We start from the raw sequence: 144,179 nt of genomic DNA on the forward strand, positions 1-144,179 counted from the left end.
AGGTCGCCTTAGGCTTCGTGGCCGAAGCTACGAAATAACCGCGTCGGCAGGCGGATGTAGGCGATGGACGGAAAAGACAGACCACATGTCCTTTTGCTTCTGTGCTGTCTCACCAACTGTCTTTCCCTTCCATCTCTGCTAAGCTACAGAGGTGGCAGCCCACGCTCTCACTTTAACGACGCTGACAGATTAATATTCATACTTTAGGTCATGATCTCAGTGTTTCCCAGTATTACTTCTGGTGTGGGTGGTTTACGACTTTTTTACATGAGAAACCTGTAGCCAGAATATTCCTATAACTGCATGAGTAATCTGAAGAGAACTTGTACCCGAGGGGCCGTAGTGAATGCAATGGAGAACACGGAGAGAGAGATGGATTGAGGGCGATAAATTCGAGTGCAGCGACTGGGCTTGCAAAGAAACTGCTTCTCTACTTCTAAAAGAAACAACCCTTTTAAATATTAAAACATGACCTATACAAGCAATCTGATTACCTCTGTTAGCCATGAACGAAAAAAAAAATTGGCATAATCTTTGTCAGAACGTGCAGAATCTTATGTGAGGCCAATAAGGCGTCAATTTTAATCTAAGTATGGTATGCCAGTGTTTACGCAATAAAAAAATAAATTAGGCAATTCAGTACAATTATTATATAGATGTGATAAATCACTTTAACGGGGGCCAAATGAACAATTAAAGTCAATATAATTCCAGTAAACCTGCAAAAGTAAAAACAAATTATTGTAGGGGCCTATATAGACATAGCGCATGTGCTAGATGCCCACGAAATACGTAATTTTGTTTTGAATCTGACAGCCAATGAGAAAATAGGTGCAGTTTTCAAGCTGTAATGGCGGACAGCATCAGCTGGTAATATACGTAATTTTATGGTAGCTAATTTTACTACACAAAAAATAAAATATATACTCCCTCCAAAAGAAGTTACAAACAGACATTAAAATGAAATTATAATGAGCAGCAAAATGTCTGAGAAGAATTTGGAAAGAAAATTATTAATTGAACTTTAATCTGGCGGTTTTTCAACACTGTCAACAAGACGAAATAATGGAAAGAATATTTATTGGAATTAAACAAAATTGAGATAGCGTGACAGTATTTTGAAAATAGTTAATTTAACTGTAATTGTCTTTAATTTTGAAATGAGAGAGAGTGTAACAATTTTCTTTTAATGTCTTAAATGTTGCTGCAGGCACTGCGATGACGTCAGCGGTGGTCCGCGCAGACGATGTGTGAAGTGAATCCTGGTTCGTGGCGTGAAGATAATGATGGATCCTCCTGTTTCATTAATATTCCAGTTACGGCGGTGGTCCACGTCTCCGTTGTAGTCGAATCAGCTGGCAGCACTGGCGCGATAATAACAGTTCCAGTGTGTGCGTTGTCGTTACGCGCGCGACGTTTTATTATTAAAAGTTTATTAATCACGCGGTGCGTATAGGTCGGAATTATGCAATGTCTTTAGCATTTAAGATCTATATCCGGTTAATGCCAATACTTCGCACAGTTCTTTCATCGTGTTGCCACAGTAACAGTCACATGTGTTTATCACTATAATAGTCCGTTAAACATCAGTTCAATTTACGTCATCTTTAAGACAGTTTTGACGATATAATAAATGTTTCTTGATCAAATCATAGCACTGTTCTTTTACTTAACATATTGGTTTGTTCCACTTTCACAGATAGTGTCTCCACGCGACAATGGTGCCTGATTCATGGCTAATTGTCACAAGTTCACACAGTTTGTAAAATCGTCACCGCAAACACTCGTTATACTTTTCAGGTTTTTCTGTTCACTTAATAATGCACGATCTCCTATTAACACAGCGGATGCACTGTAATTAATTGTTCCTTCGCATATCACTGTCTTTCACGCCGAACTTTTCAACGTTTTTCACCCGCGAACCGACCACGTACCACAACAACCAGCACGCTCTCTATCGATAGTCGTTCGCTCTCTCTCTGACACAGTACTTCTCCTAGCCTAACCAAAGTTTTACAAAGCATATAAAACCAGAACATTCATATTCGTAGAATATAAAATACAAAACAGTAGCAAAATGAATGAAGAAACAATGTGACGTATTAACAAATAAAGAATTGTTGAAATAAATGATACATACGTGCTATGACAAGGTAATGCACAAAAGAAAAAAAATATATTATCGACTTTCGGAGAAAGCAATGTCTTTACAGGCTATGTGAGTGGTTTTTGGAAAGCAGCACTCAGTGGATCGTACCTGCAGAGAGAGTGCTGGCCATAGCACACTCCTCCGTCCGCTTAGGGTCGGATAGGAGGGCGCCGGTTGGCAAAACATTTTACCTTATCCAGCTAGCAGTCCGTTGCGGTCAGTTGCCGAAAAGTGAGTGGAAGAAGCCATTTAAGAGAGACTGCTGTGAAGTGAGCATTTGTGCAATGTGCGGGTGGTTCCATTTTTGCTAATTCGGCTCTCGTACCGAGGCTTGGTGCAAAGTGATTGTGATTTTTTGCCTCCTTCGTCTTCTGGTTCTCCCCTGCTGGAGAACTTCAGATCTTTCCCTAGTGGGTGAGACCTGTGGTCCGTAGCCTGTGGTGGATTAAGAGCCCCTGGCAGTTTACAACAGCACCGACAGTGGAACTGCATATCATCTCAGACATACCGTGTGTGACGAGGGTGGGTAAACTTATTCGTCCTGAGTCGGCCGTCTGACGTTTGACATTTCCAGAATGCACCATCGTGCCTGCGAGTCAAATTGGTTTGGCCAGACCAGTGGACGGTTGCACCTCACACTGAAATCTGCAGTGATTCCACGGCTCTAATAGGGAAGTTTTCCGCTTTCTGATAATCGGAACGCCAGACCGCGCAGTTCGCACATTTTCGCGGACGTGTCAGAACATTAAAGCTGCCGCAACACGCCGCTCCTCGCCCACAGCGCGGCGTTTTCTGCTGTCGCCTCAATCATGAAGAAAAGGTAAAGTACAGCTGCACCGGCATAGGGTTGTTAAATTATATTCCCAGCTCCCTGTTCTCAGGTGAACCGTAGCTTGCGTTACACTTGCTCGTAGTTGATTCCATTTGAATAGAGTTGAGCTTCACAGAGGATTCATATTAATCGTCAGATTGCTTTGTAAAAGGGGTTAACTCAGGGATAATTTGTATAGCTTCCACCCAAACGTATGCTTTGCCAATAAAACAGCATCCCTTTTTTGGTTTGTGTTTGTCATTTTTGGTAATATACACCAGCCAGTTGCAGTTACAAAAGGATTAATAAAACTTGTCATTATTTTGTAAACTTAAATACGTCTGTTCTCATTCATACTACCACAACAATTCACTGTTTTTATTGTGGTGGTACGTGAGTACATCAGCAATTTAAAGTTAATTCTTAATAAATTAAATATTTTGAATATTACATTGAGTTCTGAGACTGATCATAGGCATAACCAACAAAAGGGCAAATACACATACACACACACACACACACACACACATATATATATATATATATATATATATATATATATACAATTTAAAGACAATACGTAAAAATAATATTTACCGTCACGCAGGCATATTGAAACGTCCCCTTAGAACAATTCTACAGGACTGTGCTTAACCTGACACACAATATTTTTAGCGCAACGCAATCTGACTTTCAAAATTCCCTACTAAAGAATGGCCCTGACAAACATTAAACTATACCTTTCACAAATCACTTACCTCACAAAAATCTTCGCTGCTCAAGCTACTGCAATACAGCGAGCGCCACTACTGCCAGCTAAATAAAGATTCAAACTACTGAAGGCACTAACTACTGATAGGGGTAGTTAGCAAATGAAAGATATTAATAGAGAGCAAACAATGTATTTACCTTAATATCATCACAAGTCATAATATATATATCAGTTCATGACAAATTACAAAACTCCGCCATCTCTCTCCCCACATCCACCACTGCTGGCGGCTCACCTCCAACTGCGCAACGCTACGCGCTGTTCACAGCCAGCTGCCGCTGCCCAACACTACAATGGCAGACAACAATGCAAACTAGCCACAGACTGCACACAGCACAGCCAGTGATTTTCATATTGAGCGCTACGTAACGTTGCCAATAAGAAAACATAAACAGCCTACTTACATAGCCCCCATGCTCCTCACAAAAAATTTTACAAAATTTTTTTTGGGCAGTGGCCAATAATGATTTGATAAAATTTTTCATAATTACAATAACAAAGAAATCAAATGCACACACTTATTGATACAATGTTGGTCAAAAGCTAAAATTTTCTCACAGTTTATAAAGACAGTCCTGATCATTCATTACGGTAATCACAGGTTTTTTTTTTCACAAAGTCTCATTAGTAAAAGAAATTGCACACAGAAGTAGTGGATTTCCATGCAGTCTTGAAGAAGTAGTGTTGTCCTTCCAACGGAAAGACAGTGCTGGCTCTTGACATGCTGACAGGTAATGGGCCACAATGGAGCAAACCCACAGCAGAGTCATTCGAAGTTTTGAAGAGTATTGGTAGGTAAGTCATCACAGAGCGGACCCACTGTAGTCCTGGTAGAGAGTATGGTATTGGTGGGCCACCAGAGGTGCAGACCCACTGCAGTCCTTGTAGAAATAATGGTATTGATGGATCATCAAAGATGTAGACCCACTGTAGTCCTTGAAGAGATGGCCAGCAGCCATCTGTTGTGACTGTGCAGGTGCACAATCACCATTGAAGAGTCTTGCGGATAATATAGCAAGTCCATAAACCACCACTTGTGCACTCACAAAGTTTTTGAAATTGTCCTTAGAACCAGCAATGCTGTTATCCAGTCCCTTGCTGAGTTATTAACACACGTGCAAACACTAACAGTCCCTACTTCTCACATATTGTCCACATACTATGACCAACAGAAACGTGTGCAGTGAAATGTAACTAACAAGTTAATAATGTCATGAACTGGTGACAATTACAATTTTATAACATAAGAATACAATTACAAAGGTACAAAATACATCATTAAAAACATAACAATACAGATAACATTTGTAGTAAAACAGGCGTTACAAAAGAATAGAAATAAACATATACATCAGTGTTACAAAAATAGTGACATAAGTACATACATAAAATAATGAGAATAGTTTTCGAAACATTAATTTCACACATGAACATTGAAACAGAACAGAATTGTAAACAACTTTACAAAGAAAATAACATATTATTAATGCAACTTATATTTGAGGATAACAGTATTCCTCCTCATAGTGAATATAGCTTAGTATTAGAAGAGAAAAAAAATTCTATGAAACAGTACACAGAGACAGGAAGAAAACAAATACTCAAGGGTACACAAACACATAGTGGGATAACACCAATAGGAAAGGACAGGGTTCGTTTTCAGTGTAACATTTGGTACTGCAGTCCAACCCAAAACTTCATATATCTTTCCTCTTATTTCATCCTCTGTTTCCACCAAAAAAAATTCTATCTAAGCATGCTTTCTGTATTTATATGTTCACACATTTCTTACCTCAACATTTATTTCCAAGAAAATCCTACCTAAACCTGTTTTATGTACTTTTTTCGTATTAATTCTCAATGCATTTCTTCCAATTCATCGCAACTCATTCTCTTATATAGTCTACCCCCTCTTAAGCTAACTTAAATCTACTGAGCTCAGATGCTAAACTAAGGGACGAGGCAATGCAGCATCACATAACAAATCAACACAAACAGCAATGCAAAAAAATGCAAATTGGCAAAGCTAGCAGCATAAATGAGCAAAAGTCAAATTCAATAACACTATGCCTGGCAAACAGCAGCAACTTATACCTAAACATGACATAGCGCAAGCAGAAAAAATATTACACTAAACAACAATGCAGATAAGGGAAATGTATATTCACATCTTAATGTCTATGTAATTAAAGTGGTGCACCACAAGAAGTTATTCTACCAAAAAGTTACCAATTACTTGAAAAGAAAATTATGAATGCAGTTACTAGTTCCTTCTTATTGTTCTTTCCTGTCCAAGTGCTCCTTTTTTAAAGAATGTGGATCATAAAATAATTATTTAATAGATCTGTTGACAGAAAGTGTTCACATTAGCAAATGCATTTCATTTTATAAAAGCAATGCTGCAACACAGCTGGAAACCAGATATCAAATGAAATAAGCAATTACGCAAACCAAAGCATAAAAACATCATTCAATAGCTATGTGGCATTTCGTAAGTCAGTAGCTCTCAATTCTCGTAGAAAGACACTTGTCATTATCAGGTTTGCAGATGTAAGAATATTTCCAAGGATAATGGCCTCCCCTTTTTTTTTGTGCTACCGGTGCCGCTGAAAAGGGCTCGCAATAATGGCTTTTTCTCCAGGCGTCTGACACAGCTGGGTGCCCGCGACGCATTACGTGCAGGTGGTCACTTAACTTTCGTACGGAAATATTTACGACAGGAGATTCTGCTACCGTGGTAGTCTCATATAAAAATATTTCACAGGTCAAGAATTAGCGTTGCAAATCTGTAGAAACAAAACCCTATAAATATAACAGTGTCCAAAAAAATTTTCAGTGGCATTGTGATACATTCATGCATATACACACACATTTCATAACTCTTAAAGTACGATTCTTGGTTTCCAACAACCTTTTCATAAATCAGAGTCCCTAACCCCTACTCCTTATTCCTTACCTTATTACACATATACATATTCATATTCATCAACACGTCTTCAATATTTCATCATAATAGCTACATAGCATAATCAGATTCCTCATATAGCATCAGCTTATTTATCATAAACATACCTCAACAGCATAGTACACATCGTCGTCGTAATAATAACATCATAACACTTCAGTCAAATCTTAAAATCGTCGTAACTTCCTCCAATAATTTCAAAACGTAAAAAAAATTCTCTGCTCATTTCAATAGTGTCATCTACCTCAAACGTACTTTAAAATCATGATCCCATACCAAATATCTCAAAGCTCTCATAGTATCACAATGAATCCGAGAAAATATGAACATTTCACAAAGTACAGACAAAATACAGTTTCATAAGTGTGAAGTTATCCAACTGTAATTGCGTGAACATCTGTCACTGACGTAGTAAAAAGAATGTTTGTTTCTCTGTCAAATAATCAGATAGCTGTGTAATTCTGTGTTAGAGAAATATGGTACCGACGTGTAAAGTTGTATAAGCAAATACCATATTAGCTAGGGTTCCTTGTGGTTGCCACACACATGGTACACAAAGTAAGCGTGTACCCCCCTGAGGATTAATGTAATTATACCCTCAGGTGTTACAGATTACACCAATGGAATGAAATATATCACGGAAAACTTTCTTTGTAATTCAAAAATCTTTAAAAATAAATGTTTTAAGTACAAAATTAATCACTGAAATGCGTGTCCTGTAGCGCTAAATGTGCGTCTTGTTGCAACATAATCTGTGTGGAAGTGTCGTAGTTATCGTCCTCCGAAAGCTAAGTTCTGCAGAAGCCAATGTACTTACCTCATGATAAACAAAAGTGAAATGCTTTGCGTATAGATATCGTAGTTATAATGCTTATTGGCGTGATGAAGAAAGTACTGTACAGTAACGTAATGTTGTGCCACGAAAAAGGCTGTCTCATTGTTGCTATACCACAAAAGTTACTACTAAAACATGTTTTTCTTTCCAGAAGAATTTAGAAAACTGTGCAGATATAAAACAAATACACCGCAAAAGCAACATTGTACATTGTCACTCATTAGTAGCGTCGTGATAAAAATCGTGTAGCTATCACATAAACTAACCACTGTGTCGTCTGGTATCTCACAGATAGTACTTTAAATCCGGAATGTATTTTCAAGTAAACCAAAATGTTGCATTAAAATCTCATTAGCAGTACTGGTAAATGTTCTAATCGTGCAACTAACAAGCAAGAATGTACACACACAATTACACTGTGTCGTCTATTCGCAATAACAATGCATTCGTAATTTCTGTTTAAATAATTTCTCTTGGTTCTTGGCTGGATATTTAACTTCAAACATTGTTGCATGGTAACAGTTTCTAAAGCATACTAGTAACGTGAAGTGAAACGTTTTATGGCAAAGACAAAGTTAAAAGGCAGATTATCTGTCAATAAATGGTTTTACATGTGAAATGTGGTGTAAACCTTTACTCTTCATAGTACTCAGAGTTTGAACCTGAATGCAATTGTCAGGCGGTATACGTCGGTAAAGAATACTGGAATGTTTCTCAAGGTTAGCGTCTATGTTATTTTTCTCTGAGCCACCAGGCGCACGCGGCTGCCTGCTGTGAGAGTCATTGTCTGTCTCTTTGTTGGCGCGCGTCGTTATTGGGATTAGGAGACCTAACTTCTACAAATTCACCTCCTCGAGAGGGCCCTGCTCTGTTTGAATCCCGCCAGTTCTGATGCAATTGACGTCTGTCGTTATGATCATATCGTCTGTCGTCATTTCGGTAGAATCCGTAGTTTCTTCCTTGTCGGTCACGTGGTGGAGAATTTCTCCCTGAATCGTAACTCCGCGCTGAACTGTTGCGTCTGAAGTTATTCTGTCTCCCCTGGTAATAATTGTTTTGGTTCCCATATTGTCTGTTTCTGTGGTTATCTCTGTGATAGTCATTACTACGGAAATGCGATCTTTCTCTGTAACTATTACTACTCTGCCAACGGTTGTCATACGGGTGGTGTCTGTTTTGGTCACGATTTACGTTATAAGAATAGCCTTGTCGTGTATTATTTCTGTCATCGCGGAATTGTGACAAATGTGACCGGTAATTGTTGTGCTCCTGTTCCCGCGTCCCCCGATTGTCAGTGTCAATTTCCAGTTCTTGTAACAGTCCCTGAAATGCTTCAATGTCATCTTTGCAACGTCCTGCTAAAATAATATGTCGTAAATGTTCAGGCAATTTGAGTAAGCAAATGCGGATGAGTTCTGAGGGGCTGTATGGGTTTGAAAGATATTGATTCTTATGCAACATGTCTTCAAAATATTTGACAAGACTGGAAAATTCAGATTGTTCAAAGTGTTTCATCATCATGATGCTATGTTTTACACGGTCTTGTGTAGCTTGAGACCAATATGCTGAGAGGAAGGCATGGTAAAACTCTCCTTCACTGTGGCAATCGTGAATTACCGATCGCATTCTTACAGCTGGTTCATTCTCTAAGTAGCCACACATAAATTCTAATCTGTGTTCCAACGACCAGTTGGGAGGAAAACAATAAGAGAATTGATGGAGCCATGCTTGTGGATGAATGTCGTTGCCAGAATTCTTAAATGTTTTGAATTTACGTGTAGTAATGAACAGCTTATAGTCAAAATCATCATGTCGGCGAGTCGCATATCGGTCATTGTTAGGTCGTGTCGGCCGTTCCATCTCAAAATTCGGTGCACATTCCCAATTTCTTTCATTACTTCCGAAATGCCCTGTGTTATTATTTTGCAGCTTTTCCGTGTTTCTAAGTCCCTCTTCCCGTGTTGGAGCGCGAGTGTTCTCTGAAATACGTAATTCTTGTATTACCTGTGTCAGCTGATCTTGTACTTCCCGGATTTCTCTTTGGTGTTGTGTATTAATTCGATTCTGATTTTGTTTGAATTTCCTAATTTGTTCATACTCTTCTGTGTCAGTGAAGGCTACAGGTGTTGTGTCATTCAGATCATCATCTACCTTTGTAGATAAGTTAGTGAACTGATCTGAAAGTTCGGCTACTTTATCTGATAGTGTACTTATTTCCTCAGTGTGTTTTTCTGAACCAAGTTTCAGAGTGTCCATTTGTGTTGAAATCGTATCTACTGTGTCTTTTAAGTTTTCTTGACTTTTTGCAAGTTGCGTAACCGAATCGGTAGATGCAACTGCGTCAATTTTAGCTTGCAAGGTGTTGTGATTTTCATGAACAATAGTTTGCAGTTCTTTTATGGCTGCTTCGTGATTCTGTAATGCATTTTCATGACGCGAAAAAATAGGTTGAAAATGCTCACAAATTTGAGTTTTTACATCATTACAGACTTTTTGACATTTCGATTCAATGTTATGTAACTCAGCAGTTAAATCCTCACGTGTTTGTTCGAGAGTTTGTTCCAATGAGTCTAACTTTTTGAGATTTTGTTCCACTGTGTCTAACTGTTGCTGTGTTTGTCTCTGGTGTTGTTCCATTGTGTCTAACTTTTTAAGATTTTGTTCCACTGTGTCTAACTTTTGAAGCTTTTGCTGTGTCTGTCCCATTTGTTGTATTAATTGTAATAACAATGCATTAGTGTCTGGAATCTGTTCCTCTACTCTTTTCGGCAGTGCATTTGCACCGGCAACATTCACATTTTGACAAGCTGAAAATGTGTCTTGACTTATTTGAGAAAACGGTGAGGATCCAAAACCTGAATCTACAGTATTTGCGAGATCGTGTCGTGTCATTTCGGCTTCCTGAGGCGAGCTATTGCCGACCGGTCGATCGATAATGCTTCCCTCTTCACTAATTGTTTCACTGTCCACGCCATTGTTTGACGCCCGCTCCATTTCCCTGTGCACAGTTACCAAATTACTACTTTGAACATTAGTAAATTCATTACTCGGCGGCGCTGATAAGCTACGCTCGTCATCACTATTATTTCTCAGTTTAGTTTGGAGCCTAGTGTTACGTTTTTCACACGCCATTATTGTCACAGTATTTCACACGACAACACAGAAAAACACAATTTGAAGATCAAAAATAAGAGAACACATTAACATAGCACTAAAATAATATCTAGTTAATTGCAAGCGCAGCTGCGAAATACTTGGTGCAAATCTACATGCATGCCACAACTGTTTTACTATACAACAATGAAAGACTGCAACTACAAAGGAAATTCTCTCTACAATTACGCGCTAGCAATAAACAAAAGCTACACTAAATACACAAACTACAAGAAAAAATCAGAAGATTCCAGTGAGGTATCCTAGGCTAAGGGTCGACATATGAAACGTCCCCTTAGTACGATTATACAGGACTGTCCTTAAACTGACACACAATATTTTTAGCGCAACGCAATCTGACTTTCAAAATTCCCTACTAAAGAATGGCCCTGACAAACATTAAACTATACCTTTCACAAATCACTTACCTCACAAAAATCTTCGCTGCTCAAGCTACTGCAATACAGCGAGCGCCACTACTGCCAGCTAAATAAAGATTCAAACTACTGAAGGCACTAACTACTGATAGGGGTAGTTAGCAAATGAAAGATATTAATAGAGAGCAAACAATGTATTTACCTTAATATCATCACAAGTCATAATATATATATCAGTTCATGACAAATTACAAAACTCCGCCATCTCTCTCCCCACATCCACCACTGCTGGCGGCTCACCTCCAACTGCGCAACGCTACGCGCTGTTCACAGCCAGCTGCCGCTGCCCAACACTACAATGGCAGACAACAATGCAAACTAGCCACAGACTGCACACAGCACAGTCAGTGATTTTCATATTGAGCGCTACGTAACGTTGCCAATAAGAAAACATAAACAGCCTACTTACAATATATTTATGATTAAAGCAAGCGGCGGCTTGCAAGCTCAACGACTCCTCGAAATTTTTCTCGACGTTCTCTCACTTTCATCTGTTACGTTCCCCTCTTTGGGGAAGTGTGTTGATGAGTTTGTAGTATTCTGCTTTTACTCCAAGTGTTTGCTTATGTGTGATTATTTTCTATGATTTTCGGATGTCTGCGTAATGTGATGAAAGTTCTATGTGTGTCTGGTACTTGCCTGAGGTTGTGGAGAGGATTAGGAATTGGAGATAGGGATATTCTCTTCGACTTAGTCGTCGAAGATCGTCATTGGGCGTTTGTGCTTGTCGCAGGACGTGTCATACCGACCTAGGGAGCGGATGAGGTCTTTTTCAGAACTGGCAGAGTTCTGGTAGAAAGCCCTTACCAGTTCTTGGAAACGCTCTTTCAGGAAAAGCGTTTCAGCTGCGGCGTGCAGATCGTCAGTGGGGAATCCCAGAGGTAGATGCAGTACCCTCCTGAGGGCGCTGTTCTGCATCCTCTGAAGTTTGTCCATATGCTGCTTTGACGCGTATCGCCAGAAAGGGCATGCACACTCCATTACCGGCCTTATAAGTGCCTGGTACACATTTACTCCTACAGAGCAGGGAAGGGAGCTGATAGCGTTGAGGATAGGGTGTGGGATGGTCAATCTGGCACAGACCTTCCTGTAGACCTCGTCTATGTGTGGCTTCCACGTAAGACGAGAGTCCAACGTTGCGACAAGATACTTGGTGGTTCTGCATCAGGGGAGCTGGGTTCCGTTTAGGTGAAGGTGGAGGGGGATGCATTGAGTACGTCCGCGCCTTCCGAAACTCCGGGTGATCAGCATAGCCTGCGTCCTCTCAGAGTTGATGGTGATGCGCCAGCGACGGGCCCAAGTTTCTGTGTCGTCTAAAACCCTTTTTAGCGTACGGTTGACCAGGTCCTTGTTCGCATTTCGTGTGTAGAATGGTGTGTCATCTGCATATTGTGCGGTGTGCCGTTGGTATGTCCGCAGAGTACAAACTGAACAATATGAGCCCCAGAACCGATCCCTGTGACACCCCAGCACAGATACTCTTTTGGCGGAAGTGGCTGTTTCTACTTTAACAGAGAAACATGAGATAGCCTTTAATTTCCTTAACTATGCTCCCGGGGAACCATTGTGTGTATAACTTGTCGAGTAGCCCTGTGTCTCATAGTGAGTCGAAGGCTTTGGCTTTGGCAGTTCAATAAGTAATGCAACATATTTTTTTTCTCGGCCAATTCTGGTTGAAAAAACCGGAAATTTCTTGTGGAATATTTTCAAACATTATTGCTTCGTCTTGTATAGTTTCATTGACTTCCGACAGGTGGCAGCGCTGTACGGAGCTGTTAAAATGGCGTCTGTAACGGATGTGCGTTGCAAACAACGGGCAGTGATCGAGTTTCTTTTGGCGGAAAACCAGGGCATCTCAGATATTCATAGGCGCTTGCAGAATGTCTACGGTGATCTGGCAGTGGACAAAAGCACCGTGAGTCGTTGGGCAAAGCGTGTGTCATCATCGCCGCAAGGTCAAGCAAGACTGTCTGATCTCCCGCGTGCGGGCCGGCCGTGCACAGCTGTGACTCCTGCAATGGCGGAGCGTGCGAACACACTCGTTCGAGATGATCGACGGATCACCATCAAACAACTCAGTGCTCAACTTGACATCTCTGTTGGTAGTGCTGTCACAATTGTTCACCAGTTGGGAATTCAAAGGTTGAACAAACCTGGGTCCCTCGTTGTCTAACCGAACACCATAAAGAGCAAAGGAGAACCATCTGTGCGGAATTGCTTGCTCGTCATGTGGCTGAGGGTGACAATTTCTTGTCAAAGATTGTTACAGGCGATGAAACATGGGTTCATCACTTCGAACCTGAAACAAAACTGCAATCAATGGAGTGGCGCCACACCCACTCCCCTACCAAGAAAAAGTTTAAAGCCATACCCTCAGCCGGTAACGTCATGGTTACAGTCTTCTGGGACGCTAAAGGGGTTATTCTGTTCGATGTCCTTCCCCATGGTCAAACGATCAACTCTGAAGTGTATTGTGCTACTCTTCAGAAATTGAAGAAACGACTTCAGCGTGTTCGTAGGCACAAAAATCACAGCCCCGATCTCGCACCGTCGGATTTCCATATGTTTGGCCCAATGAAGGACACAATCCGTGGGAGGCACTACGCGGATGATGAAGAAGTTATTGATGCAGTACGACGTTAGCTCCGACATCGACCAGTGGAATGGTACCGTGCAGGCATACAGGCCCTCATTTCAAGGTGGCGTAAGGCCGTAGCATTGAATGGAGATTACGTTGAAAAATAGTGTTGTGTAGCTAAACGATTGGGGAATAACCTGATGGATTTCAATGCTGAATAAAACAACCCCTGTTTCAGAAAAAAAAATGTGTTGCATTACTTATTGAACTGCCCTCGTAGCACTATCCCGCAGTAGCCCCACTCTCATGATCTTTTGTGCGGCAGAGTGGTTCTGCCGGAATTCGAGTTGGAAGTCTGGCAGAAGTTGCTCTCTGGTAATATGTTCCTGTTTGGGTATTAGCAGGACGTGCTCATAGATCTTACTGAGAGTTGGCAAGAGGCTAATGGGCTTGAAATGTTGCGGGAGTAGAGGGTCTTTCCCTGGTTTGTCTATCGCGACCACTTCCGCGTGTTTCCAGCAAGCATTTTTGTTGAAGACGTTGGTGAGATGTGTGATTGCCGAGTGCGGGAAGTTTTCAAGTAACTGATTGGTGACACTGTCGTGTCCTGGCGCCTTTTTTGTTCGAAGGGGCCTAATTACTTCTGTCACGTCTTCGGGGGCGAAAAGTGGAAGTAAGTCTTCTGGGTCTTCCTCAGCATTAAGGAAGACATTCAGTTGACAATGAACTACATCTTCATGCTCATCATCTTGGTGTTCTGCCTCCTACAGTAGCTTCTCGAAAATATCAGCAAGGGAGTTGACCTTTTCAGCATGGCTGTAGACCATCCACCGCTTGCCATGCAGGGGCGGCATCCTAGCTTGTTTTTGGTGAATTTTTTGGTAGCTTACTGGAGTGTGTGATCGTCTATTTTGGAGGCTGAGGGTCGGTTTCGCCATTGCTGGTTTCTGTGTTCATTGAGCACAGCCTTTAGTTCTCTCTGTAGACGATTGAGCAGCCTCCTGGTGGCCTGATCTCAGGTGACCTTCCACTGCTTTGCTGCTCTATTTTTGTGTCTAATTTGAGCTAGGAAATGTTCCGGGAGTTGTATTTGCGGGGGCGTCCAGTCTCTTTGTGGGAGGTGGGGATGGCCTCTTCCGCTGCCTTCAGTATGGTGCCTATTAGGTTTTGTAAAGTTTGTTCTACTGTTTCGACAGTAGGTGGCGGAGCGCAAGCGATGCCCGAGGTGACAGTTTCTCGGAATCGCTCCCAGTCTGTGCGTTTGTAGGATGACTGGTACCGCAGGAGTGCTACCCACTCTCCCACATCGACATCGAAGATGACAGGATTGTGGCTGGGGACATTCAGTTGTCTGTATTCGCAGCCGAAAACCCAGTGATCCTCCTGGTGGGAGCTATTTCTATTACGTCGGGCCTACCTCCATTTTTAGGAATGTGAGTAGGCTCAACTGGACCCCATGTTTCAAAGCTGCAGTTGCAGTTTGGCGCCTGCTCTGGAGGTTATTCTAGAGTTCCAGTCTGGGTGATTCTCACCGAATTCGCCTCCGATTAGGAGTTTGGCCTTAATTTGGCCTAAAGCTATATCTACCTCATTGATCTCGTCATTTGGGGGTCGGTAGATTGCAACTACTATTAGGGGTCCAGTGGCAGTGGTTACTTCTTTTGCCACTGCTTCGATAGTATTGTTAGCAGGTATGTACACCTGGTGGTAGGAGATCCCTCTTTTTATGTATACGGCTACCCCTCCGTCTTGGGTTGACCTATCTACACGGTAACGATTGTAATTGGGAACTCTCACTTTGCTTCCTGGCTTGAGGTGGGTTTCCGTCATCATACATATGTGGATTGAGATCTCCTTCATGAATTCCTTGAATTTGACCACTTGATTAACAATGCCATCTGCGTTAAAGGCGCACATTTTCAGGCCTTGTATGTTTGGTCATCTATCCATGATGGAGTTTTGCTGCTAATAATGACGTCACAGAGGGAAGAGACTGATGGACTGCTGCCTGAAAGGCAACTAGGATCTGCATATTCTGCTTCTGGGAGTCCCTGAATTCCTTCATCTCCATGAAGAGATTCATGGTCTGCACCATAATGCCCAATAGCTGATCTGAGGGGAGGTAATTGGGGGCTGCTGTTGCAGCTTGTGTTTGGGATTCCCTAGAGCTTTCTCTGTTCTGAGGGACCTTACCGTTGTTCTTGTGTCTTCCCTGGTGTTGTTCTTGCGTCTGTGTCTGCTGTTGTGGTGATAGGACAATGTGTCCATGGGTTATCGAGGGAGAAACCTCTTCTGCGTATGTTGCCCTTGATGTGTCAGGTCTTGGTTTTACCCAAGTTTTGTCCATGTGTGTTGATGTGTTTTGTTTCTTTATGTGTCTGGATGTGGTGGTTATGTCTTGTTTGTGTGGGGGGGGGGGGAGGCCTTTGCGCCCTTTGACTGCTGTTTGTGTCTTTAGTGGACGTCGCAACCTCGCGCGCACCTTATTTGCGTGTATGTGAGTTTGAGTGTATATTCTCTGGTGTCATGGGACTCGGCGCACTTTCTACAGCGCACCGCCATGCTGCAGTATGCGGCTATGCGGTTCAAGCCGTGACACCTGAAGCACTGCACAGTCTAGTTTTTGCGGCGCAGGGGCCCTTTGATGACAGGGATGGCCACAACCACCTTGATCTCCGTTTTGTTTTGGGGGATATCAGGAGAGTGACCTAATGCAATGTCCACTTGCTTTCTGCCCCATGTTTTCCCATCTGCTGGATGGCTTTGACTATGTACTCCTAGGCACTCAAGTCTGTTTTGATTGCCTGGTGTACATCCGTCTCGAAAGGACCCTAGTGACTAAGTTCTTGTTTATAGTTTTAGTTGTGTGGAACGTTTAGTGTCGTATATTATTGTCTGTGAGTGGGTTCCTGCTCGTGTTGGTGTGCTCAATAGTGTTTAGTGTTATTTTAATCTTGTCTCCTGCAGCTGGTTTAGCTTTAAGTTTGTTGCATTTAATAGCTGTTTTTATTATGTCGTAGAGTTTCTCATAGTTGTGGGGAAACTGGGCGACGATCGGGGGCAGGTGGGTGTGTCATGCTTTTGTGTCGTTGGTTCATGTAGTGTCTCTGGCTCATCAGCCACCACCTGAAACTTGTTCGGGGTGGGCTCTACTCCCTGGGCCGGCGGAAGCTTCGGCTGGCGGAAAGTTTTCCTCACCAACACGAATCCATACGAATCCTGCACGGTTATGCAGTTCCCATCCAGGGCGATAGTTTCCTGGTTCCCTCCGAGGGCGACAACAGGTGTTGTCGGGGGTGCAGGCTCCCCAGAGGGTGTGGGACTGATTGAGGTAGGGGTTTCGAGCGTGTGGGCTTGAGAGGGGGGGGGGGGGGATTTTAGGTATTTGGGTCGGTTGGAGGGTTCGGTCGCGGCGGTGGGTTTGGGGAGGATTTCAGACAGCTGACGGGACGTCTGCTTACCTTTATTCAGGGATTTGATGTAATTTGGGAGTTAGTTTAGGGTGTTGGCAAGCAGGAGCGGACTTAAGGTGAAGGGGAGAAGGGGTGGGATCGCAAGTATAATGATGTTTGTGTTTTCTGGATCACAGCATTTAGTGTATTTGCAGAAATTTCCGGAGCGGAAATGGGGGCTGCTGCCAGGGGAGTTGGCACAATTAGATTTCCCGGTTGCATTGTTGGCTCTAACACGCTAGTGGACGCGGAGGTCTGGACGGCGGTGGGAACTTTCACGTTGGTTCCGCGGCCGGCTTCCAGCTTCTGGTCCACTCTTTCCCTACCCTAACCTTGTGGTGAGGGGGGGGGGGGGCGGCAGGAGAGCCGGGATCTGCGGCAACTGGGATGCTCGAAGCGGCCGGCGGCGCTGCCCGCGGCAAGAAAAGAAGGGCCTTTTGTCGAGCGCCGCCTTTGTAGACCGCCGCGACCCCAAGGCACAACTAGTACTCGACATTCCTGAACGGCGACATAGCACGATAATTCTGCTTTCCGGCGTCTCCTAAGCTTCTTCGCCCACAGATAGTCCTCCTGTGCGCTGAACTGTTTTTTAACAAAAACACAGTCGGTCGCTCCTGCGTCCTCCGTATGCCAAAGTTTGAAAGCTTTGCGCACCCTCGAGACGTAATCCGCAAGCAGGTCCCTACGGCTCGATGTACTCCCGCAGCTCCGCACACGATCCGCACATTATGGCGGAATATTTTGAATATTAAATTGAGTTCCGAAACTGGTTATAGGCATGGCCAACAAAAGAGCCATGAGTAAACTCACTAAAACACACAAACACACGCGTATACAGGGTGGTCCATCTGAAGTTTCGGATGAAATTATCTCGAAAACTATACATCGGGTAAAAATAGTGGGTAAGACAAGTTCTAAAGCTCAAAGGGGGACATTAAATGACACTACACGTGACCCCCAGCCCCGCCCCTTTCGGTGGGGCGAGGGTCAACTTTTAAATCTTAAATGGAAACACCCATTTTTATTGCAGTTTCGGATTCTCCATAAAAAAGTAATCAAGTTTTGTCTGAAACATTTTCTTAAACCATTGACAGATGGCGCTGAATTCGAGAAAAAGTAAAATTGGGGAAGAACTCTAGTTTATTTAGAATTATCTGAGAAGGACGCAGCAAATCGATTCAAAATGTGCACCAATTCTTCCATTACACTAAAGTAAGCTATTTTTTTCTAAAAAATGTATCCTACTCGCCACAGTTTTTGATGGAGGGAGGCGAAATGGTATTAAAATCTCGTTAGAGTAAATTCAAGAACATCATGTCGAAACCTGTTCAAAGAATTTGGCATATTAACCACAATTTCTCAGTATATTTATTCGATAATGAAGTATACTGTAAATAATACATCTCTTTTTCCAACTAACTGCTCAGTACACAGTATCAAATGGTTCAAATGGCTTTGAGCACTATGGGACTTAACAGCTGTGGTCATCAGTCCCCTGGAACTTAGAACTACTTAAACCTAACTAACCTAAGGACATCACACACATCCATGCCCGAGGCAGGATTCGAACCTGCGACCGTAGCAGTCGCGCGGTTCCGGACTGCGCGCCTAGAACCGCGAGACCACCGCGGCCGGCTACACAGTATGAGTACTAGGAATAAGAACAATATACACAAACATTTAAAATCACTTTCTCTTGCCCAGAATGGAATCCAGTATTCAGCAACGCATATTTTCAATAAGGCACCAGAAACCATTAAGAGTTTAGTTTCAGACAAGGCACAATTTAAACATAATTTAAAAGAATTGTTTGTGGTCAACTCCTTCTATTCCATCCATGAGTTTCTCAACAAGTGCAGTAGACCCATTTTAAAGAAAATTTATTATACTTTAATTTTTGACACTACTTGGTTGTAACAGCCAAGTAACTACCTACTGTGTGAATGATGGATGTATGGAAAGCAGATGTAAGTCTTAAGTCTGTAAATAGTGGAACTTTAATTTGAATTCTTGTACATAATCTGACTGTTCTTAACTTAGGATAACTGAAATGAATAATTTACTTTAATTTTTGACAATACTTGGTTCTAATAGCCAATAAACTAGCAAATGTCTAAATGATGGATTTAATGAAAGTATATGTAAGTCTTAAACCTCTAAATATTAGAAGTTTAAATTTAATTCATATACATAATTTTGCTATTTATTGACTGAGGATCATTAAAATTAATAAAACTCAAGTTTTTCTAATTACATTTTTGTAATGTGTTTATCTGACATGTTCCACACACCGGAGGATTCCCTCTTTTATGGGTCTATGGAATGAATAATTAATCTAATCTAATCTAATCTGATCTTCACAATTGCATTACTCGCCCGACTGGGCCGCTACCGTGGCCAAACTGCGAACTATGGCTCATTATAAAGATCGGTGCAATACGATCAGACGTCACTTCACTTTCAGATTGTGAATCATAAGCATCAACTGACGAAAGTAAATTATTCTTTAGCGAACCATGACTCACTATCCTCCTACAGAGATTGTTGATATGATGTTAATTTTAGGCGAATGCCATAAGAATTACGCCGTAGGTGCGCAATTGTATGCGAATCGTTTCTCAAACTGACGACATCCCAAGTGAAAACATTATTCGAAATTGCACTCAACGAGCTCGAAATAGATACATGCACTGTCCACCTCGTCATCGCGAATACAATCAAAATGACGCTTGTATCCTTACCGTTCTCGTCTGTGTTCAACTGGATCCCGAAATGAGTAGCCGTGCGATCCATAGACAAACTGGAATACCTAAATCAACTGTTTTGAGGATTTTGAAGGCACATAAGTATCGTTCGTATCATACCACACTGACACAGGCATTAACGCCGAAAGATATGCAAATACGCGTGCATTTCTGCCAATGGGCCTTGGAAATGATAAGATGTGACAATGATTTTTTTTAGATAGGTTATGTTCACCGATGAAGCCACATTTAAAAACAATGGCGAATTAAATCGTCATGGTTGTCATTATTGGTCCCCTGTCAATCCAACCTGGCACAGACCTATTGACAATCAACACTTGATAGGACCGTATTTTTTTGACCAAAATGTTACTGGGGAATCTTATTTACAACTTCCCCGCGATGATTTGTTGGAGCTAATGGAAGATTTTGATTTAGAAACTAAGCAACAAATGTGGTTCCAACAGGACGGAGCAGCTCCCCATGATGCTAAAAATGTGCGGAACGTTTTAAATTTACGGTACCCTGGTCAGTGGATAGGACGTGGCGGACCAATTCAGTGGCCTCCCCGTTCACCGAACCTAACATCTCCTGATTTTTTCTTGCGGGGTTATTTAAAAAAATATTGTTTATGAAAGACAGCCCACAACTAGAAACGATATGGAGCAATGCGTTCGAAGAGCGAGTGCAGCCATACCACGGAATATGCTGCTCAAAACTGTGGACAACTTTCGCAGACGATTGACTTTATGGATTGAAGCAAATGGGGATAGTTTTGAACAATTTCTTCGTGGATAATTTCATTAATTAACTACCCCAAATTGTGCGAGACAAGGGGACTCACACTAATGAAGCACCCCAACATGTTAGAGGCAAGGGGACTCACACTAATGAGGCACTCCATGGGAACATCATTCTATCACGTCAATGTCTCTGTTCCTGGATAACGCTAAAAGTAGGATACAGTACATTTTGTACAAAAATAGCTTAATTTGGCGTAACGAAAGGATTGGTGCACATTTTTGATCGATTTCAGCGTCCTTCTCAGATGATTCTAAATAAATCAGAGTTCTTCCCCAATTTTAATTTTTTCACGATTTCAGAGCCATCTGTCAATGATTTAAAAATGTTTCAGACAAAACTTGATTAATTTTTTATGGAGAATCTGAATCTGCAAAAAATGGGTGTTTCCATTTAAGATTTAAAAGTTGCCCCCCGCCCCACCCAAGGGGGCGGGGGCTGGAGTTCACGTGTAGTATCATTTGATGTCCCCCTCTGAGCTTACGACGTTGTCTTACCCACCATTTTTACCTGATGAATAGTTTTCGAGATAATCTCATCAGTAACTTCAGATGGATGTGTGTGTGTGTGTGTGTGTTTTCTGGATTACGGCATTTCGGGTATTTGCAGAAATTTCCGGAGCGGAAACAGGGGCCGCTGCCAGGGGCGGTGCCAGTTACAACATTCGTTCGGACCGTTATATAGTTAAGGATGTAGCTCACAATTTAAAGGTTATTGAGAGGAAGGCAGGCCGGTGTGGCCGTGCGGTTGTATGCGCTTCAGTCTGGAACCGCGCGACCGCTACGGTGGCAGGTTCGAATCCTGCCTCGGGCATGGATATGTGTGATGTCCTTAGGTTAGTTAGGTTTAAGTAGTTCTAAGTTCTAGGGGACTGATGGCCTCAGATGTTGAGTCCCATAGTGCTCAGAGCCATTTGAACCATATTGAGAAGACAGTACTTAATATTTATCATCACGCAGACATATATTTATGATTAAAGCAAGCGATGGCCTGCAAGCTCAACGACTCCTCGATATTTTCCTCTTCTAGTCGTTGTCATTAGCGGAATAAGTTTGCAGTGCCACCCAATGACTGATCGGTGTTTCATGACTACACCTCTCAGTGCAGTGTAGAAATTCTGTGTCTAGTGTGAGCTGATGTGTGACTCGAGAACTGGCGTCTTTCTCAAGTTTTCGCTGTCAAGGCTATTCTCACCCAGCATTGGCGACATATTTTTCCGATTTGTTTCTGCATTCCTAAGTTACTGTGAAAGCAGCCACACGACACTTCTTTTTAACAGCTCTATTTGCCTAAAGGCTGGATAGTCTCATGTCTGTGCATCGTTAAGAATCTTCTACAGTTATTGATTTGTAAGCAACGTCCTTAGTGGCCAGTAAACATTTTTTTAAGTAGGCGTGTTGCTACATTGGATGATCCAGTGTGTGAACTCATCAGACGCTCTGTTTGATGTTAGTGCATACGCGCATAAGCACCGACGATGTCAAATCGGCTGCTTCAATTGCATAGCCGGCCGGAGTGGCCGAGCGGTTCTAGGCGCTACAGTCTGGAACCGCGCGACCGCTACGGTCGCAGGTTCGAATCCTGCCTCGGGCATGGATGTGTGTGATGTTCTTAGGTTAGTTAGGTTTAAGTAGTTCTAAGTTCTAGGAGACTGATGACCTCGGAAGTTAAGTCCCGTAGTGCTCAGAGCCATTTTTTTTCAATTGCGTCTGCGTCATGTGATAGCTTGAGAACTTCTTTAAAAATTGCTGCAGACCAAAATCGATAGTAGAATAATCTGACTACCATTCGCCTGACAAATACGTTATTGTTTCAGAAATACAATGCGACTGTGGCGCAAACCAAAGTGAAAAAGAAAAAGTTGGTCAAAACCCGTGAACCACAGGCAGTCTGATCCATAATTTCGTTTACCGCTTTACTCGATAAAATGCTGTCGGCAATGGTTTTGATGAATGTCTTGCACATTAAGCAAAGGAAGCAGACGATGCTCTAAATTGTATACGCCTTCCCTCTCGCCTTTCTTGTGGATTAGAACAATTACAAAATTGTCCTACTGTTGATGAATTTCCTTCATTGGCATACACTCTGTTAAAAATTGAGTAAAATGCATTTGGTGTTAGACACTGCATGGGGGCTTAATTAAATATGATTGAAAATATTTTTTTTGTTTTTTAGTAGCTGTAAGTCCGATTACGCAAGTCTCGTAAACGTTGGCCCTGACTAGTATTTGTACGCAATCTGACTGCAACAAACAATGAAAGAAAATTTTCGTAAACACAGTTAATTAATTAAGTCCCCAGCAACTATAAAATCTACGAAACCAATAAGCACAAGAGTAACTGTTCTGTGTGTGGGAGTGTGACTCAACGTACACATCTGGCACGGTTCTTCTTCAACAAGACAAGAAATTTTAAATACCATTTATACTGAAGTAACTAAAGGAAATAAAAATACCATAATTACTCAAGAAAACCAGAATTACACTCTAATACAAGAACACAAGCCAGATGCTTTGTTGACTGAACCTGTAATGACGCATTATTTAAAACATGGAAATAATGAAAAAACACGCAATATTTTACCTTCATATATATTGACGAAAAGCACTCTGATCGTTACAGTATTTCCATTCGAACCATCTGCTGTCTATCCCATCAAACAACTGCATAAAACATGGAACAAGCACTCCTTACTACAACATCTCGACAAGCCTTGCCCACTAGCACATCTCAACACGAACTCTCTGCTACAACATCTCAGCACAGACTACCACGAGACCTCGACAGGCACTGACTACTACGAGCTCTCAACAAGCACTGACTTCTACGAGTTCTTAACAGGCACTGACTACTACGAGCTCTTAACAGGCACTGACCTCTACGAGTTCTCTCCAAGCACTGACTACTACGAGCTCTCAACAAGCACTGTGGAGGCGGCTTAATAATACTCTTTGGCGCAATCTCTGGCGCAGTGGCTCAGTGTAGCCACCTTTCATATGCCCCTCCTCCACAGGCCAGAATTTGATGGTATTTTTGCCAGCATTGGTGGTGAAAATACCACCAAATTCGTCCAGAAAAATATAGACAAAAGTAAAAGATAATATTAATACCTAAATATCACATAATTAGTTAAAATTTTGGCTTTGCACTGACCTTTCAATAACCTAATATATGAAATACAGTAGGCAATACAAATTCTTTTCATACATGTGGCTTTACATAATAGTTCACACAATACACAAAAAATCAGTTTATACAAATGTTCACATAAAATGCTTTCAATGATTAGTTTATACAAAAAAAAGACACCAACATGTGACATCTTTTCAGTAGAAGCAGTCCATCAGTGGTACCCAGTAAAGTTTAGCAGGTACACCCAGCAACAAATCACATTAGTTCAGTAGAAGCAATCCATCAGAGGCACCCAGCAATGTTGAGTAGGTGCAGACAGCAACAAGTGACCTTATTTCAGTAGAAGCAGTCCATCAGTTGCACCCAGCAATGTTGAGCAGGTGCAGACACCAACAAATGACATCATTTCAGCAGAAACAGTCCATCAGTTGCCCCCAGCAATGTTGAGAGCAGTTGCAGACACCGACAAATGACATCATTTTAGTAGAAGCAGTCCATCAGTTGCACCCAGCAATGTTGAGTAGGTGCAGACAGCAACAAGTGACTTCATTTCAGTAGAAGCAGTCCCATTAGTTGCACCCTGCAATGTTGAGCAGGTGCAGACACCAACAAGTGACATCATTTCAGTAGAAGCAGTCCATCAGTGGCACCCAGCAATGTTGAGTAGGTGCAAACACCGGCAAGTGACATCATTTCAGTAGAAACAGTTCTAACAGTGGCACCCAGCAATGTTGAGTAGGTGCAGACACCAACAAGTGACATCATTTCAGTAGAAGCAGTCCATCAGTTGCACCCTGCAATGTTGAGCAGGTGCAGACACCACCAAGTGACATCATTTCAGTAGAAGCAGTTCCATCTGTGGCACCCAGTAAAGTTGAGCAGGTGCACACAGCAACAAGTCACATTAGTTCAGTAGACGCAGTCCATCAGTGGTACCCAGCAATGTTGAGTAGGTGCAGACAGCAACAAGTGACTTCATTTCCATACAAGTAGTCCATCAGTTGCACCTAGCAATGATGAGCAGGTCCAGAGAGCAGTCCATGATATTCACTATCACTGATCACGCAGTTCATCAGCAGAAATTAATCATTCCTAAGTGTCACACATTATGTTGAAAAAGTGCAGGTAACAGTTCATAATATTTACCATCACTAATCAGACAGTTCAGGCATGAACAATAGTTTGAATGCACATACAAATGCTTTTACACACTAGACATATAAATTCTAATAAACACACAAATGATATCAGATAATTGTCATATTAACTATTACAAATACTCAAATATCAGTAAACCTATAATATTTGTGGGTGTCAGTGCAAGCCACAACAAACAAATAAAATAATATTTAGGAGATGGTGGGTAGTATTAGGAAAGGAAAACACACAGAACACACTCATTCATCTTTCATCCACATTAAGTACTACTGTGTAATTGAATGGTGTTAACTGTGTAAATGTAATTCTGTCAAAATCTGATGTTCATCATGTGTATCAAGTAGTAGTGGCAGCAATGTATAACAATCAATAATAGTTAGGTCAACGTTATAGTCATCATGTCAAGACCAATGTTTGCCAAGCCAGATCAAATGTACTGTTGTTGAACAACTGTCAATGAGCCAAGATATGCAAATACTTCCTCTCTTTAAAAAAAATATGTACTGCTTATTGATTTAACAAAGTGTGTGTATAGACTATCTTCCTTCTACTTTAGTGTTCTAGTCTGCTATCTTCATCCTCCTTGTTCCATAAGACCAAAAAAAGAGATATGCATCTCACTTACTTTACCTCTTATCCACCAAAACTCCAAAATCATCAGCTTCACACAATCTCAATAATACCTCAATAATACCTCTTCAATACGTCGATACATATAAACCTTATTGCCAATATATGCTCCTCACTTACTTTACCTCTTATCCACCAAAACTCCAATAATCATCAACTTCACACAATCTCAATAATACCTCAATAATACCTCTTCAATGCGTCGATACATATAAACCTTATTGCCAATATATGCTCCTCACTTACTTTACCTCTTATCCACCAAAACTCCAATAATCATCAACTTCACACAATCTCAATAATACCTCAATAATACCTCTTAAATGCGTCGATACATATAAACCTTATTATCAATATCATCTCACTTCCAACACAACTCTTTCCTCTAGTCAGTCTCCTCGAACAAGTACAGATAAAATCCTAGTGCAAACCTCATCATCCCATACAATCCGAAGACACATTGTCAACACACAACCTCTGTGTAATCCATCTGACCCAAATCTTCTACTCATTATGAATTATAAACAAAGAAATGCATACATGACCTCTAACAGACTTAGTTCGAATAATTCTCAGTAATTAAGTACGATTACGGAGTGTGAATGATCATAATATTTCACAGTGTGTACACCACTTCAAGAATTATGGCAGAAGCAAACATGTGGAGTATTTCTTGTGTCAAGTGTCACTTCTTATTTCAATTGCTCGCGAAAAATGCAGTGTAATAATTGTTAATGGTCTAAACCTAGTTTTGGTATGTCATGTCGTTAGCTTCCTTCCTATTAGCATACATTTATACAGCTTCCATAAAACCTCCAGCTCATGTGACTTCAACGAAGTTCTTTGTACCAATGTCGTTCGTCGAATTATAGCAGTTCATTTTCTTATCTTAAAAATATAAGGCACTTAGCGTAAGCAAAACAAGCAATAGCGAGTAAATATACCAGTAGAGAACAGAATGTCAACAAGTGGATGCAGCACAATTCCTACAACGAGGCTCTGCCAAGCGAACAATCTATAATTAATCCAATAGTGTGACCTAAACTCTCTGTTTGTACACTGTACATCAGCATTGCTATATACCAAATTAAAGAGTAGTTATGACAACAAAACAGAAATGTATAAATATGCAATCCATACGCAAAGCAGTAAACATGTCATTAGCATCATATCAGCATAAGCAAATAAATGTTCATATGTCATCTTAATAAGTAAACATGAAGGCGCAAGCAGATAAATCACAAAGTATAACTTACATACCTAAACACATCAGCACAATAAATCAGGTTACAATTATAATTTAAATAAATAAGCACAGCAGACACATAATAAAAAAAAATATGACATCAGTGAAAAAGCATAGCAGCCAAGCGATGCATAATATATACAAATAACAATCCTGTTCATTAATAAAACATTGACAAAAATCAGAAAATGTACGCAAGCACGTCGCTTCACACGTAAATTCATAGAACATGAAATTAGCACAAAGTATGAATCACGTAATCGCGAGCAGCAAATTACGTCTAAAGTACGTACCAGTGGAAATATGTTACCTGAAAAATAAACTCAATTAATAGTTACCTTTTTAGTTTATTAGTTTCTTCTTCGAAATTACATTCTTCCTGAAAATTTCTCGATAGCAAGTCCTCTTAACGTCGGAGACACACAGAATTTACCTGAAGTTCTTAAATATTTTATAGAACCGTATCCTGAAAAATACTGAATGTTAATAACATAATTCATCAAGTCACTATAGCTTTATACTGAATTTAATCGGAGAAATTAAACTGTGTATTTGTTTACGGCTGTCAGTGCATTCGCACTGAGCGCTCGATCAGCTGTAGGCACGTGACGTAGGAAGCAATTGTTTTCGGTCAACGACTGCCTTGTGCGGCGCGCAGACTTGACTGTTGCTTTGAGTATGTGCCGCCGCCAAAACACAGCGCGGTATCCTTGTATTCTCTGCGTGTTTACATGTAGCTGTTAGTTTCTCACAAGTATGTCATTCCACAAAAATTTTGACGTTTGATATATGATGTATTCCCTTAGAGCGTCGAGATTTAAGAGTTTCTACTTCGACAGTGTTATCATGAATAATTCTACGAATTCTATATGGACCGTTATAAAGCAGAAAAAATTTGCGGCACAAGCCTTTTCCTTTGTGTGACAAACGATGAGACTTAATTAACACTTTTTGACCAACTGACAAGATTTTTGAACGACCAGGACGCTTAGCTGATCTCTCTCTTCTAGCAGCCGCAGATGCAATATTTCGTAGAGCCAGGTTGACAACTTCAGAATGCCGCAGTTTCCGTGAAGGCGGAAAAGGAACGATTTCAGAAATGCGATTTGTCGGTGCTTTATTTTTTAATGTCAATAAAGGCGGTAAAGAAGTTGAATCATTAGGAAGTTCATTCAGAATGTTTTGAAAAATATGAAGATACTGATCCCAAGTTCTGTGATTCTGATGAGAATGAAATCGACACAATTTATTGATTTCCTTCATCCATCTCTCTGAAGCGTTAGATTGAGGGTGAAAAAGTGAAATGAAAATGGGTTTAATTTTACGACGCTGTAGAGTACGAAGCCAAATTTTAGAACGAAACTGTGATCCATTATCTGATATAACCTTATCAACATGCCCAACTTCATTAAGAAAATGTTTGATGAAAGCGTTAGATACTGAACGAGCTGTTGCTTTGCGTAAAGGTGTAAAACACACATATTTTGACGTCAACTCCACTGCTACGAAAATGTACGCAAAACCATTAGTAGAACGAACCACTGGACCGAACAAATCGACTGCAGCCATCTCCTTTAATTTCGCTGGAATGATAGGAAACAACGGTGCTCTGTGAGAAACTGTTGGCGGTTTAGCCTTATGACATAATTTGCATTTGGCAAGAACAGATCGAATACGTTTTTCCATATTACTGAAGAAGCAATTTTCTCGTAATTTATGAAAACATTTTCTGGGACCAAAGTGTGCATAACTGAAATGCATATACCAAATCAGCTTATTAACCCACTCATCAGGAATACAAACTAACCGAACAGAGTTGTCGACCGATTTTCGTTTAAAAAGAATGTCATTGCGGACTAAATAATGCTATCTAATCGCCACGCTGTCCTTTCTCCTCCACTTCTCCTTAATGTCCTTCCAGATTGGATCCTTATTTTGCTCCTTAGCGATGTCCTGGAGCGAAGACGAAATAAAGTTCTCAAACGCAACACCTTGAATATACATCAAACAATAATTGTTTTCTATGCAGTCCTGTTCAGCACTTTGTTTCAAACCCATAGGTGCACGTGATAAAGCATCGGCAACAATATTTGAAGAACCCTGTATGTAAACAATACTAAAATCAAATTCCTGTAGGTACAACGCCCATCGTGACAATCTGCCGTGAGTTAATTTTGTTGACATAAGAAATTCCAGAGCTCGATGATCGGTGTAAACCTTAGTACGCCTGCCAAACAAAAATGTGCGAAATTTTGTGAAAGCCCAAACAACAGCCAAAGCTTCAAGTTCTGCAATCGAATAATTCTTTTCTGATTTAGAGAGAACGCGACTTCGAAATGCAATAGTCTTCCGTACTACAACGCCGTTTTCTTCTATCTCTTGAAATAAATGTGCACATAGGCCCTTGTATGATGAGTCCGTCGCCAAACAAAAATCTTTAGATAGATCCGGATGTGAAAGAAGTGGAGCAGCAACTAAAGCATCACGAAGCTGTTCAAATTCTGACTGAGCTTCCTCATCCCAACACCAATTAGATTTCTTTCCGGATAGTTCACATAAACGAGGTGTGGCCAAATCGTCCAATCTAACAAAGCGTCTAAGAAAATTACAGACACCAAGGAAGCTACGAACATCACGTTTCGTGGTAGGAACAGCATAGTTACGAATAGCGTCGAATTTCTCTGGATCAGGAAGAATACCTTCTATAGAAATAATGTGACCGAGAAATTTCACCTGAGAACGACCAAATTCAGATTTTTCTAAGTTCACTGTAATGCCAACTCTCACAAAGATACGTAATAATGAATCCAAAATTTTGTTGTACTCACTCCAAGAACGTTTAGCAATAAGAATGTCGTCAACATACGAAGTAATATTGTCACGAAGATAAACAGGTAACATTTCGTTTAAACTACGAATGAATGCTGCTGAAGGTACAGTAACTCCACATGGTAATTTCCGAAATCACTTTTGGGTAAATTAGTCAAATCCGGTTATTGTTTACTTACTCACTAGATAGATTGATAGTCGAAGAGTTGGTCTGACAGATGCAAAGAATAGTAAAAGAGTAGGCAGCGGTACAGAAAACTAAAAGAGAAATAGCACCACTACAGCTCGGGGCCCTATGCTCGCTACGGCACATATTCACTTAGAGTAGTGAATCCCCTGAGGACTTTAATAGCCGCACATAATTTCCAGTTTGTGACTTTGTGGCACATCTGGCGGAAGTGCGTACGTAAATTGATCTAACCATGAACATGGATGTATGTCATTCTTAGAATTGCGGAAGATCTTAAATTTCCGAACAGTCAAAAAGTGTTTATAGTCAATGTTTTCGCCTCGTGGCGACAAAGACCTACCGCGTCTGTCCCAGTCACAATGACGATTATTGTTAAATTCACGCGCCTGGCGCTCTCTTGTTGCATCCCGTAAATGAAATAAATTACTTTCTTCAAACCTCTCTGCTAAACTAAGACTTGTCAATTTATCTGAGATCTCCTCAACTCTTTCCGATGAGTCACTTAATTGTTCTTTCTGCTTATGTACGACTTCCGTAAGTGTCGCGACTCGGGTTTCAGTATTAACACATTTAGTAGTTAACTGTTCATACTGTTATGTTAGGTTATTTAATCTGTCATTTGGCACGGATTCCTCGATTCTCTCAAATATTTCTTTCTTATCGTGTGCACGTTGTAAATTTAACTCTGAAAATTTCTGTACTATCACGTGATCTCTTTCTTCCTGTTCTCTATCCTGTTCCCTTTGTCTGATTTCTACTGCAATTAATCTATTATTGTGAGAATTCAGAATCGGTTGTACTTCTTCTCTGATTTCTTTCTTTAATTCATCTTTCATATTTTTGAAACATGTACTTATTCGTGAATCTAACCGTGTTTCCAAAGTTCCCATCTCAGTTTTAATTGTTCCTATTTGTGATTCCACTGAGTCTAACCCTGTTTTTAATTCAGATCGTAACTGTGATCCAAGTGAGTCTAACCGTGTTTCCATTGTTCCCTTTTGTGAGTCTAACCGTGTTTTTAATTCTGACCCCAAATTTAATATTACACCCATCAACTGCTCCATATCAGCCGGTTCGAAATTCTTTTCGCCCCTAACATTTCCCGCAAAACTAACTTCCTTCGTCATAGCTGTAAAGCTATCTATGTTCGATACTATTCCAGAATCTTCTATCGTTAATCTCGTATTCTGTGAATTTTCTGATTGAGAAAAATTTTGAAATGGTTCCGGACTATTTTCCCGACTTATTACATTGTTTTCCCCTTCATTATCCATCATACTGTTTTCCTCTGTCGGCGAGTTCGCCATGATAACAATTTCGTCATTCTCACTATTCATCATTTTTGCCTTTTTCATCGATCGCGTAATCATTTACAAAGCATACAAAACTCGTCACTGTACGGAAATTACACACAATGACTCTTTATCTCCAACAATACCATTCACTCGAAATGTTTCCCTCAAACATGATTAACGAACAATTGAAATAATTGCACTAAATCGTCAAACCCGTAGACAAGACAACAAAAAAAAAATTTTGAAAAATACCATTAGAAGAATGCCAATTACCAAATCTACACACTCAATACAGACTACAATCACTAAACTCAAATTACTACAACAATACTACAATCTACTATTTTCACAATCAGAAGATTCCAGGTTCGGATCCTGGCAGGGTCGCCACGTGCATGGGGGCTTAATTAAATATGATTGAAAAGATTTTTTTTGTTTTTTAGTAGCTTTAAGTCCGATTACGCAAGTCTCGTAAACGGTTGGCCCTGACTAGTATTTGTACGCAATCTGACTGCAACAAACAATGAAAGAAAATTTTCGTAAACACAGTTAATTAATTAAGTCCCCAGCAACTATAAAATCTAAGAAACCAATAAGCACAAGTGTAACTGTTCTGTGTGTGGGAGTGTGACTCAATGTACACATCTGGCACGGTTCTTCTTCAACAAGACAAGAAATTTTAAATACCATTTATACTGAAGTAACTAAAGGAAATAAAAATACCATAATTACTCAAGAAAACCAGAATTACACTCTAATACAAGAACACAAGCCAGATGCTTTGTTGACTGAACCTGTAATGACGCATTATTTAAAACATGGAAATAATGAAAAAACACGCAATATTTTACCTTCATATATATTGACGAAAAGCACTCTGATCGTTACAGTATTTCCATTCGAACCATCTGCTGTCTATCCCATCAAACAACTGCATAAAACATGGAACAAGCACTCCTTACTACAACATCTCGACAAGCCTTGCCCACTAGCACATCTCAACACGAACTCTCTGCTACAACATCTCAGCACAGACTACCACGAGACCTCGACAGGCACTGACTACTACGAGCTCTCAACAAGCACTGACTTCTACGAGTTCTTAACAGGCACTGACTACTACGAGCTCTTAACAGGCACTGACCTCTACGAGTTCTCTCCAAGCACTGACTACTACGAGCTCTCAACAAGCACTGTGGAGGCGGCTTAATAATACTCTTTGGCGCAATCTCTGGCGCAGTGGCTCAGTGTAGCCACCTTTCAACACCGTCATTATGAAACGTAAGTATACAATTGTTTCGAATGTCTTTGCAGCGGCTGTCTTCTGGGAGATTAAACAGTGGGAGGTCACGACGTTGAGACCGTAAAGTTGCTTCAAACTTTGTACGCCTTTAGTAGGCCATTAAAATGACTTAACGTGCACTACTCTGGCAATTCCGAGAAGGTTTCACGTGTCTATTGCGTGGCTCATGCATCTGTCTGAAGGGGCCAGTCGTTAGAGTTCATGGTGCTCACGTAGTTAGCATTCGACCCTCGTCAAACGAACTGGTAAGAGACCACGGTTCGACTCACACTCAGACTTACTTGTTTACCTATTTTTTCATCATTGGTTATATTATTTAATTTGTGTGACATTTGAGTAGTAATACAATGGAAAAAATACGCTTGTATTTGAATGAGGTTTCAATTTCTATTCCATGTCTGTATGACAAGCACCATCCTGCAACGTGTGATGTCGAGAGCACATCCGACGAATAATTGTACATTACTTTTGTGGTCTGGAATATGGTAACTTACTATATTACTGCTTGTGAATAACGTCATACGCATCATTATTTATCCATGTTTGACTTGGGCTTTCCAAGCCTGTCCCTCGTCCTTGAAAATTTAATTAAAATGGTGAAGAGTCAAATAACATATTATATTCACAACTTTATGAAAATGCAAGTGTTTTTTAATTATATTATCTCTCAAATGTCATAAATAAATAACGGGACTACTGATGATAAAAATATAGATTAGAAAGCAAGTCGATTTTATCCACCACCTTCTCCACAACCAGCTTGCTACTGCTTGTTCACAATGACTTCTTACAACCCGCAGCTTCGCAAAGATACATCAGTTACATAATAGACGCGTAAAATATTGCTGGCGATTTTCTCTGAATTGCCAGAGTAGTGCAGCTTAGTGCTTACGCACTACGTTCTTTTATTGGCCCGCTAAAAGTGAACAAAGTTTCTAATAAATCCGTGATTCCAACGTCGTGGCCACCCTTGTAAGTAGTAAGTGGGTAGGATTGAGGTAGGACATAGAAGCAATTCAGAGACGGGCTGCTAGATTTGTTACTGGTAGGTTTGATCATCACGCGAGTGTTACGGAAATGCTTCAGGAACTCGGGTGGGAGTCTCTAGAGGAAAGGAGGAGTTCTTTTCGTGAATCGCTACTAAGGAAATTTAGAGAAACAGCATTTGAGATTGACTGCAGTACAATTTTACTGCCGCTAACTTTCATTTCGCGGAAAGACCACGAAGATAAGATAAGAGAGATTAGGGCTCGTACAGAGGCATATAGGCAGTCATTTTTCCCTCGTTCTGTTTGGGAGTGGAACAGGGAGAGAAGATGCTAGTTGTGGTACGAGGTACCCTCCACCACGCACCGTATGGTGGATTGCGGAGTCTGTATGTAGATGTAGATGTAGGATTCTGCTTCCTTATGTACACCTTCATCTGACGATTACCGATGTTCGTTTCTTTATTCACTGGACATTTCGAAGTTAGGATACCGCTGAAGGGATGGCTTCACGATTCCATGAGATTCGACAATTTGATGTCGATTGCCACCTGACGGCCGGAATAAAACGATATATACACAAAAATAAGAACTCGGATTAGAAAGGGTGGAAGTCACGTATGTAGTTTTTCGGAACCTCTCTTCAGTCCAGTCGTAGAAGAAGCGAAGAGAGAAATAAAAGATATGTTCGGGGGTAGAATTAAAATTCGGATAAAGGATTCGCTGATGACATTGTTATCCTCAGTCAGGAAAATTTGCAGGACTTGCTAATTGTAATGAACAATTCGACGAGCACACGCTATAGATTAAGAGTAAACCGAAGAAAGACGAAAAGTGTGAGGAATAGCTCTAATGAGATTAGCGATAAGCTCAACATAAAAAATGGGGACCACGAAGTGAAGAATTTGTGCTGGTACCTCGTAAGCAAAATAACGCATGACGGACGAAGTAGACTAGCACAGGCATATAAGGTAATCTCCTTTTCAAAAGTAATCTACTAGTATAAAACATCGGCTTTTATTTGAGGAAGAAATTTCTGCAGATATATGTCTGGAGCAGAATATTGTATTGAGGTGAAATATAGATTTAGGGAAAACCAGTGAAGATGTTAAGAAGTGATACAGTGGAAGGGTCTTGAACATTAGGTGGGCAAAAGAGGTAAGAAATGAGGAGCTTTCCCGCATAGTCGAGGAGAAGAGGAGTATGTGGTAAACACTGTCACGAAAAGGTAGGATCAGAGAAAATGTATTAAGAAATGAAAGAATGAGTAAAATGCTACTTGATCGACCTATTAAGGGTAGAAACATCAATGAAAATAGAGATAAAAATACAAGAAGTCTAACCAGTAATTGAGGACTATAAGTGTGCAACAACACGGAAGGCCATAGTTGTCTAATATTTCGTAGCGACGTGGACTAACACGCAAAAAGATTTTATTCAAATTGTCACTGGATGTCGTTGCATACGAACTTCTTTGATGTTTTTGTGAGTGCATTTCTGTTACACTGCCTGGCAAAAAAGATGAAGTGCTCAGAAGAGAAAGAGGGAATGAAATGAAACTTCACTGTTTCAGAGGATATGTGATTTTTCAGTGATTGCAAAATCGAGTCATAATTACAAAGAACTTAGCAGTACGAGCCCACTTATCAATATGACTTTTCTCCTCTCTCTCCTGGTTACGTGCACTGATTCTATTCGTAAGAGCGTCATATCCTCCTGGCTATATGCACTGATTCAATTCGTAAGAGTGTCATATATCCCTGTATCCTCTTTTCAGGCAAGAAGGCCTACAACTGTTGTAACTGGCCCTGGTCATTCTGGGTAATTGCAGTCGGACAAGACTGACGTCTGAGTTGGTCCCACACCTGTTCCATTGGGAAAAGATATGGGGATCTTGCTGGTCCCAGCACGCAAACAGTTTATGCAGACAAGTGCCATGTGAGCGAACGTAGCCCTGTGGGCTAAAAACTGGCTCTGAGGACTATGGGACTTAACATCGGAGGTCATCAGTCCCCTAGAACGTAGAACTATATAAATCTAACTAACCTAAGGACATCACACACATCCATTCCCTAGGCAGGATTCGAAACTGCGACCGTAGCAGGCGCGCGGTTCCGAACTGAAGCGCCTAGAACCGCTCGGTCGTAGCAACCGGCCTAGCCCTGTTGAAAATTTCTAACTGTGTGGTGTCTGTTTGTTCTATATCGTGTCTCCCTACCACTTTCGCGCAACGATGCTCTGAGCGTGTTTTTTAGGGAATTGACTAGTTTGAACCTGGGACTTGTTGCTGGTAAGGAGACACCAGACCACACATGACATGTAGAATTCAGAAGAGTTCAGTGAGACTAGCGATGATATAATCAAATACTAAATGATTTCAGTGTCAGCTCCACTGCACTCCCTGTAAAAGAATCTTAATAGTAACTAAATTTAGTGGAACGGGTTCAAGGCTTTCCTATTTTTAGTTAGCTGGCAAAATAACATCGAAAAAGCAGTTAAGTTTACCATTGGAAATTTTATTCTACTCACAAAACATTGTTTATAAATTGCACTATTGATAAAAGGAAATGTTTTGATACAGGATGATAAAAACCAACTGCGTTCAACAAAAATGTGAACGAATATTCCCTGAGTGGGTTTCCAAGTTCTACAATGGATCGAAGGATGACCTATGCCATATCACATCTATAATCTAGGTTTAAATTAAGTTTCACAAAAGAGAAAACTATCAAAATGGTCTACAGTGGCCCTCAATTATCTTTAATTACTTATCTAACTTGTCGTAAATTACGGTGGCTGATGTGGCTTCTCAATAACTATATAACAGAAAAATCATCGCGTTTCAGATTTTTACTTCAAGTGGCAAATGTGAACACCATGAGCTTTAATTGACGATCGACGCTAGTATTACGCAAAAAGGGGGTGTAACGGATGAGACTTCTACAGTTCTGAGTGAAGCTTTATGCGCTGTTATGCAGCATCGCGTGCGTTCATTACCTTGTCGGTGTTCGTCAGGGGGCGGCGGACAGCACAGCTCCGCTCACCTCGCCGTCTCGGAAGCAACTCTCTCCTAACTTCTCCTTACTACAATTTACCGAAGTTGGTTTAAAAGAACTATCTGGCTGTGTTTTCATCTGGCCAATCAGGGTCTCAATGTTAACCTTAAGCTCTGCCTACAAAAATTCTGTCTATCCAATGAGAAACGTTATACTTTTCGTGGTGGGGCAATGTTTTTAAAGTTTGCAACGTACCTGAGACGCGAAAAAGTCTCACGCTAAAACTTGCGAGTGGTGTAGCCCTTTTTGTGTTATCGTAAGATCTATGCTGTTCTTCTGGAGGGCTCTGTCTTTGAACATGGGCTGGGGGGTGGTCCTGACGTAACACAGGCGCGAAAAGTCTCACGCTAAAACTTTCAGCTGGGGGGTGGCCCTTTTTGTGTTATCGTAAGATCTATGCTGTTCTTCTGGAGGGCTCTGTCTTTGAACATGGGCTGGGGGGTGGTCCTGACGCAACAGAGACGCGAAAAGTCTCACGCTAAAACTTGCAGCTGGGGGGTGGCCCTTTTTGTGTTATCGTAAGGTCTATACTGTTCTTCTGGAGAGTTCTACCTATTGACATAGGCTGGGGGGTGGTCCTGACGTAACAGAAACGCGAAAAATTCTCACGCTAAAACTTGCAGCTGCGGTGATCCTAGTGGTTAGCTGCCGACGTGGGTGTCCAGTCCGTCCCTTATCGTAGGGCCTTCTAGCTTAACACGGTTCTGCTCTCGGCATCTGTTCTCGTTTCTCCCCTCGGAACTGCGTCTGTCTCACGGTGGGTAGGTATGACATGCATTTAGGCATTCTTGTGTTAGTCTGTGGTATTCCATTTGCTCACAGGTTACTCGTATTACTTTGGTTAATTTAATGTCACGATTTATTCGGAGCTATGTGACATACTACTGGATTTGCTTATCATGTCAGGGTTTTCATGGAAGGTGTTGGATTTGCCTGACACCTTACAAATTGGCACCACTATACTGTCGCGTGAGAGGTAACTCATACACGCGAGTCGTCGGAGACCAATGCACCCGTCCGGGCGAGAAACAATGATGACGCAAGGCGGAAAGACCTCCTGCAGTTGAGACTCTAACTCACTCCGGAGTCCAGCAACAGGCAGACCAACGGCGGACCAACAAGAGCAAGGCAATAGCGCTCTTGGCTACAACGAAGAGCAACGCACTTTCGGCACAGTGCCGTCAACAGATCAAATATGAGCCGCAATCCCAACAGAGACCAAAATGGAAAACCAATATCAAAGCGAAGTCGTTGGGCCGGCCGAGGTGGCCGAGCGGTTCTAGGCACTACAGTCTGTAACCGCGCTACCTCGGGAATTGATGTGTGTGATGTCCTTAGGTTACTTAGATTTATATAGTTCTAAGTTCTAGGGGACTGATGACCTCCGATGTTAAGTCCCATAGTCCTCAGAGCCATTTGAACCATTTTTTTGGAGTCGTTGGCGGGTCGCGGTGCGGCGGTATTTGTGCCTTCTGCGTACTGTTTACCAGTGTACTCACGTGGCGAGATGGTGACGCCCTCACTGGGCGAGTGCAGCGCTGTGGCGACACTGCCCTCTATCGTCCATCAAGGTCCACTTGTTCCGCACAGCCCGATACCAGGCAGAATGCTCGTGACGACCGTCGTGTTGTCACAGTTACCTCAGCCACTACCAGCAGCTAAACATGAATTCAGGAGTAGCATGGCTGTGCTTCTCCAGAACACTGGAAGAGTGAGACGTCTTCTCAGTTCGCCGCCATACAGGCCCACGATGGTCATCCGAGGTGGTGCAGAAATGTGATTCATAGCTCAACACGCTGCGACGTCATTCTGCGGTAGTCCATGCTTCCCAGTCAAGATACCACTCTAAAGCAGCCGTTTGTGTTTTGGCGTTAACGAGATGAAAGAGGAAGCCGCCTGGTAGAATTTTGCACAGAGCACAACATAATCATAACTAACACTTGGTTTAAGAATCATGAAAGAAGGTTGTATACATGGAAGAACCCTGGAGATACTAAAACGTATCAGATAGATTATATAATGGTAAGACAGAGATTTAGGAACCAGGTTTTAAATTGTAAGACATTTCCAGGGGCAGATGTGGACTCTGACCACAATCTATTGGTTATGACCTGTAGATTAAAACTGAAGAAACTGCAAAAAGGTGGGAATTTAAGGAGATGGGACCTGGATAAACTAAAAGAACCAGAGGTTGTACAGAGTTTCAGGGTGAGCATAAGGGAACAATTGACAGGAATGGGGGAAAGAAATGCAGTAGAAGCAGAATGGGTAGCTTTGAGGGATGAAGTAGGGAAGGCAGCAGAGGATCAAGTAGGTAAAAAGACGAGGGCTAGTAGAAATCCTTGGGTAACAGAAGAAATATTGAATTTAATTGATGAAAGGAGAAAATATAAAAATGCAGTAAGTGAAACAGGCAAAAAGGAATACAAACGTCTCAAAAATGAGATCGACAGGAAGTGCAAAATGGCTAAGCAGGGATGGCTAGACGACAAACGTAAGGATGTAGAGGCTTATCTCACTAGGGGTAAGATAGATACTGCCTACAGGAAAATTAAAGAGACGTTTGGAGAAAAGAGAACTACTTGTATGAATATCAAGAGCTCAGATGGAAACCCAGTTCTAAGCAAAGAAGGGAAAGCAGAAAGGTGGAAGGAGTATATAGAGGGTCTATACAAGGGCGATGTACTTGAGGACAATATTATGGAAATGGAAGAGGATGTAGATGAAGATGAAATGGGAGATACGATACTGCGTGAAGAGTTTGACAGAGCACTGAAAGACCTGAGTCGAAACAAGGGCCCCGGAGTAGACAATATTCCATTGGAACTACTGACGGCCGTGGGAGAGCCAGTCCTGACAAAACTCAACCATCTGGTGAGCAAGATGTAGGAAACAGGCGAAATACCCTCAGACTTCAAGAAGAATATAATAACTCCAATCCCAAAGAAAGCAGGTGTTGACAGATGTGAAAATTACTGAACTATCAGCTTAATAAGTCACAGCTGCAAAATACTAACACGAATTCTTTACAGACGAATGGAAAAACTAGTAGAAGCCAACCTCGGGGAAGATCAGTTTGGATTCCGTAGAAATACTGGAACACGTGAGGCAATACTGACCTTACGACTTATCTTAGAAGATTAAGGAAAGGCAAACCTACGTTTCTAGCATTTGTAGACTTAGAGAAAGCGTTTGACAATGTTGACTGGAATACTCTCTTTCAAATTCTAAAAGTGGCAGGGGTAAAATACAGGGAGCGAAAGGCTATTTACAATTTGTACAGAAACCAGATGACAGTTATAAGAGTCGAGGGACACGAAAGGGAAGCAGTGGTTGGGAAGGGAGTAAGACAGGGTTGTAGGTTTGCCGATGACATTGTAATTCTGTCAGAGACAGCAAAGGACTTGGAAGAGCAGTTGAATGGAATGGACAGTGTCTTGAAAGGAGGATATAAGATGAACATCAACAAAAGCAAAACAAGGATAATGGAATGTAGTCTAATGAAGTCGGGTGATGCTGAGGGAATTAGATTAGGAAATGAGGCACTTAAAGTAGTAAAGGAGTTTTGCTATTTGGGGAGCAAAATAACTGATGATGGTCGAAGTAGAGAGGATATAAAATGTAGGCTGGCAATGGCAAGGAAAGCGTTTCTGAAGAAGAGAAATTTGTTAACATCCAGTATTGATTTAAGTGTCAGGAAGTCATTTCTGAAAGTATTCGTATGGAGTGTAGCCATGTATGGAAGTGAAACATGGACGATAAATAGTTTGGGCAAGAAGAGAATAGAAGCTTTCGAAATGTGGTGCTACAGAAGAATGCTGAAGATTAGATGGGTAGATCACATAACTAATGAGGAAGTATTGAATAGGATTGGGGAGAAGAGAAGTTTGTGGCACAACTCGACCAGAAGAAGGGATCGGTTGGTAGGACATGTTCTGAGGCATCAAGGGATCACCAATTTAGTATTGGAGGGCAGCGTGGAGGGTAAAAATCGTAGAGGGAGACCAAGAGATGAATACACTAAGCAGATTCAGAAGGTTGTAGGTTGCAGTAGGTACTGGGAGATGAAAAAGCTTGCACAGGATAGAGTAGCATGGAGAGCTGCATCAAACCAGTCTCAGGACTGAAGACCACAACAACAAACAACACGGGAATTCCCTAGTCCGGCTGTTCAGCTGCTGCCAGTGTCCGACCAATGGAGCGGGACGACACAGAATGGTAACCTAAGAGAACTGCAAAAGCCGAGATCGCTAGAAAAGCATTTTACTGAATGACTGGTTTTGACAGAGCTAGGTTGACATCATAGGATATTTTGCTTTAAAATATTACAACACATTGTCCGTCAGTGTTTCAAGTCTTTTGACATTGTCCCCTATACAGGGTGATTTTTTCACCGTGTACAGACTCTAGGGAGTGATCTTACGTAAGGGAATGCCTGGTTTCCATGCTAGAGACCATTTATTCAATCATACATTCTTACAGAGGCTGCGATCTAATACCTGCTGTATCGTACAGTCACAGCTACAGTATGTGTTGAAAATGGTTTCCATGTGCCTCAATGCAAAGGCAGTTATCTCTCAATTTAGTAAGTGCAACCTACTGCGTATAACAAGGCGAAAATCCCCATTAATATATGAGTACAAAATAAATGATCAGTCTTTGGAAGCGGTAGCATCAGTCAAGTATCTGCGTGTGACTATTCGATGATCTCAAATGAAATAATCAGATTACACAAGTAACGGGTAAGGCTAACTCTAATCTGCGGTTTATTGGTAGAATCCTGAAGCGATGCAGTCCTTCAACAAAGGAAATAGCTTACAATACGTTAGTTCGTCCAGTCTTGGAGTATTGTTCGTCTGTGTGGGACACTTACCAGTTGGGTCTGATTCAAGAGATTGAGAAGGTCCAAAGAAGAGCGGAAAGATTCGTGATTGGTACATTTAGCAATCGCGAGAGCGTTACAGATCCCATAGAAAGTTTGAAGTGGGACACACTTGCAGATAGACGACGCGCTAAACAGAAGGGGCCGCTCACTAAATTCTGAAATCCAATCTTCACCGAGGATGTAGAGCATATATTATTACCACCAACTTTCAAAACGCGTAATGATCATCATTCAAAGATAAGGGAAATAAGAGCTCGTACTGAGGCGTTCAGACAGTCTTTTGTCGTTTCTCCCTCGTGCGATCCGTGGGTGGAACGGTGGGGGGGAGAGAGGGGGGGGGGGAATATGACTTTGGCGCGAATTGTGCCCTCCGCCACACACCGCTTGGTGGCTAGCGGAGTATATGTGTAGATGTAGATGTAGAAAGGTGTATGCCTCTTAGCATGTTCTGTCTCGCACGTTCACATCGACCAGGCTGCATCCGAACAATGCCAAAGGCAGCATGGATACGCTGCTCCATTGTCTCCACATCTGGAATGGGTTGTGCATGCACGACACTTTTGAGATGGCCCCATAACCAGAAATCGCTTGGGTTGAGATCTGGTGAACGAGCAGGCCATGCAGCTGGACCCCCTTGTTCGATCCATCGACTAGGGAACACACGATTGAGATGTGTCCGGGCGTTAACGACGAAGTCGGCTGGAGCGCCATCATGTAACAGCCACATAACCCTTCGAATCACCAATGGCGCTTCTTCCAGCGGGAGAGGCAAAATTATCATCAAGAAGCGCCGATAGTTCCCCGCCTGTTAGGAAGGGTGGAAGGAAGATTGGTACCAAAATACAGGGTGTTACAAAAAGAATATACGTATTACAAAGTATTATTTTGTCCAAACTATCGATCGCTGCGCCTCGGCTCGGCTGTTGGAGGGATGAATACTTAGTCTAGTTTACATTGATAACCGCTAGATGTCAGTTGTCTTCTGTTTTGCTTGGTAACCGTCATATGTTTAAAATGGCTACTCCGCAGCAGAAATCATTTTGTGTTCTCGAGTTTGCAAAGTGCAATTCCGTGATTACAGTGCAAAAGAAGTTTCAAGTCGAGATACCAAATTGATCCTCCAGATGGGTGGAACATTCGCAGATGGTATCGACAGTTTCTAGGTACAGGATGTGTATGTAAAGGAAAGAGTCCTGGTCGCCCTCGTGTTCGTGAAGACAATGTTGCACGAATTCAAACTGCTTTCCAGCGTAGTCCTTCAAAATCAACTCGTAGTGCCAGTCGGGAGCTACAACCGCGTACAACAACAATTTGGCGTGTTTTGAGACGTCGGTTGGTTATGATTCCGTACAAGTAACAGCTGTTACAAGCTGATGACAAACGCAAATGTGTGGCATTTTGAAACGACATTCTTGATGCTATTGACAAATATAACACTTTCGCGTAACGCATCATGTTTAGTGATGAAGCGACTTACCATGTTGGTGGTCAGATAAATAAATACAATGTTCGAATTTTGAGCCTACAGAACCGACTTGCAGCCACCGAACATGTACGAGATTCGCAATATCTCGATCATCTGTTTAAGGCCAATTTCTCTATCATGGAAACACGGTTAACGGTCAGCAGTATCTCGCTATGTTACAAAACTGGTTGTTTCCGAGGCTGCACGAAGGCAACTTCATTTTTTAACAAGATGCGGCACTCCCTCACTGGAGTCGCCAAGTGCATGAATATCTGAACGAAACTCTACCAAACCGTTGGATTGGTCGTCAAAGAGCTGGCGTCTTAGCATATCTCAGCTGGGCTCCAAGGTCACCGGATTTGGCACACTCTGACTTCTTCCTGTGGGGTTTCGTTAATGACAACGTTTATGTACCACCACTCCCATAGAACCTGTAAGAGTTGAAGAACCGGATCCGTACTGCCATAACATCAGTGACGAAGTACATGATTGCCCGAGTGTGGGAGGAATCTGAATATCGATATGATATTGTTCGTGTCGCTGATGGAGGATATATTGAACATCTGTAATCTGAACTTGAGAGGTTCGTAAATATGTGTATAAAGTTTCAGATTCGTATGCTTTAAAGGTTAATAAATATATGCATTCGAAATACGTATATTCTTTTTGAGACACCCTATACTATAGCCAGTTATCCCGGTCCACACATTCCGTCTGCAACAATGCTAATGATTCGCTGTCCCCAAACCACGGGGTTGTGCATACAATCCCACAGATGACTGTTACCAAAGCTGCAGGTACCACTCCGCGTAAAGGTGGCCTCATCTGTGAGCAGGATAGTAGGATGGATGACACAAATCCCAGAATCGTGCTTGCCTGGTGAAGAAACCAGTGACAGAACTGCTCCCGATGTGGAAAGTCTGTCGCTAGTAAGCCCTCCACGCGCTGTAAGCGATAAGGGTAGTAACAGTTGTCATGTTCCAAATGGTTCAAATTGTTCTGAGCACTATAGGAGTTAACTTCTGAGGTTATTAGTCCCCTAGAACTTAGAACTACTTAAACCTAACTAACCTAAGGACATCACACCCATCCATGCCCGGGGCAGGATTCGAGCCCGCGACCGTAGTGGTCGCGTGGTTCCAGACTGTAGCGCCTAGAACCGCTCGGCCACCCCGGCCAGCGTCATGTTCCACATGGTCGTCTGGCTTACCATGTACTTGCAGTCCAACTGCCTGGTACTGACATAGCGGCCGCCTTCCACAGTGTTAATCACATTTTCGTTCAAGTCCGGTGTCCGAACATTTCGGGTATGTCGTTCATGATTTCCTGCTTCCTGAAACGTCCCTGTCTCAGACAAACGGTGAAACACTGTTGTAAATATTGAATGCTGTGGTTATTGTCGGCATGATTATGGTTCAAATGGCTCTAAGCACTATGGGACATCTGACGTTATCAGTCCCCTAGACTTAGAACTACACTGCTGGCCACCGTAAATGCAACACCCTGAAAGAAGCATCCGAATCAAGTGAAATTTACACCATGGGTTTGCAGCGATGAGATATGCAACTGATTAGAATTTCAGCGCAGACGCACATCACGCGCGCCTGTGGCGACACCTCATAGCGCCATTTAAGGCTTGGCGATTTCGACGAGTGTACGTTCGGCACGTGTCTTTACCTAGTGGTTGTTTCACAAGACGATCAGTTATGCCTCGTAGACAACAGCGAACATCGTTTGATCAAGTATCCGAGTTCGACAGAGGAGGGATAGTGGCTTACCGAGATTGTGGATTATCATACAGAGAAATCGCTAGTCGTGTTGGACGAAACCAAAGAACTGTAATGCGGATATGTGACTGTTGGATGCAGGAGGGTGCGACGGACCGACGTGGTCGATCGCATTCACCTCGGTGCACCACTGCACGTGCTGATAGGCAAATTGTGCGCATGGCAGTGACGGATCGCTCAGTGACATCCCGAAGCATAGCACAGCACATTGCGTCTGTAACGCATCATCCAGTGTCTGCGAGTACCATTCGACGCCGTTTACAGCAGAGTGGTCTGTCCGCAAGACGTCCATTGCTTCGTCTACCATTGACGCAGAACCACAGACGTCTCCGTCGCCAATGGTGTGATGACGGACGGATGTGGACGGCAGAATGGAATGACGTTGTCTTTACTGACGAGGCACGCTTCTGTCTGCAGCACCACGATGGTCGGATTCGAGTGTGGAGACACCGTGGAGAGAGGATGCTGGACAGCTGCATTATGCACCGCCACACTGGTCTTGCACCGGGTATTATGGTATGGGGCGGTATTGGATATTACTCTCGCACGCCTCTAGTACGCATTGCCGGTACTTTAAATAGCCGGCGCTACATATCCGAGGTGCTGGAGCCAGTTGTCCTTCCTTACCTTCAGGGTTCGGCCACAGCCATATTTCAACAGGATAATGCGCGACCACACGTGGCACGCATTGTCCAAAGGTTCTTCGTCAATAACCAGATTGAAGTGCTTGCCTGGTCGGCTCGATCTCCGGATCTTCCGCCGATAGAAAACATGTGGTCCATGGTTGCTCAACGAGTGACCCAGATTACATCCCCAGCTGCCACACCAGATGATCTTTGGCAACGTGTGGAAGCTGCTTGGGCTGCTGTACCCCAGGAACACATCCAACGTCTCTTTGACTCAATGCCGAGACGTGTGGCAGCGGTGATCTCCAATAATGGCGGCTACTCTGGCTACTGATTCTGGCAGGAACCACATGTCACAGACGTCTGTAAACGTAATCATTTGATACTTGGTCAACATGTTATCTACAAAATAAATCTTGTTGTGCTACCTCTTGTCTTTCTTGGTGTTGCATTTACGGTGGCCAGCAGTGTACTTAGACCTAACTAACCTAAGGACATCACATGCATCCATGTAGGAGGCAGGATTCGAACTTGCGACCAAAGCAGCACTGCGGTTCCGGACTGAAGCGGCTAGAACCGCTAGGCCACAGCGGCTGGCTCGGGGTGAATAGTTCTCCTGATACAACCGTGCTGCCCGCCGACCGTTGCCATTTACCTTTCCGTAAGCTCTCTACTCGAATACGGAAGCACTGTGTACAACTCAGTATCACATCCACTACAAGGTGAGTCAGCAAGAGAAATGAATCGGGCACAACATTACCAATTGCTATGGCACGAGTGTGCGCTAGGGCATGACGTATAAGGAACAGTACTACCTTCTAGAAGGAAACCACGAATACTGTGACTGTGGCTCCATGTACAGCCCATATTTGACAGCAGTCTCTGAAACAAAGTGTGATAAAATAAATAGTCTCTAGCATGGAAACCATGCATTTCCGGACATATAAGTTCATTAGGCCTTTTTTGTTTAGGTATCCTCTCATCGATAAATCCCTAGAGTTTGTACGCAGTGGAAAAAAATTACCCTGTAAAATTCCCACTATCATGAGGATCACTACAGGACGGCATGTTAAATGCAAAATTACTGTGTACAAACATGAACATAAATATATCGCACCGATTACAACTGTTCATACTCACAAGTAACAGGCGACTCAAAACGATGTTGGCTTGTGAAGTTTTCTTTAGTTATCATGCTCTGCACATTGCCCAGTACTGGCAATGTCAAGAATAAATAATGACACAGAATGGTGCAAGCAGGTAACTGCATTTTCTCGGATGGCAAGCGCAGGTATGAATGGGTAAAAATGTGCTTTCTCCACGAAACGGCGATCCCCATTGCGGTGATCAGATGGGATTGACCAGAACGTTGACGACCAATATGTCTGCCCTGAAGTTCCCCTGAAGTCAAACATCGGGCCATTGTATAATCCGAAAGCCCCAGAAATCTGGATATTACACAGTTCGACCATACCACCAAATGGAGACCTACAATTAAGATCCTTCTTAACTCTGTCAGTAGCTGAGTCTCACGAGAATATGAGGCATCTCGGTGTCCTTCATAGTGATCACCCACATCTGATGTTACTGACGCCCCTTATATACTCTGTCAGGCCCAGTAACAACACCAAACATAAACAGAACTAATGCATTCTTGTGGCTGTTCTACCTATCAAAGAGACCTGGAAAGCTTATCATTTATGCATCTACTGACGGCGTGTATTTCCGCGAAGTTACATTTATGTTCGACCATGCCTTCTAGATGCATCACCTTCAACCGAAACGTCACCATTTACTGGAGTCTTTCCTCTTTTTTCACCGCATTACTTCAGAAATCTCGAATTGTTCACTATCATATATCCTTGCCTCTGTTTAAACTCTTGAACTACACTGAAGAGTCAAAGAAAGTGGTACACCTACCTAATATCGTGTAGGATCGCAGCTAGCACGCAGAAGTGCCGCAACACGACTGGCATGGACTCGACTAATGTCTGAAGTAGTACTGGACAGAACCGACACAAAGAATCCTGCAGGGCTGTCCATAAATCCGTAAGAGTACGAGGGGGTGGAGACCACTTCTGAACAGCTCTTTGCAAGGCATCCCAGATATGCTCAATAACGTTCGAGTATGGGGAGTTTGGTGGCCAGCGGAAATGTTTCAACTAAGAAGAGAGTTCCTGAAGCCACTCTGCATCATTTTGGTACGTGTGAGCAGTCGCATTGTCCTCCTGGAATTGCCCAAGTCCGTCGGAATGCAAAATGCACATGAATGGATGCAGGTGATCAGAAACGATACTTACGTACGTGTGACCTGTCAGGGTCGTAACTAGACGTATCAGGGAACCCACATCACTCCAAATACAAACGCCCCACACCATTACAGAACTTCCATAAGCTTCAACAATCGCCTGCTGACATATAGCGTTCATGTATTCATGACATTGTCTCAATACCCGTCCACGTCTATCCACTCGATACAATGTGAAACAACACTCGTCCGACCATGCAACATGTTTCCCGTCAGTAACAGCCAAATGTCGTTGTTGATGGGCCAATGCGAGGCGTAAAGCTTTGTGTCGTGCAGTCGTCAAGGGTACACAAGTGGGTCTTCGGCTATAAAAGCCCATATTGATGATGTTTCGTTGAATGGTTCGCACGCTGACACTTGCTGATGACCCCGCATGGAAATAAACAGGAATTAGTGGAAGGGTGGCACTTCTGTCATGTTGAACGATTCTCTTCAGCCGTCGTTGGCCTCGCTGTTGCTGGATCTCTCTCCAGCCGCAGTGATGTCGGCCGTTTGATGTGCTGTTGTTGTGGTCTTCATTCCAGAGACTGGTTTGATGCAACCCTCCATGCTACTCCATCCTGCACAAGTTTCTTCATCTCCAAGTAACTATTTTAACCTCCATGCTTCTGTATCTGCTTAGTGTATTCATATCGTGGTCTCCCTCTACGATTTTTACACTCCACACTGCCCTCCAATACTAAATTGGTGATCCCTTGATGCCTCAGATCATGTCCTACCAACCGATTCCTTCTTGTAGTCAAGTTGTGCCACAAATTCCTCTTCCCCCATTTCTGTTCAGTACATCCTCATTAGTTATGTGATCAACCCATCTAATCTTCAGCATTCTTCTGTAGCACCACATTTCGAAAGCTTCTATTCTCTTCTTGTCTAAACTAGTTATCGTCCATGTTTCACTTCCATACATGGCTACACTCCATACAAATACTTTCAGAAAAGACTTCCTGTCACTTAAATCTATACTCGATTTTAACAACATTCTCTTCTTCAGAATCGCGTTCCTTGCCATTCCCAGTCTACATTTTATACCCTCTCTACTTCAACCATCATCAGTTATTTTGCTCCCCAAATAGCAAACGTCATCTACTACTTTAAATGTCTCATTTCCTAATCTAATTCCCTCAGCATTACCTGATTTAATTCGACTACATTCCATTATCCTCGTTTTGCTTTTGTTGATGTTCATCTTATATCCTTCTTTCAAGACACTGTCCATTCCGTTCAACTGCTCTTCCAAGTCCTTTGCTGTCTCTGCCAGAATTACAGTGTCATCGACAAACCTAAAAGTTTTTATTTCTTCACCCTTTATTTTAATTCCTACTCCTTTTGTTTCCTTTTTCTGTTTGCTCAACATACAGATTGAATAACATTGGGGATAGTCTACAATCTTGTCTCACGCCCTTCCCAACCAGTGCTTCCCTTTCACGCCCCTCGATTCTCATAACTGCAATTTGGTTTCTGTACAAATTTTAAATAGCCTCTCGCTCCCTGTATTTGATCCCTGCCACCTTCAGAATTTCAAAGAGAGTATTCCAATCAACACTGTCAAAAGCCTTCTCTAAACATACAAGAGCTAGAAACGGAGGTTTGACTTTCCTTAATCTATCTTCTAAGGCAAGTCGTACAGTCAGTATTGCCTCACATGTTCCAGCATTTCTATGGACTCCAAACTGATCCTCCCTGAGGTCGTCTTCTACCAGTTTTTCGATTCGTCTGTAAGGAATGCGTGTTAGTATTTTGCAGCCGTGACTTATTAAACTGATAGTTCGGTAATTTTCACATCTGTCAACATTTGCTTTCTTTGGGATTGGAATTATTATATTCTTCTTGAAGTCTGAGAGTATTTCGCCTGTCCCATACATTTTGCTCACCACATGGTAGAGGTTTGTCAGGGCTGGCTCTCCCAAGGCTATCAGTAGCTCTAATGGAATGTTGTCTACTCCTGAAACCTTGTTTCGACTCAGGTCTTTCATTGCTCTGTCAAACTCTTCACGCAGTATCGTATGTCCCATTTCATCTTCATCTACATCCTTTTCCATTTCCATAATATTGTCCTCAAGTACATCGCCCTTGTATAGACTCTCTATATGCTCCTTCCACATTTCTGCTTTCCCTTCTTTCCTTAGAACCGGTTCTCCACCTGAGTTCTTGATATCCATACAGCTGATCATCTTTTCTCCAAAGGTCTCTTTAATTTTCCTGTAGGCAATATCTGTCTTACTCCTGGTGATATATGCCTCTACATCCTTACATTTGTCCCCTAGCCATCCCTGTTTAGTCAATTCGCACTTCCTGTTGATATCATTTTTGAGACGTTTGTATTCCTTTTTGCCTACTTCATTTACTGCATTTTCATATTTTCTCCTTTCATCAATTAACTACAGTATCTCGCCTGTTACCTAAGGATTTTTGCTAGCCCGTATCTTTTTACCTATTTGATCCTCTGCTGCCTTTACAATTTCATCTTTCAAAGCTACCCATTCTTCTTCTATTGTATTTATTTCCCCTGTTCTTGTCAATCGTGCCCTAATGTTCTCTCTGAAACACTCTTCAACCTCTGGTTCTTTCAGTTTATCCAGATCCCATCTCATTAAATTGCAACCTTCTCACAGTTTCTTCAGTTTTAGTCTTCAGTTCATAACCAATAGATTGTGTCCAGAGTCCACATCTGCCCCTGGAAATGTCTGACAATTTAAAACCTGGTTACTGTATCTCTGTCTTACAATCACGCAATCAGTGCCTTCAAGCCTCAACCACATAAACAACTTTCTTTCACGACTTTGAAATATCCTCAAAACGACGTCCTTCTGAGTAGTCCCCGCCCGGAAGTCCGAATGGGGGACAATTTTACCTCCAGAATGTTTTACCCAAGAGGACGCCATCATCAGTTAATCATACAGTAAAGATACATGCCCGGAAGTCCGAATGGGGGACAATTTTACCTCCAGAATGTTTTACCCAAGAGGACGCCATCATCAGTTAATCATACAGTAAAGATACATGCCCTCAGGAAAAATTATGGCTGTAGTTTCCCCTTGCTTTCAGCCATTCGCAGTACCAGCACAGCAAGGCCGTTTTGTTAGTATTACAAGAACAGACTATTGCCCCTGCAACTACTAAAATGTCTGCTGCCCCTCGTCAGGAACCACACATTTATCTGACTCCTCAATAGATACCCATCCATTGTCGTTGCACCTACGGTATGGCTATCTGTATCGCTGAGGCACGCAAGCCTCCCCACCATCGGCAGGGTTCATGGGGGGAGGAGATATTCACGGTACACTCGTGAAATGGTCGTACGAAAAAATCTCCACTTCATCGCTACCTTTGAAATGCTGTGCCCCGTCACTCGTGCGCCGACTTTAACACTGTTGTGTACATAGTTCCACGTAGTCAGCGCGTACACAACTTTCCCACTAGAGCGCGCCCCACTAAGCACAACAGCGCAGGCGCAGCGCTTGTCCATCTCCACACTACGAGATGGCGCTGCCTTAGAGACGGACCAAATTCTGCTTCCGCCGATCCGTGTATTAATATGTAAAGCAGCCAATGAGATTGCTGCTAACGTAGAACCTTTTCTCCTCGAGGATCACATTCACGCAGTGATACCTGATCGCGCGAGGTATTATAACAAGTGTACAGACCTCCGATTAGTCAGTCTGCATTAGTCTGCATTTCTCTGCACCAGTCTGTATCAGTCTGCATTAGTCTGTACCAGTCTATAGTCAAGTTTCAGTCTGCACCTAAGAAGACTATCATATTCCTGTACATAGCCATGAAGATAAATGTATAGACACTTTGTCAAGTATCAGAGATATGTGAGAATAAGATTAAAGTACCAAGACCAAAGGAATTTCAGATTGTCAATTGTAAATAGCATCCAGAACAAGTTAAGTAATGTTTATGCTTGTTATTATTTTAATAAATGTGTGTGTAAATTAATCAAGTTCTGTTTAAAGTTGGTCACCGTCAATCTGCTACTCTAAGCGTGCAAGTGGCTTTTCTGTCGTATGACCTAACGGTAGAAGATAAACACGCCATGATAAGATCACGAGACATATTGTTGACACTCGCCTACCTCGTTAGAGCGACAAGTCAAATAATGTGATAGTGTGTACACCAAAGGTATTACAGCACGCACACCACAAACACCATGTTAAAACTTACTGAAATCTTGATAACCTGCCATTGTAGCAGCAGTAACCGACCTAACAATTGCGCCAGACGCTTTTGTCTTATATAGGCTTTGTTGATCGCAGCGCCATATTCTACCTGTTTACATATATCTATATTTGAATACGCATGCCTCTGCAGTTTCTTTGGTGCTTCAGTGTATATGAACAATTAAAGAATGTTTGGAGTTCTCGTACAGTTTTCTCTCTGTAGTTAGTTATTATCCCCTCAGCTATGTTAAGTGATGAAATAGTGTGTGTACCCAATGTAAGTTTTTGTTACATTTTCTTCATATTTTAGTTTTTGATTGCTTTTGCTAGGTTTTCGTTGAATCGTGTCACATGCGCCACTGCATGTTTCCAAATAGCTTTCCTTACAAGAAAAATACGAATTTTTTCAACTGATTCAAATGATCCAGCGGTATCATGTTCATCACATCCTTTGCTTGAAACTCACACCTCCTCCGTAATAAAAGAATTATTTCATTTAATATTTGCTTTTCATTTGCGTTATTCATACGTGCTAATAGGCATCAGCATCGTTATTAACTGTTTTCTCTGTTTGTTTTTGGAGAGTCACCGCCTTGAGAAAAACATAATTTTTATCTTTTGCTTTTATTTCCCACACGTATTTCACTGAAGTTTCAGTATCATCCGTAAGCTTTTATTATGGCTCTATTAAACAGAAAACGTGCTCTTTATTACCTGTACGCATACAAATTAGAGTTTTTAAGACAATATTTACAAATCTTAGAAACAAAGTTTTGCATAGAAGTGTACACCTTTTTTTACCATAGGCTGTGGTTTCCTGGATTTTTACGTCTTGTACTGTAGTTGTTTTCTTACATTGTTTGTCATCTGTAACGACAAAGAAAGTAATGTAGAACATTTATTTACATCGAAATTTTAAGACTGGAAATGTAATGGTTATTCATAGCATTAATTAATTATATTTGTAAGTTTGTCTGTGCGTGTGTGTGTGTGTGTGTGTGTGTGTGTGTGTGTGTGTGTGTGTGTGTCTGTGTGTGCGACTTCTTTTCTTTAATTTTGTGTGTTTGTGTGTGTGTGTGTGTCTTATTTTTTTAAATTGTATGTGTGTGTGTGTGTGTGTGTGTGTGTGTGTGTGTGTGTTTGTGTGCGTGTGTGTGTGTGTGTGTGTGTGTGTGTGTGTGTGTGTGTGTGCTTGTGTAGGGGGTGTTGGGGTGTTTATGGGTTGGTGTTGCCTGATAGTTCTTTGAAGGTGAGAACAGAGTTCTGCTTTCTGTTGTAGAAAACTGTTTATTCATTTATTATTTGTTTCCTTTCAACTATGACTTTTTTGTTTTTAATAGCTTTCTTCAGTTATTTACTTTTTTAGGGGGGCTGCTGCCGCATTTAAGAATTTTCAATTAAGTGTTGATCATTGCTGGGCTGTGTTTCACGTCTTAAAAGGTTCAGCAAATGTAGAATTACAGCAGCTACTTTTTCATGCTGTTCTGTGTTGTGTTTATCTGGTATCGAAGTTTCTGCTTTTCTGTCCTACATAAATTGATTTGCAGTCCTGGCACGTAACTTGGCAAATAGTAAATATGTTGTGTTTGTATGCTTGTATTGGTTGCCCTTAGTTTTTTTATATTGGTATGTCTATCCCGTAGGCTATTTTTAGCCCTTGTTTTTTGAGTATGTTGCCCATTGTATGGTCTGCTTTGTTGTTTGAAGTAAGAGTGTACCATTTGCTTGTTGTTATTTGTGTTTCTTGTTCATGTGTGCTTGTATGTTTGTTCTGTGTATGTCTGTGTGTGTGTGTGTGTGTGTGTGTGTGTGTGTGTGTGTGTGTGTTCTGTGTGTTTGTGTATTTTGTGTTTCTGTTCTGTGCATTAATGTTCTGTGTGTCTTTGTTTGTAGATAGGTGACGGGTTGTTTGTTTTTATGTGCTAGATATCCTCTTTATGTTTGCTTTGATTCTGTGACTCAGTTTCCTTGCAATGTTATCATATGCTTCCTTTGTAGCTACTTCTTCGATTGTCTGTAACTCATTTTTGGAGTTGTCACTGAACGGAGTTCCGTTCAGTTTGTGCAGCATATATTGGAAACCAGTTGGTCAGGCCTGCAAACAAGGGGGCGGGAAATAGAACATCTTGAACGATTAGAGATAAGACATACATATTCAAGGACATGTACATTAGCATGTTCTGCACAAATGACTAGCATTTGAACCATTTGTATTATAGAATATAAAGTCACACCAGGTAAAATAAGCTTTCCAATCTGAGGTCTTCCCGAAAAATAATTCTGTTTGAGAGCCTGCACCAAGTTTTTGTGCGATCGAATGGAGCATTTATGCATGGCTGTGCTGGTGGTAGTGAAATCCCTAAATATGGAGTGTTGGTTATGGTTGGTGTGTCTGTATATTCCGAGGTCATGAACATTTAACCTTTTGTCATTTTCTGCTTCTATGGCGAATTGTATTTTTGGATGAATTGCATTTATATTATTGTGGAGTTGTTGGATGCAATTAGGTGTTTCATTTATAGGCATATGTAGGCATATGATGTTATCTGACTGGTGACCCCATGGAAACCTATCCTGCTGTTAATAGACCTGGCTGTCAGATGAGGAACAGTTTTGCTCTGTGATTAATTTTAGAATGCGAGCTATTTCCCTTATGTGAGGTTTAGGAATAACTTTCTATTGTTCTAATTGTAGTTTCAGTGATGAGAGTATTCGTGTACATGCCTTATGCCTTATGTGACGTCTGCTATGTAGTTTATGTAGCTCTGTTGGAACTATCCTACGAATTATTCACAGACTTCCTGAAGTAATCAATAACAACTCCAACAAGCCCTCAGTTTCAGCTTCTGGCATCTAGCGTAGTGTAATAGCATAGGACTTGGACTCTGCCGGAGACCACCATAGTCGATATAGTCAGAACGTATCTACCTAGGTACGCTCCCTGGATTTTATATGTTCAAGGAATTAGGTTCTCTTTTTCTTTTACTCCTGTAAAATCGATGTCTTCCCACAAGGTCTAACTAATGTAAGTTAAAGCAAGCAAGGATTGTGGAACCGTCATCATTAACATGGATTTTGTTAAGCCGATATCTAGGGTCTCTGTCGTAAGAGCTGAGTGCAAAACAAATAAAAACTGCTGGAAATTTAATTACAGAATGACTGTGACACGTATTTCTTGTCACCTATCTTCACAGGGGTGAGACCTGCTCAAACGTTTAGAGAGCGAGGAGCTGGCAATGGAAGGGCCAAACCCAAAAATATTTAGTGCTTCACGAAAACTATACAATCTACACCATGATAAAGCCGTGAAGCGTCAATCACAAATACATACAGGAACATCAAGTGCTCCAGCGACAGAAAAATAAATTTACCAAAACGCGAATTTAGCCTCCCAATCTATAATAAGCAGGGCCGCGGCACCAAACCTTGAATGCATTAAACTGCTATAACACATGGAAAACTCTTGCAGGACTTTCAACTACTTAAGGAATACACAATAAAAGGAATAGTCGGCCGGAGTGGCCGAGCGGTTCTAGGCGCTTCAGTCTGGAACCGCGCGACCGCTACGGTCGCAGGTTCGAATCCTGCCTCGGGCAGGGATGTGTGTGATGTCCTTAGGTTAGTTAGGTTTAAGTAGTTCTAAGTTATAGGGGACTGATGACCACAGAAGTTAAGTCCCATAGTGCTCAGAGCCATTTTTTTTTTAGAGCCAACACCGACAACGACAGTTAAGGTATACATGCCGACGTCGCAAGCTGAAGATGAACAGATAGAGAAAGGGTATGAGGATATTGAAAGGGTAATGCAGTATGTAAAGGGGGACGAAAATCTAATAGTCATGGGCGACTGGAATGCAGTTGTAGGGGAAGGAGTGGAAGAAAAGGTTACAGGAGAATATGGGCTTGGGACAAGGAATGAAAGAGGAGAAAGACTAATTGAGTTCTGTAACAAGTTTCAGCTAGTAATAGCGAATACTCTGTTCAAGAATCACAAGAGGAGGAGGTATACTTGGAAAAGGCCGGGAGATACGGGAAGATTTCAATTAGATTACATCATGGTCAGACAGAGATTCCGAAACCAGATACTGGATTGTAAGGCGTACCCAGGAGCAGATATAGACTCAGATCACAATATAGTAGTGATGAAAAATAGGCTGAAGTTCAAGACATTAATCAGGAAGAATCAATACACAAAGAAGTGGGATACGGAAGTACTAAGGAATGACGAGATACGTTTGAAGTTCTCTAACGCTATAGATACAGCAATAAGGAATATCGCAGTAGCCAGTATAGTTGAAGAGGAATGGACATCTCTAAAAAGGGCCATCACAGAAGTTGGGAAGGAAAACATAGGTACAAAGAAGGTAGCTGCGGATAAACCATGGCTAACAGAAGAAATACTTCAGTTGATTGATGAAAGGAGGAAGTACAAACATGTTCCGGGAAAATCAGGAATACAGCAAATGGTTCAAATGGCTCTGAGCACTATGGGACTCAACTTCTGAGGTCATTAGTCCCCTAGAACTTAGAACTAGTTAAACCTAACTAACCTAAGGACATCACAAACATACATGCCTGAGGCAGGATTCGAACCTGCGACCGTAGCGGTCTTGCGGTTCCAGACTGCAGCGTCTTTAACCGCACGGCCACTTCGGCCGGCTAGGAATACAGAAATACAAGTCGCTGAGGAATGAAATAAATAGGAAGTGCAGGGAAGCTAAGACGAAATGGCTGCAGGAAAAATGTGAAGACATCGAAAAAGATATATTGTCGGAAGGACAGACTCAGCATACAGGAAAGTCAAAAAGACAACCTTTGGTGACATTAAAAGCAACGGTGGTAACATTAAGAGTGCAACGGGAATTCCACTGTTAAATGCAGAGTAGAGAACAGATAAGTGGAAAGAATACATTGAAAACCTCTATGAGGTTGAAGATTTGTCTGATGTGATAGAAGAAGAAACAGGAGTCGGTTTAGAAGAGATAGGGGATCCAGTATTAGAATCGGACTTTAAAAGAGCTTTGGAGGACTTACGGTCAAATAAGGCAGAAGGGATAGATAACATTCCATCAGAATTTCTAAAATCATTGGGGGAAGTGGCAACAAAACGACTATTCACATTGGTGTGTAGAATTTATGAGTCTGGCGATATACCATCTGACTTTCGGAAAAGCATCATCCACACAATTCCGAAGACGGCAAGAGCTGACAAGTGCGAGAATTATCGCACAATCACCTTAACAGCTCATGCATCGAAGCTGCTTACAAGAATAATATACAGAAGAATGGAAAAGAAAATTGAGAATGCGCTAGGTGACGATCAGTTTGGCTTTAGGAAAAGTAAAGGGACGAGAGAGGCAATTCTGACGTTACGGCTAATAATGGAAGCAAGGCTAAAGAAAAATCAAGACACTTTCATAGGATTTGTCGACCTGGAAAAAGCGTTCGACAGTATAAAATGTTGCAAGCTGTTCGAGATTCTGAATAAGGAGGGGTAAGCTATAGGGAGAGACGGGTCATATACAATATGTACAACAACCAAGAGGGAATAATAAGAGTGGACGATCAAGAACGAAGTGCTCGTATTAAGAAGGGTTTAAGACAAGGCTGTAGCCTTTCGCCCCTACTCTTCAATCTGTACATCGAGGAAGCAATGATGGAAATAAAAGAAAGGTTCAGGAGTGGAATTAAAATACAAGGTGAAAGGATATCAATGATACGATTCGCTGATGACATTGCTATCCTGAATGAAAGTGAAGAAGAATTAAATGATCTGCTGAACGGAATGAACAGTCTAATGAGTACACAGTATGGTTTGAGAGTAAATCGGAGAAAGACGAAGGTAATGAGAAGTGGTAGAAATGAGAACAGCGAGAAACTTAACATCAGGATTGATGCTCACGAAGTCAATGAAGTTAAGGAATTCTGCTACCTAGGCAGTAAAATAACCAATGACGGACGGAGCAAGGAGGACATCAAAAGCAGACTTGCTATAGCAAAAAAGGCATTTCTGTCCAAGAGAAGTCTACTAATATCAAATACCGGCCTTAATTTGAGGAAGAAATTTCTGAGGATGTACGTCTGGAGTACAGCATTGTATGGTAGTGAAACATGGACTGTGGGAAAACCGGAACAGAAGAGAATCGAAGCATTTGAGATGTGGTGCTATAGACGAATGTTGAAAATTAAGTGGACTGATAAGGTAAGGAATGAGGAGGTTCTACGCAGAATCTGAGAGGAAAGGAATATGTGGAAAACACTGATAAGGAGAAGGGACAGGATGATAGGACATCTGCTAAGACATGAGGGAATGACTTCCATGGTACTAGAGGGAGCTGTAGAGGGCAAAAACTGTAGAGGAAGACAGAGATTGGAATACGTCAAGCAAATAGTTGAAGACGTAGGTTGCAAGTGCTACTCTGAGATGAAGAGGTTAGCACAGGAAAGGAATTCGTGGCGGGCCGCATCAAACCAGTCAGTAGACTGATGCCAAAAAAAAAAAGAGTAGTTCCAAGTTCTAGGGGACTGATGACCTTAGAAGTTAAGTCCCATAGTGCTCAGAGCCATTTGAACCATTTTTTTAAAAGGAATATGAAAAACAGACAATAAGAAGGCTTCAGAATTGTGAAGCGTAATGTATCGAAGTCCATAAGGTTAGTAACATCAAGTAAAAGCACAATTTACCTTACATGAAAACACTTTCTGAAATATAACAACTACAGACAATGACATTACCCCGGATTGCAACGAATTTTTTTAAAAAAATTCCTTATTCTAGCAGAAGAGCTATAGCATCACAAAAACATCACCAAGGGCAAACAGTCCCGCTTCAACAAGGGCGGAATGATACTTGACATTTTAAACATCAGTGAGCTGAGGTCCCATAAGTCACTCGACAGAAACGTTTGATTCAAGGCGTTCCTCACCCGATTCGGTCTTCTTCGGTGGTACACTCCCGACGCGGTGAACGAAATAGCCACAGGTAGCGTTGCACTGGCATATGGCATCAGTTTTACTTCAGACATAACGTTTGGCTCGGGTCTCCTCAGTTGCAGCGACCGTTGGGTGCCTCCTTCCGTGATGCTTGAAGCTGCAAGTAGACAAAACCAATTATCAGTCATCGCCTCCATACAGGAGGCAAACACTCCTCTGTCTCAGTTGCACACCTTGAATCACGACGGCTAGTTAGAGCCCAAGTCACTCCGAGAATACACATTGAGAGCCCACGAAACTGCGGACTCAGCACTCTTACTTCTGGCCACGGGACATGCTACGCCATCTAGTGGGACACCACAGTACTCGCTGCTCTGTAACGAGGTTGAAAGACAGCATTAAGGGAAGGATTTTATCGACAGTCGTCCCATGGGCCAATAAATGGCTTATTGGTGTCACCAGTTCAGTCCAGAGTCCACAGTGCACATGTGTTTGCATCATATTTCGACACAGATCCGATGAGGTCGACTGGAACAAGTACGGAAAGAATCCTAGGGTTTAACTCCCGTCGACGACGATGTCATCAATGACGAAACACATGCAAGGACTAGGCAAGGCTGGCGAAGGAAAACCCATAGTGTCCCATAAAAGGAACCATCCCAAAATTTAGGAATGCAGGGTGTTTCAAAAAATGGCTCTGAGCACTATGGGACTTAACTTCTCAGGTCATCAGTCCCCTAGAACTTAGAACTACTTAAACCTAACTAACCTAAGGACATCTCACACATTCATGCCCGAGGCAGGATTCGAACCTGCGACAGCAGCGGTCGCGCGGTTCCAGACTGTAGCGCCTAGAACCGCTCGGCCACTCCGGCCGGCTGTAGGGTGTTTCAAAATTAATATACGGATTTTAAGGCTTTGTAGCATTTATTACATTAAACTTACAATTATAAAAATGCATCAAATGAAAGAGCAGCTTAGACTTTTTTTTTGTACCTGTGCGCAAAGGGAAGATTACGGAGCGACCAAGAGTGATTTAAGAAAGTGTTGGAGGAGTGAGAGTCCTTCACGCATAGCTTTAAGAAATCAATTCGAAAAGCTAGTCATGAACTAGAAATTCCAGTGACGTCTGTGTAGGCTGGTAAGGAGACACAACTGCGTCCCTATCATGTTAAGTTGTTACAAGCTTTAAAGCCTAAGAGTACGATTTAAGAGCCAACTTTGCAAATGAAATTTTGCTGCACGACTAAGATTTACTGGGTCGTGTCGTCTTCAGTGATCAGTCGACATTTCACTAAGAGGATATGTGAATACACACAAAGTGCGCATTTGGGGGTCACCAAATACCCACGAGATTGTACAATTGCAACAAGATTCTCCTAACTTGAATGTTTTTGTGCCATATCCTTTCGGAAAGTTTAAGGGCCTTTCTTCTTCGGTGAAGCAACTTAACTGGTGTGTCTTATCTTGATGAGTTAGGACTATGGGTGTTTACTCAGTTGGAAGAAGCTGAACCACATAACTTTATTTGTCAACAAGGCGGTGTATCGCCTCACTGGCGTACATCAGTACGCGACTGGTTAAACAACGTTGTACCTGACCGCTGGATTGGCCGCAAGAGGCCTGATTCCAGAGCTTGTTTTCCATAACCTCCATGTTCACACACGATCTGAGCCACGCGATTTTCATCTTTGAAGGTTCATAAAGGATCATGTGTATGATCCTCCGCTACCAACTCATCTACCCGACTTTAGAAACAGCATTGTTGCCGAAAAAAAAAAATTATTCCAGTTCATCTTGGTATGATCGTACAGCAACTTTGTTATTGTTACAAGTTAAAAAAGAGTCGTAGGTGGAACAATGTTCCTTATTGACGAAAGAACGACGCGTTTCGCTCAGATAGAGCATCATAAGATTATCTGAAAATATGAGAGGAGGACGACATTTAAATGAATCCGGCGTTGTCCTATCCTGCACTATCATAAAAACAAAAAGTCCCAAACACCGAGAGAATAAAATTACATACAGAAAGTAATGTCACTCACGTTAATAAATCAGAAATTTCCCGCCAAAAATCGTCTCGCAAAGGAAGTATGTTGTTGTTGTTGTGGTCTTCAGTCCTGAGACTGATTTTATGCAGCTCTCCATGCTACTCTATCCTGTGCAAGGTTCTTCATCTCCCAGCACCTACTGCAACCTACATCCTTCTGAATCTGCTTAGTGTATTCATATCTTGGCCTCCCTCTACGATTTTTACCCTCACGCTGCCCTCCAATACTAAATTGGTGATCCCTTGATGCCTCAGAACATGTCCTACCAACCGATCCCTTCTTCTGGTCAAGTTGTGCCACAAACTTCTCTTCTCCCCAATACTATTCAATTCTTCCTCATTAGTTATGTGATCTACCCATCTAATCTTCAGCATTCTTCTGTAGCACCACATTTCGAAAGCTTTTATTCTCTTCTTGTCCAAACTATTTATCGTCCATGTTTCACTTCCATACATGGCTACATTCCATAAAAATACTTTCAGAAAAGACTTCCTGACACTTAAATCTATACTCGATGTTAACAAATTTCTCTTCTTCAGAAACGCTTTCCTTGCCATTGCCAGTCTACATTTTATATCCTCTCTACTTCGACCATCATCAGTTATTTTACTCCCTAAATAGCAAACCTCCTTTACTACTTTAAGTGTCTCATTTCCTAATCTAATTCCCTCAGCATCACCCGACTTAATTCTACTACATTCCAATATCCTCGTTTTGCTTTTGTTGATGTTCATCATATATACTCCTCTCAAGACACTGTCCATTCCATTCAACTGCTCTTCCAAGTCCTTTGCTGTCTCTGAAAGAATTACAATGTCATCGGCGAACCTCAAAGCTTTTATTTCTTCTCCATGGATTTTAATACCTACTCCGAATTTTTCTTTTGTTTCCTTTCCTGCTTGCTCAATATACAGATTGAATAACATCGGGGAGAGACTACAGCCCTGTCTTACTCCCTTCCCAACCACTGCTTCCCTTTCATGCCGCTCGACTCTTATAACTGCTATCTGGTTTCTGTACAAATTGTAAATAGAATTTCGCTCCCTGTATTTTACCCCTGCCACCTTTAGAATTTGAAAGAGAGTATTCCAGTCAACATTGTCAAAAGCTCTCTCTAAGTCTACAAATGCTAGAAACGTAGGTTTGCCTTTCCTTAATCTTTCTTCTAAGATATGTCGTAAGGTCAGTATTGCCTCACGTGTTCCAGTATTTCTACGAAATCCAAACTGATCTTCCCCGAGGTCGGCTTCTGCTAGTTTTTACATTCGTCTGTAAAGAATTCGTGTTAGTATTTTGCAGCTGTGACTTTTTAAACTGATTGTTCTGTAGTTTTCACATCTATCAACACCTGCTTTCTTTGGGATTGGAATTATTATATTCTTCTTGAAGTCTGTGGGTATTTCGCCTGTTTCATAGATCTTGATCACCAGATGGTAGATTTTTGTCAGGACTGGCTCTCCCAAGGCCGTCAGTAGTTCCAATGGAATGTTGTCTACTCCGGGGGCCTTGTTTCGACTCAGGTCCTTCAATGCTCTGTCAAACTCTTCACGCAGTATTGTATCTCCCATTTGATCTTCATCTACATCCTCTTCCATTTCCATAATATTGTCCTCAAGTACATCGCCCTTGTATAGATCCTCCTTATACTCCTTCCACCTTTCTGCTTTCCCTTCTTTGCTTAGAACTGGGTTTCCATCTGAGCTCTTGGTTTTTCATACAAGTGGTTCTCTTGTCTCCAAAGGTCTCTTTAATTTTCCTGTAGGCAGTATCTATCTTACCCCTAGTGAGATAAGCCTCTACATCCTTACATTTGTCCTCTAGCCATCCCTGCTTAGCCATTTTGCACTTCCTGTCGATCTCATTTTTAGACGTTTGTATTCCTTTTTGCCTGCTTCATTTATTGCATTTTTATATTTTCTCCTTTCATCAATGAAATTCAATATTTCTTGTGTTACCCAAGGATTTCTACTAGCCGTCGTCTTTTTACCTACTTGATCCTCTGCTGCCTTCACTACTTCGTCCCTCAAAGCTACCCATTCTTCTTCTGGTGTTTTTCTTTCCCCCATTCCTGTCAATTGTTCCCTTATGCTCTCCCTGAATGTCTGTACAACCTCTGGTTCTTTCGGTTTATTCAGGTCCCATCTCCTTAAATTCCCACCTGTTTGCAGTTTCTTCAGTTTTAATCTACAGGTTATAACCAATAGATTGTGGTCAGAGTCCACATCTGCCCCTGGAAATGTCTCACAATTTAAAACCTGGTTCCTAAATCTCTGTCTTACCATTATATAATCTATCTGATACCTTTTAGTATCTCCAGGATTCTTCCATGTATACAACCTTCTTTCATGATTCTTAAACCAAGTGTTAGCTATGATAGGAAGTATGATACCGATTAAGACATACATGAATCTAATACGAAAAAATATTAAAATTTAATGAGGAAAATCATTGGGATCAGGCGTGAGTAGAGGGCGATGGAGAAACCGAAAAATGCGTTTAGTCATGGAGAAGACAACAGTCATGACAGCGCAGTACAGAACCTTATATGAATCCAGTACAGAACCACGCCGGATTTATTGGAATGTCGTACTCCCATTACATTTTCAGATAACCTCATGATGCCTGATCCGGGCCAAACGCGTTGTTCTTGAGTTAATAATAAATATTGATCAATGTACGACTGTTAATTAAATAGACTGCAACAACCACTCCAGAGCCACTCATAAAGATTTAGGAAGAGCTCGTCTGTGAACTCGATTTGTGACGAATGGTGCACAAATGGATAACTTGTAAGAAAAACTGTATGGAATTGCACTTTCAGTTGATGTATTATTTGTAATTGTAAACTAAATGTAACAATTGTCTTAAAACCCGTATATTCATTTTGAAACACCCTGTATAATGGAAAATCTAAATCTGGATGGCGGGGGGTGTCAATTACAATCTTCCCAAAATGTAACCCCCTGCGTCACCTTGCTTAGTGATACCGATCGATTCCGAGGGTTGCATTCTCCGAAGTTTTCCACCAGCCTTATAAACTTCCTCAAAGAAGTCAGTATAGCCATTTTGACTTTATCTCCTATTTTATTTATAACAGCATTGACTCACCTTCTTAGATACTTTTCATAAATGAAATAGTTTTTACAACTCACAGTGGTACAGGCAATTAACTAAACAACACAATCAGAGGATGGTAAACAAACGACGGTGCTTGCTCCCCAGCATACTCTACGCTTGTGGTTTCATAACGCTGGCGGTTGTTCGTTTGCTTCTGTAAATTTTTCACGCAGCATCCCGCAGCTGCAGCCAGCAACACAAGCGAGATGAGACGGCTCAGATGCAGACTAAAAGCTGTTTTGGCGTCCGGCTCTTTGCGCTCTCCCGGCGGGCTATTACCGAAACAGCCAGCAGCAGTGGCGGGAAGGTCAATGGCCTGTGTGGGACGCCACTACGGTTTGGCTTGTTTACTCGCCCGGCCGCCGGTCTTCGCTGGAAACTTTGTTTGTTTACAGGCTGGCGGCGCTCGCTGCCGGCGCTGCCGTAAACTACACGCTTATGTAACGGCCTACACGGTGAAACACCAGCACAACTAAAATGCTGAATTCGTGTGAAAGGTTCGTGTGTCCAACTCCTGTTTGGCCAATCAGATACCGATTGTATGATAACTAATCCCATCGCTAGGCGTCAGCGTTAGCGATCGTGGATTTTTCACTTTTCCGCTAAGTCCTACAGAGGTTTTCCCAGATAACACGTTGAGATGTCTCTAGAGACCCTACTGAGACAATGATCAGCTGTGCGTAGGACGTCTCTTGGAAGTGAGACATAACGATCAGAAATCTCGGTTTATGTCCTAAATAATGTGACTGACCAGTATAAAAAAAAAAAAAAAAACACTCCAGGTTTCTATAGTTTAAAAACAATAACTTACTTTAGAGCAACTGTTAACATTCGGTAGTTTACAAGGTTTCATTCCACGATTGTGATATGACATACTTAAGGTAGACAGTTACAGCTCAAATGGTTCAAATGGCTCTGAGCACTATGGGACTCAACTGCTGAGGTCATTAGTCCCCTAGAACTTAGAACTAGTTAAACCTAACTAACCTAAGGACATCACAAACATCCATGCCCGAGGCAGGATTCGAACCTGCGACCGTAGCGGTCCTGCGGTTCCAGACTGCAGCGCCTTTAACCGCACGGCCACTTCGGCCGGCACAGTTACAGCATTGAATAAACATTTTTAAGAGCACCTTTTCCAAAGTAATGAAACTGCTTCAAGAACACGTTTTGCAATGTTGTCTTTATTCCAGAACAGCTAAACAGAAGACTTATGTTTCATGAAAGACGAAACCTGATAAACTGCTGAACGAACAGAACGAGCTCTCCATCACGCTTATTTCAAAATGTAAGACAAACTGTTCATCTGGCGTTAGCTGCACTTCCTTCTTCATATTTCGGTATACAGGGCTTAAAGAAGGGAAGGTCAATATTCAGGGAGATGACAGGAACGATCGTTCGAAGCAAAATAGTCTAGTAAACATCAACTGCAAAACACATACCTCAACTACTATGAGCACATCTTCATCGTTGATGCGAAACAAATCTCTTCTACTGCAAGCTCTTTGCTTTCCATATTTTGGGAGTACGTACTATAGACCAAAACAGAATCAATTGCCTTGTTAATGGCTGTAAAATGTATATCTTCAGAAGTGTCATCACGTGTTCAGCAAAGAGATTTGTTTCGCAACAGCGAAAATGAACAAAGAGGTTTGAATTTTAGAGCTCATTTTACTACACTATTGCTCTTGTTTTGATCCATACTACAGCCTCCAAAAACACAGAAAGCAAAGAGCTTGTAGTAGAAGAGACTTATTTCCTAGTATCGAAGATGAAGAAGTGCTCACAGTCCTTAAGGTACGCATTTTGATAACCCATGTTTACCAGACATTTTTGCTTCGAATGATCAATCCTGTCACGTCCCTGAATATTGACCACTCCTACTGGGACAACCTGTTTACCGAATGAACCAGAATTCCACCGAAAAAACTTCGAAGTATGGGCCCCATGCTCTCCAGTGGTTGTTGCAAAATAAAAATATAACAACGCTTTTCTCATTTGTCAACCCATTTAGTTTTTTTCTATAAAAACAATGAAGAAGTCTCTAATAAGCAGTCATAAAACCGTACAATGAGAAACACAGGGTGGCCTGCAAATACAAAGGTACTGTGACGTGATTGCCGTCGCTGCTACAACGGCTCAGCATAGCTTCATTGTGCTGCTCTTCCACTGCATTCAGGGATTCCATATGCGAAGTGCACACCGGCCACCCAGAAAACCTGCTACGTATCACTGTTAACTTACAACTAACACTGCCATTAAAACAACCCGAGGAAACAGAGCAGTATCGAATACAAGCTTGATGGTGAAGACTAAAGTGGCCATTACTATTGTAAACAGCACATTCCGCGGATGAATGGAGTAAGTTAGTTTGCAAACAAAACACAAATCACATATCGTCGACGTTTGCGCTGTTGTTTACATATTTTCAGGACAGTACAGACAAAGTATGTGGGTAAGGAATCGAACGAAATGAAGTTGCGCCGTAACAAGTCACAGTAGACCACGGACTCCTCATACCAAAATAATCACAATAAATCCCGGGAGAGCCTCCGGAGTTTGGGCGGTGGAATTCTGTTTCACCCTCTATAACACCGGAAGTCTAGCTGCAGTACGGTCCTCTGCATCCCGGCATGCTACTAGCAAATGATGTCCCAACAGCTACGTACAATGACAAAGACAGAGCCACTTTGACGTCAATATGCCTATATGGTTCATATGGCTCTGAGCACTATGGGACTTAACATCTATGTTCATCAGTCCCCTAGAACTTAGAACTACTTAAACGTAACTAACCTAAGGACATCACACAACACTCTGTCATCACGAGGCAGAGAAAATCTCTGACCCCGCCGGGAATCGAACCCGGGATCCCAGGCGTGGGAAGCGAGAACGCTACCGCACGACCAGGAGCTGCGGACCGTCAATGTGCACCTTACACTCATTTTTACTAACGAATGTACATCCAACTTCTTGATTTTTCTCTATTTCCAGTTTATTTCTTGAAAGTGAACGAAATTTCCAATTTTTTTGGTACCATATTTCAAAATTGCTTAAAAATCATGCCACGTTGCTCTAACAGACATTCCTTTCCATGGGAACTGACAAAGATAATATTTCACGACGCTTACAAAACCTCGATCTCTACCTACTTTTGCTGTCAGTATTTTTGAAAACTGAGCGGAAACCACTCGCATTAAGTACCTTTAGCTATGATTTTATTCTTTTGTGTCATTGCTTAGATAATTACATGGCTGATTTAATAGGATGTACAATGAAGACGATAACTGGCTGGTCCCAACCGGTAACGGCATTGTGAAATGTTCATGTGATTTTGTTGGAAAAAGTATAAAAATAAAAATCTATAATTTTTTCCTACACTTTCTGGAAGAAAGGACGTATTCTGTATCAGGTAATCCTGCTCCTGACCTACACTTCCCCTGAAGAGCTACACGCAGCCACGTGGCACAGTGGTCACTACGCTGCCCTGCAGTCAGGATGAGCGTGCTTCGAATGCCCGCCAGCTCAGCCACATTTACACTTTCCGAGCTTTCCCTTATCACTTGTAGCGAATGTTAGGGTGATCCTTTTTCTCCATGTTCGGAGGGAACTGACTCGGCAACTATAGGTTCAGTTAGTGAAAAACCACTCAAACTGCTAATAAAAACTTTAAGTCATCGACCGGTTTCCGCCTTTACATCTGGCCGAATGTATAGGCAGAAACCGGTAACAGGCTTAATAAAGTAATTATTAGGGAGTAACCCGTTGTCTTCCGGGGTTCCAGGTTCAAAGCTTACCACTTCTTAAATTTTGAATAAAAATCACCAACAATGGCGGCCGAAGACTTACGGCATAAGAAGTCACCCTCATAAATTTTGCCAAAGGCCTTATCGAAGAGACAGGGTGGGAGTAGAGACTCATGGCTCTCTCTTGCCCTTAGGGTGGGAACCTGTTCCTAAAAGGCGGAAGAATCACCAATGATCAAATGTATGAGGATGTAGAATTCAATGAAAACTACTGCATGAAAGTCACATAATGTGTATCCTCGGGGTATGCGGCCTGTAATTAAAAGGTGTCATAATCATCTCCACACTGGGAAACTATTCCGCACTTCTGATCTCTTGGAAGAGACTCAGCGGATGGTGACCATGAGAAAATAATTAAATAACCAAACAGAGGGTTATGTTCTACGAGTCGGAGCGTGGAATCTCAGAAATTTGAAGGCTCTATCCCGACAGGGTGGGGCTCAAAATGGTTCAAATGGCTCTGAGCACTATGGGACTTAACTTCTGAGGTCATCAGTCCCCTAGAACTTAGAACTACTTAAACCTAACTAACCTAAGGACAGCACACACATCCATGCCCGAGGCAGGATTTGAACCTGCGACCGTAGCAGTCGCGCAGTTCCGGACTGTAGTGCCGAGAACTGATTGGGTGGGGGTCAGTGAAGTGAAATTGAAAGAGAACAGGGATTTCTGGTCAGGCGAGTGTAGGGTAATATTAACCGACTCAGAAAATGGTATAAAGCGAGCAGGATTCGTTATGAATAGCAAGGTAGGGTAGAGAGTGTGTTACCGTGAACAGTTCAGTAATTAGGTTGTCTTCAGCAGAATCGACAGCAAACCAAAACTGACAACAATATCTCAGCAGAGATGAAGAGGTAGCGAAAGTATATGAGAAGTGAACGACGAATTCAGTACGTGAAAGGAGATGAAAACCTAACAGTCGTGGGTGGCTGGAATGTGGTTGTAGGGGAAGGAGTAGAAGAAAGGGTTACAGGAGAATATGATCTTAGTAGATGGAGTGAAAGAGGAAAGAAAGTTCTTAGATACATTTCAGATGGTAACAGCGAATAATCTTTTCATCAATCACAAAAGGAGGTGGTGTACAAGGAAAAAGCCGGGAGATACGGGAGGTTTTCAGTTGCGTTACGTCAAGGTCAGGTTGAAATTGCGAAATCAGATGTTGGGTTCTAAGGTGCACCCAGAGTATATACAGACTCAGAACACTATTTCTGCAGGGTACTTACAACGACTTTTTGAGTCCTTTCCACGACATGCTGCTGCACTAAGCCGGGAAAAAGAAGGTCCGACACAATTTAGGGGGTACCCCATGACTTTTGTCACCTCAGTGTAACTATGTGTTTATCGTTATTCTGTCAGTTCTGTACATAGGTACTCATTATTTGACCAATTAGATTTTGCTTAAAGAGTCCCGCCCATCGGGACCTTCCAGGAGGTGCTGTCAATTCCCCAGCACCGAATTGCAACCCCTGCAATCATCACAAACAACAAAAGCATAATATTATGAGATCCGTCAGCCACCACTTCTCACAATCAAAGTGCATGGGTGACAAAAATCAGAACACCTATGAAGGCAGTGTGTAACTGAAGACATTCTCTTCCCGGAAATACGATGCAATTCTCTCCTTCCTTTCGGTGATGCCAACACGACGAGGCCAGAAGCAACAACGGCGTATGAATTCTTCGTACCCTCTAGTCTCGGTCCAACGCAGCAGGCTGTACGATACGTTACTTCGGTAAGAGGTCGAAATTTAAGCCATTCCGTAAGTCACTAAATTGTATGTGAATGCCCAAAAATTTGAATTAGTATTCAGGACATGTTGTTGTTGTGGTCTTCAGTCCTGAGACTGGTTTGAAGCAGCTCTCCATGCTACCCTAACCTGTGCGAACTTCTTCATCTCCCAGTACCTACTACAGCCTACATCCTTCTGAATCTGCTTAGTGTACTCATCTCTTTGTCTCCCTCTTCGATTTTTACCCTCCACACCTGCCCTCCAATACTAAATTGGTGATCCCTCGATGTCTCAGAACATGTCCCACCAACTGATCCCTTCTTCTAGTCAAGTTGTGCCACAAACTCCTCTTCTCCACAATTCTATTCAATACCTCCTCATTAGTTATGTGATCTACCCATCTAATCTTCAGCATTCTTCTGTAGCACCATATTTCGAAAGCTTCTATTCTCTTCTTGTCTACACTATTTATCGTCCATGTTTCACTTCCATATATGGCTACACTCCATACAAATACTTACAGAAACGACTTCCTGACACCATACTCGATGTTAACAAATTCCTCTTCTTCATAAACGTTATCCTTGCCATTGCCAGTCTACATTTTATATCCTCTCTGCTTCGACCATCATCAGTTATTTCGCTCCCCAAATAGCAAAACTCATTTACTACTTTAAGCGTCTCATTTCCTAATCTAATTCCCTCAGCGTCACCCGACTTAATTCGACTACATTTCATTATCCTCGTTCTGCTTTTGTTGATGTTCATCTTATACCCTCCTTTCAAGACACTCCATTCCGCTCAACTGCTCTTCCAAGTCCCTTGCTGTCTCTCACAGAATTACAATGTCTCCATGGATTTTAATACCTACTCCGAATTTTTCTTTTGTTTCCTGTACTGCTTGCTCAATATACAGATTGAATAACATCGGGGATAGGCTACAACCCTCTCTCACTCCCTTCCCAACCACTGCTTCCCTTTCATGCTCCTCGACTCTTCTAACTGCCATCTGCTTTCTGTACAAATTGTAAATAGCCTTTCGCTCCCTGTATTTTACCCCTGCCACCTTTAGAATTTCAAAGAGAGTATTCCAATCAACATTGTCAAAAGCTTTCTCTAAGTCTACAAATGCTAGAAACGTAGATTTGCCTTTCCTCAATCTTTCTATTAAGATAAGTCGTAGGGTCAGTATTGCCTCACGTGTTCCAACATTTCTACGAAATCCAAACTGATCTTCCCCGAGGTCCGCTTCTACCAGTTTTTCCATTTGTCTGTAAAGAATTCGCGTTAGTATTTTGCAGCTGTGACTTATTAAACTGATAGTTCGGTAATTCTCACGTCTGTCAACACGTGCTTTCTTTGGGATTGGAATTATTGTATTCTTCTTGAAGTCTGAGGGTATTTCGCCTGTCTCATACATCTTTCTCACCAGATGGTAGAGTTTTATCAGGACTGGCTCTCCCAAGGCTGTCAGTAGTTCTAATGGAATGTTGTCTACTCTGGGGGCCTTGTTTCGACTCAGGTCTTTCAGTGTTCTCTCAAACTCTTCACGTAGTATCATATCTCCGATTTCATCTTCATCTAGATCCTCTTCCATTTCCATAATATTGTCTTCAAGTACATCTATATACTCCTTCCACCTTTCTGCTTTCCCTTCTTTGCTTAGAACTGGGTTTCCATCAAAGCTCTTGATACTCATGCTAGTGATTCTCCTTTTTCCAAAGGTCTCTTTAATTTTCCTGTAGGCGGTATGTATCTTACCCCTAGTGATATGCACCTCTACATCTTTACATTTGTCCTCTAGCCATCCCTGCCTAGCCATTTTGCACTTCCTGTCTATCTCATTTTTGAGACGTTTGTATTCCTTTTTGCCTGCTTCATTTACTGTATTTTTATATTTTCTCCTTTCATCAATTAAATTCAATATTTCTTCTGTTACCCAAGAGTTTCTACTAGCCATCGTCTTTTTACCTATTTCATCCTCTGCTGCCTTCACTATTTCATCCTTCAGAGCTACCCATTCTTCACTTTTGCATTTCTTTCCCCCATTCCTGTCAATCGTTCTCTTAAGCTCTCCCTGAAACTCTGTACAACCTCTGGTTGTTTCAGTTTACCCGGGTCCCATCTCCTTAAATTCCCACCTTTTTGCAGTTTCATCAGTTTTAATCTACAGTTCATAACCAATAGATTGTGGTCAGAGTTCACATCTGCCCCTGGAAATGTCTTACAATTTAAAACTTGGTTCCTAAATCTCTGTCTTACCATTATATAACCTATCTGATGTCTTCTAGTATATCCAGGCTTCTTCCATGTATACAACCTTCTTTCATGATTCTTGAACCAAGTGTTAGCAATGATTAAGTTATGCTCTGCGCAAAATTCTTCCAGCTGGCTTCCTCTTTCATTTCTTAGCCCGAATCCATATTCACCTACTATGTTTCCTTCTCTCCCTTTTCCTACTCTCGAATTCCAGTCACCCATGACTATTAAATTTTCGTCTCCCTTCACTACCTGAATAATTTCTTTTATCTCATCATACATTTCATCAATTTCTTCGCCACCTGCAGAGCTAGTTGGCATATAAACTTGTACTACTGTAGTAGGCGTGGGCTTCGTGTCTATCTTGGCCACAATAATGCGTTCACTATGCTGTTTGTAGTAGCTTACCCATACTCATATTTTTTTATTCATTATTAAACCTACTCCTGCATTACCCCTATTTGATTTTGTATTTATAACCCTGTACTCACCTGACCAAAAGTCTTGTTCCTCCTGCCACCGAACGTCACTAATTCCCACTATATCTAATTTTAACCTATCCATTTCCCTTCTTAAATTTTCTAACCTACCTGCCCGATTAAGGAATCTGACATTCCACACTCCTATCCATAGAACGCCAATTTTCTTTCTCCTGACAACGACGTCCTCCTGAGTAGTCCCCGCCTGGAGATCCGAATGGGGGACTATTTTACCTCCGGAATATTTTACCCAAGTGGACGTCATCATCATTTAATCATACAGTAAAGCTGCGTTCCTTCGGGAAAAAATATGGCTGTAGTTTCCCCCTGCTTTCAGCCGTTCGCAGTACCAGCACAGCAAGACCGTTTTGGTTAGTGTTACAAGGCCAGATCAGTCAATCATCCAGACTGTTGCCCCTGCAACTACTGAAAAGGCTGCTGGCCCTCTTCAGGAACCACACGTTTGTCTGGCCTCTCAACAGATACCCCTCCGTTGTGGTTGCACCTACAGTATGGCTATTTGTATCGTTGAGGCACGCAAGCCTCCCCACCAACGGCAAGGTCAATGGTTCATGGGGGGGGGGGGGGGGGTGGATTCAGGACACACATGTACTAAAATGCTGTTACCCACCAGGATAGCCGAGAGCGCTAACGCGCTGCTTCCTGGACTCGGGTAGGCGCGCCGGCACCGGATCGAATCCGCCCAGCGGATTAACGACGAGGGCCGATGCGCCGGCCAGCCTGGATGTGGTTTTCACGCGGTTTTCCACATCCCGCTAGGTGTATGTATACTGGGCTGGCCCCCATGTTCCGCCTCAGTTACACGGCTAGCAGACTTCTGAACACTTTCGCACTATTCCATGGATTCCACTCGAGGCAGACAATTGGGGTGCACTAATTCCTTTCCGCAGGGGGGGGGGGGGGGTTACGGGGTGGCGGCAGGCGGGGCATCCGGCCACCCCTTCAACATTAACATGCCAATTCCGATTAACGATGGCTGACCCTGCGTAACTGCGGGACAAGGCTCAAGCGATAGATAGATACAAAGAATATGCTAAAATGCTGATCCTATCCTTCAAAATTAAATTCTCCATGCGGCACCTGAGGCGTATTATGGGATAGGTCTTCCATGAAAGGTAACGACAATATCTTGAAAGTCTCTTCGGGTTTGCTGCCGGTTCCTAAAATCAACTCAATTCGATATTTCTGAGATCCAACTGGTCGCCATTTTCAGAAGAATGCTGCTTCTGCTGATGAGTTCCGCTGAGAACTGACGCCAGGCTGCCAATCGACGTCATATATAGGCCACCGTAGCGTACACGGCGCATGCGCCGCTTATCACAGTTGCTGCCCTCCGACACTCGGCGGTTGGCGCCGCCCTTAGTAGAATACCGGCGGCAACGATAAATCGCACTCAGGGACGATATTCGAATACTCAGGCTGGCCGCACCGAAGAACGTTCTGTTTTGATGCGGGATAATACGAGATTCCACATCATGCTAAGAGGAAACCCATTCCAGAATGAGATTTTCACTCTGCAGCGGAGTGTGCGCTGATATGAAACTTCCTGGCAGATTAAAACTGTGTGCCCGACCGAGACTCGAACTCGGGATCAGGAAGTTTCATATCAGCGCACACTCCGCTGCAGAGTGAAATTCTCATTCTGGAAACATCCCCCAGGCTGTGGCTAAGCCATGTCTCCGCAATATCCTTTCTTTCAGGAGTGCTAGTTCTGTAAGGTTCGCAGGAGAGCTTCTGTAAAGTTTGGAAGGTAGGAGACGAGGTACTGGCAGAAGTAAAGCTGTGAGTACCGGGCGTGAGTCGTGCTTCGGTAGCTCAGTTGGTAGAGCACTTGCCCACGAAAGGCAAAGGTCCCGAGTTCGAGTCTCGGTCGGGCACACAGTTTTAATCTGCCAGGAAGTTTCAGGAAACCCATTGTTTCTGGTAATTAAATTATCCGCCAACCTAATTTCAATTGCTTGTTCACAAAACCGGAAGTTGCCAACTATCACAGTTTCGTCAAATTTCACACCGTGTCCCTCATTTAAGCAGTGTTCTGCTACTGTGATTTTTCCGGCTGTTGTAGCCTCGTCTGGCGGTGATGTTCCATATACCTGTCATGAACTGTGCGAATCGAACGGCCGATCCCTTTCCACATTGGCACGGAATTTTGTACACATCAGGTTTCGCAAGCTCCAAATCATCTTTCACATGACAGAGTAATGCCCTAATCCTAGAAGGTGGACGGAACACATTCTTAATGTGAAAATCCCTTAAAATTCTTCCTATCTTAAACGATATGCCCCCAGCATAAGGGATAAAGGCCACTGATCTATGTTCCTCTTCATGCACCTCCAGTGATGGTCCAAACTCCATAGCCTGACGAATCTGATTCACAGCCAGAGTATTCGAATATTGCCCCTGAGTGCCATTCATCGTTGCCGCCAGTGTTCTACTAGGGACCGGCCGATGTGGCCGAGCGGTTCTAGGCGCTTCAGTTCGGAACCGCGCTGCTGCTACGGTCGCAGGTTCGAATCCTGCCTTGGGCATGGATTTGTGTGGTGTCCTTAGGTTAATAGGTTTAAGTAATTCGAAGTGTAGGGGACTGATGACATCAGATGTTAAGTCCCATAGTGTTTAGAGCCATTTGAACCATTCTACTAAGGGCGGCGCCACCTGCACACTCTTGGAGGGCAGCAACTGTGACGGGCGGCGCATGCGCCATGTACGCTACGGTGTACGGTGGCCTGTACAGCACGTCGATTGGCAGCCTGGCGTCAGTTCTCAGCGGGACTCATCAGCGGAAGCAGCATTCTCCTGAAAGATGGCGACCTGTTGGATGGCCGAAATATCGAATCGATTTGATTTTAGGATCCTGCAGTAAACCCGAAGAGACTTTCAAGACATTACGCCGGGAAAGCCTACGATGTTACTACAATATCTCCGTATAACTGACACAATATCTTAAAAATTACGCGTTTTGAAGTAGGGTTAATTGAGCTTAGGTAACGGATAACCAAGAAGCCTAACCGGCAATTTAACATACTCGTACTCATCGCAGTGATTTATTTAAATTCTGCAAAACTGTTTTAACAACACCAATTTTGATGGACGTCAATGACAACACCCATTTCAAATAGTAGGTAAATCAAAAGCCAATCATGACATTTGTTATCTAGTGTCAGAATGGGTGTGTTTCTTCCTGAAACTATGAATCTCAACATTTAACGTGTAGGACCAGTAAATAATCAGTGTTTCTATGCGTGCGCCTACCATCAGTGTCTGTTGGCTCGGACGTTACCCTGCAGCGTCCTTTTGCGCATACCTTCGTATTACACAGAGTTAAACGGATTTTACGATGATAGTTGTCACTTTCTTGTGTGCCTATTTTGAAACAGACACAAAACTATCAATTGTTCGTTTGTTGCCCTTTCTTATAAAGCCACTATTGGCTAATACTCACCCAGCCAGATGAAGAATCCCATTGCTGATTATTTGCAATCATTCACTATAACCAACATTCGCTGAAGCAGCCCATCATGCTTACAAGAAGGTCACAATAGAAACCGAACTGATGTTATGCATATGCAGACTGAAGCGATGAATTAAAAATTTGTACCAAGGCTGAGTGAGATTCAGACTTCGGTCTCCTACTCATTATGCTGATGATTAACCACTACGCCACCCTGGCTCAGTGGCTTTGCACACCTGCACATACGAGGGTGAGTCAAATGAAAACCTTAAATATTTTTTAAAATATTATTTATCGTGCAGAAGTGGTACAAAGCTGTGTCACTTTTCAACATAATCTCCCCCACACTCAATGCAAGTCCTCAAGCACTTGCGAAGTGCATAAATTCCTTTAGAAAAAAAAATTCTTTGGTAGTCCGCGCAACCACTCATGAGCCGCATGACGTACCTCTTCATCATAACGGAACTTCTTTCCACACATTGCGTCTTTGAGTGTTCCAAACATATGGAAATCACTTGGGGCAACGTCTGGTGAGAGTGGTGGATGAGGAAGATACTCAAAATGCAGGTCTGTGATTGTTGCAACTGTTGTACGGGCAGTGTTGGGCCTTGCATTGTCATGTTGCAAAAGGACACCTGCTGACAGCAATCCACGTCGCTTTGATTTGATTGCAGGCCGCAGATGATTTTTATGAGATCTGTGTATGATGCACTGGTGACGGTGGTCCTTCTAGGCATGTAATGCTCCGAAATGACGCCTTTTTCGTCCCAAAAGAGAGCCAGCATAACCTTCCCTGCTGATGGTTCTGTTCGAAACTTCTTTGGTTTCGGTGATGAGGAATGGCGCCATTCCTTGCTTGCTCTCTTCGTTTCCGGTTAGTGGAAGTGAACCCAGGTTTCGTCCCCAGTAACGAATCTTGCAAGGGAGCCATCACCTTCTCGTTCAAAGCGCCGAAGAAGTTCTTCACAAGCATCAACAAGTCGTTCTCTCATTTCAGGAGTCAGCTGCCGTGGCACCCATTTTGCAGACAGTTTGTGAAACTGGAGCATATCATCCACAATGTGGTGTGCTGACTCATGACTAACCTGTAAACGTGCTGCAATGTCATTCAGTGTCACTCGGCGGTTTTCCTTCACTATGGTTTCAACTGCTGCAATGTTCTGTGGAGTCACAACTCGATGTGCCTGACCTGGACGAGGAGCATATTCCACTGAAGTCACACCATTTTCGAATTTCCTACTCCATTCGTAGACTTGCTGCTGTGACAAACATGCATCACCGTACTGGACTTTCTTTCGTCGATGAATTACAATAGATTTCACACCTTCACTACGCATAAACCGAATAACGGAACGCTGGTCTTCCCTGGTGCAAGTCGAAAGTGGGGCGGCCAACTTTATACTGATAATGTGACGGTATGTGTGCATCTGCACTATGCTGCCACCTACAGGCCATTCTGCACGCTTTTTGTAACACGCTTACCAATTTACAGGATATCGGCTAGAAATTTCGGTTTGTTATTACAAATTTAATGTTTTCATTTGACTCACCCTCGTACTATCCTAGCACGCCTCCCTCCCCAATTCAAATTCCCATTCAAGTCCCAGCCCACCTGATATTCCATACGGTTTAGGGGGAATACCAGCTGGGCTGAGCCATGAATAGGAACTTGGATTGAGAAGGGAGGGGAGTACGTGCAGGTGTGCAAAGCCACTGTGTAGTGGTTATGGCATCTGGCTACCCTTGCTACAAATTTTTATTCGTCGCTTCAGTCTGCACGTGTGTATATATTGAAACTTGAGAGGGTCTCAGGAACCATATACTTCTATTCGATCTGATGTGGTAATGGGCAAATTTTTTGTATTACCACGTTCTGCCACTAGGAGAATATAGAGCTTTCCTTCCCGAGTAACCCAAGCATCGCCGCTAAGGAAGGACCCATTCAATTTGTGTGGATTTTTTACCGACAGCCGTTTGGTAGACTGCTGTCATTTTCGTAGGGGATGATTGTTGAGAACAGCGGCTGGCAGTAAATTATTCCTTCTTGCTCGGAAAAACTGGAATAGAAACGCATGAAATGTTAAAAACAGCCAAGCGAGGATGATGCAATTATAAAAGCTAAAGCATTTGATATGTTTTCCAGTTTCAAAAAGGTGAAATGTCAATTGATGACAAATATTTCCCTCTGGCACTCCTTCAACGGTCCGAATCGATGAAAATGTTGAGCAAATTCGCCAGATCATTCTGAAAAGTCGACTATGGACAACTGAAGCATTTGTGGACCCGTCAGGAGAGAGCTTTTTTTTCAGAGGAATTTAAGGGAAGACAAAAAGGTTGACTTTGAAATTTGTGCCTCTGTTGACTGCTGAACGAAAACAACGTGTCACGTGGAAGCATGCTACAGTTTCAAGCCAGATTCTGAAATGATCCAAGCTTTTACCATGCTCATCACAGGCGGAAAGTCATTGTGCTAGGGTTACGACCCTGAAAAGTATAAGTTATCAAGTCTTCCATTCCAGTGGAAGACTTAAAGTTCGCGTTGCCCGATGAAAGCTCATCATGTGAAGTGTAATGACAATACAGTGCTGACTACTTTTTTCGATGTAACAGGAGTCGTCCATTCTGAGTTTTCTACACAGGGTCAGACACATTACGAGGCTTTCTTCCTGGATGTTTTGAAAAGGAAGGGCAACAATTTTCGGTGCAAGAGGCCTGATCTGTGCCAGTCGGGCGGCTGATTTTTCCACATCAAACACGCCTCGGCTAATACAGACACTTTTTGACCAAAAATCGAATGACCTCTGTGCTCTATTCCCGTATTCGCGCGACCTTGGCTCAGGCGCCATTTTTTTATTTCCCTGAATGAAACGAGACATGAAAGGAAAGCTTTTTGCCGACGTTGCTGAGGTGAAGAAAAAAACTACGGAGGCTCTGCCGGGCAGCACAGAACAACAATTTAAAAAATGTTCGGAGTACGTGGAAGAGGATAGAGGGTTTTTTGTTTAAAAATTGAATATATAAAAGTAAACAATACGTTTGTTATTACTGCTAGTAATCACTTTCTACTATTAAACCATGCAATAGCTGAACGAAGTTTCGGTTGCGGCATGCTCTCTGTTCTTGACGTGTCTTACTATACGTTTAGGTTAGTTAGCAATGCAATTCCTGCCACTGCTATAAGCTCTGTTTAAAATTTAGCCTATTGCATTAAAACACTTTGCCACCGTAACTTAATTCTTAATGACTTTGAACTTTTATCCTCTTCAGAAATTTTCTTCGGTTGTATTTCCTCAATATCCTTTGCTTCTTCAGTCTATGATACGATGTAGTTCAGCTGGCATTTTCCTGCATCTTTTGCTGTCTCCCAAATGTATCTGCTTTCCTTGTGATTTGAGGAAAGGATGTTAGCTAAAAGCTTCTTCTTTCATCAATTTACCCATTTTCTCATATATTCTGTATATTTGCTAATCCGGGGCCTCTGATGTTAACGTAGGCTACGGTGGTTAGTGTTGGTTTAGTTTAAGCCCTCAAAAGACTAATTCTGCCTCTGTGTTGCTCATATTTGTGACATTACGAGCTGACGTCTCCTTTTTAATTAAACCAACTTGCTTATTTTAGGCTGTCTCAGTTTTAGAAGACAATCGGGCTTAAGGTTTAGGAGAGCAAGGTGTGCGCACTTACAACCAAGGTACACGTCTCCGTTCGAAATAGTTCTTAACGAAATGTGATCCACCTAAAACTCTAGTAACTCTGATCATAACTCCTAGAAAAAACTGCCATTAATTTGATAAGGGCAAATACTCACACAGCACTCGATTACGAATTACTTGTGCTTCAAGCACCAGCAAGATTGTCACTAAAAGCCTAGTCACTCGCTCTGAATCCGCATTCGTTGACTAACTCATGAGCCAAATCGATCTGTGGGCACCAAGCCGTATCCTTCTGTAGAGTGATGCTTCCCCGCCAGCAGCGCTAACTCTCTGCAGTAAAGATGCCTAAGGGTAAGGTCGACCTACCCGCGACAGGATCGATATCCGTACTCTTACAAAGTGGATTAGGTTCGTTTAGCCCATTATACGTAATGTCTAAAATCTCTGTAATGCGATTCCTTACCCGAGGGTAAGGAGGGGGGCGGCACATTCCCCTCCTCACCCTCCTAGCTCTCAGGGAAAGGAAGAAACATACCGTAGTGAGGTATTTTTCTTTTAAGAAAGTGGTTTAAAAGTCGGTTTTACACAGGTTTTTGACAAGGTCGGAACTGTATGCTTTTTATGGCTGCATACAAGTGGCCAGTTGGCTTGCAAAGCATTAAAAATACTTCATATGCTTCCCGGTTTGCCTCCCCCGCCCCCCTCTCCCAACAGACTACTGTATGAGACCCCTTGCTGTAAATGACCCCAGCTACTGCATGGGAAGGAGCTGTGGCCCGTGGAGCAACCACAATCAGGTTACACTGTTTTGTCAAAAGATGGAAGCACTCGTTGTTCTTTGTGGTCGAGAAAGTAACCACAAAGCAGTATCAGTTTTCAGCGCACGTACTGCCACATAATTTTGCCGGTAAGTCTTTATACTTACAAAACGAAGTCGATTTACTATGATCTTATACTATAATATGGATTTATTGACAGTAATCTGCCTCCAGTATCTAGTGTAAATAGCTGTGAATTGAATTGATTCTCTCATCTGTGCAAGGAGACGTTACGAGTGCAATGGGAATTCCACTGTTAAATGCAGAGGAAAAAGCAGATAGGTGGAAAGAGTACAGTGATGGCATCAAAGAGGGACAGATCTGATGATGTAGTAGAATAAAAAACAAGAACTGATATATAACAGTATTAGCATCAGAATTTAAAAGTGTTTTGGAAGACTTAAGATTGTTCCATCAGAATTGCTAAAATCATTGAGGGATGTGGTAACAGGACGACTGTTCACGTTGGTGTGTAGAACGTATTAGAATAAGCTACACAATTCCGCTGACTGCAAAATCCGACAAGTGCGAGAAAAATGACACAACTGGCTTAACAGCTCATGCATCCAAATGCAGACAAGATTAGTAAACATAAGAATGAAAAGAAAACTGAAAATGTCTTGGATGACAATCAGTTTGGCTTTAGGAAAGGTGAACGCAACAGAGAGGCAGTTCTGGCGGTATGGTTGATAATGGGAGCAACTAAAGAGAAATCGAGACACGTTCATAGGATTTGTCGACCTGAAAAAGCGTTCGACAATGTCAAATGGTGCAAGATGTTCGAAATTCTGAGAAAAATTGGATTAAGGTGCTGGGAAAGACGGGTAATATACAATACGCAATATGTACAAGAGTCAAAAGGGAAAACTAAGACTGGAACATCAAGGACTAAACGTTCGGGGTGAAAAGATTGTAAGACAGTGATGCAATCATTCGTCCCTACTGTTTGATCTATACATCAAAGAAACAAAGAAATAAAAGAAAGGCTCAAGAATGGAACTGAAAGTCAGGGTGAAACGATATCAGTGTTAAGATTCGCTGATGACACTGCTATCCCCAATGAATGTGAAGAAGAATTACAGAATTCGCTGAATGAAATGAACAGTCTAATGAGTACAGAATATGAACTGAGAGTAAATCGAAGAAATACGCAAGTAATAAGAAGTACCAGAAACGAGAACCGCGAGATACATCAGGATTGTTGATCACGAAGTGGAGGAAGCTAAGGAATTTTGGTACCTAAAAAGCAAAACTAACCCATGGTGGTCACAGCAAGAAATACATAAAAAGCAGATTAGCACTGGCGAAAAGGACATTCCTTGGTGAGAGAAGTCTACCAGTGTTATACACAGGCCTTATCTTAAGGAATAAATTTCTTTGACTTGTGTGATAGTGAAGTATGGACTGTGTGAAAACCAGAAAAGAAGAAAATCAAAGCATTTCAGATGTCGTACTACCGGAGAATGTCGAAAATTAGGTCGACTGATAATGAATGAGGAGGTGTTTCAGAAAATCGGCGAGGAAAAGGATACATGGGAAACACAGAAAAGAAGAACGACCGGCTGGTATGCCTTCTCTCGGAATGTCTGTCTGACCATGATGTAATCTAACTGAAGTTTTCCCGTATCTTCCAACTTTTTTCAAGCGTGTCTCCTCCTCTTGTGGTTCTTGAACAGAGTATTCGCTATTACTAGCTGAAATATGTTGCAGAATTGAATTAGTCTTGCTCCTCTCTCGTTCCTAGTATCAATCCCATATTTTCCCCTTATCCCCGTCTTCTACTCCTTCCTCTACAACCATATTCCCATCCGCCAGGACTGGCGGCCAGGGTGGCCGAACGGTTCTAGGCGCTTCAGTCTGGAACCGCGAGACCGCTATGGTCGCAGGTTCCAATCCTGCCTCGGGCATGGATGTGTGTGATATCCTTAGGTTAGTTAGGTTTAAGTAGTTCTACGTTCTATGGGACTGATGACCTCAGATGTTAAGTCCCATAGTGCTCAGAGCCATTTGAACCATTTGAACCGCCAGGACTATTGAATTTCCATCTCTCTTTACATACTGAGTTATCGATTCAGTACCCTCATATACATACTGTATCACTTCATCGTCGGCTTGCGACGTCGGCATCTGTACCGAAACTATTGTTGTTCATGTTGGGTTTCTGTGGTTTCCGATGAGAACAATCCTGTCATTTTAACTGTTCACAGTAACCCACTCTCTGCCCTACTTCCCTTTTCATAATGAAACCTACCCGCGTTATACCATTTTATGCTTTTGATATTACTGAAGGATAACGAATGAGGAACTTCTCCAGAAAACCGGCGAGGAAAGGGATACATGGGAAATGCAGAGAAGAAGAAGGGACAGTATGGTAGGTCATGTGTTCAGACATTAAGGAACAACTTCTGTGGTACTATAAGGAGACGTAGAGAGTAAAAACTGTAGAAGAAGACAGTGACTGGAATACATCCAGCAAGTACCTGAGCACGTAAGTGCTACTCTGAGATGAAGAGATTAGCACAGGAGAGGAATTCGTGGAGGGTCTTAACAAACCAGTCGGAAGACTGATGACTCAAAACAAGTAAAAAGAAAACAAATGAAACGCTTATGATGGCTAGCCATAAAGAGGTACAAAACAGAGCCTAGGATACTTTTTATTTATATTTTTAGTGCATATTATTCTTGTTATACGTGGAGTACTACTGTTGCTGCTAACCTATGCCACGCGGGGTAGCCGTGCGGTCTAGGGCGCCTTGCCACGGTTCGCGCGGCTCCCCCCATCGGAGATTCGAGTCCTTGGGCATGGGCGTAAGTCAGTATAAGCTAGATTAAGTAGTGTGCAAGCCTAAGGACCGGTGATCTTAGCAATTTGGTCCCACAGAACTTACCACAAGTTTCTAATTTGCTAACCTACCGACAGTACTGACTGCCCCCTTTCAGAGTTGTTTAGGTTCAATCTCTCTTGACATTCCACATTAGATAATGACGTCCGAATACTTTTGACTCGATAGTGTACACTGCATGCAATTTCTTTTGTAGACAAACTGCAGTTAGGCCGTGTCCTACGTGAGCAACAGAAGCGAACGACAGCGCGCGACAGCTTAAGGCGACAAAACACAATCGCAGGTGTAGTTACGAAAGTGTCCTACGTGAGCGACATTTGTGTCGCTGCCTGTCTCCTGCTGCAACTGACGACGTTTGAATTCAAATGTGTTTGAATCTTGTCGCTCATCACGCGCGACAGACAGCGACAGCCACGTGTCTTCTTGGCAAAGCAGTGGAGCGGACGCAGCGGCAGCTACAAATTACTTAACATCCGATTTTAAAAAAGCTATTCGGTGAAAAAATTTGATTCTTCCGCAACCTATAGCTTGATATCTTTAAACAATAAAGGTCAGAATTTTTTTTCGTTATTCGTAATAGTTACTGTGGAAATTGAGTACATGCCTGCACGAAATTTTTAAGAATTTGCAGAGGTAAAATCACATTGTGTAGACTTTCCGTATAGTTCATTTAAGGCCATACAATATTGCGTATGAAATGTAACGAATATCTCTAAATTGTATTTAAAGCTGAAACCGGAATGATATCTCTTTTCGTTCTTGATATATTGGTTGTTATATCCGCGTATGGGTCGCTCGCGGAGCGTCCGAACCTTTCCTCGGCTTCGGGAATCAAGTGGTCGAAAAAATCGTCGTATCTCTTAAAACGTTCAAGATATTGAAACGACGAATTTTGGAAATGACAGCACGCAGGAAGGGCTATTTTACCATATGATTAACACTCGATACGTTTTTGTAAACGCGTGAGCAGAACGAAAACAAGACTCCCTATAACTTACGCCATGAGATTTTGTCCAAATTTTCATAGGCAAACGAAGGAAGAGAAACAGGTAAACGGGGTATCAAAGTGACCAGCATGAGGTCTAGTTTGGCATGAAAATATTTAACTGCTTGAAAGTAATCAAGGTAATTAACGATAACTTAATAAATAAGATGAGGAAAAATTGAAATATTTCACGAAAATCTACTGTAAATGAAGTGTCAAAAATTTCATCTGTTGAAGACCTAGCTATTTTGCACATAAAAAGATACATTGCTATGGTATTTAAATGTCAAAAAGGCTTCCTTCGAATCAAGTACGTTAGGAAGGCAAACGAGAAGTCAGTAAGATCATGTTTTCTGAATAAAACTTGAAATTAAAAAATAAAATAAATCAGTGGAATATTTTATGAAACAATTTCGGTAAAAGAAATAAATAGATCAGTGAAACGTGCTACGCGCCTTTCAATGATGCTCGAAATCATGAACAGATAATGAGGTGCACGTTTCCCTAATATTTTTTATTTCGTACTTTTAGACAAATCATTACACAAAACGTTTGACAATCTTTTCAAAAATTTTGTAAGCTTTACTTTTACAGACTATTTAAAGTAATTGAGGCGCTTGGCCTCAACATTGACTGCTGATGAATTACATTCGCAACATCAAGCAAGTTTCGTGATTCATCATAATTTATTAGGAATTAAATGTGTGTGTGTTATACTGGGATAGATGTGAAGATCACGTTCTTTGGCAAGACGTTAAAAACTTACTTAACGATGCAGTGTAAACAGTACACACAAAACTTAGTAAACACAATTGTAACTAATTGTTTCAAATGGCTCTGAGCACTATGCGACTTAACTTCTGAGGTCATCAGTCGCCTAGAACCTAGAACTAATTAAATCTAACTAACCTAAGGACATCACACACATCCATGCCCGAGGCAGGATTCGAACCTACGAACGTAGCGGTCGCTCGGCTCCAGACTGTAACGCGTAGAACCGCACAGCCACTCCGGCCGGCAATTGTAACTGAGTCAGCGAAAATATAAATTCAGTCTGGAATTGAACCCTGGTTCATTATTTCACACATGATCACGAACTGTTTACGCTATCCCTACACCACAGCTAGCATTTTTTTTACAGTTATCAATTTGTGTACTTATGTTTGTATTTAGCTTAATTAGTCATGGCCGGCCGGAGTGGCCAAGTGGTTGCAGGCACTTCAGTCTGGAACTGCGCGACCGTTACGGTCACAGGTTCGAATCCTGCCTCGGGTATGGACGTGTGTGATGTCCTAGGTTAGTTAGGTTTAAGTAGTTCTAAGTTATAGGGGACTGATGACATCAGATGTTAAGTCCCATAGTGCTCAGAGCCAATTGGTCATGTAGTAGTCATTCCTCCGCATTTATTAGCTGTTAAAAGTTCTTGATCATGTAAAAAACATCCGTATTTAATTTATTGGTGAGATAGTCGAATGTTCCTCTGCTCATTCACGTGTATTCGAAGAATTTGTCTGGTGATCTTCGTAGTTGGTAATATTTATGGTCGTGCGGTAGCGTTCTCGCTTCCCGCACCTGGGTTCCCGGGTCCGATTCCCGGCGGGGTCAGGGATTTTCTCTGCCTCGTGATGACTGGGTGTTGTGTGATGTCCTTAGGTTAGTTAGGTTTAAGTAGTTCTAAGTTCTAGGGGGCTGATGACCATAGATATTAAGTCCCATAGTGCTCAGAGTCATTTTTGATATTTATGTAATTCTCTATGGAGATTCCTCCCTTTGTACATTTCATGCGGAGCACTCCGTTTCGCTTTATTTTCTTAAGTGAACCTAATTCTGTAGCCTTACTTTCAAGCTACAGTATTCTACAGGTTAGCGACGCCGTTTTATAGAAACAGCTGGTTTGCGCTAAGCATCCATCTTGTAGCGCGACATGGTCGCTCGCAAGATGGACACCCAAGCTTTTCGCCCGATGCTGCTGATTGTCGCTGGAGTGTCGCGTATCCAGAAGTCGCTCGCTGTCGCTCGTTTCTATCGCTCACCTGGGACACGGCCTTACCCAGTGTCCTGTCATTGAATCGTTACCTGTCTCTTGCCGTGTCTACATTCTCTTGGTCACCTTTCGAAGCAGTAATAACTGCTATGCAAATATTGCCATCTTGTGCGACCCACAAGTCCAAAAAGGATACGGGGAAAGCCTGTTGGGCATTACCAGCGCCACGGCTGCTTGCTGCCCTCGCAGTAAGGTGACCTGCGGCGGAGTCTGCCCGCTCTCGGCAGACGGCTGGTGGAGCACGGAGCACGTCCCGTCACGGCACGTCACGGCCAAGCCGGAGCAAATATTTGTCTTTGCAGTTCCACCGTGCGTGCGCGCCGCCCGACCCCCATTGTTCCGCTATCGCGTTTATCCCGGCTCACTGCGCACCGCTAGCCAGCGGGACTTCCAGGGCGACGTAGAATCCACTCATTCCGTCCTGCGTCGTTGCTCCTACTGTGGACCGCAGTGCTACAACGCGTCCCTTTAGTTTTTCGGGGAGGATTGCTGTTTTACATGAACTGCGGCTTTCTCTTACAGCCCTAAACCGCTTTTCAAAATGTTCCGTTGCTTGTATGGCAAGAAAAAGGAAAAATAGTGAGATAGTGTTAATACTTTCATCCTTCTTTACCTCCTCTGAATTACTGCAGATGACGTGTCACTGAGCACATTTGTACTGTGCATGCAGTACACGTGAGGTGCCTAGTTGTTTCCACTGCCCTGTGTGGAATACATAAGTTCTTCTACACTTCACTAACCTGCTGTCTTCATGATGATGATGTCCCCAGCGCAGAAAACAGCACGCAGGTCGTGGATTCTTTTTCTTGAGGCTGAAATTAACTTCGCAAGGAACTGCTGCTACGAAAAACTATAACTCATTTGGGATGCCACTCGCGTTTTTATTGGTATAGACACGAGAAACTATTCTTCATCACAACGTATTGAACATATCTTTCCACAGTCATTATGTCTGGCTAAAATAACATGAAATACATCCTGCCACAGACAACATGTCCGTCTACTGGAACCGTCAGAACTGGAGAATAAAATTACACGAATCAAATACTACTATTACAGACAACATGTCTATACCTAGCGACGGTCGTAACTGTAGTGAATAAAACTGCATGAAACAAATACTGCTATAACAGACAACATGTCTGTCTACTGGAACGCTCAGAACTGGAGAGCGGACTGCCCGAGACACTTCGCGCGCCAAGCTAGCAGGGCGTGACCCGAACGCCATCGAAGTGCATCGGCAGTAACATCGTCAGTCTTTTGTTTTAGTAATACTTTGATTTTAATAATTTTGAAATGACTGATTGATAGCTGGCTGTTGAGAGATGTTTATTTTAAAAAAATGAAGTAATTTGGATGACAGGTTTAATTAATAATATCAACTAAAGTTTAACGTTTTGGCACCCTACCGCCGAACACAGTAGCCAATCACAGAGCAGCAGCATCATGCAGGCGGTCTTTCTCACGAAAATGGTACCGAATCTAACATCTGTCACCGGTAGCTCATCCCACATTGCGTCATCTCTATGCTTCTTGCATCTCCACTGCCCTGGGAATAGGTTCCTATGACATTGCGTCATCTCTATGCTTCTTGCATCTCCACTGCCCTGGGAATAGCTTCCTGGAGCCTAATATGATGGTTGAATAGGCCAGAAATATTACACTTGTTCATTTCGCTTAACGCATATCAAAAACATATGGCAAATATTTCATGCAACGTAACAGTGTTTGAAGTTGATTAATAAATATACGAGTGTAATCCCAAAAGTAAGGTCTCCTATTTTCTTATAAGTACAGAAACCTGTTTATTTTTACCAATGGTTTACATCAGTTTACAGCTTGAACATTTAGATATTTTTCGCCATAATCATCATTTCTGTCGATGCGTTTTTGTAGACGCTGTGGCACTTTTTGTATGCCCGTGTCATACAGCTCGCCGCCATGTTGTTCAGAAAGTTACGAAGGTCTTCTTTCACCTCGTAGTCGGAGCTGTAACGCTGGGACCACAATTAACGCTGACAGGTACTGTGAGGCTCTGACAAAACTCAAACGGGCAATTCAGAACCGGAGAAGACGAACGTTGAGCAAGGGTGTACACATTCTCAATGACAACGCTCGCCTACACATCGCTCGGCAAACCGTTGCTCTCCTGCAACAGTTTCAGTGGAACATAATCACCAACCCACCCCATAGTCTTCATTTGGCGCCAAGTCACTATCACCTGTTCCCTAGGTTAAAAGAACATTTGGCCAGAAAGCGATTCAGCTCCGACGACGAGGTGAAAGAAGATGTTCATAACTTTCTGAACAACATGGCGGCGAGCTGGTATGACATGGGCATACAAAAACTACTACAGCGTCTACAAAAATGCATCGACATAAATGGTGATTATGTCGAAAAATAGATAAATGTTCAAGCTGTAAACTGATGCAAACCATTGGAAAAATAAACAGGTCTCTGTACTTATAAAAAAAATAGGAGGCCTTACTTTTGTGATTACCCTCGTACATATACTCTATTCATAGCAGTGCCAGTATATTTGTGTATGTTTTCATTTAAGTGGAGATTCTTCGTAAGTGATTTCTAAAGTGTGCCGTGGAACTGCACTGTTTTCTGCTTTTATGTTGTGACACCTTGTAACATTTTTTTTTCATCTTTGCCCAATAGACTGCATACTTGTCACAATCTGTCACGGTTTGACATCTATTTAATTTTGTCAATCTCATCATTAGCCTGACATTTGAAGCAGAATTAACAAAGACCTACACTCCACTGTCGCACACTTTGTAAGGCTTTTTATTCTCTCCATTTCTCCCTCCGTTTCTCCACACACCGTTTCGTATCTCTCTCTCTCTCTTCTGCCACTGACGTCTCTCGCTCTCCCCCAACCCTGTCCCCTCACAAACACACACCACACCACATCCACCCACCTACACCCCCCCCCCCCCCGCACACACACACACACACACACACACACACACACACACACACACACACACACACACACACACACACACACACACACAAGACTCAGGGGGAGAGAGAGAGAGACAGAGACAGAGACAATGTATGCTTAACTACTACGCCATACTCTTTTGGAAGCAGGCATTCGCTGGACAGTAGCGTGACAATGCGAAATCTCGCATTCGATTAAACATGAGTTGTGAACTGGAGTGTAGTGGAGAACAGTGTAGTGGACTGTAGCTGAGAACAGAATTACATTCTTTTAACAGAACGCAGACGGTGTAAACTATGAGACTTACATGCTGCAAGATACACTTGCAAACCATCGTGTAGTCGGCAACGATCGATGGGACACAGCATCTCCAGGGTAGCGATGAAGTGGGGATTTTCCAGTAAGACCATTCCATGTTTGTACCATTAATATCAGGAATCCGGTAAAACATCGGATATCCGACACCTCTGCGGCCGGAAAAAACTCCTACAAGAAAGGAATCATCGATGACTGAAGAGAATCGTTCAACGTGACAGAAGTGCAACCCTTCCGCAAACTGCTGCAGATTTCAATGCTGGACCATCAACAAGTGTCACTGTGCTAACCATTCAATGAAATATTTTCGATACCGGCTTTCGGAAGCTAAGGACCACCCGTGTACCCTTGATGACTGCACGACACAAAGCTTTACGCCTCGCCTGGGCTCGTCAACACCGACATAGCACTGTCGATGACTAGTAACATGTTGCCTCGTCGGACGAGTCTCGTTTCAAATTGTATCGAGCGGATGGACGTATAGCGTTATGGAAACAATCTCATGAATCCATGTAATCTGCATGTCAGCAGGTTCCGGCCGGAGTGGCGGAGCGGTTCTAGGTGCTACAGTCTGGAACCGTGTGACCACTACGGTCGCAGGTTCGAATCCTGCCTGGGGAATGGATGTGTGTGATGTCCTTAGGTTAGTTAGATTTAATTAGTTCTAAGTTATAGGGGACTGATGACCTCAGAAGTTAAGTCCCATAGTGCTCAGAGCCGTTTGAACCTTTTTTTTTTAACAATACAGGGCCTATAACACTTCCTTGGGGAACTCCGGATATTACTTCTGTTTCACTTTATGACTTTCCGTCTATTACTACGAACTGTGACCTTTCTGACAGGAAATCACAAATCCAGCCACACAACTGAGGAGATACTCCATAGGCACGCAGTTTGGTTAGAAGGTGCTTGTGAGGAACTGTGTCGAAAGCCTTCTGAAAATCTAAAATATGGAACCAATTTGTCACCCCCTGTCGATAGCACTTATTACTTCTTGAGTATAAACAGCTAGTTGTGTTTCACAAGAACGATACTTTCTGAAACCGTGCCGACTATGTGTCAATAAATCGTTTTCATCGAGGTACTTCAAAATGTTCGAATACAGTACATGTTCCAAAACCCTACTGGAAATCGACGTTAGTGATACAGGCCTGTAATTCAGCGGATTACTTCTACTTCCTTTTTGCGAAAAGCATTTGACACGTGCCCCACTGCAGTAGATATGAGCATATGGAATAGGTTCCCAGATATGTGAGTGTCTCGAAGACTTCTAGGTAATAGATCTCAGTACGTTTTCCTCGACGGCGTGTGTTCGTCAGAGACAAGGGTAACGTCAGTAGTGCTCCCAGGTAAGTGTGACAGAACCGCTACTGTTTTATACATACGTAAATGACTTAGCGAGTAGGCTAAATATCAATCTGCGGTTCTTTGCTGGTGTACGGGAATGTATCGTAGTGGAGTGGCTCCAGGAAGACACATCTACATCTACGTGCTATTGACAATAAAGTGCTTGGCAGGGGGTTCAATTAAGCACCTTCAAGCTGTCTCTCTACCGTTCCACTCTCGAACGGCACGCGGGAAAAACGAGCACTTAAATTTTTCTGTGCGAGCAATGATTTCTCTTATTTTATGTAGGTGGGTGCCACCACAATGTTTTCGCAATCGGAGGAGAAAACTGGTGATTGAAATTTCATGAGAAGATCCCGTCGCAACGAAAAACGCCTTTGTTTTAATGATTGCCGCTCCAATTCACGTATCACGTCTGTGACACTGTCTCCCCTATTTCGCGATAATACAAAACGAGCTGCCCTTCTTTGTACTTTTTCGATGTCATCCGTCAGTCCCACCTGATGCGGATCCCACACCGAACAACAATACTCCAGAATAGGGCGGACAAGCTTGGTGTAAGCAGTCTCTTTGGTAGACCTGTTGCACCTTCTAAGTGTTCTGCCAATGTATCGCAGTCTTTGGTTTGCTCTACCCACAATATCTATGTCATCATGAGAATTTAGGTTATTTGTAATTGTAATTCCTAAGTATTTAGTTGAATTTACAGCCTTCAGATTTGTGTGACTCACCGCATAATCGAAATTTAACTGATTTCTTTTAGTACTCATGTGAATAACTTCACACTTTTCTTTATTCAGGGTCAATTGCCACTTTTCGCACCATACAGATATCTTATTAAATCATTTTGCAATTCGTTTTGATCATATGATGACTTTACAAGACGGTAAATGACAGCAAACAATCTAAGACGGCTACTCAGATAGTGTTCTGTGTCGTTAATATATATCAGGAACAATAGAGGGCCGGCCGGAGAGGCCGAGCGGTTCTAGGCGCTACAGTCTGGAACCGCGCGACCGCTACGGTTGCAGGTTCGAATTCTGCCTCGGGCATGGATGTGTGTGATGTCCTTAGGTTAGTAAGGTTTAAGTAGTTCTAAGTTCTAGGCGACTGATGACCTCAGAAGTTAAGTCCCATAGTGCCCAGAGCCGTTTGAACCTTTTTTTTAACAATACAGGGCCTATAACACTTCCTTGGGGAACGCCGGATATTACTTCTGTTTTACTCGATGACTTTCCGTCTATTACTACGAACTGTGACCTTTCTGACAGGAAATCACAAATCCAGCCTCACAACTGAGGAGATACTCCATAGGCACGCAGTTTGGTTAGAAGGTGCTTGTGAGGAACTGTGTCGAAAGCCTTCTGAAAATCTAAAATATGGAACCAATTTGTCATCCCCTGTCGATAGCACTTATTACTTCTTGAGTATAAACAGCTAGTTGTGTTTCACAAGAACGATACTTTCTGAAACCGTGCCGACTATGTGTCAATAAATCGTTTTCATCGAGGTACTTCAAAATGTTCGAATACAGTACATGTTCCAAAACCCTACTGGAAATCGACGTTAGTGATACAGGCCTGTAATTCAGCGAATTACTTCTACTTCCTTTTTTGGGTATTGGTGTGACTTGAGCAATTTTCCAGTATTTAGGTACGGATATTTCTGTGAGCGAGTGGTTGTATATAATTTCTAAATATGGAGCTATTTTATCAGCTTACTCTGAGAGGAACCTGACTGGTATACAATCTGGACCAGAGGCCTTTCCTTTATTAAGTGATTTAAGCTGCTTCGTTACACCGACGATATCTAATTCTATGTTTATCATCTAGACAATTGTTCTTCTTTGGAATTCAGGAATATTTACTTCGTCTTCTATGGCGATGACTTTGAGAAAATTTTCTAGTTAGTTTTATGAATAGCCGCTAGCAGTATTTGTACAAAAGAGTAAGATAGTGTGGATGAGGAGAACAAACTCCTAATGATCCGATAAAGCATTAATACTGTCTTGCCTGACGCAGCCACGTCGTTTAAATATCTGTGCGTAACGTTGCAAAGCGAAATGAAATGAAATGGCATGCAACGGTTGTTGTAGGGAAGCCGAATGGTAAGCTTCCGTTTATTGGAAGAATTTTGACGAAGTCTAGTTTATGTGTAAAGGAGACCGCACATAGGACGTCAGTGCGACCTATACTTGAGTACTGCTCGAGTGTTTGGGATCCGCATCAAGTCGTACTGAAGAAGAACATTGAAGGACTTCAGAGGTGGGCTGCTAGATTTGTTACCGGTAAGTTGGAACAATATGCAAGTATTACGGAGATGCTTCGGGAATTCAAATGGGAATCTCTACAGGGAAGATGATGTTCTTTTCGAAGAACGCTACTGAGAAAGTTTAGAGAACCGGCATTTGAAGATGACTGCAGGACGATTCTATTGCTGGCAACATACATTTCGCGTAAGGACCACGAATATGGTACATGAGAAATTGGGGCTCAGACGGAGGCAAGTAGACAGTCGTAAGTCTCTCGCTTTATTTGCCAGTGGAACAGGGAGGGAAAGTAATGACAAGTATTGAAACAGTACACTATCCGCCACGCACCGCAAGGTGGCTTGCAGCGTAAGTATGTAGAGGTAGGCGAAGATATGCGGTCTCCATATGGTCCTGATTAGCGTACTATAGTAGTTCGGGGAAATGTTTCAGTTGAGGTAGCGCGATCCATATTCTGTGCATCCCGTTACGTGACTACTTTGCTTTGCAACATCTGCTGCTTAATTCCGTTATAATTGAATGATTTTAGTTGTCAAGATAGCACTGATTTCACGACCTACGCAGATAAGAAGACCTTGCTGCAGACCATGTTGCAGTTGCTCCATACAGTCTTCCTAATGTTTTAGTAGTTTTAGTACCTCTCAACTGTGTTAGCGTCATTTTTGACTTGAGTTCTATAGAACTTCGCCCTTCGTTAATTTCATTGTGATTATGTAACCGTATATGTGAACCGATAATCTCTCTGGATTTTCCATATTCAGTTTTTAGAATTTTGGGTCCCGGGTTGTTGCTAGACATGTACACTACTGGCCATTAAAATTGCTACACCAAGAAGAAATGCAGATGATAAACGGGTATTCATTGGACAATAATATTATACTAGAACTTTAACGTGATTACATTTTCAAGCAATTTGGGTGCATAGATCCTGAGAAATCAGTACCTAAAACAACCACCTCTGGCCGTAATAACGGCCTTGATACGCCTGGGGATTGAGTCAAACAGAGCTTGGATGACGTCTACATGTACAGCTGCCCATGCAGCTTCTACACGATACCACAGTTCATCAAGAGTAGTAACTGGCGTATTGTGATGAGCCAGTTGCTCTGCCACCATTGAAGAGACGTTTTCAATTGGTGAGTGATCTGGCCAGGGCAACAGACGAACATTTTCTGTATCCAGAAAGTCCCGTACAGGACCTGTAACACGCGATCGTGCATTATCCTGCTGAAATGTAGGGTTTCGCAGGGATCGAATGAAGGGTAGAGCCACGGGTCGTAACACATCTGAAATGTAACGTTCATTGTTCAAAGTGCCGTCAATGCGAACAAGAGGTGACCGAGACGTCTAACCAATGGCATCCCATACGATCACGCCGGGTGATACGCCATTATGGCGATGACGAATACACGCTTCCAATGACCGTTCACCGCGATGTCGCCAAACACGGATGTGACTATCATGATGCTGTAAACAGAACCTAGATTCATCCGAAAAAATGACGTTTTGCCAGTCGTGCACCCAGGTTCGTCGTTGAGTACACCATCGCAGGTGATCCTGTCTGTGATGCAGCGTCAAGGGTTGAAAGGTGGCTACACTGAGCCACAGCGCCAGAGATTGCGCCAAAGAGTGTTATTCAGCCGCCTCCACGGAGTGCCTGTCGAGAGCTCGTAGTAGTCAGTGCCTGTCGAGGACTCATGGTAGTCAGTTCTTGGGGAGAGCTCGTAGTAGAGTGTTTGTTGAGATGTGCTAGTAGGCAGTGCTTGCTGAGATGTGATATTGGAGAGTTCTGGTTGAGATGTGATAGTAGCGAGTCGGTGTGGAGAGATTGTAATGTTTAGAGTACTTTTCATCAATATAATTTAAGGTAACAAACTACTTTTCTTTTTTTTTTCTTTATTTCAATGTCCTGAATAATGTGTCATTACAGGTTCAGTCAACAAAGCATCTGGCTTGTGTTCTTGTATTAGAGTGTAATTCTGCTTTCCTTACGCAATTATAGTATTTCTATTTTTTAGTTACTTCAGTATAAATGGTATTTAAAATTTCTTGTCTTGTTGAAGAAGAACCGTGCCAGATGTGTACGTTGAGTCACACTCCCACACACAGAACAATTACACTTGTGCTTTGGTTTAGTAGGTTTTATAGTTGCTGGGGACTTAATTAATTAATTGTGTTAACGAAAATTTTCATTTCATTCTTTGTTGTTGTTCTATGCAGTCAGATAGCGTAATAATACTAGTCAGGGCCAACCGTTTACGAAACAACGTAATCGGACTTACAGCTACTAAAAACTAAAAGAATTTTCAATAATATTTAATTAAGCCCCCATGCAGGGTAACCGCAGCCATGGTCTCCGAGCTGATAGTCCATGCTGCTGCAGACGTCATCGAAGTGTTAGTGCAGATGGTTGTTGTCTTCAAACGTTCCCATCTGTTGACTCAGAGATCGAGACGTTGCTGCACGACCCGTTACAGCCATGCGGATAAGATGCCTGTCATCTCGACTGCTACTGATACGAGGCCGTTGGAATCCAGCATGGCGTTCCGTATTACCCTCCTGAACCAACCGATTCCATATTCTGCTAACAGTCATTGGATCTCGACCAACGCGAGCAGCAATGTCACGATACGATAAACCGCAATCGCGATAGCCTACAATCCGACCTTTATCAAAGTCGGAAACTTGATGGTACGCATTTCTCCTCCTTCCACGAGGCATCACAACAACGTTTCACCAGGCAACACCGGTCAACTTCTCTTTGTGTATGAGAAATCGGTTGGAAAGTTTCCTCATGTCAGCACGTTGTAGGTGTCGCCATCGGCGCCAAACTTGTGTGAATGCTCTGTAAAGCTAATCATTTGTATATCACAGCATCTTCTTCCTGTCGGTTAAATTTCGCGTCTGTAACACGTCATCTTCGTGGTGTAGCAATTTTTATGGCCAGTAGTGTATTTTGTTTTCTTTAATTATTAGTTTCATTATTATTAGTATTATTATCATTATATGGGTGAACACTGCAATATAGTCAATATAGTCGGTTGCCCATTGTGTTGGCAGGTACGCCGGCAAGATGCGGACGGCGTGCATCATGGTGTGGCCTGACGGGCCGAGCAACGTCTCCACCATCGACTACGTGTGAGTACCGAGCGTGCGCTCCAGGTTAGCTCTTAAGTCATAAAACACCCTGTGCGCTTCTGGCTAACTGATACTGATCAATAAATCTTATAAGTTCGGGGCTTAATATGAGCTTGTTCCAATTTAATAAGTAATGTTCTTAGTGACATACGTGAAGCATCATTGAAACACGGAATTCTTCCAGGCAGGCTATACATGTAATTATTAAACCACTTAATAAGAAAAGTGACAAGTTTAGTAACTGTTATCTTTTTTCCAAAATATTCGAAAAAGTAATATACTCAAGAGTAGTCGTACGCTTCATTGGAAACAATTTATTTGGCATACCACAGCTTGGATTCCAGAAAGTTTGCTCGACTAACAACACTATTCATACATTCTGGCATTAAATAGTATAAGCCTTAAATAATAATATATCGCCAGTTGATATTTTTTGTGATTTCTCCAAGGCCTTCAAATGTGTAGATCTTGCTACTCCCTTAGAAAAAGTAAAGTTTTATCGTTTTGATGGCTTTACACATACCTGGTTTGTATCATACTTGACAAAAACAATGAGGAATGTTGTGATGAATAATTCATACAATATCTGCAAGGTAGATAATTGTAGTGAGTGGGACAAAATCACAAAAAGGGGGCCCCACAGCGTTCAGTTTTCAGTGCACTTCTATTCCTTATATATCTGAATGATCTGTCACTTAACATCCAGCAAGCAAATTTAGAACTTTTTGCAGGCGGCACCAGTGTTATAGTAGATCCCATTACAGTAAAACAACATTAGATTTGGTAAGTGATATTTCACATAGAATTATTACAGGATTCTCTGAAAACTGACTCTCCCTAAATTTTGAAAAACAAAAACGCACTACATTCAGTTCTATACAGCAAATAGTCAAACGAAGAATGGATGTAGCACGTAAGCGGGTGTCACTAAATAGGGTAGTTCATATTAAATAGGGTAGTACATATTAATGTAAACTTCATCTGAAAGAAATATATCACTGAGATTAATGTCCGCCCCGGTAGCTGAGTGGTCAGTTCGGCGCTAGCGGCCGTGCGAAGCGGAGGTCCGATACTTCCGCCTGTGCGGCGTGTGCGAGTGTTTGTTTACTTGTGGACTTAGTCTGCACGTGGGCTAGTAACACCGATCATGGCGAACAAGTACAGGAAAACTACATTACGATTCAATTTCTGCAAAGGCCAGGAGGGACACCACAGGTCGAACTGTATGCAACGGCGGATTACGCAACTGCCTTCAGATGTGCGGGAGCCGTCGCCGGCGATGACAGTACTACCGATCACCTATGCCAAAGCCCTCACTGCGTCCGCTGATGACCGAAATGACACAGCCTCGGTGGAAGATCAAGATGGCACTCTCCGAAACCTTGTCGCAGACGTCGGGATGATAGAGCATGCTGCTCTGTCGAGCATACAATCTACGGCGACAACATCAGATGAGACCGAACTCCCACCCAGCACACCGATAGTACAAGAAGCAGTTCCAGCCACTACGGATGCTGTTCCGTCTGAAACGCACTCTGAGACGACATCATTAGTTTCGACCGAACTCCCGCCAAGTTCAACGATGGGACTCGAAACACTTCCAGTTCCTACGGATGCTTTTCTGTCGGGCAGCCGTGATTCCCTGCAATCTGAGGACACGGACGGAAGATCACGCAAACAGCGTTCCCCGAAAAGGAGGAAACGGCGGCGTCGCACGACATCTCCTCGGGATGACTCCCCTTGCCCCGACGACGATGTGCCTGTGGACCAAGACGACACAACAGCCTCTACGAACTGGGAACTGTTTGATCCGACCCACAGCGGTCTGTCACATTGACGGTACCGGGACGTGGTGATGCTGAAGAGAAATCACAGCCAGTTGGCTCTCCAGACGCAGATGCTGTGGCTATGGACACGAATATATCACAGCCTGAAATGATGTTGTATGAGGATATTGAGGAGGCGCCGGACGTCATACAGAGGCAGCCGGCACTCACGAAGACGGCCTAATAATTGCTGAAGGTGAAGGGAGAGGGACGAGAGAACGTCTTCTAACTCATCCCCCGGTGCCGGTGCAGGGAGATGTTGTTGCGCCTCGACAGAGTGGGATTCCACGCCATGCGAACCGTATTGCGACATTAAATATCAATGACGTGCGTTCACCGGCCAAAATACACCTATTGAAGGAAACGGTTTGGGCATCTGATGTGGATATTGCTTTGCTGCAGGAAGTCCACATAGCTGCACTCCCATACATCGCAGGCTACCAATCCTATTCGTCACATGGAGATCACAATGGGAGTGGGGTGGCAGTATACGTGCGAGATGGCTTCCCAGTGGAAAACGTGTGTTATCTTCCGTCGGCCAGGGGAATGGCTTTCACGACGTTTGGGACACGCATCATAAATCTTTATGCACCGTCGGGAAACAATCGGCGGCGGGAAAGGGCGCGATTTTATGCAGAAGACATTGCTCCACTATTCCATGGACGTTCTGAATGTGTAATAATTGGTGGAGATTTCAACTGTGTTCTCAGCCAGAAAGGCCAATGGCCGCAAGCAACATCAGCCAGGAGTTGCGAATCGTTGTCAACGACCTTGTACTTAGTGACACGTGGGAATTACGACATGGAGCTGCACCGGGATACACCTATGTGACAAGTCATTCGGCGAGCAGATTAGATCGCATTTATATCTCACGGGCTCATGCCAATGATGTCCAGGACGCGGAACGCTGGCCATTGGCATTTTCCGATCACAGCGCTTACATCTGTACGGTGCTTCTTCCCCGTAGAGAGGTGTGGAACAGTAAGGCCCCGTGGAAACTAAACATTCAACATCTACATGATCCTGAATGCCATCAACGGATCCTTGAGACATGGACGATGTGTGAGCGAGGGGTTGGAAGGTATGCGACGAAGCTTGATTGGTGGCTGACTTGTGCTAAACCGGCGCTTCGCCGTACGTTCATCTCATATAGCAGGGAAATGGCAGAATGGCGCCGCCGTACGACCGACTTTTATTTTGCAGCACTGCGCGACCTGGATGATGGCCCGCCGGGACAGGACATCTGGATCGAACGCAAAAGGATAAAAGCTAAACTAGTGGCTTTAGCTCGGAAACATCTTGAGGGAACCATGGTGCGCGCCAGATGTCACGATACGATAAGGCACGAGATTCCTTCCATGCACCACGTCGTGAATGAACGAAAGCACCGACGACGCGTTTTGGTACGGGAGTTAATCACCAGCGAAGACCGAAGAGTGACGCGTCAAGCAGACATTGTCTCTGCATTCGTCGACCATTACCAACACATCTATCGGGAAGAAGCAGTCTCTTTCGATGACCTCGACCGTATAGCCACGTCCGTCTCCCGTACACTGACGGTGGAAGCCGCGGGAACCTTACTGGAAGCCATTAGCTGTGAGGAAGTACATGATGCGATCGCACAAGGTGCGTTGAATCGGTCCCCAGGCATTGATGGGCTTCCTGCTGAATTCTATCGCGAATTTCGCAACGAAATGACACCGCGATGGACGGAAATGTACAACGAGATGTTAAATTCCGATGCGCCTATTCCACCGGCTTTTATGGAAGGCCTCCTGATGCCAGTACATAAACCGTAGCCAGGAATTACGGTCACACATTATCGCCCCATCACCCTGCTTAATGCCGACTATAAGATCTTTGAACGGTTGCTAGCGTCCCGATGTCGTATGTTAATTCGTAGCGTTCTCTCTCCGGAACAGACGACACCGGGTGGATCGGTGAATGTGCAAACAGCTACTGGCGAATGCCGTGATGTGATAGCGCTGGCGGAGGAGTGCCGGCTTAAAGCGGCGATGGTGGCGGTTGATTTTGGCAGTGCTTTTGATAAGGTGCGCCACAACTATCTGTATGCTGTACTGGAACAAATGGGTTTTCCAGACCGTTTTACTGGTCTCATTAGAAGGATTTACGGGGGCGTACAATCCTTGGTACAGGTTAATGGGCGTATAGCAGGGCCCATTCAAATTCGACGATCCATTCGCCAGGGCTGTCCTCTTTCGATGCTGCTGTTCGCGATAGCGTTGGAACCATTAATTGGGAGGCTCACCAATTCTCTTTCTGGGATGGAACTACGGGGCTACACCTTCAAATGTCGTGCCCATGCGGACGACCTCCTGCTGTTCGTTCGTTCTGCGGAAGAGGTGAAGACGGTCCTTGAACTGTTGTTGGACCACAGTGTGATCGCGGGTAGTGCAGTGAATATGAACAAATCGGCAGCAATGCCGGTGGGAAGGGGCCTTACGCCGGAAGAAATCAGTCCGTTTCCTTATGTGCAACGATTCCGCTATCTCGGCATAGACTTTACCTCATCTGTAAAACATACTGCAGCAGTTAACTACCGGCGTATTTTACAGACAACACGTACCATGGTCCGACAACATCTCCTACGGCGCCTTGATCCTTTGCAGCGAGTCGAGTACCTGAACACTTATGTGGTTTCTCGAATGGTGCATATTTCGCAGATCCTGCCCCTACCACTCACGCTCGGACGTCGACTTCAATCAGCACTAGGCTATTTCGTGATGATTGGATCGCCCCTCAAGGTGCGAAACGAAACGCTCACTCTCCCTACGGACAAGGGGGGACTCGGACTTACGAATGTTCACTGCCGTGCGACGGCGCTTCTTCTAGCCATAATGTATAAGCAATGGCGTAGCGGGCGTGATTCCCTTACATCCCGCCTACTGGATCTCCTGGTTCCAGCGTCCCTCACACCTCCGGTGGCGGTGGGCAACATTACGCCACATTTTGCGCATGTCTCAACATTTATCGTGGAACTTAGTTATATCAGAGACGAGCTTCCGCGCACGAGACCGCCATGCGCGAAAGATTTTTATGTTTGGCTGCTACGACGGATAAGTTGTAATGTCATTGAACTGAAATACCCCAGGTTGCATTGGCCGAAGATTTGGAGACATGTGCACCAAAAATTCTTTCCTACCTTCGTTCGGGCACTGTGGTTCTCTGTCGCCTGTGGCAAGTTCAACACCCACCAACGGCTCCATGCAATTGGACTAGTGGACACTCCACTATGCCCGAAATGTCACCAAGTGGATGACGACCATCACCGCTTAACTTGTATCGTGGTGGAGGACGTCTGGCTCCTACCTCCGTGTGACCCCGCAACATATTACACCTGCTTCCTTCTTACATCCGGAGAGTGACTACTTTCCGGCGACTAAATCACAGTCGATCATCTGGATCAAAGGTTGGACGATCGCGTACCTCTATGGGGATACTGCCAAGTCGCGACTTGACTTTTGGTATTTCTTGCAGCAAGCCCACAGTGAGGTTCATAGATGGTCACACTATCGGAAAACCTTTGCCAATTATCTTCAGGCAGTCTTCCTTGACCCCCCACGCAGTTGGAATGTGCCGGGTGCAGTCGGTGTGCACATTTGACAGCTGATGATGAACCTCACGCTTCTCTCACCACTCACTATGTAATGCACGTACTATACGATGAAATGGTCTATATGTTCCTTTTAACAGAGTGATCCTTATTGAAAATAAATAAATAAATAAAAGTGGTCAGCGTGACAGACTGTCAATCCGAAGGGCCCGGGTTCGATTCCAGGCTGGGTCGGAGATTTTCTTCGCTCAGGGACTGAGTGTTGTGTTGTCCTAATCATCATCATTTCATCCCCATCGACGCGCAGGTCGCCGAAGTGGCGTCAAATCGAAAGACCTGCACCAGGCGAAAGGTCTACCCGACGGGAGGCCCTAGCCACACGACATTTCCATTTATTACTGAGATTAATAGTAGAGTTCAACTACTTTTCTCTCCGCATATTTGCTAATCTTGGAAACAAATGTATCAGCCCTCTGTCACGTTTTGCATATTTCCACTCAATAATATCTTACGGAATATTTTTCTGAGTGAATGAACACTCAGAAAGAAAGTGCTGATTGCACAAAAGCGAGCAAAAAGAGCAATAGAAGTATGTGGTGTTCACCCGCGTACGTCATGTAAGTATCTCTTCAAGGAGCTAGGCATTTTAACTGCGCCGTTACAATACATATTTTTTTCTAGTCAATGTAATCACAGTCCATCACAATTTGAGAACAACTGTAACGTACATATCTACTACATTAGAGGGGAAAACGACTTTTATCACCGATTGTTAAGGCAGTCAATAGCTAAGAGGGGAATTCAATACGCTTCAATAAATATTTTTGCTCATTTGCCGAATAATATAAAATGCCTAACAGGAAACGAAGCAGCTTTTAATCTGAAATCTCCTGGTCACCTCCTTCTGTTTTGTTGACAAATTTCTACTTGAAAAGTGGTAGACAGGAAAAAAAATTGTAATAGGATGAACAGGAATAAAATGGTAATTTTTTCATTAATGTTAACACTAATCATGTGAGCATATCTTTTACACTGACTCTTTCAAATGCTTTATGGAACATTTAAGTAACTAACTAACCTAATAACTGCATCTCTCAGTTGCTCATGAAATGCATTACAGTCTTTCCGTTCCCAAATACTCTCCTGTCCAAGTCACAGATATCGCGTGGAAACATGACAGCTTGCATACCTGTGTGAGTTGTTTTCACGCCCTTGCATTATGCTTAGAATTTCTGCGTGGGCGATTGTCGGGGTTTCTGTGGTATATTTCCTGTTATCCGAGGCCAATGTAGCTAACACGTAAAGTCAAAGAAGAATGAAACGTTGGGTGCCTGAAAAGTACTGAAATTTGCTCCAGTATTACACCCAGTATGAGAAGAAACGTTTCAGATAGTTTGTATTATTGCCCTGAGGTGAATCCCAAATCTTTCTGAAGTATCTCATGAAGTGCTAACATGTGTAATTTTAAGAGAGAGAGAGAGAGAGAAGGGGGAGGGGGGCGGAGATGCATTGAGAGTGCACTTTCAATTGCCCACCGCTTGCATTTCGATATTGATTGGTACGCGCTAGTTATATGCTCCACAACAATACAAACGGATATCTGCACAGCAGTAATGAAAAATCCGATCTTAACACATTAAAATGGGAGAAGAGAGTGTATTTCAGTAATTTACACCAATTATTGGTACACTGAGTCAGAAAATTTACGTTAAAGTGGTTAACTATGCAGGATATACCCATATTCCGCGGTGAAAAGCTTCCATTTGAACTGCGTTAGTAATTTTTTAGGCGGTTAATCGACGACTTCTGCAAACATATAGTTATTCACATGGTTTTGCATGCATATAATGATAGCAATAAAACTGTACAATCGCTTTACCATAAAGGTGGCTTTTCCCTGTACACATACAATATATTCTGTTCCTAAATCCCGATACAGATATCACACATTCGGCCAAATATTCATAAGCTTTATACAAAAGGCTTCCTTCAATTATGCGTCACGATTTTCCTGTGCTATGCATATTAAATCAAACGCATCTCATACATTTGAACGTATTTGACCCTAATTTTCCATCCTTGTGGATTATTTCTTCGACATGGACATACGATGTTATTCGTTCCAACTGTGAACCCTTACTCTGGTACTAGCACATAAATGTATTAGCTTGGTGCATAAGCTGGTAGCATTTCTGTTTTGTATGTTGGTATTCGGGTTGCTATGGGTTTATTTATCGAGTGTAATTTTTATTTGTAGTTCATTGTTCCTATTTAAGTTTACGTATTGTCATTTTGTCATTTTCTGGTAGTGGGTGGAGCTGTGGATGCTAGAAAATGGAGGGCCAAGAGGAGAAACCGGAACATTTGAAACGTATTCTTCTGTTTGAGTTTCATAGTGGGGTGACAGCAGAGGAGGCAATCAGAAACATTTGCACCGTGTATGGAGACAATGTGATGGGACAGGTCACAGCAATAAAATGATTTTCTAGTTTTAATGAGGATCGTTTTGACATTAACGACTCTCCACGCTCAGGAAGACCTCCCGGTTTTGATGAAGATTGTTTAAACTCATTAACCCACAATGACACACGTCAGTGTACTCGAGAACTGGCAAATGTTATGAGCTGTGATCATTCCATCATCGTGCGACATTTGCATACGATGGGAAAGTTTCAAAATCGGGTGTATGCGTACCGCATGCTCTAAGCCAAAATCACACAAATCAGCAGGTCGGCCATATGTTCATCATTGCTTGCTCTTCATCAACTGGCTCGTGCGTGAACGACACCAACCATTCCCATCCCGTATCGTTACTGGTGACGATAAATAGTGTCTTTATGCTGACATAAGCAAAAGACAAGAAAGGCTGAGCCAAAAGAAAACAGTAACTCCCTGTACAAAGATCTGCGTGCATCCAGAAAAGTTAATGTTGGTAACAGCGACGGTGTGGTGTACTACGAATTGCTTCTCAGGGATGTGACCATCACTGCTGACATATATTGTGAACAAGTGAGACGTCTTGCAAACACAATCCAAGGACAACTACCAGGAATTCTGCGTAAAGTGATGTTACTGCACGATACCACCCGCCCGCGTTCTGCTGTGTCAGTCATAGCGCAGTCTACTTGAGCCCGTTAAGATCTTCCATTTTGCTAAGACCCTTCTGAACCCATCAATTCCTTACTGCATGACAGCCTTTGGATCCCGACAAATGCGAATAGCACTAGTTTTTTTCTTTTTTTGCGCATTCTTTTCACAAACAACCACCACTCGGATGCTACTTCCGAGAGAGACATCCACTGCATAGTTATTGCTTTTACATAGAATGTGGATGTAGCTACTCCTATACACTTTGTCTGATTTCGCTGAAGCTCAAATCACTTACATGCACATCCATATAGTAGACTTTATGCCAATTATTTGCAGGCTGCCTTCATGCCTCGGGAAACCTATCTATCTTGCAATATTGTATTCAACTGGCAGCAGCAGTGCACCGATGCGACGAGCATGAGCTGCGGGGATTCACAAGCATATGAAAGGTGGTTACACTGAGCCACAGCGCCAGAGATTGCGCCAAAGAGTATTATTCAGCCGCCTCCACTGGCAGTGCTTGTTGAGATGTGGTAGTGAACAGTGCTTATTGAGAAGTAGCAGTAGGCAGTGCTTGTTGAGATGTGGCAGTGGTGAGTCGTTGTTGAGAAGTTCCCATGGAGAGTGCTTGTTCAGATATTGTCATATTGTTTTGATGGGTTAGACACTAGATATTGTTGGATTGGGGATGCTGTAATGATCAGAGTGTGCTTTTCGTCAATATATATAAAGTTAAAAAATTCCTTTTTATATTATTTCAATGTCTTAAACAATAATGTCTCTTGGTCACAGGTTCAGTCAACAACGCATCTGGCTCGTGTTCTTGTATTAGACTGTATTTCTGGTTTCTATGTGCAATTATAGTATTTCTGTCTTTTTTAATTACTTCAGTATAAATGGTGTTTAAAATATCTGGTCTTGTTGAGGAGGAACCGTGCCAGATGTGTACGTTGAATCACACTTCCACACACAGAACAGTGACACTTATGCCTTGTTGTTTCGTAGCTTTCATAGTTGCTGGGGACTTAATTAATTAATTGTGTTAACGGAAGTTTTCTTTCGTTCTTTGTTGTTATTCTATGCAGTCAGATTGCGTACTAATGCTGGTCAGGGCCAACCGGTAACGAGACTGCGTAATCGGACAGTCAGCTACTAAAAATAAAATAAAAATATATGCATTCATAAAATAATTAAGCCCCCATGCACATACTAACACTGTATCCCTCTCCCTCCGCCATCACAAATCCAGAACACCGTCCAACCTACGATGCGTCATTGCAGTTTAAGGGGACAGTGGACTTGAACTGAAGGTGAGTAGTCTTATCTGTAACAGTACAACATTTTTGTTGGTAGCTAAGTTTCTTAATGGAATAAAAATGAAACGTATTCATATAATGCGGGCTATAAATTGAAATTAATAATATATGAAGAAGAGCATTGAAAGGGAGCAGTTTAGTGACCCTCCAACAACAGGTATAAAAAACAGAATAAAATTAAATAAAATAGGCTATAAATTGAAATTAATAATACATGCAGAAGAGCACTGAAACAGAGCAACTGAGCGGGCCCTCCAACAACAGGTATTAAAAAAATGAAATAAAATAAAATGAAAAATAAAAATCGCGTTTGGTGGGCTAGTAACGAATAGAAAAAAGATAAGGAACACTAGATGCGCAAATAGAGGACTGAATGCAAATGACCAAAACTAGAAAATGACGTGTCGAAATGGATTTAAGGACAACTGTCGAAATGGCATTGGAATTCATAGAAAAATGATTCAAATAGATGCTCGTAAGCTAGCGCTACATACTTTAATGGTAGAGTTGGTTGGTGCTACAAGTTTATGAAGCGTCGTGGACTTAACAACGAAACAAAACCAAAATATCTCAGAAAAGGCCACGAGAGAAGGGATAGAAAATAATATCTTTCCATCGGTTTATTATCCAACATCAAAAGAAAATCAGTTTTGTACTAACCCAAATTTCGAATATGGACGAAACTCTCCTGATATTCGATGTGCCAAGTAACAGAACTGTTACCATGAAAGGTGCTCGAACTCTAACTATAAGCCGGCCGGTGTGCCTTAGCGGTTCTAGGCGCTTCGGTCTGGAACCGCGTGACCGCTATGGTCGCAGGTTCGAATCCTGCCTCGGGCATGGATGTGTGTGATGTCCTCAGGTTAGTTAGGTTTAAGTAGTTGTGAGTTCTAGGGGACTGATGACCTCCGATGTTAAGTCACATAGTGCACAGAGCCATTGGAACCATCTAACTGTAAAAGCAAGTGGACGTGAAGAAATGCATTACACTGTTGTCCTCTCATGTTGCGCTAACTGCATTAAACTTAATCCAGCGCTTTTTTTCAAGCGCAAAACAATGCCAAAAGTTTCTGAAATACCACCAGGTGTTGGTGCTCACGTAAATGCCAAGGGTTGAATGGACGACATCAAATTACGGATTAACAGACTGTGGGAGACAAGGAAAGAAGCTTTATTGAAGAAGAGTTCTTCTCTTCTTGCGCTAGCTCAGTTTAGTAATCATTTGTCAAGTCTTTCAAGAAGTGCCGGCTAAGTAATGTTCTCGATGGCAGTGAAGACCATCTTATACAGGGTGGTCCATTGATCGTAACCGGGCAAAATACCTCACGAAACAAGCATCAAACGAAAAAACTACAAAGAACGAAACTTGTCTAGCTTGAAGGGGGAAACCCGATGGCACTATGATTGGTCCGCTAGATGGCGCTACCATAGGTAAAACGGATATCAGCTCCGTTTTTAAAATAGGAAGCCCCATTTTTTATTACACATTCGTGTAGTACGTAAAGAAATATGAATGTTTTAGTTGGACCACTTTTTTCGCTTTCTGATAGATGGCGCTGTAATAGTCACAAATATATGGCTCACAATTTTAGACAAACAGTTGGTAACAGGTAGATCTCTTAAATTAAAATTCAGAGCGTAGGTACGTTTGAACATTTTATTTCGGTTGTTCCAATGTGATACATGTACCTTTGTGAACTTATTATTTCTGAGAACGCGTGCTGTTACAGCGTGATTACCTGTAAATACCACATTAATGCAATAACTGGTCAAAATGATGTCCGTCAACTTCAATGTGTTTGGCAATACGTGTAACGATATTCCTCTCAACAGCGAATAGTTCGCCTTCTGTAATGTTCGCACTTGCATTGACAATGCGCTGACGCATGTTGTCAGACGTTGTCGGTCGATCACGATAGCAAATATCCTTCAACTTTCCCCACAGAAAGAAATCCGGGGACGTCAGATTCGGTGAACGTGCTTCGACGACTAATCCACCTGTCATGAAATATGCTATTCAATACCGCTTCAACCGCACGCGAGCTATGTGCCGGACATCCATCATGTTGAAAGTACATCGCCATTCTGTCATGCAGTGAAACAACTTGTAGTAACATCGGTAGAATATTACGTAGGAAATCAGCATACATTGCACCATTTAGATGGCCATCGATAAAATGGGGGGCAAATTATCCTTCCTCCCATAATGCCGCACCATACATTATCCCGCCAAGGTCGCTGATCTTCCACTTGTCACAGCCATTGTGGATTTTCAGTTGCCCAATAGTGCATATTATGCCGGTTTACTTTACCGCTGTTGGTGAATGACGCTTCGTCGCTAAATAGAACGCGTGCAAAAAATCTGTCATCGTCCCGTAATTTCTCTTGTGCCCAGTGGCAGAACTATACACGACGTTCAAAGTCGTCGCCATGCAATTCCTGGTGCATAGAAATATGGTATGGGTGCAATCGGTGTTGATGTAGCATTCTCAACATCGACGTTTTTGTGATTCACGATTCTCGCGTAATTTGTCTGCTACTGATGTGCGGATGAGCCGCGACAGCAGGTAAAACACCTACTCGGGCATCATCATTTGTTGCAGGTCGTGGTTGACGTTTCACATGTGGCTGAACACTTCATGTTTCCTTAAATAACGTAACTATCCCGCGAACGGTCCGGAGACTTGAATGATGTCATCCAGTATACCGAGCAGCATACATAGCACAAGCCCGTTGGGCATTTTGATCACAATAGCCATACATCAACACGATATCGCCCTTTTCCGCAATTGGTAAACGGTCCATTTTAACAAGGGGAATGTATCACGAAGCAAATACCGTCCACACTGGCGGAATGTTACGTGATACCACGTACTTGTAAGTTTGTGACTATTACAGCGCCATCTATCACAAAGCGAAAAAAGTGGACCAAGTAAAACATTCATATTTCTTTACGTACTACACGAATATGTAATAAAAATGGCGGTCCCTATTTTTAAAAGACGCAGTTGATATCCGTTTGACCTATGGCAGCGCCATCTAGCGGGCTAACCAAAGCGCCATCTGTTTTCCCCCTTCAAGCTAGACGAGTTTCGTTCTTTTTAGTTTTTTCGTTTGACGCTTATTTCGTGACATATTTGGCCCGGTCACTATTAATGAACCACCCTGTATATGAAGAGGACAACTATAACGACGATTAGGTGGAAGAAGAAGAAGAAGAAGAAGTAGAAGAGGAAAGTTCAGATGACGATTATCAGGGATTTTAGAGTTCAGTTCGGTTTTACAAATTAAGAATCCTTCTTAGTCTGATTTTGCAATTCAATATATAAATGCTAAAAATATTATTTTAAAAAGATACTTGAAAATTAAGGTGCATCTTATAGACCGTAGGATCTTGCTGTCCGTAAAACACGGTACTATAAATTAACTACCTTTGTGCGGCCGATGACCTCTCTTACACAATATATCTGGTGTGTTCAGCGTGACATTTCTCTGCCATTGCAATTACGGCTCTGTGAGTCAGCTGCTGCTGCATTGTGCTATGTGGTCTGGCCGTGCCTCTCGCTGACGCTACTAATTTCGCGAGAGATAGCGGAGATCCAGACCCCCAGCGCGGCGGACTCAATGAATCCGCGTCCGCTATTGTAGTGTCCTGCCGGGCAAAGGCGAGGCCTAGGGCGGTATGGCTGTGTGCGCGCCCCCTCCTCATCCCCTGCTGTCGCCGGTCACCCACAAAAGCACAGCGCGACTGCCGCCGACTCAGATCGCCACTCAGCGACATCAAAGTTAGTGGCTCGGCCATTGGTGGTCTGCAGTTCTTAACCCCTTTTACACGACAGACTTTCTTGACTCGAATGTTTCATCTATCACTAGTGGTCGTTTCCGTTTACTCGTCAGCGCCTGACTTTCATGCGCTGTGAGAGCTGTCTATTACGCAGTTTGGCACCTAAAAGTAGAGCGTAACAATGAGACAAATTGTTGAAATGGCTCTGAGCACTATGGGTCTTAACTTCTGAGGTCATAAGTCCCCTAGAACTTAGAACTATTTAAACCTAACTAACCTAAGGGCATCAGACACATCCATGCCCGAGACAGGATTCGAACCTGCGACCGTAGCGGTCGCGCGGCTCCAGACTGTAGCGCCTAGAACCGCTCGGCCACTCCGGCCGGCAACAATGAGACACAAACCTTGTGGCATTTATGGCAAAATTTTTGAACACGTTACATTTTTATTTTGTTTCTACTTGCCAGCAGTCGGGCAACAACAGTCAGTAGCAGCAAGGCAGGGAGAAAGTACCGTGCATTGAGTTGTGCGGCAGTTTCCGAATGGGGGAACGTTCGTGCTAGCGGTGAAGCGGTGACTGTATCGTGTTGGAGTACCGTATAGACAACCGAGAATCACACTATTATGCTCCTCGAGGCATGTCGTCAACATTAGTTGCACTGAGAAAAGGTTAATAATAATCTCATAAAGTCATTAACTAGAGTAAAAGCGTCAATGAAAAGAACCCTTTAACTTAGTCTTTATTGGTGAAAGACTATGGCCAGTCAGAAAGTACACAAGGAATGAGACGCCATACTGTTACTGTAACTCAACACGTGTCGGGATGGTCAGGTGGAAGACGATGCCGATAGTTATTTGTCGCAACAGTGCCTCGGAAAACATTTGTCTATAACAAATCACAAGAAGCTTTATATGTATGAACAAATGTAGCACGCGTTTTGAACAGTATATTGTAACAAGTTAACGAAAATTATTTGTCGTGTTGAACAGTGTCTTGGTGAACGGCCGTCCGAAGTTTTCAGTATATCGTAATATAGTGAATCTTTAGATTGTGTGTTGTTGTGGTGCTCTGAACACAGCTTCCAGAGAATTTGATTTGATGAATGAACATAACTTGCGTTTTTTGATCACCACCAAATGTTTATGAATAAAAATATAGTGGCACCCTATGCTTTGATAACTTTATTTCGTAGCACTGGACTTTTTCGCACACTGCAGCTGCCGTTTCACACAGTTTGTTGTTTGCACGTCGAATCCTAGAATGGAGAATGAGCGAATCCGCACCAAACCTACGAGGCAACTGTAGAAGACGCGAGGTAAGCAAACCAAAGTCAGTGACGCTAAGAAAGTGAAAAGACGTATCCTCTTAAACTGTAGTTTTAATAGGAAAAAAATTGGAAATTTGTGGTAAGATCTTGTTGGACCAAACTGCTGAGGTCATCGGTGCCTAAGCTTACGCACTACTTAATCGAACTTAAACTAACTTGTGCTAAGGATGACACACACACGCATGCCCAGGGGAGGACTCGAACCTCTGAGGAGGGGAGCCGCACGGACCATGACTAGGCACCCCAGACCGCGCGGCCTATTAATACGACCTGGCATTTCTTCCAGGTGGGTAGGTCACTTTATTAAAGCCACCGTGTAACAGATAGGCAGGCGAACGTTTTAATTGTAATCCACCGTGGTCGTTCTTCTGATTTTTTTTAACGTTACACCCTTCGTACGAAAGAATAGAAATCTAGTACCAGACTATAGAGACAAACAAAGATATTAGAGCTTACTTTTGACCAAAACGAAGTTCATAGTGGACAAAAATCATATGGTAAATTCTCCGAAATCTATAAAATTTTATACGAATGGGAAACAAATCGCCCAGTCATTGAAAAATATCTATATTCACCTGCTCCAGGAAATATACATATACTTACAAACACGTCAAACAATATTTAACAGGCAGTAAACAGCGTCTTTTTACTTTATCCTTAGTATTTTTTTAAATTTTTTTCAGGTGGCATATAACATCCAAAGTAGTCTTTCTCGTTACACAGTTCCGCTTTTTCATTATAAAAACAAGTTGCATTGAAAAAAGTTCTCTATCTACATTCTTGTTTATGCAGAACGTAGCCTTTGTCTCGCTCTGGTACCGGTACTGAGAAACATGCGTTCTGCTACATTCTTGTTAATAGGTAGGGATGGCCAAAACCGACCAATTAAGACCAATACCGATATTTTTGTTCTGAGTAACCGGATGTTTTTCGGTACCTCTTCGGTCTCGGTTATAACAAGCCTTTATTCATCTTTTACTAATAACGGAGAAAAAAAGCAGCCTATTAACTTCCAATAGCAGCAGTGCTTAAATTTTTGGTTTTTAAATGAAACTTATTCAGAAAACGAGTTATGTTTATTCGCAAAATTTCCATTGCTTTGAAATATTAGCATGTTATGGAAAGTGGGAAAGCGATGTACGCTATTTTAATAACAACGCAAACAGTTAGAAACCAGAAACAAACACAAGACACAACCGAATTGGTAAAACGATACTCTACCCACTGACGTGGCATATTAGATGAACACGTGTACGTGTAGAGTGCAGGACATGGCCCCGTGTGGTCTACACGGTAGTTTTTCGCTATCATCCTGGGACATCGGCTGTATAATGGAAGGCACTATCCTTAGTTTGAATGTATTTTGCGATGTGCGTCTGCAATGACGTACAATGCTCCATTTGCTTTAAAAGACTGAAGACAGGAGGAAATACAACAAATTTACGATACCATAAAAAGAGAAAAAATCCACACTGTTCCTTGGAAGCGAAGGTAAACTTGATCGGTGTACCCATAGTTTTCTTGACGCGCTTTTCTTTTTTGAGTCATCGGTCTTCTGACTGGTTTGATGCAGCCCGCCAGGAATTCCTCTCCTATGGCAACCTCTTCATTTCAGAGTAGCACTTGCAACCTACGTCCTCAATTATTTGCTGGATGTATTCCAACCCCTGCCTTCCTCTATAACTTTTGCCCTCTATAGTTCCCTCTGGCACCATGAAAGTTATTGCCTAATGTCTTAACATATGTCCTACAATCCTGTCCCATCTCCTTGTCAGTGTCTTCCATATATTGCTTACTGCATCGATTCTGCGGAGAACCTCCTCGTTCCTTACCTTAGCAGTCCATCTAATTCTCAACATTCTTCTGTAACACTACAACTAAAATACTTCGGTTCTCTTCTGCTCCTGCTTTCCCACAGTCGGTGTTTCACTACCACATAGTGCTGTGCCCCAAACAGAATTCTCAGAAATTTCTTCCTCAAATTAAGGACTATGTTTGATACTAGCGGACTTCTCTTGCCCAGGAATGCCCTTTCTGCGAAAGCTAGACTGCTTTTGATGTCCTACTTGCTACATCTGTCATGGACTATTTTGCTGCCTGGATAGCAGAATTCCTTAACTTCATCTACTTCGCCATCATCAATCCTGATGTTAAGTTCCTCGCTGTTCTCTGTCTGCTGGTTCTCATTTATTTCGCTTTAATTCGATTTACTCAGTACATATTCTGTATTTATTTCGGAGTTCATTCCATTCAGCAAATACTGTAATTCTTCTTCACTTTCACTAAGGATAGCAATGTCACAAGCGAATCTTATCACTGATATCCTTTCGGTTTGAATTTAAATTCCACTCATGAACCTTTCTTTTATTCCCGTCATTACTTCTTAGATGTACAGATCGAACATTAGTGGCAAAAGACTACATCCGTGACTTACACCCTTTCAGTCCGAGGATTTCATTCTTGCTATAAACTGGGGATAATAATCGAACCTTAATTTATGTTTCCTTCAGGATGAATGACTGATGGCATCTAAAAATGACGATATATGAAAGTCATCCACTGGTGACCTTTCACTCTCGCCATCGTTGCTCCCGCCTTCTTTACCGTCGCCATTTTCTCTGGAGACAATGAGACCAGTTTCTGCCACAGCCTCAATCCCATAGCAATCAAGAGCTCATTCTCCTTCATCTCAATTAGACTTTGCAGTCTTTCTTCGACATCTAGGTTTATTACTGGAAATAATAGCAATCAAATACCGAAAATCTCTAATTTCCAATATAACGAGCGGTTTTAACAGTCAGGTTAAACTGGAGTCGAAGAAACCCGGAATGACCTAAAACCGTTTGTTTCAGTGCTGACCGCCTTCCTAACAAGCAGGTCTTTGGTCTCTGATGTGGCAGAGCACTTGTAGCGAAAATACCAGACCCTACTGCAGTGTGCGACGAAACAAACAACAAAATAAAGATTAAGGAGATAGAAAAGCTCAAAAAATTCATTATTGTAATATTCCAGAGTCACTTGTTCCTGCGCAAGCCCAGTCTGCAGTCTACTCACGTCACTGACAGATTCGCGACGTGGTTGCCTGCGGATTAACGCGCAAGTACATGACGCACACTTACAAGGAGTAAGTCGATTTTGCCCAGTAGGCCGATGGTCTTACAAGTGAAGTAAACACCCAACCGGTGACCGATTTTGATAACCTTTCACTCCATTACAGTACATACTTAAGTGTAACAATTGCTGCTCTAGTACGTTGTCTGTGTGGAGCGTTTTCGCGGAATCTAGGTTCAGAGTTTTACGAGCTTGTTTGTAAGCCTACTGTAGTATCGCTGCCCGGCTTGGAGTCCAAACTTCCCTCTCTGTAGAGCGCGGGGTGTGATTGTTTAAAGAGTCGCGCCTGAGCTTCCGCTGTGGGCGCCACGAATATTGCCGGACGCGTATCCTACAAAACTATTGAGTTGCCAAAAATGGTTAAAACCTTCATCGTGTAAGTTGTGTCTTTTATATCAGTGTTTCTCAGTAAAAGTATTTGAACATTTTTAACCACGTCGCTCCGGTTAGAGAATCAAACGTGAATTGTTCATAATTCTGTGAACATTCCAATTGAGAAAAACTTGTAAATTGCGTGTACTTAAAATTCACGAGTTGAGATGCTTTCGTTCGTATATCGAGTCACAAGATCAACAGCCAGCCGTGTCGCGAAACTGTCTCAGGTTCACTTGTGAAAGTGTTCGGTAGCATCGTGAGGATAAACTAATGTCAATTTCCAGAAAAGTACTAATAGCAGAATTAAATATCCCAACAGTGACTTACTAATAATACAGGTGCGAGGACACTAATAATGTGATTGAACACCATGACAATAAGTTATAATGCGTAGTAAATAGGCAACTGTGGTTGAAGTGCTAACTACAACTTACGAATATTGTACTACTGAAAATTGTATGAAAGTGCAGCACCAAGAAATGTGTTTTACTGGTAGAATAAACGTGGATCTTTACCATATATTCGTGATTCTCATTATGTGCCAGTTTCACTATTCTGCAGCTAATTAAATAAACAATTGCAGCATTAAATTGTATTTTATGGTTTGAGCAGTAGGAGTATAAGCTCCGAGGGAAAAAGCAAGTACTTGCAATTTAGGCACACGGTCGGTTAAATATTCCGATCCACCTACCTTTACTGCGTATCTTTCGCAGTAAAGTGTTGACAAGGAATTGGTCAACAACTATGGTTTGACTGTGTATGGACCAATAAGATAAGGAATAAGGAGGTATCCGCAGAATCAGCAAAGAAGGTCCACATATGAGCAACACTTACAAGAAGAAGGGACAGCATAGTAGTATGTATGTTAAGACAATGGGCAATAACCTCCATGGTACTAGAGTGAGATATGGAGACTAAAAATTGTATGGAAAGACAGATGATGGATATATCCGAAAAATAACTGCTGCAAGTGCAAGTGCTACTCTGAGATGAAGAGACTGCCGAAAAAAAAAGTTTGGTTACCTAAAGTCGTCTTACTGTGGAGCGCGCCTGACGTGGTTGCAATCTTGGTCGATACGCTTAGAACGAGCTGGACATTACACCACACATGCATGTCATCGCGATTTGCATCTGCAGTCCAGCGGCAGTAGTCGGCGTTATCTGGCTCGCACATCACACAATCGGTTTACGAAAATGGACATGTGTAAAAATATCACATTATTTCTATTAAAAAACACAGTCCCTCGTCCATATGCTAACTGTGTTGTTAAGTCTGTAATACTCTTGGATAAAAACTTTAGTCTCTGTGAGCCGGATACAAAGCTAAGGATATCATGTTCTAAAAATTCCATTACAAATAGTGCGATACAAATTTACAATGGTCTTCCAAATAAGATAGTTATTCCATCATTATCACTTTTTAGTAATTCCGTAAGATCATTGTTACTAGACCACACCTTTTATACCGCAGCAAAACGCTTAGGAGTACATGTAAAATTTAAGACATGAAACTAATAAATGGCAATTCTACTGCAAGTAGTGTAAGCTCTTGTACATAAAGCGAAAAAAGAAAATCATTTATATACTGAAGTATGACTGGTAAAATTTCTCTACTGTAAGTAACAGTGTGTGTGTGTGTGTGTGTGTGTGTGTGTGTGTGTGCGCGCGCGCGCGCGCGCGCGCTCTCGCGTACACGCATGCATGCATGTAACTACTGAATTGCTATCAAATCAGTATTGGCATGTTAAAAAAATCTAATATATTCCTCAGAGAGTGATATTGTATTATACATTGACTACATTGATTATTACGGTATACACATCTATTAAATTAATAAAAAAGTCCAGAAACCTTTTATAAAAGGTGAAGGTGAATAAAAGAATATTAGCAAATAGCAAGACACGAAACAACTACATCTGCGATCAGAACTCCATGCTTCTATCCGCTACACTATCCTGAAATGGTGTTCTGCAAATCCCTGTCTTTGATGTTATGGTGCCTTAGAAGCCTCGACTACCAATATTTCATTAACTGACATTTATTTATAACAAATCATGTCATGAACATCGCGTTATTGACAAATTTTCATTGCACCCTTGCCATGAGGCGGCGTAACACATCCCAAGCCGCCAAGATTTTGAACCGGTGACTAATATCCCCTTTCAGTTCGTTGCCCTTCCCATTTCCCCAAGCTTCTTCATCTCGGGAAAACATGACAGTCACTTAGGAGTACCTGCGGGCAATAGGGTGGATGTTCAGATACTTTCTCACTTACATTGTCGAAAACAATTCTTCTTCAGCGCTGCTGAATGCGGACGAGTGCTATCTGCAAAATGCACATAGCCACTGGACAACAATCCACCCCCTTTGTTTTGGACAGCGTAGAGTATCTTGTGAGGGGTCTGATACAGTAGGCCGCTGCATTTAGGGTCTCTCCTAGAGATATGAAGTACATCCCTTTCCATCCCAAAATGCTGTGGCCGGAATCTTCTTGATGCTCAGACTTTGCTTGTCTTTTCTTTATTCAGTTGAGAATCTAGAATGATGCCATTCAACATATTGGCGTTTTGTTTCTAAGTGAGACGCAGGTCTCGTCATCACTAACAATGAGGTTCAAAATCTCGCCATCCTTGTCGTACCCAGAGAGAAAAAGTAGTGTAGCATCCATTCATTCTTATTCTTCATCTGTCAAAAGTCGAGGAACATACCTGGCGCACATTGTTCTATAGCCGAAATCACCACTGACAATTTGGTAACTAATAGATAAATTCCAGGAAAGCACATGCTCAGTACATCAATAGTGAAGGATCTATCATGTTAAATTTTTTCACCAATTCTTCAGTTCTTTAATCGTTACCAGCCTGATAGTCCTCTGTCATGAATTTTTGTTTGTCCACCTGTAAACATGACGTAGCATTTTCGAACTGAAGCTTCCGTCATCATATTTCCATAAAGAGCGATTAGGCCTATCTATCTGTAGATTTCAATATGCATTCAGAAACTGTATTACACAACGAACCTGCACTTGAGGAGGCCGTTAATTTTGTCACATTTTAAAATCGCACAGATGATGGGAATTGCGCGGATCGTCTTATTATAACGCGGTTTTTACAACGACCTGCCTACGTAATATCATTTCTACGACCAGCAAGGTCTTTTATAAATACTAAACATGCTTTAACTTACATCCCAATCGTCAGAAAATGTTTTTGGGTAAAAATACGCTCAGGAAAATGGAAAGAGTTATAAAGAGATGTAAATCACAAAATAAGAATTAAATGAACAAACTTTCATTCTCTTCGGAACTGCTATCTGCAATCAGCTTCAGTGGCATGTGCGAGCCACACAGCCCGAATAACATTTTGTATTCTTTGGGGCATGGAATAAGATATACTGCGACTTCGGAGAATTTGTAGCCATGCCTGAAACGCAAACTGCGTCAGTTCGTGAAGACTGCTGCTGGAGACTGGTATGAAAGTATAGAATGTTCGGAGTGTAAGTGCAGATATTGTGATGATTGGTACCTTAATATGTACTCACTTCAGTGTGTTAGTTGTTTCTTCTCTGCGTCTAACGGTTTTCCTGCAGAATCATTACGGTCGTAACTGCAAAACTAAGTGAACTACGCCTGGGAGTATAGACTAACCGTTTTGTGTCCATGCGTCCACACATTAACACCTACGTGCTTCCCACGGAAAACACTTGCACTTGTTGTGTGGCTTCCTTGTATCATTGTTACACAGCCTCTGTGAACCACATGACCTCAGCAATACGTTCTATGCATCTTATTTTTGACACTCGCAAATAATGTGACGATTATGACCTTCTGAGTGAAACCGCCAAAGGAAATAAAATTTCTTTTGTGGAACTGGTTGCTGATTACTCCATAAATTAATGACTTGCTCTTGCTGCATGTAGTTGGAGGTACTAACCAACGTAAAAACATACTACACGTAATAGCTATAATTATCAGTTTGCTAATGAAGTAAAGGCTGATGTAATGTTGTTCAGTACATTATCCTCAATCAGCAATAAAAACATCTGAAGTTTTACCCCTAACACCCTGCAAACATCTGCCGAGCCAATTTCTGCCATTCTCTATGACTGACAAATTAGGGCAGTGAACAGACCAGTCAAGGATCAATGCATACCTCAAGACATATGTGATGTGGACCGCAGAGTGCGGTCTTACATAGTCCTACTGGAATATGCCATTTGGTACCGTGGTCGTGAAGGATACGATCACAGAGTTTACCAGTCTCGCAACATACTGGCGAATTACCAAATCTATTGTCATATCCAATAGCTCACCTCATCATGATCCGAATAGTCGTGTAGGTACAGGAATCTAGAATTTCTGCTTCCTGTAACCTTTCACCAGTTCATTTGCAGACACATTAGCGTGAATATGATCGCCACCAACAGAAACGAGACTTATCAAAGAACACCACAGAATGCTCGAGAACTTATCCCATCTTCTGCTAAGCTGTCTTTCACGTTTCGTAGCCACACCCCGCTTCCGTCTTTCATCCGTTCGTTAGAGCCAGTCGATAAGTCCTGAGATCTTCTCTTTCCAGTATGACCTGTGTCTAGGATTCTGGGCACACTCTTGCCCTGCGTTCTCACCACTCGTTCTAAAGTCACTGCTCTACAAGCAACTGTCAGTGCGATTTGTTTGTATAGTGTGCCGAATATCCTTCAAACCAATGTTTCGATCTTTCTCACAGTCTGAAAGATGGCGGCAACCTGCATCATGTACCCACATCTACCAACATCTGTAGGAATGGCTTTTTTCTGTAGTGAAAAAAAAAGAAAATAAACAAACATAAATATAAGATTTTTAATCTACATGATCCACCGGGGCGTCTGTTTCGTACCTTCAGCAAGAGACATTCTTGGTGTTAAGCTTTCCATTTCCGTCAGTGTATCTGACAGCTTCTGTGTATGGCTCGTAAGGACAACTTTCCTGTCAGTTGATATTTTCGGAGAGTTTCGCAGCTGGTGTGCGCTCAAAAACGTTGTTGCGTATTATCTTTCCTTTTCTTCCGTTTTCTGTTGGGCCCATTCCTTTTCCTTGAACGGGGTGTTAGGGGAGTAAGTGCAGATATTTTTGTTTATGACTGAGGATAGCGTACTGAACAACATGAAGTCAGTATTTAATTCATTTGCAGACTAATAATTACTGCTATCAGGAGTACTATGTCTTTAGGTTGGTTAGTCCCCCCCTCCCCCCTCCCCCCAAGTACATGTGGAAACCGTAAATCATTGAAATTTTTCACTGGGTAGTAGGTCATGTACTGAAATGTGGAGACGTGGATACAAAATAGTAAGTCTATACTGACAGGTACAGTCTATTTATTGCTGCAGTTTCGGCAGTGCATAAAACATCAGGTAGTAAAATGTGTGGCACGTTTGCGAGAGACAGTTACACGTAGACAAAGAAACAACTAACACACCGTAGTGAGTACATATTATGGTACCAATGATCACAATATCTGTACTTACACCCGTAACATAACACCCAGTATATGTAAATGACTTCTCGTTTAACACGCAACAATCATAATTGGTACTTCTTACAGGCGATACAATCGTTATAATAAATCCCATCAGAGAGAAACCAACAAAAGAGATTATAAATGATATTTTCTAAGGAACTATAAGGTGCTTCTCAGAAAATGGACCCACCTTAAATTTAGAGACGCGCGTGGGCCCACACACGCACACACACACACACACACACACACACACACACACACACACACACACACACACACTATATTCAGTTCTGTACAACAAACAGAGTCAAACGAATAACTGATGTAGCACATGAATAGGAGTAACTAAATACAGTGGAATGCTCCAAACTTTTGAGTGACCATATTGAAGAAATCATGAACTGGAAGAAGCATGTTACTGACCTTCTTATATAATTACAGTATGTTCAGCTATTTTTGCTCTTCGTATAATTGCTAACTTTGGAAACAAACGAATCTCTATTCTGCATATTACCACGCAATAATGTCTTATTGAGTAATTTTCTGTAGTAAGTCATCATTTAGGAAGAAAGTATTGTTGCACCAAAGCGAGCAGCAAGAATAATATGTGATGTTCCCCCGCGGTCATCGTGTAGGTGCGTCTTCAAGAAGTTATGCGTTTTAACTGCACTCTCACAGTAATGCTGTCACTGCCTCAGAAATGCCTTCAACATGCAGCGACCTAAAAATCCTTGTTTTTAACTTTAGTTGCATGAGTAGGTCTGAAAATAATGCATTAATTAATGTTAACGCTAATCATATACCCATTCCTGTAAATCGACTATGATGTAAGGGACATGTAACTGACTTCAAAATTCATGAAAATGTCTCTGGGTGATATTACCACAATAATTTCTTTACTACACACACTCCTTATCTCAACAAGTTAAAATTGTGGTAAAGCTTCGGAACGTTATGTATTTCACAAAATACATTTTTCTATTCCTTTCTCGTCGCATTTAGTAGTTATTGTGTGAATCCACGGTGCGTTACCTATTGTTATTACGTATCTTTCGCTTTGTATCTACCTTCTTCCTGTATCGATTCTAGTAAGTAATTTGTAATCAGAGTATTTTATGAGGTAGGTAAGATGTTTAGAACCAAGTTCCCACGAGGTCTGTGGAACTCCAGTAGTGAATCATTTCCTCACACTTTACATGTCTTCCCGTCTTAAACGTCAACGAATGAAAAGTAAAAATGGGTCACTTGTGAAACAACATTGTAATTTCTGTTGTGTATAGCAAACTGAGTCTGCCGCTCGTGGTCTCGCGGTAGCGTTCTCGCTTCCCGAGCACGGGGTCCCGCGTTCGATCAGGGATTTTTACCTGCCCCGAGATGGCTGAGCGTTGTTGTGTCTTCTCCATCATCAATCATCCCCATTACGGTCCGAGGAAGGCAACGGCAAACCACCTCCATTAGAACCCTGCCTAGTACGGCGGTGCGTGTGTCCCGCATCGTTGCCCTACGCTCTATCAAGAAGCATGGGACTTCATTTCCATTTTCCATAGCAAACTAAAATTGATGATTTGGTGTCTTCCACACTCGTAAAATTTTTGGTTCCACAAGAACCCTCTGCTCAATAATACGAACAATATCTGAATGTTTAAAATTAGGACCATCCGCTTAGAATCGTCAGTTTTTATCTAGTGATGAAGACATTGTACTCAAATGCCTTGCCCATCCAGGACTCGATACGGCGGTGGCAGCTGCGGATTCCTGCGGACGTCAACTGCGCTAAGTCAGAATTTTTTCGTTTTACTTATTTATTTATTTTTCCTCGAACTGCTTTATAGTCAAACGACAAAGCAAGGGCCATGCCGCTTTGCACGCCATTGTATTTAAAATCTGTGAAGCACAGCGTTGACCTATGGCCTCGCTCTTTAGTCTCCCTTGCTTATCCGATGGAAATCCACACCAGACAGTTGCAAGATGCCATGTCGAGCATGAAGCTTTAATCTCTGATTTTCACAGCTGAATTAACTTCCACCCTCCATTTTGCGCGCCACAGTCCCCACCATTTTCCGCCTAGATTTTCCCTCCCCTCTTCCCCCAGCAGTCTCCAGTTACGGTCAATTGTGAAAGCAAAGTGTTCAATTTTCTTCAAGGAATTGAATAAATCAGACTGTCGTTACAACGCGAAGTTGCGGTTAACGTGTACGGCCTCATCTGCACACAAATCGGCTCGTTGTGTAAACCTGGTAAAGAATGTCGATGCATCAGTGAAAGCCTGAAACTGCAATCAGACGGGCACCTGTTTAAATGTTGGGCCCTTCTCTACGTTGCCTAGCTTTTTGTAGAGCCCGTAAGCTTCTTGTTTCTTTAGACACTGCATGAAGGTATTTTCTTGATTTAGTAATAGTAGTTGTAGTAGTAGTAGCTTTATTCATCCGTAGATCTCTTTTTACAAGGATATAGGACGTGTCAAAGTACTTACAAAATTTGGTCAATTTAAAATAATCTAATTTGTACACACATATATTTACAGACTTCTAGTTAGAGACAATCATTAGATTTACTCCTGGTATACGATACTTTTTTACAAATAACTTATTAAATAATGTAATGCCACATTGTTCACTCATATCTCACTATCAGTCACTGCACACACTATATACACATTGTTTCATAACACTTCACTCACTACACACACACACACACACACACACACACACACACACACACACACACACACGCGCGCGCGCGCGCGCGCGCGCGCGCGCTCTAGTGATCTCTGGGCCATTTTCTTTACCGCAACTTCCCATTTACTATCCCTCCAATATGAGTGAGATGTTGAGCTCAGAAAGAGGAAGACGTGTTTGTATTGTGCTATGCATAGCTTGTGGATAAGTATTTCTAGAAAGGAAAAAAAGAAGTTAAAAAACATAAAGTGAAGGTGTTATGTGGAAAGTTGGATATTTTATAATCATTATTATTATTATTATTATTATTATTTATTTGTATGACATTTTTTATCAAATCCCTACTCTGTTTTAGCTAAGTAATCCTTCAATGTATAAAATATTTTGCATAACAGGTACTTTTTAGCTGACTTTTTAAGTAAGTGTATTTTTGCAATTTCCTTACTCTCTTTTGGTAATTTATTGTACAGTTTCATTCCTTGGTAGAAAATGTTGTTTTGAGTTTTGTTTATTTTTTCTTGGTAAATGTAAGTTGAGTCTATCTCTTGTTGCATGGTCATGGACAGTGCTGATTGTGCAGTAATTACCAATGTTATTTTTTATGTGTACAACTGACTGATAAATGTATTCACAGGGACCAGTTAAAATCCCCAGTGTTCTGAACAGATCCTTACAACGAGCTGGACTAGTTTTTTTGATTATTATCCTTATGGCTCTTTTCTGGAGTTTGAAAATTGTATTTTGTGCATTTGTTCCCAAAAAAAAAAGAATGCCATAGCTAAGAATTGAGTGTACATATGAATAATATGTAACTTCATGCTACACACGGATGACAGGATTCTAAGGACATAACATGCTGATGACATTCTGTTTGCAAGTACCTTTGTGCGTTCACTCTACTTCAACTGAGAATCAATATTCATTCCTAGAAATTTTGCATTTGTTACACAGTCTGTAGAGATGCAATCAACATTTAATTTAACATTGTCATTTTTCTCTTCAAATTGAAATCCATGTCATTAATTTTCTTTATGTTCAATGTCACTCTGCATTCTATTCCGTATTTACGGAACATAAAGCTGTGACAGGTAGCAGAACGTTCCACATCCTGAATGCAGAAGAAATCAGAACTCTTACAGAAGCACATACTCCTTTACCCATCGTTGAAGTATCGTTACTTTATCATCTAAGATGTCTATACGCAAAGTGTAACGACACAACGATTTTAGCCACAGACTGCACTAGGAGGAGGCACAAGACTTCAGACCTCTGGTCAGCATGACCTAGGATAGAATGGGGCCGGAACGTTATTAACGCAAACAAAAATCGCATTCCAAGCCGCTACAACATCCACGCCGACTACCGTAAATCCACAATCACAGCTGAAGCTGTTTTGTAGCGTGTGTAGGTGGTAGGAATGTTTTTTATTTGTTTAAAAAATGCAGGGGACGTCAACAGACCGCAACAGCCATTGATGTGCAGACGTGAGACACCCACGATCGTGTGCCTAACGCTTGCAGCCATAGCAGAGCTGACTTGCAGTGACGATCATAGCAGTGTGCCTTTAATTTCTTTCATAGCTGTCGTCATGCACTCTAGAAATGGTGGTACTAGTGTCCTCTACGCCATTCTTCCTTTGTCATACATGTTACAACCGTTCCCAGAAAATCTAACTTTCCATTTACTTCTATTATACTTTACAAAGTCAAAGGACGATTAAAGTTAGCAGCTATATAGCAAACTAATTGTTAAAGCAATGCAGTTAAAGCGAACTGCTTAACGAAATTAGGTGTGTACACGACAGCAGTGTTTGACGTTCGAAAAGTATGCTGCACTAACGTCGTGAACAAGAACAGAACACTATATTATCACAATCTCTCCGTCTCTCACAAACAATACCTGTCAAGCAAATGGCAAGAGAAACCATGGCTTAGAATTGACAGAACCTTACCAAAACAATAAGGGTTTTTTGTCCTACGTAAGACATCCTACATATCAAGCGGATTTCTTATGGTACTGTCTTATGGGTGCGAACGTGATGATGGTGATTTAACGACAACCAGCAGTCCTAGGGTCCATATGTTAAGTAAAATCAGTAGAGCAGTACTGAATTGGTCTGTAGGACACACAAAATTTCAGCCACCCCTACTACAAACAGAAAGCGATCAAGTATTGTGACGATTTTAGGCTATTCCACACGTAAGTTATGTTTTACGTTGCACGTAGAACATGCAGCGCCAACAGCAGATTTCTTATGGTACTGTCGTCTGTTATTTAGCATCATGTGGACCTGCGAGCCGTTGAGCTCATTGTCATCGTAAAGAAGCTGAAGGTAGGCACTTTACGGATGCCCCTCGCGAGAGCAGATCTGTGGTATTGTCTCTTGCCTAACTCCGCTGAGACGAACATTTCGTTTTGTAACAGAATCAGCAACAAAGTTACACCACAAATACCACTAGATTCGTTGATGATATACACTCCTGGAAATGGAAAAAAGAACACATTGACACCCGTGTGTCAGACCCACCATACTTGCTCCGGACACTGCGAGAGGGCTGTACAAGCAATGATCACACGCACGGCACAGCGGACACACCAGGAACCGCGGTGTTGGCCGTCGAATGGCGCTAGCTGCGCAGCATTTGTGCACCGCCGCCGTCAGTGTCAGCCAGTTTGCCGTGGCATACGGAGCTCCATCGCAGTCTTTAACACTTGTAGCATGCCGCGACAGCGTGGACGTGAACCGTATGTGCAGTTGACGGACTTTGAGCGAGGGCGTATAGTGGGCATGCGGGAGGCCGGGTGGACGTACCGCCGAATTGCTCAACACGTGGGGCGTGAGGTCTCCACAGTACATCGATGTTGTCGCCAGTGGTCGGCGGAAGGTGCACGTGCCCGTCGACCTGGGACCGGACCGCAGCGACGCACGGATGCACGCCAACACCGTAGGATCCTACGCAGTGCCGTAGGGGACCGCACCGCCACTTCCCAGCAAATTAGGGACACTGTTGCTCCTGGGGTATCGGCGAGGACCATTCGCAACCGTCTCCATGAAGCTGGGCTACGGTCCCGCACACCGTTAGGCCGTCTTCCGCTCACGCCCCAACATCGTGCAGCCCGCCTCCAGTGGTGTCGCGACAGGCGTGAATGGAGGGACGAATGGAGACGTGTCGTCTTCAGCGATGAGAGTCGCTTCTGCCTTGGTGCCAATGATGGTCGTATGCGTGTTTGGCGCCGTGCAAGTGAGCGCCACAATCAGGACTGCATACGACCGAGGCACACAGGGCCAACACCCGGCATCATGGTGTGGGGAGCGATCTCCTACACTGGCCGTACACCACTGGTGATCGTCGAGGGGACACTGAATAGTGCACGGTACATCCAAACCGTCATCGAACCCATCGTTCTACCATTCCTAGATCGGCAAGGGAACTTGCTGTTCCAACAGGACAATGCACGTCCGCATGTATCCCGTGCCACCCAACGTGCTCTAGAAGGTGTAAGTCAACTACCCTGGCCAGCAAGATCTCCGGATCTGTCCCCCATTGAGCATGTTTGGGACTGGATGAAGCGTCGTCTCACGCGGTCTGCACGTCCAGCACGAACGCTGGTCCAACTGAGGCGCCAGGTGGAAATGGCTTGGCAAGCCGTTCCACAGGACTACATCCAGCATCTCTACGATCGTCTCCATGGGAGAATAGCAGCCTGCACTGCTGCGAAAGGTGGATATACACTGTACTAGTGCCGACATTGTGCATGCTCTGTTGCGTGTGTCTATGTGCCTGTGGTTCTGTCAGTGTGATCATGTGATGTATCTGACCCCAGGAATGTGTCAATAAAGTTTCCCCTTCCTGGGACAATGAATTCACGGTGTTCTTATTTCAATTTCCAGGAGTGTATATTTCAAATCTCTGTAAATCTCGAGGATAGTATTTCGTCTCAACTACATACTGTTTCCAAACATACTTTAGTTTACCCAATGTCTGTGGTAAACCACCAGCTTTCCGCAGTTTACTACCAGCTATACTTACAAAAGACCGACTATTATCAATAAACATTTCACTATCCAACGTGATGGCCAAGATGTGACACGGTAAAGGAGTACTTCGCTTCACCTGATCCTCATTGTAGTTTGATGAACTCTAACATCTACATGCGAATGCAACTTCACCTTCAGTTTCGCATGAGAAACTACGAATTTAACTTTGAAGTAGGTTTTCTGGCGATTTGTATCCCATTGCGGTCCACATTGTTTTCTACAGATTCAGTTTGTAGCGTAGCTAAAGTAGCGTGAAAGTCTTGTAGTTACAAGTGATGCAAATAATTCTAGACACGAGTAGCCCTTTTGATTTGGACTGTGAATGTCCCACTTTTCAATATAATAAGCGACTGACATACCAGGGGCGTTTGAAAAGTCCATGCAAAAATAAAAACTACTTAAATGTTTGAGGTAAAACTTTTCTATCTTTCGACATGGTCTCCTCTTAGACTTATACACTTTGTCCAACGCTGTTCTAATTTAATGATCCCTCCCGAATAATAGGAATTGTCAAAGTCTCCAAAACAGCTATTAGTTGCTACAGTCCTCGTTTGAATAAAAACTTTGTCCCGCCAGCCATTTCTTCAAATTGGGGAACAAATAGTAGTCCAAGGGAGCCAAGTCTGGAGAACAGGGAGGGGGGGGGGGATGTGAAATGAGTTGGAATCCTATTTCCATTAATTTTGCGACCACAACTGCTGAGGTGTGTGCTGGTGCATTGTCGTGATGGAAAAGGACTTTTCTGTTGTCCAATCGCCGGCGTTTTTCTTGCATCTCGGTTTCAAAGAGACCACTAACGATGAATAATATGCACCTGTAATAGTTTAACCTTTTTCCAGATAGTCGATGAGGGTTATCCCTTGCGAATCCCTAAATACAGTCGCCATAACCTTCCCAGCCGAAGGAATGATCTTCGGCTTTTTTGGTGCAGATTCTCCCTTGGTAACCCATTGTTTAGACTGTTGTTTGGTCTCAGAAGTATAGTAATGTATCCATGTTTCGTCCACAGTGATGAAACGAGGCTTAAACTCCTGCGGATTCTTCCTGAACAGCTGCAAACCATCCTTGCAACACTTAACACGATTCCGTTATTGATCAAGCGTGAGCAATCGCGGAACCGATTTGCGGATAGTTTTCTCATATCCAAATGTTTATGCAAAATATTATGTATCCGTTCATTAGAGATACCCACAACAGTAGCAATCCCACGCACCTTAACTCTTCTGTCATCCATCACCATATCATGCATTTTATCAACGATTTCTGGAGTCGTAGCCTCCACAGGGCGTCCAGAACGATCAGCATCACTCGTGCTCATATGGCCACTCCGAAAATTTTATAAACTGTTCTAATCGAATGTGCAGAGTCATCGTAATGTTTGTCAAGCTTCTCTTTAGTCTCCTGAAGTGTTTTGCCTTTCATAAAGTAATGTTTAATCACCACACGAAATTCTTTTTCGTCCATTTTTTGACAATCACCCGACTTCCTTGATTCACACGAATGCCAAACACGAAGAAATAGACCAATCTGTCTGAAAGTTGCTGTGCGTTCTTTCCAAAGATGCTACTAACTAAACATGACCTCGATACACGCCGGTGATGCCATGTCTCGGACTTTGCTAGGACTTTTCAAACGCCCCTCGTACACATCAAAGGTTTACAAAGGATCCCTAAATCATTTCTGATGAATTGTAAGGATGCTTACTCAGAAAAATATGCTGCGGTTGTTCATACAGACGTGTGGGTCACGGTTGCTCAGTTCGTAGATTACTAGTGATTATAGTAGTAGTAATAAATTGAAATAGTAGGTCTCATGGGGAACTCAGTAAGATGTGATTGAAGCACGCCTTAGTGTGATGGAAATTTGGAACCGATGTAGACGAAACGTTAAACTCCAACTATCCTTCCTACAAACACAATATAATCTAATGTCTTGTAGGCTAAGTATCGTCTTCCTATTACTTAGTGCTGATGCTCTCGAAGTCTGCAACCGAAGTGGGCTGAGCAACGATGAGTGGCTGGTTAAATTAGTGAGGTGGGGGGGGGAGGGGGGGAGGGGGGGCTCTGAACTTAGTGTTCCTCGAGGTGGGGCGCTGCCCTCTCTTTCCATTCGCTCGTCGGTCAGCGCCTGCTTGATGCCGTTTTGCGGCGCTACTATGGTCAGAGTGCAGTAGATGCATTAGGATTGCACAGTCATGTCTCACAGATTTCTATCCACCATGCTCCCCAGAGACACGTATCAAGAGTATATTGGATCAGCATACAGAACTGTTCCCAGACAAGCTGCATGATACATACAATTGTTTCCAGACGTCGAGTTTCCACTATCTCCAGCGTCCACAATACTAGCATCACACAGCACACCAATAATGCGGTGTTACTCTCTAACGTTAAATGTGTTGCTATAGGGCTGTAATCAGATCGAGAGTTCAATGTAGTGTTAATTTATGGAAATGCACGATATCCTCACATGACAGTACTGCTGTCAGATTAAGATTGCTGTCAACTATATCGGAATTCAACAGAAATAACTGCAACGTTCAGCTCTCAAGTGCCAATAGTGTTACAAGATCACAGTGTGTAAGAACCACTCCAAGAACAGTGGTAATACATGTCAACACTGAGAACAAGGTACACTGCACTCACTTTCAGAAACCTGACGCGTGTCAGCAAAACTCTCCAGTGAGTGGTAACCTTATGGGTACAGACTTTATGGAATCGTCTGGCGGAGGCTTATAACGCTTACCCATTAGGACACTTCAGAAGAAGTCTCTTATACGAATTTCTAGCACGTTATTCACATCTCACATTCCAACACAGCAAACCACGTCACCATACACGTACTAATTTGCATGGTTCCAAGTTGAGAATCCAAGATGGCGAAACAGAACGCCATTGATGAAATTAGAATCCAAGATGGCTGATCTGGGGATATGGGAACAGTCCAAAATATTTGTTCCATTTCCCATGTTACTGCAGTCATCTACCAGGCTTACTTGGCACCAAGTGGACCTACCCTTGTGCTCTGTACTTTGTAGCGAAAGGTTGATTATCATCGTGAAACATCATCACACATGTACCACCTGCAGACAGGAAGAAAAACATAAACACTCTTCTATCCCTTGTCTGTTAGTTGATACATAGTATTGAACAACAGCACTCTGTTAAGATTCAGCTGAGGTTTGATGAGTGGTACAGACACTGGATACAGTGTGAGTCCGCAGTCTGCAAACAATTGCATGCCCTGCAACAATATATTGAGTACTGCAACAAGGAACTTGTCTATGCGCTGACTTAGGGGTGTTGGTGATGGCTATAGTGGGAACTAGAATGTCTGGAAACCGTTCTCCATGCTTACTTGATTTCCACTCTAGCATGTTGCGATCCACAACTGGGAGCTTGTCTGCATTCTGACTTGATTTATGATGCTATTGCTACTACTTATATGTATCAGGTATTGCATCGGATATATCATGCAGCTGTTGAACTAAGGAAGAAATAAAACAAAACCATGAAAAATACACATATACAGACACAATGTAACGAATAACAGAGATAGGAATGGTTTAGTGCTTACAATTAGCTAGACAAGTCATTTCATTCTGTCTGCTGGTGTTACAAGATTACAGTGTGTAAGAACCACTCCAAAAACAGTGGTAATATATGTCAACACTGAGAACAAGATACACTGCACTCACTTTCAGAAACCTGTATGTCTCATGATGTTTTATGACTATAATCGACCTTTCACTATGGATTACAGAACACAAGTTTGGGGCCTACTTGATGGCTAGTAAGCCTTGACATTGAGGATGAGTGGTGGGCGTAGATGACCGGAGTAGCATGGAAATTGCAACACGTATTTTGGATTGCACCCATATCCACAGGTCAGCTATCTTGGACTCTGACGTCTTCAATGACGTCGTTTGCAGCCATCTTGGATGGCCATCTTAGAATCGTTTAGTTTAGTACCTGTAGAGTGACATCTTATCATTACCATGCTAATTGGTTTGCTGTGTTGGAATGTCAGATGTGAATAACATTGTAGAAATTCGTATGAGAGACTTCTTTTGAAGTGCCCAGCGAGTGAGAGCACCAGACAGCTCCATAAAATCTGTACTGATAAATATATCACACACTGGGTTGATTCGCTGATATGCGTCATGTTACTGAAAGTGAGTGCACTGTATGTTATTCTCGTTGGTGATATATATTGTCCTTGTTCTAGCGATGGTTCTTACACACTGCAATCCTGTAACGCTATCTCCACTTGAGACATGAACATAGTAGTTATTTGTACTGAATTCCGGTATAATTCATAGCAAATGTAATATGACAGTAGTGCTGTCATGTGCGCACATCGTGGATTTCCATAAACTAACATTACAGTCAACTATCAATCTTATTACAGTTCTATAGTCACACATTTAACGTTGCAGAGAGTACCACCACGTTCATTGGTGCGCTATGTGATGCTAGTAGCGTAGACATTGGAGCGTGGAAGCAATTTTATGTGTCATGGAGTTTGTCTAGGAACAGATCTGCAAGCTGCTCCGATATACTCTTTATGCCTAGTAACCCTTGACTCTAGGGCTGCATGATGGATAGAAATCTGCAGAAAATATCTGATGAACTACATAGCACGAGTCTACCTTTCTAAGCTCGTCATGGGGACTACTGTTTGAATCAATTTAATCTACTACTCCTGCTACTACTACTACTACTACTACTACTACTACTACTACTACTACCACTATAAACACAAGTACTCTACCAACTGAGCCACAGAGACCCACATTTCTGTATGAAGTATTTTCCTGTGCCAGTATCTTTACAAATCATCAGAGATGATTTAGGAATCCTTTGGAAGCGTTCGATGTATGCCAGTCGTTTACTGTTCTTGAGTTGTAAGACATACGCAGTCCAAATCAAAAGGGCTATCTGGCATATCTGGAACTATTTGCAACACTTGTAAGTACAATACATTCACGTTACTTGTGCTAAGCTACAAACAGAAACCTTAGAAATATGACTATGTGGACGGCAGTTGGGTACAAACAGCTATAAAACCATTTTCAAATAAAATTTATTGTGTCTGACGCAAAATTGGAAATCAAGTTGCATTCTCGTCTAGACGTTACAGTTAATCAAACGATGATGCAGATGAGATGATTTGCAAGTATAACTGGTAGTGAACAGTAGTAATCTAGTCGTATACTATAGGCACCAGTAGAACGAATGTAGTTGAGATTTAGTACCGTACTCGAGACTTAACAGATATTTGTATATTATATAATTAACGAAGTTAGTGGATAATGTGTTCGAAAACGGAATGTACATGTCAGCAGTGTCAGGCAAGAGTTAACACTAAAAATCTATTCCAGCGAGGTGTATCCTTAAAGTTCACTGAGCTCAGCGGCTCGCAGGGCCACATTATGTTAAAACACAGATGACAGTACTGTAAGAAATCTGCTGTGGATGTTGGACGTTCTACGTACAACGTAAAAAATAATTTATGCGTGAAATAGCGTGAAATCGCCTGAATACTGGGTCGCTTTCTGTTTATACGGGGGATGACTGAAATTTTAGAATGAGATTTTCACTCTACAGTGGAGTGTGCGCTGATATGAAACTTCCTGGCAGATTAAAACTGTGTGCCGGACAGAGACTCGAACTCGGGACCTTTGCCTTTCGCGGGCAACTGCTCTACCAACTGGGCTACCCAACCACGACTCACGCCCCGTCCTCACAGCTTTTAATTCCGCCAGAACCTCGTCTCCTACCTTCCAAACTTCACAGAAGCTCTGCTATAGTCACAGATTTAACGTTCCAGGGAGTATCACTACGTTCAGTGGTGCGCAGTTGCCCGCGAAAGGCAAAGGTCCCGAGTTCGAGTCTCAGTCCGGCACACAGTTTTAATCTGACAGGAAGCGACTGAAATTTTGTTTGTCCTACATACCAATTCAGTAGTACTCTATTGCTTTTACTTAACATATTGACCCTAGGACTGTTGGATGGCGTTAAATCATCATCATCACTTTCGCGCCCAGAAAACAGTACTATAAGAATCCCGCTGGAAACGTAGATTTAGTAAGGTTCTGTCAGCTCTGTTCATATGTTTCATTAGCCATTTTCTTGACAGTTATTGTGTGTGGGAGACAGAGAGATTGTGGTGATGTAGTGTTCTGTCCTGTTCTTGCTCACTACTGCAGTACAGCATACTGTTTAAGTTCGGACGTCAGTCGCCGCTCTCTCATACACATCTATTGCCGTCAGGGAGTTCGCTATATGTTTCTTTGACGTTTTAAAGTGTAAGAGAAGTGAATGAAAAATTAGATTTGCTGGAAGGTTCTCAAATGTACTGTAAAGTAAAATTAGCATTGAGGACACTAGTACGATCGATTATAGAGGGCATGACAACAGATGTCGAAAGAAATCAGATACATTCCGCTAAGATCACAACAGTTATCTGCATACAGCTTTCGCAGAACGATGGTCAGGGTACTGGAATGTGGTTGATGCGCTTTTTGTTCGTTGGTTGGCTCAATGAACTGAATCAGAGAGCTGGAGCGCTTTATGGTTTTATGGGTTTACGGCTTGGGCGCTACGTGGGAGACCGAGCCGCTCGAGTCCAGCCCCACACAACAGCTCGGTTTCATACTCACCTAATGTCTGAGGTCTGATGACCGAGCATGGCCGGTCTTAACTGAAGTCTCGCTTCGCCTCGCCTCTTCTCGTCTCGCCTTGCCCCCTCCCCACCCCCCACCACCCCTCCGACTCCGACTCTCTCTTTCTCTCTCTCTCTCTCTCTCTCTCTCTATCTATCTATCTATCCTTCTCCATTTCTCTCTCTTTCTTTCGTTATGTGATGTCACTCATTCTCTTTTAATATCACATTAACATTTTCAAGCACGCTTAATTGCGACACTTAATTTCAAACAGCACGTGGTAAATAATTTGATATTTCGGTACATTTACTGGGAAAGATAAGACCCGTTTACAAACAAAAACTTTTTTGCGCCTCTCATTAATTACGTGCACATTAAATAAATACTATCCCTGCAATCTAGGAGACGACTGTCTTTATAAAGAAAACATATGAAGCATATTGTATATTTACAGCAGTAGCATTTCACATTTTTTGCTTATTTGCACGAGAACAAAATTTATGGTTGATCAGCAGTGCATCACTGACGGGTTTTGGATTTAATGGGCTGGGTGATTTTTAACAACTGCTGCCTTCATTACAGCACTGTCCACTAGGTGCGCTAGGTGCGCTTGTTGTTGGGTTACAGAAAATAGGTCTTGCATTTTCAGCCAGGCCTGGTAGGTCCTTTTCATGTCTGCTACACCATATTACGGTAGACTCTAAATGAGAGAAAATATAACGGTGCAACTAAATCAACGGATATTATTCAAAGCAAATCATAATTTAGAGGTTATTACATTTCCAGTGGTATGTTACAGACTAAATGAAGTACAAATTGTCCTGTTTCACGTCCTACTGCAATCGTACATTTTACCATGGTTTAGTAATGTAGGGCGAACATGGCATCGTCCCCTGTGTGCAGTAAAATATAGATATCCACTTCGTCTGTGGCGGATAATTTGTTACTCTCCCAGTCCGTGAAACTATTTCTCTGGCTGGCAGTAGCACTGCACCTGAAGGCTCTATGTTAATGGACAAGCAGGAAGTAATACAGAACTGATGCGGAAATCATGAAGGCGTACCCGGCAGAAACATATTTTACGTTGATGAAACACCACACTAATTTTAACACTTCCGTTTCACTATAACTACATATAAACGATTACGTTAATAGTTGCATATTGGACCTGAATAGCGTGCACACGTTTGTCGCACGGGGCTAAGACTTTTATGTTTTTCATTTATTTCAAACATAATGAGATAACTGAAACACGGCCACACGAACGTCACAATTTTATATTTGGAAGTATTTACAACTTTCTCACGAAGAAAATTCATGGCTTGATTTTTAATTCTTTTTAGCTGCCAGTATACATCACTTACACTACTTAATTATAAATCTATCCTTTCCTCTTATCATAACGAAACAGAACATGTTACTGCAATAATCCAGCTGTACGCTTATTAAATGGTTTCGCGAAATTTACAGTTCTTCCTGAAAATTCATTCCCATATCCTGTAACATGTGAGCGGAATTCTTAGCCTTCAGAAAAGTAGCAATTTCATTATACTGAGAGTGTAAGGGCTCCAGTATAGTGTACAAGCTGTTCCAGCATGTACTAAACTTTGGTTTCAAAGATGAGCAGAGACCGCTTTTCTTCATGTAGTATTTATTGTTGCTGTGATCCTCTCGTCACCATTTAACAAGAAGCTACCTTCATCGCAAATGTGGCTAAGTTCTGTTATCAACGGGCAACACCAGGTACCCTCTCGTGACTTTCCAAAGTTTTTATTCTAAAGGAACCCTGATCAAGAACAAAATTATACAACATGTCCGGTGAAATGTTTCTATCAGTGATCCTCTATTCTGTACCTTTCATAGCCTTTAGTCTCGTCAACTTATCGTTCCGGAATTTAGCAATAAATAAAATTTTATTCACATGAGATCAATCTGAGTATATGTAACGTGCTGTAAGCATCAAATAATGCATCAAACTGTACGAACCAGTCCACATATCAGTTGTCGTAGAACCTGTTTTATCAATAGCTTAGTTAATAACAGAAGATCTTATCCCGTTTCAAATTGCAGCAGCCTGTTCTTTGGCATATTTAATAATGATGGAACGATGCTGACGTTCCGATAATGTGTGGTCTATTTCTTTGAAACATTCACCGGAAACAGCACTAAAAGGTGGCACTTCTTTAGCACACATTGCAACAACCTTTGCCGTTGTTCTATTTTTCATTACCGTCTGTATTCCTGAAGAAGCTTTGCCAGTATTGGATTATTTACTGCCGTATTTCTTTAAATGAACTGGTCCCGAACGAAAATTCAATAACATATATGAGTTTATGCACGAGACGTACGCAGTAGACTTTATGTTTCCGTTTACGACCAACAGAAATTTATTCGATACTTCGCTTTCTCGAACCTCCCACTTCTTTTTAGTTCTACAGCTTACTGCACGGGATTTCCTCACTCTACATTATTACGAACACACCACGAACGAGAACCCTGCGCCGGATGTAGCCAGGCACGGTTAAACAAATGTTTAACATTTTTGGAGTGAGACATTACCTAAGATTCTGTCATGGCCTCTATGCTCAACCACAGTAATTAGTGTGGGAAACCTATCCAGTTAGGCTGTGCTCGACCCACCTCGCATTTAGAATTATATATTTATACCTTCAGATGCTGACGGGTGTTGATATATATCTCGAACTCGGGATCTCCTGCATACATGGAAGACGATCTATCCATCTGAGCCACCGAGGGCACAGAAGAGAGTGCGACTGCAGGGACTATCTCGCGCACGCCTCGCGCGAGACCCACATTCTCACCGTATATGTTAAATGGTTCAAATGGCTCTGAGCACTATGGGACTTAACTTCTGAGGTCATCAGTTCCCTAGAACTACTTAAACCTAAGTAAACTAAGGACATCACACACATCAACGCCCTAGGCAGGATTCGAACCTGCGACCGTAGCGGTCGGCCGGTTCCAGACTGTAGCGCCTAGAACTGCTAGGCCACTCCAGGCCGGCCCTTATATGTCCACACACTACATTCATAGTGTCCCTACCCAACACAATCGTTACTCGTGGAAGACATTCTTATCAAGTCCCATACGATTTCGGGTAATATGTGTGCATCTTCATAGAAGAAGGTCATGGCCGGTATTTTCAGAACTATATACGTATATGGATATGATGTCTGTTCTTTCGGATATGTCTGAACGAATAGACACCATATCCATATACGTATACAACTCGCATTTTGTGCTCGAATACGCGGTCTTGAAGAGCTCTACACTGAATGACGTCTGCCGATGTGTCGCCACACAAGCGGACGTGGCATAGACTGCGGCGTCCGTCACTCCAAATCAGCTCTGCTACGGCCGCAAGCGTTCGGCACACGATCGCGGCGGTATCAAGTTTGCACACCGGCGGATGTTGTGCTTGCTGACGTCCATCAAAGTTAAATATGTAAAAAAGTATTCCTGCCTTACTACACAAACGACGAAACAGATTCTGCTTTCATGCTGGACTTGCACCGGTCTGCGTGGGTGTTTCAGCGATCTTCAGAAGCGACACGGCGTGCGGTGCTTGTTTAAATAAACAAGCATTCATTCCGTATTCTGTCCTACAAAGTACTGAGGGCGGGACAGTGCTTTGTGGCGCTATTATCTTGTTCTTATTTGGTGATGTCCTATACATGTTATGTTGTTTAAATTCCCTTAGAAGCTTCTTTCAAATACAGCAGAAAAATATATAGTTCAATTAGAAAAAAGTCGGTCATAATTCGGCGAATATAAACCCTAAAAAGGTACTCGATAAAGTCAGAAAGTCAGGAAATTCGCCATATTGTCTGCTATAACTTGGCGAAAACTGCACCTCAATATACTCATTCGTTCTGGGTGTATTTGTGGCGCCCAGTCTTAGCTGCTTCATCCTGTATAATGGCATAATGGCGCTTTCTCTTTAGTGTTCAAAGCAATTACTCGGATGTTGCCTTTTAGTGTGTGTGTGTGTGTGTGTGTGTGTGTGTGTGTGTGTGTGTGTACGTGTGTATTAAACCGGGGACCTATAAACGACGGAGAGGCATCGTACCGCGGTAGCACTCAGTGGTTCACAACCCAACGAAAGGCCACATCAGTCCACCCACCCCATCACCACCCCACACCGAACCCAGGTTATTGTGCGGTTCGTTCCCCCCCCCCCCCTCCCTACCCCCTCGGGAACGTCTCTATCAAACGAGTGTAACCCCAAATGTTTGCGTGGTAGAGTAATTATGGTGCACGCGTATGCGGAGACAGTGTTTGCGCAGCAATCGCCGACATAGTGTAACTGAGGCGGAATAAAGGGGACCAGCCGGCATTCGCTGAGGTAGAAGGAAAGCGCCTTAAAAACCATCCACAGGCTGTCCGGCACACCGGACCTCGAGACTAATCCGCCGGGAAGCAGCGCTTTAGACGGCGCAGCTAGCCGGGCAGGTTCTTTTAGTGGCCGGCCGGAGTGGCCGTGCGGTTCTAGGCGCTAAAGTCTGGAACCGAGCGACCGCTACGGTCGCAGGTTCGAATCCTGTCTCGGGCATGGATGTGTGCGATGTCCTTAGGTTAGTTAGGTTTAATTAGTTCTAAGTTCTGGGCGACTGATGACCTCAGAAGTTAAGTCACATAGTGCTCAGAGCCATTTGAACCATTTCGTTCTTTTAGTGTACTTATCCTTGTCTTCTTCTGGCACGATTCCTGCAACATTACCCGCTTTGGGACTGCTTCTGCCACTGACTGTGGGCATTCAACTGACAATGTCTCATCTGTAGTGTTGACCACACTTGTTAGGCATTCTTCCAATTCCATTTTTACTAATGCCTCAAGTTGATGCATGCCCTTCATCGTCCCCTGTTTTGGAATGATAGCGTCTCTCATTCCGCTCGCCTCTGTTTTCATCCGGCACACTTGCACCTCTAGGGCTCTTACTGTTAGTGTTGAAACAAGGTTGATAACTGGCTTGTGTGTTGACAACTGGCTCGTGTGCTATTTGCTTCATTCCGGAAATCCCTGTTGCCTGTCCCGGTTAATGAATTTCTGTCCCTATCAGCTCTCGCTTCGCCCTTAAGTCTCCTTCCAAAGAGCCTTCTCTTTCCCGTGAATACGCTGTGCAGAACTCACCCCTAGACTTTTCATTTATCTACACGCCTTTCGCTGCACGTCTGTGCTTTGTCTGAAGAAATCTTTTCTTTCCTTCACCTGCGCAATCGTATTAGCAAGAACCCGAAATTCATATACCTAACTGCACTACGCGGAGCTCACACACTTGCTCCGTCTTCGTACCGATCTGTTCCCCGAGAATCCACAGGTTTCCGCTGGCGTAACGTAATAGGATTCCCACCACCCTTTCAAACGGAAGATCCACATCTTCCCCATTTGTGTGGTAGCAATGCCTCAAGTACATTCCACCTCCGAGAGCTACAGATCGCTCTGCCCTTGCAACCGCATTAGCGGTTCTCCGAATCCTAATACATTCCACCGTTTCTCAGATTACTTCTCTCAATTAAGCTTACCTGCGCCGCACTATCCACCATACTCCTCAGGCTATTATTGCCTTTCTGGCACTCCAGTTTCATAAACTCATGTGTATTTTTCGTTGTCCACAATATCTTTCCATGTAGGGCGTAAGTGACTGCTTCCTTACGCCCTTACATAGTTTATCTGGCTTTTACTTTACCTATGCACGTTCTGTGCATAGCAAGCGCTCTCGTGGTAGTCTGTCGCTTAATGAGTGGTTCGTTTGCATATAAATATGTTATGGACTTCAACTGCGAACATGGGCCTTTATGACCGGGCCAGTTACTTCGCGAGTACTTTACTCGCGATCCGAACCGTTTCCCTGCCATTTCCTGGTACAACCGTCCCTACCTTTCTTATTCTTACATCTATGCGACAGTCTCGCGCCATATGATCTGGCTTACCGCAAGGGAAGCACTTCGTGATTCGGGCGATCGTCTTTTCTCTTGCCGACTCTATTGCGCTCTCCCCTGTCAGAGTCATATCAATTGCTACTGTTAAAGTTAACGGCTCACCTCGTGCACGTATTATGTGTTTATCCTGTCATCATTAATCCCTTGGATAAACACTGCTCAGATTAACTTCCAAACGAGAAAAGGCGGCCTTCTAACTCCGAATCTGGCAAGTACCTCTGATAGCTTCCACGAAGTCGAGCTGTATTGCATCCAAACTTAAGCCTCACTCTGCTCCGCTCTCCCCATGTTCTTGCCTATTTGCAGACATCTGACAAACACAGAAATCGAGCGTGCTTTCGTTGTCATAGTTTTTTATAGTATGGCACGCACACCTCGCTAAATGGCGCTTAAGTCTCTAAGAACTTGCTACGTGATGAGCCAACTATTTTACTTTTTCAGGAATTTTAACACGGTATCATGCTGCTCTGTGTCTGTAAGTTCAAATGCAATATTGCAATTGTGTTCTTGCAAGGAAATATTTTCAAGTGTCAATAAGCGATCCTGATAAGTTGGTGGGTGTGGAAATCGGGAAAAAATGTATTATTTCACTTGTGCCAAATTTTACTCTTAAGGCGTAAAACACATACCGAATGTATTTTGGTATTTTATGTTTAGAGGGAATATCTTCTAAACGATAATACAGCATATATTACATCAATTGCGTATAAAGTATCAGAAATATCTAACGTGTTGTCCATTCCAAAATCTCTGGTGGCAGGAGGATTTCTTTCTGGGAACTGGGAGGTTAGTTTACTGAATAATTTGAGACAGTTAACAGCAACGAATAAGTCACATTTCTTAAAAATGAAATACATACATTTTGAGGTGTCCCGAATGCAGTTTTATCAAGGGTACAGACCACTGAAACCTATGTGCATATAAAAAATGTTTTTCGTGTGAAAGTTGATACGTAATTAATTTTTCTGAAAACTCTATAATCAAATTTTGAATTTTTCTTTTGCGTTTTACGTTCTTGGCCTTCTTTGTTTTTTTATTTACTTTACCATTTTGTATACGTGCATTTTATTGACTGAAAGTAATAAAAATTTTTTGATGGAAACTAGTTACAATAATGATAATTTGCAAGGAAATACTCAAAACAAATTTTTCTCACGCACATAAAATATACGAAATTTTTTCAAATAATATACAAGACGGAGTAACCAATACAAAACAAAATTCAACAGGATTTCAAATTTTCGGTGGGATCTGCATCAAGCATATTTCAGTACATTGGTAAGCCTTGGCGAAGAAAATTGATTACGTACTAGCGACTGCAGCTTTATTGCATTGTGATATACAGGACATAAAGTCCCGTCTGAGGCCTGCGATCATTTTTATGTTAATGATTGGCAACCAATGCTGTACAATCGCAATAAAGTCATGAGATGTTCAATTGACTCTTTTATTAGAAGATGTTACGCGTTTCGGGATTACACCCATCTTCAGACATCACAAACTTCAACTCCTTCCTAACCAACCAGGCGTACAGCCTTGACAACTCAATGAAAGTGTCGAATAGCATATGACTGCGACACAAGCAATCTCAATCTCGAAGCAGAGAAAGAGTCAATTGAGCATCTCATGACTTTATTGCGATTGTACAGCATTGGTTGCCAATTATTATTGCATTGTTTCTCAAGTGGAGATTGACATCATAGTCATTCAATAGCAGTAGATCCGAAAATCTTTTCAACAAAGTTCTTTCAACACCGAAGCCGTATACGTTCTATGGCTGTACCTTTGCCATCGAGCCGTTTGGGATCAACGGTTTGTCTCTTCCTTCCTGGCTCCGCCGCTGACCTACGTACTGGTTGTTCAAGACATACAAAGCGATTCTCGAAGCTGTTCCGTCGTTTTGTGTGACATTGGGCTCGACGTTCCAAAGACAGATGACCTATTCTAATAATTAGTTGCGTGATCACAACTGCAGGCTACTCCACGACCTACAAATCCCACGCCTGATATCAGAAAATAAAAAGTCACAATGTGACGTTCAACGAGCGATCCAGACGCTTAATGACATAGGAGGCTGAGGAAGGTCCGTAGAGTTACCTAAACTGCAGATTGCTAAATGAAAGTTTTGAAGTTATTATGAAAGTCAGTCAATAAATATGCAACATAAGGCAAGAACTGAACAACGATCCTGAGCAGAAAATACACTACTGGCCATTAAAATTGCTATACCAAGAAGAAATGCAGATGATAAACGGGTATTCATTGGACAAATATATTATACTAGAACTCACATGTGATTACATTTTCACGCAATTTGGGAGCATAGATCCTGGGAAATCAGTACCCAGAACAACCACCTCTGGCCGTATTAACGGCCTTGATACGCCTGGGGATTGAGTCAAACAGAGCTTGGATGGCGTGTACAGGTACAGCTGCCCATGCAGCTTCAACACCATACCAAAGTTCTTCAAGAGTAGTGACTGGCGTATTGTGACGAGCCAGTTGCTCGGCCACCATTGACCAAACGTTTTCAATTGGTGAGAGGTCTGGAGAAAGTGCTAGCCAGGGCTGCAATCGAACGTTTCCTGTATCCAGAAAGGCCCGTACAGGACCTGCAACATGCGGTCGTGCTTTATCCTGCTGAAATGTAGGGTTTCGCAGGGATCGAATGAAGGGTAGAGCCACGGGTCGTAACACATCTGAAATGTAACGTCCACTGTTCAAAGTGCCGTCAGTGCGAACAAGAGGTGACCGAAACGTGTAACAAATAACACCCCATACCATCACACTAGGTGATACGCCAGTATAGTGATGAAGAATACACGCTTCCAATGTGCGTTCACCGCGATGTCGCCAAACACGGATGCGACCATCATGATGCTGTAAACAGAACCTGGATTCATCCGAAAAAATGACGTTTTGCCATTCGTGCACCCAGGTTCGTCGTGAGTACATCATAGGAGGCGCTCCTGTCTGTGATGCAGCGTCAAGGGTAACCGCAGCCATGGTCTCCGAGCTGATAGTCCATACTGCTGCAAATGTCGTCGAACTGTTTGTGCAGATGGTTGTTGTCTTGCAAACGTCCCCATCTGTTGACTCAGGGATCGAACGTGGCTGCACGATCCGTTACGGCCATGCGGATATGATGCCTGTCATCTCGACTGCTAGTGATAAGAGGCCGTTGGGTTCCAGCACGGCGTTCCGTATTACCCTCCTGAACCCATCGATTCCATATTTCTGCTAACAGTCATTGGATCTCGACCAGCGCGAGCAGCAATGTCGCGATACGATAAACCACAATCGCGATAGGCTACAATCCGACCTTTGTCAAAGTCGGAAACGTGATGGTACGCATTTCTCCTCCTTACACGAGGTATCACAACAACGTTTCACCAGGCAACGCCGGTCTACTACTGTTTGTGTATGAGAAATCGGTTGGAAACTTTCTTCATGTCAGCACGTTGTAGGTGTCGCCACCGGCGCCAACTTTGTGTGAATCCTCTGAAAAGCTAATCATTTGCATATCACAGCATCTTCTTCCTGTCGGTTAAATTTCGCGTCTGTAGCACGTCATCTTCGTGGTGTAGCAATTTTAATGGCCAGTAGTATACAAACATAAGGCAAGAACTGAACAACGATCCTGAGCAGAAAGTAAATGAATGACTCTATAATGTTTCCCAAGAGCGAGGTACTCTTCTAAGTACGAATGCGAGCAGAGCCTGAGCGAATACTACTCATCCAGGCCTCGGGGCTGCCTTACACATGAGTCCTTCTTGAGAGGACATATGAACTGAATTCCTCTTTGGGCTCCGCAGCTTTCGCCTTTATACTGTACGGCGGGGCAAGTCGCCAGTTCCACGTCGGTGTTTCCGACCACGACCCTGCGAGGCCACGTATGTCACCACACACGGTTACCGCCAAAGTCTTTCCGCGCCTCGAGGCTACTTCACGTGAGGTCTCTTGAGCTCTACGTCGACATCCTGCCATGCACAACCACACCCTGTTGGTGGCGGTTTCTTTGTACTTACTAAGACACATATTCATTCTGGCTTCCGTTCTTTGCCTCTCTGGCGTTGTACTTTTTAAATATGCGCTATTTAAAAGCTGTCTTCAGTTTCATCCGATCATGCCTACAAGGCATTTTACGTATTTTCAGTAATATTACATTCAGTTTCAGTATTTCAAGTCACAGGGCCCCTCCATCACAGGTCATCCCACCATTACGTCGCTAGAGTTCCCACGTGCCCCTTTCCACCACACAAAACGTTCTCGACCGCTGCGACAAACTTGTGCAATAGTTTTTGAATGAGAGACAATGAGCGTGCGTATATTTATTAGGATCATAAACAGATACTAATAAAAATGATGTATCTGATCTAAACGTGCAGAATAAATCTATAATTAAGCTTTGATTGGGATTGCAAATCAAATAATTTTAAATTAAATAAATAGCCATCTTATCTTTGTATGCATTTCACTCAAGTTTACGACACGTACACTTTTTCACTTTAATACTTTTTATACGCAGTTTTTTTTCTAACTGAACCTGGCAGTTTCTTGTGTCCAAGGTCTTGCTTGTGAGACAGTAGATCTCTTACACTAATCAGTGTGCAGTCACCAGCACTGTCTCGCATTTTGCCAGACAAGCCATACTCCATCAAAACGTTCGATCGAATGAATCCTATCAGTAATTACTCAAACGAAAGATTCATGAACCCCTAAAGTGATCACTCCGTCTTCAGGCCACAAGTGGCCTACCGGGACCATCCGACCACCGTGTCATCCTCAGATGAGGATGCGGATAGGAGGGGCGTGTTGTCAGCACACCGCTCTCCCGGTCGTTACGATGGTATTTTTGACCGAAGCCGCTACTAATCGGTCGAGTAGCTCCTCAATTGGCATCACGAGGCTGAGTGCACCCCGAAAAATGGTAACAGTGCAAGGTGGCCTGGATGGTCACCCATTCA

This window comes from Schistocerca piceifrons, chromosome 1, assembly GCF_021461385.2.
Source record: "Schistocerca piceifrons isolate TAMUIC-IGC-003096 chromosome 1, iqSchPice1.1, whole genome shotgun sequence".
NCBI classification, from domain to species: Eukaryota; Metazoa; Arthropoda; class Insecta; order Orthoptera; family Acrididae; genus Schistocerca; species Schistocerca piceifrons.